Raw genomic sequence first — 141,285 nt, 5'->3', positions numbered from 1 at the left:
TGGCGGGCTCTGGATCCACCGAGCCGTCTGCCATGATGGAGGACCTGGTTCCATCGCCTGGCTCCTCGTCGCCGGTTGATTCCTCCTCATCATCATCGCCCAGCCCCTCGCCGGCTGCTTCCTCGACCTCGACGGCTCCTGTGTTACGTCCACATACACGCAGTCGCAGTGGTATTTTTCGACCAAAGGAACGTACGGATGGTACTGTTGCTTGGTTGGCAGCATGTCTGGCTGCTGCTATTGCGGATCCGTCTTCTGAGCCCCGCTCGTATCAGGCTGCCATGCGTGTTCCTCATTGGCGAGAGGCTATGGAGCAGGAGTATCATGCTCTTCTTCGTAACGAGACATGGACTCTTGTTCCTCCCCCACCACGGGTTAATGTTATTGACTACAAGTGGGTGTTCATGTTGGAAATATGCCCTAGAGGCAATAATAAATAGGCTATTATTATATTTCCTTGTTCACGATAATCATTTATTATCCATGCTAGAATTGTATTGATAGGAAACTCAGATACATGTGTGGATACATAGACAACACCATGTCCCTAGTAAGCCTCTAGTTGACTAGCTCGTTGATCAATAGATGGTTACGGTTTCCTGACCATGGACATTGGATGTCGTTGATAACGGGATCACATCATTAGGAGAATGATGTGATGGACAAGACCCAATCCTAAGCCTGGCACAAGATCGTGTAGTTCGTTTGCTCAGAGCTTTTCTAATGTCAAGTATCATTTCCTTAGACCATGAGATTGTGCAACTCCCGGATACCGTAGGAATGCTTTGGGTGTACCAAACGTCACAACGTAACTGGGTGGCTATAAAGGTGCACTACAGGTATCTTCGAAAGTGTCTGTTGGGTTGGCACGAATCGAGACTGGGATTTGTCACTCCGTGTAAACAGAGAGGTATCTCTGGGCCCACTCGGTAGGACATCATCATAATGTGCACAATGTGACCAAGGAGTTGATCACGGGATGATGTGAGTTACGGAACGAGTAAAGAGACTTGCCGGTAACGAGATTGAACAAGGTATCGGGATACCGACGATCGAATCTCGGGAAAGTAACATATCGGTAGACAAAGGGAATTGAATACGGGATTGATTGAATCCCCGACATCGTGGTTCATCCGATGAGATCATCGTGGAACATGTGGGAGCCAACATGGGTATCCAGATCCCGCTGTTGGTTATTGCCCGGAGAACGTCTCGGTCATGTCTTCATGGTTCCCGAACCCGTAGGGTCTACACACTTAAGGTTCGATGTCGCTAGGGTTATAGGGAAAGTATGTACGTGGTTACCGAATGTTGTTCGGAGTCCCGGATGAGATCCCGGACGTCACGAGGAGTTCCGGAATGGTCCGGAGGTAAAGATTTATATATGGGAAGTCCTGTTTTGGTCACCGGAAAAGTTTCGGGTGTTATCGGTAATGTACCGGGACCACCGGGAGGGTCCCGGGGGTCCACCAAGTGGGGCCACCAGCCCCAGAAGGCTGCGTGGGCCAAGTGTGGGAGGGGTCCAGCCCCAGGTGGGCTGGTGCGCCCCCCACCAAGGCCCAAGGCGCATGGGAGAGTGGGAGGGGGCAAACCCTAGGTCCAGATGGGCCTTAAGGCCCACCCTAGTGGCGCCCCCCCTCTCCTCCCCTTGGCCGCACCCTAGATGGGTTTGGGGGCTGCCGCCACCCCTGGGGAGGGAACCCTAGGTGGGGGCGCAGCCCTCCCTCTCCCCCTATATATAGTGGAGGCAAAGGGGCAGCCCAACACACGAGAACCTCTCTCTCTTGGCGCAGCCCTATCCCTCTTCCTCCTCCTCTCCCGCGGTGCTTGGCGAAGCCCTGCGGGATTGCCACGCTCCTCCATCACCACCACGCCATCGTGCTGCTGCTGGACGGAGTCTTCCCCAACCTCTCCCTCTCTCCTTGCTGGATCAAGGCGTGGGAGACGTCACCGGGCTGCATGTGTGTTGAACGCGGAGGCACCGTTCTTCGGTGCTTAGATCGGAATCAACCGCGATCTGAATCGCTACGAGTACGACTCCTTCATCCGCATTCTTGCAACGCTTCCGCATCGCGATCTACAAGGGTATGTAGATCCACTCACCTTCCCCTCGTTGCTAGATTACTCCATAGATTGATCTTGGTGATGCGTAGAAAATTTTGAATTTCTGCTACGTTCCCCAACAGTGGCATCATGAGCTAGGTCTATGCGTACTTTCTATGCACGAGTAGAACACAAAGTAGTTGTGGGCGTCGATGTTGCCAATTCTTCTTGCCGCTACTAGTCTTATCTTGTTTCGGCGGCATTGTGGGATGAAGCGGCCCGGACCGACCTTACACGTACGCTTACGTGAGACAGGTTCCACCGACTGACATGCACTAGTTGCATAAGGTGGCTAGCGGGTGTCTGTCTCTCCCACTTTAGTCGGAACGGATTCGATGAAAAGGGTCCTTATGAAGGGTAAATAGAAATTGGCATATCACGTTGTGGTTTTACGTAGGTAAGAAACGTTCTTGCTAGAAACCTATACAAGCCACGTAAAAACTTGCAACAACAATTAGAGGACGTCTAACTTGTTTTTGCAGCATGTGCTATGTGATGTGATGAATGATATATGTGATGTATGAGATTGATCATATTCTTGTAATAGGAATCACGACTTGCATGTCGATGAGTATGACAACCGGCAGGAGCCATAGGAGTTGTCTTTATTCTTTGTATGACCTGCGTGTCATTGAATAACGTCATGTAAATTACTTTACTTTATTGCTAAGCGCGTTAGCCATAGGAGTAGAAGTAATCGTTGGCGTGACAACTTCATAAAGACACAATGATGGAGATCATGGTGTCATGCCGGTGACGAAGATGATCATGGTGCCCCGAAGATGGAGATCAAAGGAGCAAAATGATATTGGCCATATCATGTCACTATTTGATTGCATGTGATGTTTATCATGCTTACATCTTATTTGCTTAGAACGACGGTAGCATAAATAAGATGATCCCTCACTAAAAATTTCAAGAGACGTGTTCCCCCTAACTGTGCACCGTTGCGAAGGTTCATTGTTTCGAAGCACCACGTGATGATCGGGTGTGATAGATTCTAACGTTCGAATACAACGGGTGTTGACGAGCCTAGCATGTACAGACATGGCCTCGGAACACATGCGAAACACTTAGGTTGACTTGACGAGCCTAGCATGTACAGACATGGCCTCGGAACACAAGAGACCGAAAGGTCGAACATGAGTCGTATAGCAGATACGATCAACATGGAGATGTTCACCGATGATGACTAGTCCGTCTCACGTGATGATCGGACACGGCCTAGTTTGACTCGGATCATGTATCACTTAGATGACTAGAGGGATGTCTATCTGAGTGGGAGTTCATAATCAGATGAACTTCATTATCATGAACATAGTCAAAAAGGTCTTTGCAAATTATGTCATAGCTTGCGCTTTAGTTCTACTGTTTAAGATATGTTCCTAGAGAAAATTTAGTTGAAAGTTGGTAGTAGCAATTATGCGGACTGGGTCCGTGAACTGAGGATTGTCCTCATTGCTGCACAGAAGGCTTATGTCCTTAATGCACCGCTCGGTGTGCTGGCCTCAGCGTCGTCTGTAGATGTTACGAAACATCTGACATACACGTTTTGATGACTACGTGATAGTTCAGTGCGTAATGCTAACGGTTTAGAATTGTGGCACCAGAGACTTTTTTGAAACGTCGCAGAACATGTGAGATGTTCCGAAGACTGAAATTGGGATTTCAGACTAGTGCCCACGTCAAGAGGTATGAGACCTCTAACAAGTTTCTTAAGCCTGCAAACTAAGGGAGAAAAGCTCAATCGTTGAGCATGTGCTCAGATTGTCTTAGTACTACAATCGCTTGAATCGAGTGGGAGTTAATCTTCCAGATGAGATAGTGATGGTTCTCCATAATCACTGCCACCAAGCTATTAGAGCTTCGTGATGAACTATAAATATCAAGGATAGATGATGATCCTTGAGCAACTCGCGATGTTTGACACCGCGAAAGTAGAAATCAAGAAGGAGCATCAATTGTTGATGGTTAGTAAAACCACTAGTTTCTAGAAGGGCAAGGGCAAAAGGGACACTTCATGAAACAGCAAATCATTTGCTGCTCTAGTGAAGAATCCCAAGGTTGAACCCAAACCCGAGACTAAGTGCTTCTGTAATGAGGGGAACGGTCACTGAAGCAGGACTACCCTAGATACTTGGTAGATGAGAAGGCAGGCAAGATCGACAGAAGTATATTGGATATACATTATATGAATGTGTACTTTACTAGTACTCCTAGCAGCACCAGGGTATTGGATACCGGTTCGGTTGCTAAGTGTTAGTAACTCGAAATAAAAGCTGCGGAATAAATGGAGACTGGATAAAGGTGAGATGACGATGTGCGTTGGAAGTGTTTCCAAGGTTGATGTGATCAAGCATCGCATGCTCCCTCTACTATCGAGATTTGGTGTTTGCGTTGAACATGATTGGATTATGTTTATCGCAATACGGTTATTCATTTAAAGAGAATAATGGTTACTCTGTTTATTTGAATAATACCTTCAATGGTCTTGCACCTAAAATGAATCTCGATCGCAGTGATACACATGTTCGTGCCAAAAGATATAAAATAGTACCACATACTTGTGGCACTGCCATTTGAGTCATATTGGTATAGAACGCATGAAGAAGCTTCATGTAGATGAATCTTTGGACTCACTCGTTTTTGAAAAGAATGAGACATGCAAACCATGTCTATTGGTATATATGCATGAAGAAACTCCATGCAGATGGATCGTTTGGACTCACTTGATTTTGAATCACTTGAGACATGCAAATCATACCACATGGGCAAGATGACTGAAAGGCCTCGATTTCAGTAAGATGGAACAAGAGAGCAACCTATTGGAAGTAATACATTTTGATGTATGCAGTCCAATGAGTGCTGAGGCATGCAGTGGATATCGTTATGTTCTTACTTCACAGATGATTTGAGTAGATGCTGAGTGTATTTACTTGATGAAACACAAGTCTGAATTATTGAAAGGTTCAAGTAATTTCAGAGTGAAGTTGAAGATCGTCGTGACAAGAGGATAAAATGTCTGTGATATGATCATAGAGATGAGTATCTGAGTTACGAGTTTGGCACACAATTAAGACATTGTGGAAAGTGTTTCACAATTAATATCGCCTGGAACACCATAGTGTGATGGTGTGTCCGAACATCATGACTGCACCCTATTGGATATGGTGCATGCCATGATGTCTCTTATCGAATTACCACTATCATTTATGGGTTAGGCATTAGAGACAACCGCATTCACTTTAAAAAGGGGCACCACGCAATTCCGTTGAGACGACACCGTTTAGAGAAACCTAAGTTGTCGTTTCTTAAAAGTTTGGGGCTGTGATGCTTATGTGGAAAAGTTTCAGGCTGATAAGCTCGAACCCAAAGCGGATATATGCATCTTCATAGAATACCCATATCAGTTGGGTGTACCTCCTATTTCAGATCTCGAAGCAAAAGTAATTGCTTCTAGAAACGAGTCCTTTCTCGAGGAAAAGTTTCTCTCGAAAGAATTGAGTGGAAGGATGGTGGAGACTTGACAAGGTTATTGAACCGTCACTTCAACTAGTGTGTAGCAGGGCACAGGAAGTTGTTCCTGTGGCACCTACACCAATTGAAGTGGAAGCTTATGATAGTGATCATGAAACTTCGGATCAAGTCACTACCAAACCTCGTAGGACGACGAGGATGCGTGCTACTTCAGAGTGGTACGTGATCCTGTCTGAGATATCATGTTGTTGGACAATACTGAACCTACGAGCTATGGAGAAGCGATGGTGGGCCCATATTCCGACAAATGGTTAGAAGCCATGAAATCCGAGATAAATGGATCTTTGAGAAGAAGACGGACGTGGACGGTAATGTTACCGTCTATGAAGCTCGACTTGTGGCAAAGAGTATTTCCACAAGTTCAAGGAGTTGACTACGATGAGATTTTCTCATCCGTAGCGATGCTTAAGTCCGTCGGAATCATGTTAGCATTAGCTGCATTTATGAAATCTGGCAGATGGATGTCAAAACAAATTTCCTTACCAGTTTTCGTAAGGAAAGGTTGTATGTGATACAATCAGAAAGGTTTTGTCGATCCTAAGGATGCTAAAAGGTATGCTAGCTCCAGTGATCCTTCCATGGACTAGAGCAAGCATCTCGGAGTCAGAATATAAGCTTTGATGGAGCGATCAAAGTTTTTGGGTTTATACAAAGTTTGTTAGAAACTTGTATTTACAATAAAGTGAGTGGGAGCGCTACAACATTGTGAATGACATATTGTTGATCCGAAATGATGTAAAATTTCTGGAAAGCATAAAGGGTTGTTTGAAAGGAGTTTTTCAAAGGAAGACCTGGATAAAAGCTGCTTACATATTGGGCATCAAGATCTATAGAGATAGATCAAGACGCCCGATGATACTTTCAAAGAACGCACACCTTGACATGATTTTGAAAGATTTCAAAATAGATCAGCAAAGAAGGAGTTCTTGGCTGTGTTACAAGGTGTGAGTATTGAGTAAGACTCAAGACCTGACCACAGCAGAAGAGAGAGAAAGGACGAAGGTCGTCCCCTATGCTTCAGACATAGGCTCTACAGTATGCTATGCTGTGTACCGCACATGAAGTGTGCCTTGCCATGAGTTGGTCAAGGGGTACAATAGTGATCCGGGAATGGATCACATGACAGCGGTCGAACTTATCCTTAATATCTAGTGGACTAAGGATTTTCTCGATTATGGAGGTGAAAAGGAGTTCGTCGTAAAGGGTTACGTCGATGCGAACTTTGACACTAACCCGGATGTGACTGAGTAGTAAACCGGATTCATATAGTAGAGCAGTTACGTGAAATGGCTCCAAGTAGCGCGTGGTAGCATCCACAAGATGACATAGATATTCGTAAAGTACACACGGATCTGAAAGGTTCAGACCCGTTGACTAATAACCTCTCTCACAAGCATAACATGATCAAACCAGAATTCATTGAGTGTTAATCACATAGTGATGTGAACTAGATTGTTGACTCTAGTAAACTCTTTGAATGTTGATCACATGGTGATGTGACCTGTGAGTGTTAATCACATGGTGATGTGGACTAGATTATTGACTCTAGTGCAAGTGGGAGACTGTTGGAAATATGCCCTAGAGGCAATAATAAATAGGTTATTATTATATTTCCTTGTTCACGATAATCGTTTATTATCCATGCTAGAATTGTATTGATAGGAAACTCAGATACATGTGTGGATACATAGACAACACCATGTCCCTAGTAAGCCTCTAGTTGACTAGCTCGTTGATCAATAGATGGTTACGGTTTCCTAACCATGGACATTGGATGTCGTTGATAACGGGATCATATCATTAGGAGAATGATGTGATGGACAAGACCCAATCCTAAGCCTAGCACAAGATCGTGTAGTTCGTTTGCTCAGAGCTTTTCTAATGTCAAGTATCATTTCCTTAGACCATGAGATTGTGCAACTCCCGGATACCGTAGGAATGCTTTGGGTGTACCAAACGTCACAACGTAACTGGGTGGCTATAAAGGTGCACTACAGGTATCTCCGAAAGTGTCTGTTGGGTTGGATCGAATCGAGACTGGGATTTGTCACTCCGTGTAAACGGAGAGGTATCTCTGGGCCCACTCGGTAGGACATCATCATAATGTGCACAATGTGACCAAGGAGTTGATCACGGGATGATGTGAGTTATGGAACGAGTAAAGAGACTTGCCGGTAACGAGATTGAACAAGGTATCGGGATACCGACGATCGAATCTCGGGCAAGTAACATACCGGTAGACAAAGGGAATTGAATACGGGATTGATTGAATCCCCGACATCGTGGTTCATCCGATGAGATCATCGTGGAACATGTGGGAGCCAACATGGGTATCCAGATCCCGCTGTTGGTTATTGACCGGAGAACGTCTCGGTCATGTCTGCATGGTTCCCGAACCCGTAGGGTCTACACACTTAAGGTTCGATGTCGCTAGGGTTATAGGGAAAGTATGTACGTGGTTACCAAATGTTGTTCGGAGTCCCGGATGAGATCCCGGACGTCACGAGGAGTTCCGGAATGGTCCGGAGGTAAAGATTTATATATGGGAAGTCCTGTTTTGGTCACCGGAAAAGTTTCGGGTGTTATCGGTAATGTACCGGGACCACCGGGAGGGTCCCGGGGGTCCACCAAGTGGGGCCACCAGCCCCAGAAGGCTGTGTGGGCCAAGTGTGGGAGGGGACCAGCCCCAGGTGGGCTGGTGCGCCCCCCTTCCCCCACCAAGGCCCAAGGCGCATGGGAGAGTGGGAGGGGGCAAACCCTAGGTCCAGATGGGCCTTAAGGCCCACCCTAGTGGCGCCCCCCCTCTCCTCCCCTTGGCCACACCTAGATGGGTTTGGGGGCTGCCGCCACCCCTGGGGAGGGAACCCTAGGTGGGGGCGCAGCCCTCCCTCTCCCCCTATATATAGTGGAGGCAAAGGGGCAGCCCAACACACGAGAACCTCTCTCTCTTGGCGCAGCCCTATCCCTCTTCCTCCTCCTCTCCCGCGGTGCTTGGCGAAGCCCTGCGAGATTGCCACGCTCCTCCATCACCACCACGCCGTCGTGCTGCTGCTGGACGGAGTCTTCCCCAACCTCTCCCTCTCTCCTTGCTGGATCAAGGCGTGGGAGACGTCACCGGGCTGCACGTGTGTTGAACGCGGAGGCACCGTTCTTCGGTGCTTAGATCGGAATCAACCGCGATCTGAATCGCTACGAGTACGACTCCTTCATCCGCGTTTTTGCAACGCTTCCGCATCGCGATCTACAAGGGTATGTAGATGCACTCACCTTCCCCTCGTTGCTAGATTACTCCATAGATTGATCTTGGTGATGCGTAGAAAATTTTGAATTTCTGCTACGTTCCCCAACAGTTCAAAGTGAAGAAGCACTCGGATGGATCTATTGAGCGTTATAAAGCGCACCTTGTTGCCAGAGGATTTCGGCAGCGCTATGGTCTTGATTACGAGGACACCTTCAGTCCCGTTGTCAAGCCTGCCACCATTCGGCTTCTTCTTTCTCTTGCTGTCACTCGCAGTTGGTCTCTTCGTCAACTTGATGTGCAGAATGCCTTTCTTCATGGTTTCTTGGAGGAAGAGGTTTATATGCGACAGCCGCCTGGTTTCTCTGATCCTGATTGTCCTGATCACATCTGCCGTCTCACCAAAGCGCTAACGCTATAAAATATATACCGTAGCGAGCGTAGTTCAATGGTAAAATATCTCCTTGCCAAGGAGAAGATACGGGTTCGATTCCCGCCGCTCGCCCGCTTAATTTATCAAAGTACTATGATAAAAAGTTTAGTCTAGTTAACTGTTTAACTACTTATATTAAATTAAGTGTGCCTGGCATGCTCGTCTTGCCTCAACTCTTTGTGCTCATGGGTTTGTGTCGTCCACTGCTGACTCCTCATTATTTCTTCTACAGAAGCCAGAAGTCACTATGTATCTTTTGGTCTATGTGGATAATATTATTCTTGTCTGTTCCTCTCGGTATGCTGCTGATGCTCTTGTTCGCTCTCTTGGTGCTGCTTTTGCTGTCAAAGATCTTGGGAAGCTTCACTACTTTCTTGGGGTTGAGGTTACCTCTCGTGCTGATGGTCTTGTTATGACACAAAAGAAGTACTCCTTGGATTTATTGCAGCGAGCTGGGATGCTTAAGTGCAAACCGACTACCACACCCATGTCATCTACCGAAAAGCTCACTGCCGTTGATGGTGCACTTCTGTCTTCTGCGGATGCCACAGAGTACAGGAGTATTGTTGGTGGGCTTCAGTACTTGACGATCACGAGGCCAGATATTTCTTATGCTGTCAACAGGGTTTGTCAGTATCTTCAGGCTCCCCACGACACTCATTGGGCTGCTGTTAAGCGCATCCTGCGTTATGTCCAATTCACAGTGTCTTTTGGGATGCATATTCGGCCGACTCCCTCTCGGGTTCTTTCGGCCTACTCTGATGCGGACTGGGCTGGCAGCCCGGATGACAGGCGATCCACGGGGGGCTATGCTGTGTTCTTTGGCTCCAACTTGATCGCCTGGAGTGCTCGGAAACAGGCTACTGTATCACATAGTAGTACTGAAGCTGAGTATAAGGTTGTGGCTAATGCTACTGCAGAGATTATTTGGGTGCAATCTTTGCTTCAGGAGTTGGGTATGTCTCAACCGCAGCCTCCTATCCTTTGGTGTGATAACATCGGTGCTACATACCTTTCTGCAAATCCGGTATTTCATGCCCGAACGAAACACATTGAAGTGGACTATCACTTTGTACGGAACGTGTGTCACAGAAGCAACTTCAGATCAAGTTCATCTCTTTCAAAGATCAACTTGCAGACATCTTCACTAAGCCTTTGCCTTTACCACAGTTCGAGGCTTGTAGACGCAATCTTACCCTTCTCGGTTCTTTAGAAAGTGGCTAAGATTGAGGGAGGGTGTTAGACTATGTATAGCTTCTGTATTTGTGTACGTATATTGTATCTATTGTAACACACCCATTATATATATGAGATAAGCCACCCCTAGAGGGTTGAGCTGGTTCCCCCAAATATTGTCTTACACTCCGTCTTCACCTTCAACTGGTACTCACAATCCCCCTTGGTGGTGTCGCTGCCGGCGAGGAAGGCGGCCACCAGAATGACAAGGGCGAGCTTGGCCATGGCCATGGTGGTGGTGGCTACCTGCGTTTACTAGCTACGATAGATATATGATGATGATGGTTGATGGATGGATGGATCAGCTTCCCACCTTGTGCTGCATTTATATAGGGTCTTTGGCGAGCTCCAGCTGATGCCCCCATATTAATAAGCTTATCCCAGATTTGCATGCAATCGTGGTTGATACCATCCATGCTGCCTGACTCCCAACGAGTTAGAGAAATCAGATGGGATCAGGACATCACGTGATGATCAGGTCTGGTCAGATCAGGTCAGGTCAGAGCATCTACAGCCGCAACTTGCAAATCCAACCCCTTAGATGTTCGCGGACACTGACTGGTCATCTCTCAATTTTTCACTTTTACAGTCATGTCTCTCATTTTTTTCTCTATACGTCCGGTCACATGCATGTAATCGATGGAGGCAAAGTGAGAGAAAGAAAAGAAAAAATAAACAAAGAGAAAAGATGGGCGAAATCCTATACGACGGATGCAGGACAACTGACCGGAAGCACCTCATACTCATCATATATATGAGAACAATAAGACTAGCCACAATGGAGAGTAACATACACTAGTATCATACACATATCCCTAGACTATGTTACTACCTTCATAGTGGGTAGTAACATAAGTATGGTAACATGCAAAACCTCATTTATTAGGTTATAGACTCATATTGCATTGGAACATGTGATGTTACAGTAACCAGCTAAGTTACTCAAACTACCCCTCTCTCTCCTCATTAACTCATTGCCACATAAGCAAATTTGCTGAGTTGGACTCGATGTTACTGCTGAAGTTACTCCCACTGTGGCTAGTCTAAGAGAAGTGTCAGACAGCATGAGCATTTAAGGAGGCTACGAGGGGTCCGGTTGGGTCAACTTTTTCCTTCTCTCTCCTCTCCAATCAGTGGTCCCTGCGCCCGCCCGGTTAAGATGAGGAGTCCGGGTGTAGATGCTCTCAGATCAGGACACACAAGTTGATCTCCCGACACCGACCGGCAAATCAAGCGCCCGATCGCATCACATGCAGCTCGATCTTCCCTTTCTCGGCTTACCAACAACAGCAACTAATACATTTCCATGCAGTGCAGAGCTTCATTTACCACTAATAATAGAATAGAATACAAGTGTTGGATGGGATCTGGTCTGGATTATATATTTTTGTTCTCTGAATAAAACTGATCGATCTGACAGAGGTCCGGTTGTCGATCCGCATGCAAGGCAACGTGGTGACGCATGCATGTGCGTGTACTAGCACCATCAACAACGTACAGGCCGGAGAGTAACACGCAGAACGGAAGGGGCGGAGCTGCACTATCAGCGTGGTGCTGCGCCGGGCGGCGGAGCTGCGGCGCAACATGCCGGTGGGGGCAGTGGAGCTGCAGTGCGACGGTCCGTAGTTTTGAACGATGGCAGTTGAATTGTTACTTGCACCGCTTTAATTTTCTTTGCCAATGATGGTGCTAGCCATGAGCTGGTTGCCAGATATTATGGGTTTCAGTTCTAGTCTATATATCAACTTGTTTGCGACTAAAGGCTTTGTTGTTGTTGTTGTTGTTGTCGTTGTTGTTGTTGTAATGATGGCGCCAAAGTCTCAAGTTAACGGCGCTATTTAATTTACACCGCACATCATCTCTATATAAAATAGATAGCCTGGGGCTTATTTTTTGTTGCCCTCTATATATTCTGCGTAGCCATTTCTTAGGGAGATCATAATTAATTGTAGCAAAATATTGTAAACTTCAAATGACCCAAGGTGTTCCTCATATTGTCGTGAAAGTTGTATGTATACCTTCATGCCTGTGACACGCACAATGGGTACGCCACTAGACTAGCCTCTCCACTGCTTCACAAGGTGTTCAACTGTCAAACCAGCAAGCACAACGAGCAAATAAACCAATCACTGCATGGAAGAAAGGGGTCAAAATCATGCAAACCATGCTATTAACTGGGCATACGCAGCAAGAACAACCAAACTTGAGAAACACATGCTCAAGAATTGAAGGTCTCTGCAATAATTAAAATGACAAGCCACAAAACTTGCTACTAAATAAGCAGTATGTGTACTAGAGGACACTTGCTAGAAGCACGCACGGATGCATATTTAGAATTCTATTTTACTCAAAATTTATTAGAGCCACTTCAAGGATTCTTTGACAGCTGTTCCACCAAGGCAGGAACTGCTTAATATAGATAACTGAAAATGCACATTATAACAAGTCACAACTAAGCCACCAGAAAATACAAGCACACCAAATCACAAAACTGAAGAGATTGTACAATGAAAGGAAATGGGACATAGGACAATTTGCTTTCTCACACAGAAGAGATTGTGCAGTAAAAACAGAGGAAAACAAACAACTTGCTATCGCCCATTAACTGGCAGATCTTGCTTGTAAAAAACGGTTCAGAAGCAGGAGAAGGAGAAGAAGATGCCTTCTGATCCCATGGTTGCCGTGGCGCTCCTAGCCGTGCTGACCCGAAGCACGGCTCAGCAGCCGGCGAGTCAAAACTGACTGACAGACAAACAGACTGACAGGAGCTGCATCGAACGACCAAAGCAGTCAGCAAAACATGCACTGAACCAAGGCATCTCGATGGGCCGGCCAACCTGTGATCCTGCCGCAAAGTTGATCCATAACCCCTGCCCTGTAAGCCCCTTTCCCTGCAGCGCTCATCTTTGCCAAGGATAGTAAAAGTTTTCCAAATTGAGGAGCTCCTCTCTCCGATTTCATAGATTGAAACCAAATTTGGCACATGTTTTGAGTCTCAAGAAAGCACAAACAAAAAAGCATCAGGCGCCCTACAACGGCATACCCCCAGCAAAGCAAAGCAAAGCAGCTATAAAGCGATTCTTGTTAGAAGTGCATGTTCGAAATTCAGTTTATTCAAAGGTCGGTCATTATAGATACTTCTCCAGGCACAAAAAGGTACATACAAACTAGGGAGTCCTGGTTTCTCTCAACAAAGGATGAACACAAACAGAATAATGAGCCCTAGCAGCCAATGTAACATAGCAGCAGTATTCCACAGAAAGTATGCATGCAGCAGATGAAAATCCAAACTTGCATAAAACTCGTTAGGTTCAGCATCGTGCCGTTTGGTCCTGCCAAACATGCATGCATCACCAACGTTAGAGATCTGAACAACGAACCCATGGAAGAAGATATTTGTTGAGCCAGCAACGCTTACCGTTAGGGCTCAATATCAGCCAGTGACGACCTCTAGCCCATGAAAGGGACAGAGCGGCTGCTATGATGTGCACCAGGACGCGGCTCTTTCTCCAAAATAACATTGGCCGGCGCCAATGTGACAGAGGATGATGGTGCCGCTGTTTGACCCGATGCTAAACTTCGCTTGACGGCCTCAATTAGATCGGGCCACATTTCCATGACTTGGGCTGTCGCCATGGCTTTGGCTTTCACCTCGACTTCCTCTCTCATTTCTTCTTTAAGTTCTTCTCTCATTCCAGCCAATCTGGATTCAAAACTAGCTCGGCCGGCTCTCCTTCTCTGCCTCGCAAGCTCGCGGTCTTCGGGATAGTGTGTGTCCCATTTTCCGTTGAGCCCAACGCCGTTCACGCGACCATAAGCCGGCCTCGTTTTCGGGTCCTTGCCGAGCACCACGTTGATCGACCTGTTTAGAGGGTCGTCCCACCTTGCCGAGGACTCTGACTCCTGGGAGCTTTGAGATTCCACATGATACTGCCTCTACAAAACGGAGGTGAGCGTTTAGAAACGTGACTACTTGGGAAGAAATCAACTTAATTAGCATAACAAAAAATAAGCAGGTTAATCAAATACCAGGAGTTCCTTGACTTTCGCCGTTTTCTCGTCCAAGACCCATGTCTTAGTCTCTTCATCGTATTTGCACCGGCCCCTGATGTAATCATTTTCACGCGGGTTTTCAAATTCCTTGAAGGGGTTTGGTATGCCTGCTGCAGCAAACTCAGCGTCCTGCTTGTCCCACTTCGGCTTCTTCCCTGGATAACCACGGCTCCCAAGGGTGTGGTGACCAATGTTCCTTGCCCGCATTTCCTTCCCCCATTTCTCCATCTCCTTGACTTCAGGGGTCTCGCAGTGCCGCTTGAACAGGTTCCAGTCCTCCTCAGAAACCGAAGGCCACTTCTTTTTTATCTCGGTTTCGTAATCTTTCTCAAGGTATTCGCTTTTGGCTTTGGATTTCCATGTACTCAAAAGCTTGGTCCACTTGCAGAGGGCTGTGTTATTTACCGGAGTGGTCTCGTCTAGGGACTCATCCGGGAACTTGTAATGAGTGTGCAACTTCGATATGAGGAGTGCTCGCAAATTCTCGTTGGCTTTCGACCTGAGATTGGTTTCATTAATGCTCACGGTTTCGCGAAGGATGCAGCCTAGGCCATTACTGTAACCTTGTTCGGCCTTCTTGGGACTAAGAGGTAGACCCGCCTCAGACACTCGGTTGATAACAATCCTATCGGTGCCAAGCATGTTTGGGCGCCTAGGTTTCCGTTGCTTTTTAGGTTGTCCAGCTGCCTGGTCCCCTTGGCCGGTCCCTTCGTCACGATCGGTCGCATCTTCAGGATTTGTGGCGGTGCCGGACTCATCATGAACAGTGGATGTGTAGTCGTCCTGCCCATCCATGTATGTGCCCAAGGCATCGGGATCACCATGACGTGATGACGGTTCTACAGCTTCATCGCCCGCGCTTATCGTCCGTGAAGAAGAGGCTGCGGCGGAGTCGTTTCCAGACATATCTGTAAATTGTTAAATAAAAGAATTAAGCTACACAAAATGTAACTACATATAAAAATGCTATATAATTACTAAAAAAATATCTATAAAATCTATAATTACTGAAAATTTCTATGAACGAAATATTTGCTAGGAACTAGAATTAAAAATCCCCCTGTTATGGGATTCAATTCTTCTTGGGTTATCAATGGCTTATAACCATATAATGTTCTGCAGGTGTCGCAGCTGGGACAGATAGCAATCAGTTGGGCTATAAGGATGTTATTCCATCTATTTCAGCAGGCTACTAAGACTTGTCATGTCCATATCTTTAGTTGAAGATTTATCTACAGCTTCAAGCAGTGGGATCTAATCACCAAATAGATAATCTCATTGTAAGATTTTTTTTTGGATAACTCCTGAGAAAATAACTAGCAGCAGTTATGATGGCCCTTTTCACCAAAAGTATGAATTAGGGGGGACTTACAATCCAGTGATGCATCCATGTGAGTTGGTTTTTTGTCACCCTGTAACCCTAGACATCGCCTACACCTCTACCACTGTACAGCTACAGGTCTCTAGGTAATCTATTTGGTGATTACTACTACCGATGTGATGTGGGACTAAAAAGATTTACGGTGGTAGTACAGTCTTCCACTTACCGGAGCGGCCACTGGTCAGCACCTCCCCCCTACTTCCGCCGCGTGTGAGTCGAGTGCGCTGCAATGGCGGCAACACGGTCTCTGATGCACACGCCTCCCTCGTCCTCCTCCTCGTCAACGGCGGAACGACGGCAACAAGGTCTTGGATGCGCGCATCTCCCCCGTCCCCTCCGGTCGCCACCTCTAACTGGGTAACATCAGTTTGTACCGAACTTGCCAAATGCTGGAATCTGCTCTCGACATCCTCATTAACCTGACCTGTAGAAACACCATCAATTGGGCATTTCAGTAGAACATACACTTCTGAATATAGATCATGAAAATTTGACAGCTTAAAGAAAATCTAGAGTCCACTTTTCAACCGACTCGGGAGCACTATCACTTACAAAAAGCACAGACCAGTCGATCTTACATGCCCAGCAAATTCTGTGTGACACAAGGGCTTGACTTAATGATATAAATACCACTACATATTCATACATAGGACCCCTCCTTGATGCTATAAGTACCACTAACCACACTGCCAGAAAATATGTAACTTCCTCAATACCTCTTCAATACTTTACTATACGCATCAGAAGTTCCAACCATGTATAAAAATGCCCCTTTTATGGGATTGGATTGCCCTTGGCTTATTCATACCTTTATTCGAAGAACTATCTACAGCTTCAAGCAGTGGGACCTAATCACAAACCAGACAATCTAACTGTAAGAGACTGGATTTTTTCTGGAAAAGATTGGTAAATCACCTGGGTCATATAAAGACCAGAAGGATATATCATACATGTGAACTGGGTTTCCAGCTTAAAAACGAATCAAAAAAGTGTTGCTGAAGTATGAGAAAAACAAATCTCCTTATTACCCCCCCCCCCCCCCCCCCCCCGGTTCCAGCACTCTGTAACTCTATTACTGCGGCAGCTACAAGTCTTAGTTAATCTACTCGGCGGTTAACTACCGATGTGGAACTAGAGTCTTGTACTTACCGGAGCGGCCACTGGTTGGCGCATCCACCCTGCTTCCAGCGCGCGTGAGTCGAGGGCGCTGCGCCGAGGACAACGCGGTCTCGGATGCGTGCACCCTCCTACTCCTCGTCTCTGGCACCATGACAGGATAGTTGCCTGCTGCAGCAAACTCAGTGTCCTGCTTGTCCCACTTTGGCTTCTTCCCTGGGTAACCACGGCTCTTAGCCCACATATCCTTTCCCCATTTTTCCATCTCCTTGACTTCAGGGGTCTCACAGTGCTGCTTGAACAGGTTCCAGTCCTCCTCGGAAACCAAAGGCCAGATCTTTTTTATCTCGGTTTCGTAATCTTTCTTAAGGTATTCGCTTTTGGCCTTGGATTTCCAACTACTCAAAAGCTTGGACCACTTGCAGAGGGCTCTGTTATTTACCGGAGTGGTCTCGTCTAGGGACTCATCCGGGAACTTGTAATGAGTGTGCAGCTTCGATATGAGGAGCGCTCGCAAATTCTCGTTCGCTTTCGACCTGAGATTGGTTTCATTGATGCTCACGGTTTCGCGAAGGATGCAACCTAGGGCATTCCTGTAACCTTGTTCGGCCTTCTTGGGACTAACAGGTAGACCCGCCTCAGACACTCGGTTGATAACAATCCTATTGGTGCCAAGCTTGTTTCGGCTCCTAGGCTTGCGTTGCCTTTTGGGTTGTCCAGCTGCCTGGTCCCCTTGGCCGGTCCCTTCGTCGCGATCGGTTGCGTCTTCAGGATTTGTGGCGGTACCGGACTCATCATGACCAGTGGGTGTGTAGTTGTCCTGCCCATCCTTGTATGTGCCCAAGGTGTTGGGACCGTCATGACGTGACAACGGTTGTACAGCTTCATCGCCCATGCTTATCATCCGCGAAGAAGAGGCTGCGGTGTAGTCGTTTCCAGACATATCTATACATTGTCAAATAAAAGAATTAAGTTACACAAATTGTAACTACATATAAAAATGGTATAGAATTACTAAAAAAATATCTATAAATTTATAATTACTAAAATTTCGAGGAACTAAATATTTGCTAGGAACTAATTACCTATGAACTAGAATTAAAACTCCCCTTTTATGGGATTGGATTGTTGTTAGGTTATCTATGGCTTGACCATATAATGCTCTGCAGGTGTCGCAGCTGGGAGAGATAGCAATCAGTTGGACTTTGCGCTATAAGGATGTTATTCCATCTAGTTTCAGTAGTAGGCTACTAAGACTTGTCATGTCCACAAGCAGTGGGACCTAATCAAGAACTAGATAATCTCATTGTAAGAGATTTTCTGGATAACTCATGAGGAAATAACCAGCAGCAGTTATGAATATGATAGCCCTTTTGACCAAAAGTACCAATTAGGGGGCGACTTACAATCCAGTGATGCCTCCATGGCTACATCATTTTGTACTGAACTTGCCAAATGCTGGAATCTGCTCTCGACATCCTCATTAACCTTACCTGTCGAAACACCATCAATTGGACATTTCAGCAGAACATATACTTCTGAATATATCATGACAATTTGACGGCAGCTTTATTCAAAGATTTATCTACAGCTTCAAGCAGTGGAACATAAGCACAAACTAGACAATCTAATAGTAAGATATTTTCCAGAAAAGAGTGTTAAATCACTTGGGAGTTGGTTTTTTGTCACCCTGTGACTCTAGACATCTATGCCTACACCTCTATCTCTGTACAGCTACAGGTCTAGGTAATCTATTTGGTGATTACTACTACCGACGCGATGCGGGACTAAAAAGATTTATTTACAGTGGTAGTACAGTCTTCCACTTACCGGTGCGGCCACTGGCAGGCGCCTCCCCCCTGTTTCCGCCGCCCGTGAGTCGAGTGCGCTGCAACGACGGCAACGCGGTCTCCGACGCGCATGCCTCCCTCGCCCTCCTCCTCGTCATCCGCGGAACGACGACAACAAGGTCTTGGATGGGCGTGCCTCCCTCGTCCTCTCCAGTCGCCGCCTTTAACTGCGTAACATCATTTTGTACCGAACTTGCTAAATGCGGGAATCTGCTCTGGACATCCTCATTAACCTGGCCTGTAGAAACACCATCAATTGGGCATTTCAGTAGAACATACACTGCCGAATATTTATCATGAAAATTTGACAGGTTAAAGAAAATCTAGAGTCCACGTTTTCAACCGACGCGGGAGCACTATCACTTACAAAAACAAAAAAGCACAGACCAGTCGACCTTACATGCCCAGCAAATTCTGTCTGACACAAGGGCCTGACTTGCTACAAATATCACTACATATTCATACATACATATGATCCCTCGACGCTATAAGCACCACTAATCACACTGCCAGAGAAAATGTAACTTCCTCAATACCTCTTCAATACTTACTGTACACATGAGAAGTTCCTAAAAAAATCTATCTAGGAACTAAAATAAAATATATATTATGGGATTGGATTGCTCTTATAGGTTATCTATGGCTTAACCATATAAAAAAAGCTCTGCAGGTGTTGCAGCTGGGAGAGCCAACAAGCAGTTGGACTTTGGGCTGTAAGGTTGTTCTCTTCCATCTAGTTTCAGTAGTAGGCTACCAAGTAACATTTTTGTTTTCTTGAGAATGCTGCCAAGTAAGACTTATCATATCCATATCTTTATTTGAAGATGTATCCGCAGATAATCTAACTGCAAGAGATTTTCTGGGAAAGAAAATAGTGGTAAATCACTTTGGCCATCTCTGTAATCGCAAATAAAAGAAGCATCACCGGAGTAGGAGAAGAGCACTAGTATCGATTAATTTTATCTCCTGATTACTCCCCACTTAACCCAGCTAACCTCTGTTACTGCGCAGCTACAGGTCTCTTGGTTAATCTACTCGGCGATGCGGAACTAGAGAGTCTTGTGTTGTGCTTACCGGAGCGGCTACGGGTCGGCGCATACCCCCGGCTTCCGGCGCGCGTGAGCCGAGGGCGCTGCGCCGGCGGCGGCGGCGGCGACGCGGTCTCCGATGCGCGCGGCTCCCTCGACCTCCCACTCCTCGTCTCCGGCGCCATCAGAGGATAGCCCCCCGGCCCGGCCGGCCGCTCCGCCGCTTAGCGACGGACGGCGGGAGGCCGGGGATGGGATGGGGATCGGCCGGCGGGGCAGAGCACCCACAGCCCAGCCCAGGGGATGAAGAGAAGGGAAAGACGACCAGAGCTCCGCACTGACTGAACTAGTTTTTTTTTCTTCTAGGACACCCGCACTGAACTACTATTATTAGTATTTCCCTTTTTATTGAGGAAAACAAATTACGCGGCGCGGTAGCTGCTACGGCCCGTTCAGTCTTGGCCCAAGCAGAACAAGCATGCGCCCCATCCGCTCGGCAGGACGAGGCCCAAACCTTTTCTTCTTTTCAAATGATAAGTGCCACACGTCAGATGCGTGGCACTCCACGGATTTAAAAATATCATGCATTTACAAAAATATTTGTTAAATAAAAAATGTCCATGAATTTCAAAAATTGTTCCACCAATTTCCCCAAAAAAATGTTCGCCGATTCTAGAAATGTTCGCCTATTCAAGAAAAATGTTTTAAAAACAGTTTAAATTTCTAAAAATGTTTGAAAACAGTATAAAATGTTCATGAATTCAATTTTTTTCATGATTTTAGAAAATGTTCGAAAATCTGTAAAAATATTCACGACTTTGAAAAATGTTAACGATTTCAGATATGTTGACGAGTTTAAAAAATGTTCATGACTTTGAAAAAATTGTTCACGATTTCACAAATTAAGAGTGATAGTGTATCTCGGTGATGCAGCAAAATGTGGTCATGACCATTGGAGATTATGATTTATTTTTTCTCCCGTTGCAACGCACATGCAGTTTTGCTAGTAAATATCTAAAAGTAGAAGATTTGCGTTCATTCTCATTTGGATTTTCAATATTAGAAACATTCCCAAATTTGTAGAATCATCAACGATAACATCAGATTGTTCCATAGCACCCTTTCGAGCTAAAATGAATATATCTACAAGTCACTTCCTTTTTCTTTTCGCACAATCTGATAAATGCTTTTGTGGCAACATGGTTAAAAAAAGGAGAGAGAACACCTGAATTCTTGAATCTTGGTATTGGTCTCTTGGAGTAAATTAGAAGAAATCCCATGCCGCTCCAGCTATCCACTAATCAAAATTCATGCAATACAGAAATGTCTATCTGACTGCAATCGTACAACAAGCAAGGAATAAAGCAATCAAACATTCTTACATCAATTAATCATTACAGAAAATAGACAAGGGAAAAGGTTGAGATTCAAAATGTTACAAGGACCTGCTTGCCTCGGACAGTTGGACCTTGACCACGGCCCTAACAATGGATGGCAAGGCTGCGGGCTGCTGCTCTCCGCGTTCCTGCCAGGGCACAGGGAGTGTCGTCGTTGGCTGGCTCGCCTATGTGTCTCCGTTTGTCGGGGCCCTTGTGGGTATTTGTAAGATGCAAAGAAATCCATTAGAGTATGATACTAACGAAAATTTCATTGATTAGCTTGGTATTTGGGGTCTTGGCCTCTTGGGAATTTGGGGCAATAATTGGATTCGGGAAGAGGAAGAAGATGAGAATGGGAGGAAGATGATGAGTTGGCGCCTTGGCGGCGTGTTCCTGGGGAGAGCGAAGGAAAGGATGCACGGATTGTTGACTTGCTCGCTTCTTAATGGGCTAGGTCGTTTCTCATGCGTACTATTTATTTATTTTTCTTGAAAAATACATACAATAGACATGCACAAGATATGGGCCCCTGCTCGGCTGGGCCCTAGGCCGTCGCACTCACTGCCATGGCCCAGGGACGGTTCTGGCAAAGAGACACAAAGTTGCTTAGCACACCGATGACACACAACAAAGGAGAAAAAAATATTTAACATGATAAAGAAAAATGGGTGTGATAAAGGTGCACGTTTGTTTTTATTCCCTCCGTCTCACAATATAAGATCGTTTTTCAAGTTAGCTTGAAAAACGATCTTATATTGTGGGACGGAGGGAGTAGTTTTTACTATTAAGTATTCCGGGCTAGTTGTGAGAAGACGACACGACAACATGAATAAGGCACCAATGCACATAGTGCTCCCAGCCTATCACACTCATTTCTCTTTTTTGTTCGTCGAGTCGACAGATTTGATCCTTTTTATTTATGCTTCTCTTCATCAGGTGATTGTTGTTCTGATGCATTGGTAATGTGGGAGCTTAGCATGGCGGGACAACCTGCTGTACCAAAGTTTGTCACACTCTAGGGAGGGAGGAGCGATGACGATGGCGCACCTTAGGCTCACTCTAGCGATTATGGTCGTTGCCGGCTAGTCCACGGATATGTATGTACTTTTTGTTACTTACTGTATACTACCATGACAGATGATGAATAGATTGAAAGTTTCTCTCGAAAAAAGAATCAACATACACATAGTCTTTCCATGGGAATTTTTTTTCACTCCTTACTTCGGACTTCGATGCATATATGCCACCGGATACTTTAATTTGTAAATTGCCTTTTCTTTTTGTCATTTCTTACAAGTAGGTCCCGTGTGAAATCCCGCAAATGCCTCTACCTACCCATTCCAATTGACAATGGCAGCATGTTTGGTTGGGGGTAATGAGATATAGGGAATGGGAATTGAAGGGGTATGGATCTTCAAATCTAATGTTTCGTTGGGGGGATTGGGAATTCAAAAGGGAATAGGCATGGGACTTTAGACTTCAACTCCCGCCGTTTTATTAATAGAGGAAGGGTGGGAATTGGAAGAGAATTGTTTTAGTGAGTCCTTACGTTAACTTCCCATGTCTAGTCTCACTCCAATTCCCATGAACCAAACAAGGGAATAGAGCAAATGCCCTGGCCGACCCAATTGACTGACACTGGAGTAGAGAGGAGGTCGATCGTTCCCCATCTCTCTCGCCTCAGCTTCTCCTCCTTCCTCTCGTCGGCGACGCACTCCACGGAGGCGCTTCTCCACGGGCGGGGAAGCTCATCCCAGCGAAGCACGGTGAGTCGTCTTCCACCTCTCCCGCTCATCCCCTTCTCCCCGCGGCGGCGACCTAGGGTTAGGTTTAGGAGCTCGCCGCCGCCCCGTGCCCCTGCTGGCCGCCCGTGTTGGAGTTGTGTCGAATATAGTGTACAAGGCCCCGTGCCCCGGTAGTTGTATTGTGTTTAGATAGGATATGGAGTCGTGTCCTAGTAGGACACTTGTATCCTAGGTCTCTCATATATAGTGGGGGTAGACACACGATGTAACCTATGCCAACATAATAGCACAGACGCGCAAGGGGGAGCCGGCGGCATGTGCCGGCGCCCGGGTGGCCGGTGTGCGGTATTGTAACGGTGTCACGGGGAGGAGCGCCCGTAGTCAAGCCCCGGGGATGTAGCCATATCGGTGAACCTCGTTAACAAATCTCGGTGTCGTGCTCTTGTGATTGCTTGGTCATCGGATGATCGACGGTATGCCTCGGATTTATTCTAACAAGTGGTATCAGAGCAAGGTTACGAAGAGACTGTTGCGTTGAGCCGAGTTGATTCGCTGATTTAGTTCGTCACGGGAGACGATCGTGTATCAGCAGACGAAAGCGGCGGTCGAAGAAATCGATGGAAGCAGCGGGGCGTAATGCGTGCAAGCTGGCGGCGATTTGTTCATAGTCTCGACGAGGTGTCATCGAAATCAACGGCGTCAGGAGAGTCGTGCGGCGGTCGGTCGATGGATTGATGGTGCGAGTGTACTCTAGGCGGGCGCTGAGATCGCTGGCGCTTGGTGGCTCATTGGGTAGGCAAGCCTAGGCGGGGCTGGCCGTAGCAACCCTGCAGGTGGGCAGGGCAAGGCGTGGCAACGCGAGCAGGTACAGATGGCCGGTGAAGCACGCAGGAAGCGCAACAAAGCAGCGAAACGAGTTTTGTTTTGAAAAAAAAAGACCGGGTCCTTGTGTGACACGGACGGAGGCAGATCAATCGGCAAGGAAAAAGTCTATCAAGGGATATGCGTACATCAGGAAGGCTAAGGATATGACAAAGCAAATAGCTAGCATTGAGAGTTGAGCCTAGGAGCTACACCACGTGAAGACCAACATTGTTTTGGTTGAATTTCTACTAGTACTGGGAGGTGACCACGTTAGGTTTGCTTATGTACTTTGGGCATCACGTGCAAAGCTGAGATAATTTTTCGCAGGGTCAGCCGTACAAAGAATTATGGCGCCAACGGGTATCGGGTTTGAGGTGGAGAAGTTCACGGAACTGAAAACCTTGGGTTATGGCAGACAAAGATGAAAGATTTGTTGGCGCAATAGAGATGCTTGAAGGCGTTGCAGGAAGTCATGTCAGCTAAGATGGAATTATCAGGTGATGGATGAAAATTCGCGGAAGACGATTTGGGAGCCTTGAGTGTGTCATGCAGCCGGAAAAGTTTGGCTGGGTCGGACTAGATAGTCTGACGGATCGACGTGAGTCGGTTGGAACAGAAGACGGTGGTGGGATCGGCGACGACGACACAGGGCGTGATGCTGATGGTGACCAACTTCTGGGCATGGAAACACGTGGCGCAGGCCCGAGGCTTGTGCGGCTTCGACAAGACTATGGCGCGAGATTGATTCAAGGTGGTGTATACACGTAGCTTCAAGTCGATGAGGCGCAGGAGTGGACTGATCATCTACCATGGAGTCTTGTTGAAGGTGGAGCTGGATTGAGGGGCTACGGTGTAAGATCCAGAGAATCGAAGCCTATTCAGCAAGGGGGAAAAGCGAGTGACATGCAGTTCGGACTGGAGCCCAGTGGTCCGATGGAAGCGTGAAACTCGTCATCGGTCGGTGTTGATCGATGGTACTCTGCAGTGGGGTTGAGTGGCGTGGGTTCGCAACCCTTGAGACTCGACCAGGACAGCGGAGGCTCGACGCGGTAATAGCGGCGAGGCGTGTGGTGCGCACGGGACATGGAGACGGGCCAGGGCTCTGGTGGTCATACATGTGGTGAGACAACTGCGAAAATGACTCGGGATGACAACAGGCAACGGTGAAATTCTTTCAAGTTTCAGACAGACGGTCAAGAAAGGAGCGGTGATGTTGAGTTCAGGTAACTCTTATGTGTGACACCCAATATGTGAGTTGTTCATTTTCACGCAGGTCAGTGATCAGTGTGCGATGGCGTTGGATTGATACTCTGGAAGTTAGGAGCGCAAACTAGAGTAATGTGGAACTTAATTTCGCTCGAGTATTGACTGTGGTCAAGAAAAGAAGGGACTGCAAGTTGCAGATGGAGTCACGTGGAGTCTTGGAGTAGCAGCGGTGCTCATGGGATAAGCTCAAGTCCAATGTACATGGAAGTTTGACGCATTAACGAATTCAAGGTGGTGGAGAATATTCGCCAAGGTGGAGTTTGTTGGAGTTGTGTCGAATATAGTGTACAAGGTAGGTTACAGTTGGACTTGTAGTTGTATTGTGTTTAGATAGGATATGGAGTCGTGTCCTAGTAGGACACTTTTATCCTAGGTCTCTCATATATAGTGGAGGTAGACACACGATGTAACCTATGCCAACATAATAGCACAGGCGCGCAAGAGGGAACCGGCGGCATGTGCCGGCGCCCGGGTGGCCGGTGTGCGGTATTGTAACGGTGTCACGGGGAGGAGCGCCCGTAGTCAAGCCCCGGGGATGTAGCCATATCGGTGAACCTCGTTAACAAATCTCGGTGTCGTGCTCTTGTGATTGTTTGGTTATCGGATGATCGACGGTATGCCTCGGATTTATTCTAACAGCCCGCCCCGGCCCCTAGGTCGTCTCCCGCTTCCTCGATCTGAACGAACGTGCTGCTGCCGCTCCCGCTCGTGGCAGGCCCGTGCTTCTCCTGCTGTTCGGCGCCGGCAGCACACTGCTGCTGCTGCTGATATCCTAACATGTATGCATCACAGAATCTGGTGCAGACATGGGGAATTTCGCGTCGAGTGATGCTTCTTCTTCGGTCAAAGAGGCGCAAAGGGTATCAGCAACCAGCTCCGCACCACCGCTGAACTGCTGCCAGGTGCCCAAGGGCTCAAGGAGGAAGCACTGGGACTCTGGGAGCATTCAAGGTAGTATGCTTCACCTCTTTTAATTAGAGGCTTCTTCAGTTGGTATACATTCTCACCACTACTGATTCTCACAGTCTAGCAGACTAGCTCTAGTGCACAAAACAAACATGTGACAAAACAAAAAAGGAGATAAGAGGGCACTCAATTTTTGTATGATCCCTTACCTTCAGTTTTGTATGATCAAGATGGAATCCATCAATTAAGATGCCCAAAGAAGATACCTGGCTTATATTGATATACGTTCTGCACTTAGCGGGTTCCTTCCTTGTTGAGTTCCTTCCTGAGAGATTGGACCTGGTTTCCCTACTTGGTTGTGCAGTTATTTGATTCCTAATTTGATTGGTGAATCAGATTGGTTGGAGATGGCGGAATTGGCCGGGCCGCGGGTATACAGCTGCTGCCATTGCCAGAACAACGTATGCCTCCACGACGATATCATCTCCAAGGCCTTCCAGGTGAACAACTTCACTAAGGGAAGGATAATTTATTTGCTTCTTTTCCTTACTGACGACTTTGGCCCCTGCGTTCGGGATCAAGAGTGGACAGACCTTAATAATCAATAAATAGGAACTTAGATGGACCAGTTATGCTATACTGGTTGGGGATGTCATGCTAAAATTACTAGTAGTAAGTACTTATCAACTAGCTAGGGACTTTAAATTGGCTCATCAACTGCAGTGGAGAGGTCCGACAATACAATATGAGAACGTTTCTGTAGCTGAGTTTAGCTAGCATTTGTTTTTCTATACTTACATAGTGAAGTTTCAGTTAACCAGAGATACTACTGTGATCTATCTATGTGTACAATTCAGATGTTGAGACCTCGATACGGTATGCTATGATATGTCTATCTCAATTTTGATTGTGTTTGGAGGATAAATACAATACTCATACTATCTCTCCTTTGCTTGCTCTTTTGGATGTTGTACTAGGGGAGGAATGGCCGCGCATTTCTCTCCTCTCACGCCATGAACATCACCACGGGGGCCAAGGAGGACAGGCAGTTCATGACGGGGCTTCACACGGTCGCCGACATCCACTGCCGTGACTGCCGCGAGGTGCTTGGATGGAAGTACGAGAGAGCCTACGAGGAATCCCAAAAGTACAAGGAAGGCAAGTTCATATTTGAAAAGGACAAGATCGTGCAGAAGAATAGGTAAGAAATGGAAAAGAGATTCAACCAACCATGTGCCAGCCAGAATGTTCTTATGGATCATCCATGCCTTTGTACATAGCAGTCTGTTGGTGTTATTTCCATGCCATTTGTAATTTGCAATGGTTATCAGTCATTGTTTGGTCATTCCGGTTTATGTATTCTACTACTCTGGAGCACCACATACTAGTACTTGTCCACTATCATTGTGTGGTTGTTAGGTTCCTAATTCAATTGGTGAATCGGATTGGTTGCAGCAGAGAGATGGCGGAACTGGTTGGGCCGCGGGTGTACAGCTGCCGCCATTGCCGGAACCACGTCTGCCTCCATGACGATATTATCTCCAAGGCCTTCCAGGTGAACAACTTCACCCAGGGAAGGATAATTTATTTGCTTTTCCTTGGTCATCACTGACTTTGGGCCTTTGGGCCTGTGTTAGGGATCAAGAGTGGACAGGCAGAGCTTAATCAATAAATTAATAGGAACTTAGATGGACCAGTAATATATGTTGGGCTGGTTGGGGATGCCGAGCTAAAATCAGTAATAGTTTCCACTAGCAATTTTAAATAGGTCCATTCATCAACTGCGGTGGAGAGGTCCAACAATCTGAGAACGAACATCTATGTAGCTGACTTTAGCTAACCCTCAAAAAAAAAACTGACTTTAGCTAGCATTTGTGTTTCTACATTTAAATAGCGGAGTTTCCTTCAGTTAACCAGAGAGAGAGATACTGTGATCCATCTGTACCAGCGGTTAGTCGTCGGAGGCTGTCACACGAGCTCCATTCAGATGCTGAGACCGCGATATGCTATGATCTGTCCATCTAAATTTTGATTGTGTTTGGAGGATAAATACATGCTACTGATACTGTCTTTCCTTTGCTCTTTGTTGGCTGCTGTTGTAGTATCAACTAGGCACTTTAAATAGGTTCATTCATCAACTGCATGCAGTGGAGAGGTCCAACAATACAATCTGAGAACGAAGTTTAGCATTCTGTACTTACATAGCGGAGTTTCACTCAACCAACCAGAGATGTGTGATCTATCCATAGCGGCGATTCAGATGTCAAGACCTTGACACGCTATGATGTGTCTATCTCAATTTTGCTTGTGTATGGAGGATAAATACTAGTACCTTTGTTCTTTCGGCTGCTGTTGTAGGGGAGGAATGGCCGCGCGTTTCTCTCCTACCACGCCATGAACGTCACCACAGGGGCCATGGAGGACAGGCAGCTCATGACGGGGCTCCACACGGTCGCCAACATCCATTGCCGTGATTGCCACGAGGTGCTCGGGTGGAAGTACGAGAGGGCCTACGAGGAGTCCCAGAAGTACAAGGAAGGCAGGTTCATATTCGAAAAGGCCAAGATCATGCAGGAGAATTGGTAGGCAAGTAAACAAAAGATTCAACAAGCTATGTGCCGGCCAGAATGCTCTCATGACTTTGTACATAGCTGTCTGTTGGCCTTATTTCCATGCCATTTGCAATTTGTTGTGTGCGGAGACAAAATTATGTTCATTTGTGTGGGAACCATTTTCTCATTGATGATAAATAAATGGATGGTTTCACAATATGTGGTTGTATTTCCCCAATTTTGTTGTGCTTCAGCATCAATCAAATCAAATTAAGTAATGTGTCAAGGGTTGGTCCGTACCTTGTTCAGACCAATTGCAATTTCTCATTGACCAACAAACACATTCACCCGAATACCTGAGCGATTTTAACATTTTTTCATGGCAATAGTCATTCTGTGTGAATGGAATGAAGTTGTTTCTACAGTAATTTTGTTTAGCTGCGAGCTTTCGTTGCAGGATCTTGACCTCTTCGGTAATTAAGTGTAGCTCCAGTAAGCTGAAGGAATTGGAATACAATCCTCAGTATGATGGTATGTCAAATAGCTGTTCATGTCCTCACGCCTGGCAACAGAAAGAGTTTGCACACGTACAAGGAAAACAAGCTTTAAAGACATGCCTGAAAATGCAGATGGTTTTAGCTTCTACTCCCTCCGTTCCAAAATATAAGTCTTTCTAGAGATTTCAATACGTGACTACATACGGAGCAAAATGAATGAATCTACACTCTAAAATATGTCGACATACATCCGTATGTTGTAGATCATTTGAAATGTCTAAAAAGACTTATATTTCGGAACGGAGGGAGTAGATAGAGAAGTTCTCTAGTAAAGGGTGTAGTTGCAGTATTCTGGACTTTGTGGAAAGTCTGAATTGCGTCTAGGTTTACCCGCGTGATTCCAGTCTTATTACTTTTCAGATCGCTCTCACTGATTGTCCTGTTGGTCTAGGTTACAGAGAGGAAAAGTTGCGTCGCTGATATCTAAAGTTGCCGTGGATTTCTTGAACACAAGCAGATGATGTCTTGTCCGCCAATGACTCGCAGACTGGGGGTGGACTGAAGCTCCTAGTTCGCTGGCTGGTGTTATCACATCAGGTTTCCTCTAACTCACATCCAGTACTCTAGTCTAGCAGATAACAGAAAAACATAGAAGCATACAGGCTACGCCAACCGTGAAACTCTAAACGATGAAGCTATGGAAAAACAATCGGCACAACATCTGAACAGTAAAAAATACAGGAATTCAAAAATATTATCGTATACACACATAGACAACTATGAATCATAAATATCCATTACAATAACTTCAAGCAAGGAAATACAAGAGTCCCATGATGATGCTATGCCAACCGTGGAACTCTAAATGATGAAGCTATGAAACAAATAATCATTACAACATCTGAGCAGTAGCAAATACAGGAGTTCAAAAGTATTATCAGACACGCATAGACATTACTAATCATCAATACTTTTATATTAACTTGAAGCAAATAAAAATATCAGCCTAATATGTTGCTTCATGCTTCTTCAGAGCTCTTCTTACTCAATTTGTAGTTCCCTTTCTGGCCCATCTTTTCCATGCAAGAACGGCAAACACATACATCTGATCATATGTCTTGTCAACCACGCGGAAATAAGCAACCCTCCATGCTTTCTTAAACAACAAGATGCAGAACACAACCCAGAGACCCAGAATAAATCCCAGAGCGAGTCCAAAATAAAAGGTCATTGGCTCAAAGGAATGTTCATTCCCTTTTTGATCATCTTGCCTTGTTACATTCTTTCCCGAGCAACTGTTTGGAAGAGGAGGCCCGCAAAGACCATTGTTGCCATTGTACATGAAAGGTTGCTGGTTGTAGAGGGTATCAAGCTGACGTCCTGATGGTATTCTTCCTGTTAGATTGTTATCAGACAAGTCCAAGTAGCTCAAATAGGTTATATCTGACAGGCTCGAAGGGATCCCACCAGAAAGCATGTTCCTTGAGAGGTCAAGTGATTCCAATGCCTGCAAGGCCCCAAGCTTATTTGGAATTTTCCCAGTCAATTGGTTCCACGATAGATTCAGGTTTATCAACCCATCAAGAGCAGCTATTTCTTCTGGGATTACCCCAGTTAATTGGTTGAAAGATAGGTCAATGCTCACCAAATCCCAAATGCCAATACTATAATTAAGTTCCCGTCCCTTGAGGACCACAGAGGCAAAATCATATGCATGAACCATATCCGAGTAATTGCCATAAGTATCCGAGTCAACCGTAGAATCCTTTACATACTTCCTTGTCATGGCCGTTAGATTTGACAGATGCCACGGTATGGCACATGATAAGGCATTGCCTGCTAGGTTCAGATGATGAAGACGACTAAGATTTGAGATGGTAGCTGGGATTTCTCCAGAAAACAAATTCTGGTTTAGTCGCAAAAATCGTAGTTCAACCAAATCTTCAATCCACAATGGCAACCTTCCGAAAAAACTATTACGTGGTAGGTCTAGAGACGTCAATTGTTTCCAATCTTTTAGAAACGATGGGAAGTTGCCAGAGAATCTATTGTTACTCAACATGAGAAAGGAAATATTCTTCGCCCCAAAGCACTGAGGAACTTGTCCCTCGAAAAGATTGCTGCTTAATTCCAGCGCCTCCAAGAATTCCGCTTTGCAGAAAGATTCGGGAATACTACCAGTTATTTGATTGGAGCTCACTGCTAATGAACTCAAATATTGAGTCCCAATGTTTGATGGCAAATTTCCAGATAAACAGTTTCCAGACATGTCCAGGAAGGTAATATTTCTTGGCAAGTTCGGAATTTCACCAGTTAGTTTATTTGAATTGATAAACAAACTTTGAAGTGACATGAATTCCATGTTTCTTGGCAACCTACCACCGATTTCTTTGGAGATGTCCAGATATGTGACCTTTGCAAATGTAGTGTTGAACCAGTCAGGAAGCCTATCAACTATACCCGTGCTTGATATATCCATCAGGAGAATGTCCACTTGGAACTGAAGCCATGCAGGAAACAAAGGGCCTAGTTGGCAATGATAGACCCTCTGGATCACTAGGCTAGATTAGATCCGGTATACAACCTACCTTGTGCAGCAGAGGATGAACTCGAGGAGGCCATCGTGGTGCTGGGGCGCACGGCGATGGCGGAGAGTGGGCAAGGTGGAGGTGGCGGCGATGTGTAGGCAGTGGCGGCGGCGGAGCTTCCCGTCACTGTCAGCGCTAGACCTAGATCGGGTCGGGGTTTTCGGTGGGGAGACTGGCAACGCGGTGAACCTCGTACTGCGTGCCGCCGGCCCCCACCTCTTTATGTAGCGCTGCGTGACAGGGGCCCGTCAACCATATTGTGGTTGGGCGCCCCCGATCAGGGCACGGATCAGGGGCCCGGTGGGCCGTTGGGCCCACACGGAAAGAGATCAACCTAACATTCTCCCCCTTGATCTCAACTTTACTTTTAACTTTACACTTTCTAGTTTATCTGTTTCATCACATATTGGTACATAGAGCATGTTTCATCGTCACGGCTTAATTGCCGTTAGAATCATACAGCTACAACATACTTTATGTTCAGAAACAAATTCTGTTCCTTTTGGGCCTATCCAGGAATCATAAGGCTTTCCCTTAAACCCATGCCGGCTAAGTGTTCCTTGAACACATTGGGTGGTAAGCCTTTCGTTAGCGGATCCGCAAGCATATCCTTTGTCCTTATATGCTTGAGACTTATAGTTTGATCCTGGATTTTATCTTTCACAACATAATACCTTATCTCTATTGTTTTGGCAGCATTACTCGACTTGTTGTTGTGAGCGTAAAATACCGCGGGCTGGTTGTCGCAGTACATCTTTAGTGGTTTGTGAATACAATCTACCACTTTCAAGTCGGGTACAAATTTCTTTAGCCATATCGCCTGCCCCGTGGCTTCGAAGCATGCTATGAATTCTGCATACATCATGGATGATGCAACTATCGACTGTTTGGAGCTTTTTCACGAAATAGCTCCCCCAGCGAGGGTGAAAATGTATCCTGACGTGGATTTTCTATCATATCTGTCCCCCGCAAAATCTGTGTCTGAATACCCTTTTACCTCTAGGGAATCACTTCTCCTGTATATTAGCATGTAGTCCTTCGTGCCTTGCGGATAACGCAATGCTTTCTTTACCATCTTCCAGTGCTCTAGGCCTGGATTCTCTTGATATCTACCAAGTACCCCGGTGATAAAAGCTAAGTCAGGGCGAGTGCACACTTGTGCATACTGTAAGCTGCCAACTGCCGAAGCATATGGTACTGCTTTCATTTGATCGATCTCATACTGGTTCTTGGGACATTGAAATTTCCCAAAACTATCGCCCTTAACTATTGGAGCAGGTGTGGCTTTACTCGCATGCATATTATACTTTTAAGAACCTTTTCTAAATATGCTTGCTGAGATAGTCCTAAGACTCCATTGTTCCTATCTCGGTGAATTTCTATGCCCAAAACATATGATGCTTCACCAAGATCTGTTATGTCAAAATTTGAGGATAAGTATTTCTTTGTTTCTTGTAGTAGACTAACATCACTACTAGCAAGCAGGATATCATCCACATACAAGATTAGGAAAATATATTTCCCATTTTTAAACATTGCATAAATGCAATTATCCTCAATATTTTCTTTGAATCCAAAACTTTTAATCGTTTGATTAAACTTTAGATACCACTGCCGAGAGGCTTGTCTTAATCCATAAATGGATTTCTTCAGGCGACATCCCATATTTTCCTTGCCTTCCATGATAAAACCCTTGGGTTGTTTCATGTAGACCTTTTCTTTTAAATCACCATTCAGAAATGTCGTCTTAACATCCATTTGATGTAACTCTAAATCAAAATGAGCAACTAATGCCATTATGATTCTGAAGGAATCCTTACATGAGACTGGAGAAAATGTCTCATTGTAATCTGTCCCTTCTCTTTGTGTAAATCCTTTTGCCACGAGACGTGCTTTATACTTTTCTATATTCCCTTTAGAGTCATACTTAATTTTGTAGACCCATTTACAGCCTACTGTTTTGGCTCCTTTGGGAATTTCCTCTAAGTCCCAAACATCTTTGGAACTCATCGATTTCATCTCGTCTTCCATTGCCTTCATCCACTTCGATGAATGAGGGCTTCTCATGGCTTCTTCATATGAGGTGGGAACTTTTTTCATATGAACCATTTCTGTGTTATAAACTTTAAAGTCAGTAGAAATAGCTGACTTTCTTGGTCTTGTAGACCTTCTAAGGGCCTCAGTTTTTGGCACATTTTGTGCCTCAACTTCTGGCACTTCTACTAAAATTTGCTGTTGCACCTCCCTTTCATGCTCAACAACGGGTTCAGTCGGCTCCTGACGGACAGGTTCCGGGTCTTCCCCCATAGCTGTCATGGGTGGAGTTGCAACTGGTAGTGAGAAAAATGGCTCCTGAATCATCGGATTAGGTGCATGCACCCTCTTCTCCTCAAGATCAATTTTCCGAGCTACCAAGCTCCCCCTCATCATTTCGTCCTCTAAGAAGACTGGATGTCTCGTTTCTACAAACTTTGTATATCTGTCAGGGCAGTAGAAACGAAAACCTTTTGATCTCTCTGGATAGCCAATGAAGTGGCAACTTACTGTTTTGGGATCTAACTTTGCAATGTTTGGATTAAACATTTTGGCCTCAGCAGGGCACCCCCACACCCTGAAGTGTTGTAGGGAGGGCATCCTTCCTGTCCATAGCTCGTACGGTGTTTTGGGCACCGACTTGCTTGGTACTCTATTGAGAATGTGAATGGCGGTTTTAAGCGCCTCCATCCATAATCCCAATGGCAAGTTAGAATAACTCATCATGCTGCGCACCATATCCATTTTGCTGAGGCTCGCCCGGCATTGAATACTGGGCTACTATGCCAGTCTCCTGCAAGAACATCGCAAAAGGTCCAGGGACTTGGCCATATGGAGTGTGTCGACCGTAGTACTCTCCCCCACGGTCGGACCTTACTATCTTTATTCTTTTATCGTGCTGATTTTCAACTTCAGCTTTGAATATTTTAAATTTATCCAACGCTTCCGATCTTTCTTTGATTGGATAAATATAACCATAGCGAGAGTAATCATCTGTGAATGTTATGAACGAGTCATATCCATCCACACTTTTCACCGGAAATGGTCCACAAATATCAATGTGAATGATTTCTAGTGTGCCTGTGCTATGGATTGCACCTTTTTTGATTTGTTTTACGTACTTTCCTTTAATGCAATCTATGCATTGTTCTAAGTCTGAAAATTCTAACGGAGGAAGAATTTCATTTTTGACTAATCTTTCTATTCTCCCCTTCGAAATATGGCCCAAGCGACAGTGCCATAGTTTCGATGAGTCAAATGTTCTTTTCCTTTTCTTTTGTACTTTATTCGACGCAGAAACATATTCTTTCACATTGCAAACGGAATAGACTTTTTCACGAAGTGATAACAAATAAAGCTCATTATGTAGTAAAGCATCACCCACATAAGCATTATTTAACCAAATGGCACACTTGCCATGTCCAAAATAACACTCATAATTATCTTTGTCCAAGCAAGAAACACTTATTAAGTTTCTATTACATGATGGAACGAATAAAACATCTCTAAGTAGAAGATTGAATCCATCAGCTAACTCCAAGGAGATATCACCGACAGCTTCAACTTCTGCTTCAACTCCGTTCGCCACTTCAATGCGTCTTTCGCTTCTTAGCGTAGTCCGCCTCGAATGGAATCCCTGTAAAGAATTTGCAACATGAACAGTTGCTCCAGAGTCAATCCACCAAGTGGATTTTGAAAACTGTGAATACAGGGATTCATTTACAAATGAAACTATACTGTTACCTCTTTTTGCCATGATCGACTTTAGCCAAACGGGACAGTCTTTCTTGTAATGCCCGGTCTTCTTACAGTGGAGACAAGTGTCTTTGTCCACTGAGAAAGGCTGTTGCTGACGCTGATGCTGATAGGAAACTTTTCCTTGTGGCTTTGAAGGAGAACTTTTGTTGTTTAGATTGTAATTCTTTCTTTTGTGACCATGCACATAGTTGAGTGTACCACCATGTGATGCTTTTAGTCTCTCCTCTTCTTGAACACACATTGCTATTGTCTTTTCTACGTCCCATGTTCCAGGTGACATATTATAGTTCACTACAAAAGCTTCAAACTCCTTTGGCAATGAAGCCATGACAAGGTGGACCAGGAGCGCTGGTTTGATCTCCAGATCCGCATCCATTGGTTTGAGCTTTGCAGCCATATTGCTCATCCTGAGGATGTGCTCTCTTATGCCATGACTGCCACCTCTGTATTTTTCTGTCACCAGTTGCTCTAACACCTGGGTGGCATATATCTTTGAAGAGCCAGTGAACTGGCTCTTTATCTTTGAGAGCAACTCCCCTGCGGAAGTGCACTCTGCAATGGATCCCACAATGGCGCTCTCAATGGTGTTCTTTATAAAGGCCATGCATTTTTTATTTGCATTGACCCACTTTTGATTATCTATGAGGTAGGACTGCTCCAAAGGAGCATAGTGCCCTCTCTTTTTAGCCCATGCAGCATCATCGTCAGTAGCCTCTCTTACTGGCTCTGTGGGTCTGACCGGCTGTGGTTTCTCCACAACCCAGTCAAGATCAGCACAAACAAACGCCAGTTCAACTTTCTTCCTTCACTCAGTGTGGTTGTCACCTCTGAGTGTTGGAACTTCTTTTAGGCAACTCATCAAATGGAAGCCTCCTGAAATTACAATTTAAATGACATCAATTTAACAATCATATGTATTAATCTAACGTTGGTCAAATTAAACATATAACTGTCTATGCAATCAAATCTATATTACCGTTGGGCAAAAATTAGAAATAAATGCACCTTTAAATAAAACATGATCATGTTATTAACAACGTTGGTCATAAAAATAACATAATCATATTCATTTTAATAATCACTTTAACATGCTCTTAAAAAACTTAATACTATGGAAACTTTTATTTGCTTTGTAAAAGAGCATTAATTATTTACGTAGCGGAAAATCATGAATAAAAATTCACGAACTTTTTACTTTTTACAGAAACTTTTCTTTGACCGAATAAGAAATCATGAACTTTTTTAATTTTCTTTATAAAATTCATGAACATATATTTTCTGAAAATTTTCCATTTGCATTTTCAGAAACTTTTTCTGTCACTTTTCTATTTTCTAGACAAAATTTTCGTTGGAAAAAATTGCATAGGAAAACTATTTAAAATCTGCCCAGAAAATGGACTAGAACTATTAAAAAACGAAAAAAGGAAAAACAGCTGCACAGCCGGCCTCGGCCCAGCTCGCGCGGCTGCTGACCTTGGCCCAGCACGCGCGGCGGCGCCCGCAGCTGGCGGCCTCGACCCAGCTCGCGCGACTGCTGGCCGTGGCCCAGCGCACGCGGTCGGCGCCCGCAGCTGGCGGCCTCGGCCCAGCTCGCGCCTCCCTTTCGGCCCAGTGGCCCGCAGCCGCTTTAGGGTTTAGATCTGGGGCGTCCATCGCGATCCGACGGTCATCCGCAGTTCTAGCTGGATCAAAACCTGCGCCCGGTCGCCCCGATCGAACCCTAGGGTTATTCTCTTCCCGCACGCACCGCTCTCGCTCTCTCCGCTCCCGCTCGGGACTTCGCCGGCAACGGCGCCGAGCGCCGCCGCGCGAGAGCGCCGGCCGCCGGCGACGGCGTTGAGCACCGCGCCGCGCGAGCCTCTCCTTTCCCTTCCCCCTTTCTGTTTCTTTCTTCTGGACTTGCTCCCGCGGCGTGAGCACGGGGCTGTGCCCCGACCGCCCTGTCCGGCCGCCGGCGGCGGCAGCAAAAAGCCACCGTGCCGCGCGCGCTCCCTTTGCTGCGGCGGAGAGAGAGAGAGAGAGTCGGGCTTGCGCGCTCCTTTTCTTCCCTTCGAGCCGGCCTCTGCGATGCAGCGGGGTCGGGGCTCCGCCGGCCGCCGGCGGCGACAGCGCGCCACCGCGCCGCGCGAGCACCCTTTTCCCCTTCCCCTTCTTTTCTTTTTATTTCCTTCTTCTCTCTATCCACCGAAACCACTGAGAGAGAGAGATCAGCGACGCCAACAAAGCCCTGCTCTGCTCCTTTGTGCGATACAGCGACGCCTCCCCCGTCCCCCTTGCCGGTGCGCGCGAGCTCCCAAAGGAGAGCGCGCCGCCGTCAAGCGGTTCGGTGGTGGTGCCCTTTGCCCCTTGCGGGGTAGTGTTCTTCGTCCCGCATCCTCGGCATGCCGATGCGATTTGGGATCGAGAGGAACGGCGCGGCCGAAGCGGCGGCACAACTTTGCTTTGAGATTTCTTTGCCCTCTTTTTGCTGTTAGGGTTCTTTGGGGAAGGGGAGGGAGTTCTTTTCTTTCTCTTTTTCATCTTTTTACCGAAAATCATCTAGCCAAGATGGCCTGATACCATTGATAGACCCTCTGGATCACTAGGCTAGATTAGATCCGGTATACAACCTACCTTGTGCAGCAGAGGATGAACTCGAGGAGGCCATCGTGGTGCTGGGGCGCACGGCGATGGCGGAGAGTGGGCAAGGTGGAGGTGGCGGCGATGTGTAGGCAGTGGCGGCGGCGGAGCTTCCCGTCACTGTCAGCGCTAGACCTAGATCGGGTCGGGGTTTTCGGTGGGGAGACTGGCAACGCGGTGAACCTCGTACTGCGTGCCGCCGGCCCCCACCTCTTTATGTAGCGCTGCGTGACAGGGGCCCGTCAACCATATTGTGGTTGGGCGCCCCCGATCAGGGCGCGGATCAGGGGCCCGGTGGGCCGTTGGGCCCACACGGAAAGAGATCAACCTAACAGGCAAGAGCCAAGATGTGTGTATTCTAAACTGAAGGGTGGTATCCAATCGGGACCAACTGCAATCCTCAAGGAATTCCCAGTTAAATCCAGCTCCTTTAACCTCATTAGACTTGTAAAATGTTCTTCGGTGAAGTCACCATTCAAGTTATTGCCTCCGAGATCCATCATGATTAAATTGCAAAGCATACCGATCTCAGATGGCACATGTCCGCTAAGATTGTTATCTTCAAGATCCAATATGGTCAGATTACGGAGCATACCGATCTCAGATGGCACAGGTCCACTGAGATTGTTGGAAGAGAGATCAAGTTCTCTTAAACTAGAGAGCAGCCCCACCCCGTGCGGTATGCCTCCATTTAGGTTGTTCACAGAGATATCAAGAACGACTAAGCTGGTTAAGTGTGCTATCAAATCCGGCATGATTCCAGTAATATTGTTGGAGCCCAAATGCAACTCCTGCAGTTTGTTCAAGGGACACTGGGGCATCCTTGCTATAATATCTTTTATGTTTCCATCACTTTGACATGAAGAAAGGTCCAGGCTTCTCAGATTGCATAGGTTTCTGAAGCATGTAGTCATTATCCCCATGTTACGATTATATGACAAATCAAGGACTTGGAGGGACGTCATATGTGCCAGTGCATCAGGAGCTTGACCGTACAGTTCAGTGTCAGCAAGGTAGAGATGTTGGAGGCTTGTCAGATTCCAAAACCAACCCCTTGCCATTGGGTGGGCAAAGATATTGTCGGAGAGATCAAGCCTCTCGAGTTTGGTAAGGTTAATATGTGGGAGTGAATGATTTGCGGTTTGAAGAGAGCAACCCCCAAGACCGAGGGTCTTCAAAGAAGGGATCATGTTGACGACATAAGGCCAATCAACTATTGTGCTGAGGTTTAACCAATTCATTCCAAGAGACTGCAAATTAGGGATGCGTGCTACCCATGAAATGTCTCTTGAGTACATACGTCCTGTGCAAAATTGGCATGAGAGGTCAAGATGCTGCAAGTTTGAGAGGTTGCCGAGCTGAGGGGGCACTCTGCCACAAAATGGTATGCCAGAGAGGTTGAGATATCTCAATCTCGTCAAAGAGCCCAAGAACTCCGGCATGTGACCACTTGGGCCCTCCAGGGAATTCATGCTGAGGTCAAGGTGCACAAGACGATCCATGGAGAGCAAAGAATTACTTATCTCGCCAACCAAACCTATGTTGTCTCCGTAGAACTCATCGAGGTAGTCTGCATGCACATTACGAAGATGAAGCCTAAGGACATGGCCGGTCCGGTTGCTGCACTTGACGCCAGCAGTCTTCGTTGTGCCAAGAGTGAAGGACGCCCAAGGGGTCGCTGGTGATGCCGCGCTTGAAGGACAGCAGGGCGTCCCGCTCCCACGGTATGCAGCTTGCGCCGACCGAGCCACCGGCTGGCCCGAGCTGAAGTGCATCGGAGGCCAGCAAGCTGGCCGCAGCTAGGATGCATATGATCAGGAGCTTGGTAGTGGTGGTACGCATGGTGAGGAAGACGATGGATCCGTCTCTGAGGTGTTACGAACTGGAGTTTATGGCAATTGTGAGCAATATTAGTTCATGTTTCTGACTGAGTCCATGCCCCTTGCAGACCGGCAATCTGAGGGCAACCCTGTGAGCAAGCATGTACACAGGTTTTTTGGGCAAGTTCACATCAGGAATGGAGAATTCCACACAAACTCCAAGGCCTGAATTCGTCTACTTGTGAGAGTCCACAAGCACCGACGTGCACGTTAGGCAAGTGAAGAGCACCACATGGTTTAGTAGAGGTGCATATAAGTGAAGATAATTTCAGGGCAGTTTGACTGTTTCTTTTAGTCCTTGTTGCTGCAGGGTTGCGCAATGATCCAGGATGAGCGGAACAAAACTGGCAAGGGAGCTCAGGGTATGGTGCTTTTCTCATGCTCCTTGGTGAGGATGAAAAAAACTGAAAGCAATGTTCATAATCCTAACAGTTTATCAGCATTGTCACGCGCAGTTGGACGCTTTGAGAGCGGACGGGCGAACAGAGGCATTGGTTTCTAGAAAAGATCTCGTGCCATTTCTGAGACGTCACCGCTAGTATTTTGTTTCTTATTTTCTCAACCAGTTTCACCGGTGGATTCAGTCCACATCTCCCATGTACAACCTTACTGACTTGCAAACAAGCAGGATGGCAACAAGTACTCCGGAAGGCAGCTACATGGAAGGGGTGTGGCTGCTCTGTTTCTGACTACTTCTGATCCAGTTTCATTGCTAGCTCTTCACTGGACAGAGACACACATTCAGTCCATGCACAACATTACTGACTTGCAATTGCAAACATGGAAGGTATCAATTTGAACAACATTACCCACTTCGGTCATTTCAAGTACGAGCTCCATGGAACAATGCACATGCCCCAACCATTCTCGACCGAGAAAAAACCATTGAAAGAGACTGAACCTTAGCCAGCAATAGTCGCAGCACATGTTCCCCTGGCTAACGACAACAATCGGTACATATGTTCTTCTCAACTCTTTGGTCACTCGGTGCAGCTCCAGTCAGAAAAAGTATCGAATTATAAGCGCGACTCACCCTCGCCCTGCAGAATGTAAACAGTACCTAGTACTCCCTCCGTCCCAAAATAAGTGTCTTGAGCTTAGTATAAATATGTACTAGAGCTAGTACAAAGTTGAGACACTTATTTTGAGACGGAGGGAGTATGATGTTATGCCAAATAGTTCCTCACGCACTAGCAACAAGAAGTCTGCACACACATCCAGAAGGGAAACAAACAAGTAACAAAATTCTGGACAAACGAAGCTACTAAGAATAATATATGACAACTAGCAAGTATCGATAGGACAGCAAAATGTTCTGAGAATAAGGCAGAACAGATATACTCCCTCGGTAAAGAAATATAAGAGCGTTTAGATCACTACTTTAGTCCTATCTAGGATTAGCTAACACATGAGTCCTATCCATTTGTATTGTTCCATGGATCTCGTACTTGAACAGAGGGAGTAGTTACTTGCACTTGAGTCCTATCTAGGATTTTACAAAATTGAGCTAGTAACCATACATTCATATGCACCATTTATCTTGCCATGACCCTTCCAAAAATATACAATGAGCGTCAGCCTAAAACCAATGTGCAAACTCCGGAGTCATTTATACAATGAGTCTTAACAAATGTATGCAGTTTTAATACCAACATGGAAATAAAAGAATAGCAAAATGACAGCCAAGTGTGCCGCTGTTTAGGGTCCTAAAGAATAGCAACATGGACAGAGCAACAAGGCTGGAATGATGGGACTGAAGTTTAATAGGTCGCCCATATTTAGGGTCCTTCTATTCTGTTTTTTTTTTCTCGAAAAGGGGGGACTCCCCGGCCGCCGCATCAGAACGATGCATACGGCCATGGGTCCTTCTATTCTGTTACATTCAACATATATAACAATGTTGAGAACTTCCTATTCCTAATCACTTTAAGCTGAGTTTAATACAAAGTTTATCTGAATTATCTCAATTACTTCATTTAATGGCAACATACCAGAATTATTCATTCCAATGCCACATTTCAATTAACGGAAGCATATCTGAGACCTGGGGAAGCCTTTTGCTATAATCTGAAAGGAAATTCATGGCTCTCCAAAAACTGGTTTAATGTTCACTTCTCATCATCCCCAATCAAGTCCACCTTGACCATCTACGACGACAAAAGCAAAATGGACGAAATCAACAAGACATTTACTTCCTTGAGCCACAAAATATTTCTAGCTTGTAAATCAACTCTTGATCATATTAAACGCTTCGTCAAATTTGCCTTCTAGTTGGGTTTCGCTGATCAACTGGGATGCAGAGATCAGCTGCTGCAGGATCTCCCCAAGTCTCCTGATGGGCCTGATCACTTGAGATATCTCCCTGATTTGCTGGAACTTGAGCCCTCTGACCCACAGATACACAACTTTCAACTCAGACGGTAGTATATTAGGTGCCTTGCATTCATGCTGGAGGCCTGCAACACTCTGTTGTGCCTCTTGCCACTGGTAGACTCTTCCCTTGGTTTTGGGGAATCCTGAAGCTTTCTTGTCAAACAAAACACAAAAGCAGAGCCACCATCTTGTCTACAGTAGAATCTTTCAAAGTACCACTGAACACAGCTCTGTCAATGTCAGTTCATCTGCTGAGCTGATCTCATATGCCACTTTGCCCTTCACATCAGAGGCCGGGGTACTCCCCTTTCCGAAAAACATACCGCCCTTCACTTGGACTACATCCTCACTGGTGATACATCTGAAACAAAAAGGATGCGCCCAATAAGAATTCACAAAAATAAATGGATATTGACACAGCAGATAAATTCTTTAAATTCAAGCAGACAAGAACAAAATCTTTCACAGAATCACCATACAAACTACACTCCAATTTACAATCACTCAGAGGAGGTTACATTTAATACTACAGTCTATCAGTTACTGATCATCCAATTTAGTAAAATAGTTGTGTTCTACATTTGTGTTCTACATGAGGTGCCCAAGAAATCACAAATTTGCTATTCTGGAAATGTTAACAGTGGGAATACTTCCTAAAATTCAAGAAGTTGTCAGAAATGTTAGAATTGTGTCGAATATTATTGTACAAGGTATGTTGCAGTTGGACTTGGTTTTGGACTGTGTGTAGACAGGGTAGGAGTTGTGTCATAATATGACACTTGTATCCTATGCCTCTCAAATATATCGTGGGTAGACAAGCGATGTAACTTATGCCAGCATAATAGCACAGGCACGCAGGTGGAGCCGGCGGCATGTGCCGGTGCCCGGTTGGCCGGTGTACGGTATTGTAGCGCACTAGTAGAAAAGGGCCTTTAGTCCCGGTTGGTAAGGGCCTTTAGTCCCGGTTTTTAAACCGGGACTAAAGGGTCGTTACTAATGCCTCCCCCTTTAGTCCCGGTTCTTACACGAACCGGGACTAAAGGCCGTCCACGTGGACGCAGCCTGGAGCTCCACCTTTAGTCCCGGTTGGTGTTACCAACCGGGACTAAAGGAATTTTATGATTTCTTTTTTGAAATTTTTTTTTGCGAATTTTTTTAATTTTTTTTTTGATTTTCAAATTTCTGAATTATTTTAACCTCTAATCTCTAATCACCACCCCTCATCACTGCTCAATTATCCTCTAATCTCTAATCACCCCTCATCATTTCAAATCATCTAACTTTCCGGACGGTCACCCATCCTCTCACTACTCCAGCCTGAGCACGCTTAACTTCCGGGTTCTATTCTCCCTCGTTTCCAAGTCTGCACTTGTTGTTTTCCTGACAATAGTAAGACGTCAATTCTATTTAGCTTGAGCATGAAGTGACACATTTCACTATTTGAGTTTGAAACTATTGTTTAAAAAACAATAATTATTTAGTAACACTAATATTTCTGGAATAATTAGTTTGACCATTGTTTGACCACTGTTTGACCACAGTTTGACCAGATTTGACCAAAATTCAAAAAAACTGAAATAATTATTTAGTAACACTAATATTCTAGAATAATTAGTTTGACCATTGTTTGACCACAGTTTGACCATAATTTAAATTTTTTTGAATTTTTTTGCCTCTCCAGATCTTAAAAGCCCCGTATCTTTTTTTCTGTTAGGTTTTTGAGGATTTTGAAAATGTTTAACGGGGTTCCCCCGGTTAAATTCGGATGTAACTTTTTGACTAGATGATTTTTCATATAAAAAACTTTTTCATCCGAGTTCGTATGCAAAAGTTATGCCCATTTTAAGAAATTCCAGAGAGATTTTGCAAATAAAGTCGAAATTCATATTTGTTAATTTTCCCAACAACTAGACCACATATCACATGGGAAACTTATTTTATTTTATTTTTTTAACATTTCCATCATTTTCTTTTGTTTTTTCTAAAACTGAAAAGGCGGTCAGGGGGTAGAGTTTGATGGGCCCTTTAATAGCAAAAAGAATTTTCATAAAGAATGTTTTTGTTAGACATTTTAATAGCAAAAAGCATTATCATAAAGATTTTTTTGTTAGAAACTAAAATAACAAAATCTGTTTTTGAATAGAATCATAAAACACAGTAATAACAAAATCAAAGAATTCAAATTTGAAAACTAATGGCACTAACAGAAAGTTTATAATTTTTGTGACCTAAAAGCAAAAGGAATTAAAAAATAAAATTTAATAAAATAAATAAAAATAGTAACAGTAAGTATTTTGTTGTAAGTAGAGACAAAATAAAATAAATAAAGCAACAAAGAAAAAAGAAGTGCCATCTACTGGGCCACCACAGCCTGAATACGACTAGAAACCCAACCATGGGCCAGGATTTAGGCCCGCAGGTGGCCCAGTATGCCCACAGGCACACAGTGTACGGTTAGGCCCGAAAGCCTGCTATTGAGAGGAGCTTGAGAGGGTGGGTGCAGCAGCGCTTATAAACCACTCTCGAGCTCTCTCAACTAGCGAGGTGGGACTAAACTTTGGCCGCGACGCGGGCAGCACATGTCCTTTGGTCCCGGTTGGTGGCACCAACCGGGACTAAATGACTAACCTTTAGTCCCGGTTGGTGCCACCAACCGGTACTAATGGGCATCGCACCCTTTAGTCCCGGTTCGTGGCACCAACCGGGACTAAAGGGCCCAGGTGAACCGGGACTAATGCCTTAGCCGCACGAACCGGGACCAATGCTCACATTAGTCCCGGTTCGTGACTGAACCGGGACTAATGTGAATATTGCCCTGTGACGAAAGCCCTGTTTTGTACTAGTGGCGGTGTCATGGGGAGGAGCGCCCGTAGTCAGGCCCCGGGGATGTAGCCATGACGGTGAACCTCGTTAACAATTTCTGGTGTCGTGCTTGTGTGATTGCTTGGTCCTCGATAGATCGACGAAGCACCTCGGATTTATTCTAACAAGAAACATACTGTGTTGCCTACTTAACTTAGTATTCTGTTACAAGAAAGTCCATTTCGCGAGTTCCAAATGAGCAAGCACTCGAATGACTAAAAATCATTGTAGCAGACAGGAACACAACAAACTCTGTTTCCATAGCATTATGAACAACGTACACGGATAAAAGCAAGTACGGGACATTAGTATGGGAGGAAGCAACATTTTGTTATAAAGGTGCTGCAATCAGGGATGTTCCCTTTTCTTTAATTTTTTCATGTGAACAATAGGGAAGGCCCTTGCTTATTCTTAATTTTAATTTTTTTACTGAAAAAGGCTTTCACACTGTTTTATATATAAAGCAACGATCATCAACAATCCGGTACAAACGCAGGCCACCACACCACACGCACACACCCAAGGCAGGATACATAGACGCTGAGTGCAGCAACATCACCCCTAGCACTAACGCCACCGTGAGGACATGAAGCCATATATGACGAACAATGAGCTTCAAGGCGGCGCCTTTAGGAATGCTCAGTGTGTCGCCCTCCGTGTCACCAAAGGAGGGCGACGCGGGGGTGGGATCGTGCTCGACCCTATTAAGCCAGTCAGATGGCGCGTCTTTTATATTTTCTTAAAGTAACTAAGGCACTTGGTTTTAGCCTGTGGCCTTACAGGTTGAGGAGGCCAAGGAATGGGCCGCGCCCACGGATGCGGCGGAGTCGTTTGAGAGCCATCTGCATGGACGGCCTTTGCTTTGGATCCCCAACGGTACAATCCACACCCAGCCTGAACACGGCCGTCATCTCCTCCATGAACCGCGCTTGATGAGGGATGCCCTTGTCCACGCCAGTGTTGAACATTTTCAGATGGTTTGCCATCAATTCATTGCAGTTATCCTGAGCCCAAATTGCCAACAGACCATCTGCTCCATTGGCCAACTTCCCTGTGACTAGCTCCAGCAGCAGCACGCCGAAGCTGTAAATGTCTACCTTCTCTGTCAGCTGGCTTGCCGCGACGCCATACTCTGTAAGTAATCAGCTACAATCAGTACTACTTAGAAGACCAAGCTAGTTAAGACAGAATTCCATTTCATGGATCGATCACCTGGCATAGCATACCTGGGGCTGCATACCCAAAGTTACCAGCTGGAATATCCGCGATCGGCAATGGTTGGTTGAGCCCGGCAATGCTCATCTGCGCAGCACCAAAACTGGAGATCTTCACATTCTGCTCTTGATCAAGCAAGATGTTGTTAGAGTTGATGTTGTGGTGGACAACCGGTCTGTTGCATCCGTGGTGCTAGTGGCAGAGCCCTTGGGCCACGCCGACGGCGATGGCAATCCTCTGCGGCCAGCTCAGTGGCTGCTCGCCCCCCTCCCGCCGGTGCAGCCAGTAGTCAAGGCTGCCATTCACCGGGTAGTCGTAGACGAGCATGATCGCGTCTTCCCTCTGGATGAAGTGCAGGACATTGATGATGTTGTCATGACAGATGCTGGCTAACAGGATCATTTCCGACTTGCAGCGGTTCTTGACATTGTCATCCACTAGGAGTGCTGGGTTTGCATTCTGGAACTTCTTGACCAGCAGCGTAGTCGGGAGACCAATGCCAGCGGCTCCCTGCACGTGGACTACGTACAGTTGTTCGCCCTCCCCAATCCTTCTGCTAGCCCACATGCTTCTCTGATTATTTTCAGTAAGGCTGTCGACTATGCCTTGATCGTTGCACTCGATAGGCGGCGGTGGCGCCGCAGGCCGGCTGTTGCGCTTGAACCACCGTGATCCGGGCATTTCCGGCAGCGACAAGGGTGGTCACCCTGCAGCTATGAGAGGCAGAGAGAGATACATGTTGGTGATTAGTTTGGCAGGCACAACAAATTAAAGATGGGTGGATCATCTGAAGAAATTTATACCAGGATTCATTCAATTACCAGTGAAAAACAGATGGTAAAATTCATAACCCAGCTGTAGTATCTGGCTGACCTGCTGCTGTAGTGTAGTGCAGTAGGAGTATAGGAGGTGTTCAATTCAGTTAATGTTGCTGCTTACCGGTAACTAGAAGAGAGGAGAGCAACACAAAAGGGAATGTGTGCGCGAAAGGAATTTGGAGGCGGTCGGAGCCGGAGAAGACGGTGATGAATTCGGCTTCGGAATTGACACGGGACACGTACTGTGGAACGGCCAGTCGTGGTGCCGTCCGACCATGGCTTCCGGGGCACACCAGCCGCAGCCGCAGCTCCCGTACCGGCACACCCGTCTCCTGCGTGCGGTACGGGCACAGCAGCCGCATCTGCCTCACACGACGGCCTAGTGTCCCCGTCCCAACTCGCCTGCGTAACAACCACAGCGACAACGAACGCCTCCATCGTCTCCTCCGGATCCACAACGCCGGGAGATCGTGGATGGGAGGGGATTAGGGTGGGGGAGAAGAAGGCCGTGGCTGGGAGTCGTGGTATGTATGTTGGCAAATGGCAAGAAGGGATGGCGTGGGGAAAGGAGGAGGAGGAGGAGGAAGAAGAAGATAGAAATGAGGTGGGAGGCGGGGGTCCATTTATATATCAGGCATATATATAAGCATACGTGTGCCGCCAATAAGCATATAGTAGAAAGGAGGACGTAGCAGTACCACCCAGCCTTTTGGGTTCAAAAGAAGAAATAAAAAGTAAGTAGTATATATGGTTTTGTGCAAGAGACTCCAAAACAAAACCATGGATACGTGGCAGGGTTCAAAAAATTCGACTAAATTTCGGCAAGGTTGTCCAACATGAATTTGTAAAAAAATGAGATTGCGTACAGTAGCACTGACACTCAATATATATACCTCGGTTCAGCCGCCGTCTTCGCTGTCGTCTATCGCAGTACAGTAGAGTAATGCTCTGTATCTCCACGCCATTCGGATTGCGTACAGTTTTGTGCCCTTGGGTCTGCTCCTGCGGAAGTTAGTATAGTCCTGCTCTTGGGTCTGCTCCTGCGGAAGTTGGTATTTTTCGTGTTCACTTCGTGTTCACGGGACAGATTATAGACGGTGAAACCGAGGCGATCCCTTTGGAAAGTGCACAACAGACGCAACAAGTCCATGTCGAGAGCTAGTTGGGGCCGGCGAAGAGTCCAATGCGTCAAACATTTGCCTTATTCTCATCAGGAGAGATCGTCCATCGCCAATGTTAGAACAATTTCGAGGGCATCGTCATCCATGGAAGACAAGCAATCACACGGACAAGAGAAACTACACGGATATTTGTTTAACGAAATTCACAAACATGACTACACCATATCCCGGGGCATGATTAAAGGCACCCTCCCCATATACCAATCATACGATACAAGTCGGTGATAGGGCGCACAGACCATCCCTCTCGTGATCTCTGTCTTAGCCTAACTTGATTCTGATGGCTTGGGAAGCTTAGACATGGTTGATGATGATTCTCGATCTTTCGTCCCTGGTGAGGGCTGATGCGCACAGCTCACGTCAAAGGCGACCCGCCGGGAAGCACGGCACACAAGCAATCCGGCGGGAGCTTTTGTACATCTGAAACCCCACGCGCCCGGGAGGCACCCCGTCTAGACGCGCGGCGGCTATGGGCTTCCCTAGGCCGACTAACTCAACCCTAGAGCATCGATGATCGCTGCCCTTCAACACGAAGAATGAAGGAAGAACGAAAGAGAAAAAACAAGGGACAGATGTAAAACTAGGGTAAAATGTATATGGGTTTTGCAATCGGCGTAAGCTATGGTGCATCACCCACGGCGTCGAGGATGCACGCTTCATGTTCGTGTGTGAACACACTTTTCCCGACTCCACTGGGGAAGAAGCTTCGAATGGTCTCTAACCCGTTCTTGCTATGAAGAGTTCGTCATCTAGGGTTTGCAATCTACAAAGTAAAATAATCTCTATACTTCAACTTACAATTTTTGTAACATGAACATATGCATCCTAACTTTCATGCATCCGCAACACCACAAATCCATATGCCGATGAGCAACATGATGGTTTCGGTTAATCAAGTTGAAACACGGCATGTAACACCTTCCAATAGCATGTAACAAAGTGTTTCATCTTTTTATTCATCGGCAACTAACTTGCAATATATTAATCCGAACATATTGGTGGATAGGAAAATTGGCCATACTACTACAAGTTATTGGGCCAATTACCCACAACCATCATGTGCTACTCCTCATACTACTAATTTTTGGCACCATATGCAACTGTAGGTATTCATAATTCGGCTCCCTACTACTGTGTTTGTCGATTCCCGCTGCAGCCTCAAAGTTGCCCGGGGGGGGGGGGGGGGGGGGGAGGGGGTTGTGTGTGGAAGCCTCAAAGGAGACCCGCCCGGAAGCGTGGTACGCAAGCAATCCGGTGGGAGCTTTTGTAAATCCGAAACCCCACGCGCCTAGGCGGCACCCCGTCTAGACGCGCGGCGGCTATGGGCTTCCCTAGGCCGTCTCGCTCGCCCCTAGAGCATCGATGATCGCTGCCCTGCAATGCGAAGAATGAACGAAGAGCGAAAGAGAAAAAAAAAGGGAGAGATGTAAAACTAGGGTAAAATATATATGGGTTTTGCAATCGGCGTGAGATATGGTCCATTACCCCGGCGTCGAGGGTACACGGTGGCGTGTTCGTGTGTGAACACACTTTTTCATGACTCCACTGGGAAGAAGCTTCGAACGGTCTCTAGCCCGTTCTTGCTATGAAGAGTTCGTCATCTAGGGTTTGCAATCTACAAAGCAAAATAATCTCTATGCTCCAACTTAAATATTTTGTAACATGAACATATGCATCCTAACTTTCATGCATCGGCAACCCCACAAATTCATATGCCGATGAGCAACACGATGGGTTTGGTTAATCAAGTTGAAGCACCACAAGTAAGAACTTCCAATAGCATGCAACAAAGTATGTCACCTTTTTATTCATCGGCAACTAACTTGCAATATATTAATCCAAACATATCAAAAAATTGGCCATGCTACTACATTTTATTGGGCCAATTACCCACAACCATCATATGCTACTCCTCATACTACTAATTTTTGGCACCATATGCAATTGCAGGTATTCATAATTCGGCTCCAACCTCATCAGCTGGTCATCGAAGCGCTAGAACACAGTCTCTTGCTCAAGTGCGGAGACTGAGTACAGAGGCATCGCCAACGCCATTGCCGAAGCTTGCTAGTTGCGGCAACTCCTCAACCGAGCTTCGCCACCCACCGTCACGAGCTACTGTTGTCTATTGTGACAACATCAGTGCCATGTACATGTCGAGCAATCCTGTTCAGCATCAGCGGACAAAGCAAGCACATTGAGATTGACCTGCACTTCGCCCGTGAGTGTGACTCTCGGCGAGGTGCGTGCCTTGCATGTCCCGATGACATCACAGTAAGCCGATATCTTCATGAAGGGGCTCCCTACTAGTGTGTTTGTCGATTCCCGCTACAGCCTCAAAGTTGCCGAGCACCACGCTCCAGCCCGAGTCCTACGGCGCCCACGCTCCTGCGCACGTCGCGTCCGCCCATGTAACCACGCACGGCGTGATCTTCTCTTCTGTTGTAACAGTACCTACCTATTCGTGTGTGTGTGTGTACCAGTATATATAAACACTTGTAATGTGCGATGATCAATATACAGTGAATCATCTGCCTTGCACGCGCTGGATTGGTTGCCCTCGGTGATGACTTCACTCAGGAACACTGCCCCAAGCCTCAGGAGAGCGAGCAGGTATGCTTCGTTCCTTTCTTACTTTGGGGCCTCGGCTTTTCAATCCGGCAAAAAAAAACTTCCGTTAGTACAATTTTTTTTGTTATATGACTCATATTTTATTTGTCAAATTCATGGTCAAAGGTAGGCTTATAAAATTAGTTGGCATGACAAGTTAGTTATATAAAATCATTTTTCCCCACAGGAAATTCATCCAAGCTTAACAAGTTTCCCTTACAAAACTTAATAAACAAAAGGAATTCAAATTTTTTTTTTGCGGGGGAAAAGGAATTCAAATTAAATAAGTTAATAAAAACTTTTGAAATGCGAGTATGCAACATGCTCCTTCCATGATTTTTGCAGGGCATGGTAGAAGTTGGGCCAAAATACAACATCTATATTCGTACAAGATATACTAGTGTAGCCTCTCTGACTAACGACAGAGATCTAGGAAAGCACATTGATTTAAACCACATCAGAAGCCATATCTTTCCTCTGTCTTTTCCTTGAATAATTACAGCACAAAGGAACAGGACACATTTGATTTACATTGTTGATTTCAGTTTTACGCTCTGCCTTCCTCAACGAATGTAGGCAAGAGACATGGAGAAAAATGTTCACTTTTGGTGTTTGCATAAATCGGATTAGTTCTGTGCCATTTGTGAGTGCAGTCCTGCTTGATGGATGAGAAAAAAAAAACTGAAGTAGCTGCATGACGCTCCTCTTTTCTTTTCTTCAGCATAGCGTCAGACGTCTGCAATCCATCAAACTGGAGCTGGTGATCTGATCTCCCTGGTGCATTACTGTAGCTGCAGACCATTTGTGCAATACGTCAATTAAAATGGAGAAGGTGTTCGTCATCTTCTGTTGACAGACGCCAATATAGTATGGTAGAAACTAACAAGTGCACCTACCTTAGCACAGCAGCAAGACAGCAGGTAATCAGCCCAAAAAGGGCTCATCAATCTTGACCTTTAGCTTGCTTGTTGCTAGCAATCTGCATTGTTTTGAGAGCTTGCTGCCGCAGTCTTTGACCACGAGCTGTTCCAGCGAGGGTGGGAGGCCCTCCTTGGGCAGCCGTGAGAGGCCCTTACAACACTCGATCTTCAGTTTCTTGAGGGAAGGAAGGCTGTGCAGATCTGCAGGAAGATCTTCCAGATCATCACCACATACTATAACAAGTTTCTCCAGTGAAGGTGGGAGGCCCTCCTTGGGTAGCTCTGAGATGCGTGGACACCATCCGATCTTTAACCTCTTGAGGGAAGGAAGGCTGTGCAGCCTCGCCGGAAGATGTACCAGGTCATCACAGTTGAGAAAATGGAGATCCTGCAGGGACCTATGGAGCAGAAGTGCCTTCTCTTGCTCATCTGTTAACCTTGCTTCTTTCAAATCATATAGCTCTAGTCGTTGGAGGCAGGTAAGGCCCTTGCAGAATGGCGTGGTAAGGCGAGACAACATATCGATAGTAAGATTTTCCAGTCTAGGGAAAATGGTCCCATCACAACTCTCTCCAAACCCTGTCAGGGATTCGACTACTTTGAAATGCCTGAGGTTCACGAGGGATCGCAAGCCCTCTAGTGGGGCGAGCAAAGTACAGTGCACAATGTGAAGATCTTCCAGCAGCGTCAAGGGTTTCAGCTCTAGAAACTTCAAACTTGAGTTCGATTGTAGTGCCAAACCCCTGAGAGTCCTGAGCGATTCCATGCCGTGTAATGCAGTGAGTGATTTGCATCCAATAATTGTCAAGTCTTCCAACGATGTACAGGAGTGCAGCATTAGAGAATTCAAAGCTGAGCTATAAAATAACTGTATCTTTTTGAGGCACGTACGGTTATTCAGAAAGCAAGGCTGAATGGTTTCCTGAGGATACTCATAAATTGCAATTTGTTCAAGTGACTGCGGTAGGAGCAGTCCTCTGTGCACCAAAGACGAGAGCATCTTGGGGCAGTCCCCGAGTATTTGTAGTTCCTCAAGGGAGGTTAATCTGGCAACGTCAAATATTAGATGAGGGCATCCAGAAATAGTTATCTTTTTGAGAGAAGTGGTGAGATTCGATGGAATGCACCACAAACCGTCTGGAGCTGAGCTTGCCGACAAACCATTTTGATATCCTGATGATGAAGCCTCCGAGGCTGGATTGAGATTCAACTGAGCGTTTTCTTCCTCTTCAATCCATAACTGTGTCAACTTCTTACAGTCCTTTAACATCAATTCCTTCACCACCGGCGCATGTTGAAGCATCAGAGATAGCCACTTCCCCGTTATTCCACATGAAAAAATACGGAGACTTTCAAGACATGGGAGGGCTATATAATCTGCAGCTATCATGTCTTCGTGAGTGTGTGCTGACACAACATCCGAAGAGAAGAGTTTTGTGCAGCCAGTTATTGTCAAACTCTCTAAAGATACGAGCTGATGAAAACTTATTAGTGGAATAGATGTCAGATTCCGGCAGAAACTTATTTCCAAACATTTTAGGTCCCTCAGATTATGGAATGCCAAGATTTTTTCATCCAATATCATCTCACCAGAAGACTCACCCAAAAGACTATTTGTCCTAATTTCGAATGTTTCCATGTAAAATCTGTCCATCGTCAGAGAGGTTGAAACTCCGCTGATCAAAAGTTCATAAAATGTGGCTGAAGGCCGAAGAGGGATCAGTACTTCCAAGTGAGGACAATCGCGAACAACGAACTTCCTAAGATTGGGCAACCATGAACTCTTCATTTTGAAGCTATGATGTTTCTCAATCAAATCAAACATCTTGAGTGCGTGGCAATTTCGGATATCCAATACCCTTAAACTAGAGTTCATATCTCCGAGAGAAGTGCAGATACAACTCTCCAACTCTGACATTTCAACTAAAACTAGCTCCTCCAATGACGGAAAAGACACTTCTCTTACTTTCCGCATGTTTCTCAAAAATAACCTTGTAAGAGACGGAAGCCTTTTCAGTGATGGAACTATCCAGCATTCTCCACAGTTCTCTAGATGAATTGTTTGTAAAGAGGTAAGCCAACCATCCAACACTCGATTGAAAAACTTGCTCGAAACTTGAGGCGAGGAACCCAACTCAACATGACTGTCCTGAAGTTTTAGATACTGGAGATGTCTATGATTTACCCTGCTACACAAGAAGGAATGAAAATCAGCAGATGTTGCAGATAAATGCAGCACTCGCAAGTGATGTTCCTTTTGGAATACTTCTTGGAAGGCTTTGAAGAAGAAAGAGTCATACTGCCCAATTAACACCAATGACCTCAATTTTGTCACTGATGTAAATGAACTTCTCAATTTTTCTTGAAACATCTTGCTACAGGGTATGTTGATCATCTGATCATCCATGGAATATACTGAATCAGTTAGTATTGACAAATGGTGTACGGTTGGCAATATTTCATTGCAATATATACCATCTATTGTTGCACACTCCGTTCTTGAAACAACCCTTGCAAACTCATGCATGAGACCACTAATGGAATAGAAAGTTTGTCTGACCGAAGAGATGACTTGCTCAAAGAAGCCCAGGTTCACCAAGTCAGTTAGATAGTACCATCCCGTATCCTTTAAACTCGCACTTGAATCGTCTAGCTTCACAAATCCGTGTGAAATCCACATACAGACTAACTCCTCGGCGGGAAACTGATAACCGTATGGGAATATAGAACAATATGAGAAGCACTGCTGTAATGGGAAGGGCAGCTCGTCATAGCAGAGCTTCAAAGATGACATAATTCCACTACTGAGGTGCAGGGATTTCCAATCTTCATTCTTCAGACCGTTAGTCCAATGTTCAACGGTGAGATGCTCTCTTAATAGTGCTCCTGCAGTTTGTGCCGCTAATGGGTTTCCTTTTAACTTTTGTGCTATTTTCTGTCCTATGCCACTTAGACTTTCTTGCTCTTCGTAGTTCTCATCACCAAATGCGTGTGCTTTAAACAATAACCAGAAATCATCTTTTTCCAACGGACCTAACTTAATTGGTTCAGCCGTTCCTCTCCTTTTGGCAACAGATGGTTTTCTAGTTGTCATTAGTATCAAATTGTTGTTTGCATTGTCAGACTTAAAGGAGCCAACAGCTGGTCCCACTGGCAGTCATTTTTGTCATCCCAGACATCATCTAAAATAAGTAGAATCCTCTTTGACTTGATACTACCCTTCAAGATCTCCTGAAGCTTGGCAAGGTTGCAAAGCCCTCCATGTGTTTCTTGTGACACAAAATCTAACATCTCCCTTGTGAGCCTCACTTCATCGAAGTTGTTAGAAACCCAAATCCATATCTTGTGGTCAAATTGATTTTCCACTGCTGGATCATTGTATACAAGTTGAGCGAGAGCTGTCTTCCCAATTCCTCCGATGCCTAGAATAGGCAGAACAGTGACACCACCAGCTGATTTGTGTTGGCTTATCAACTTGATAATAAATTTCTTCTCTGCAAATCTCCCGTACATTTTCCTTTGATGAAGACTCGATGTTCTTCGGCATGTATCATAGGTTGTACTCCAACGGTGATTTGAAGCTGCAACAGAATCTAGCACAGGTATATTCAGAACTCTTCTCACATCCCCTTGGATGCCTTGCAACTGATTAATTAATTCTCGTAACCTGCTCGAAAATCCGTCCTTGTTCCAGAGGTTTGTGTTATCTGTGGTGACTTGTGTTGACTCATGACCAATTCTCATCCTTTTTCTGCTGGATGAATTACAAACTGAAACAGGCATGGCTTCTCCAGTGACATTGCTTATGCTACAAGAAGAAAGAAAGGGTTGTTAAGTAGATAGTGTAAATAAATGAATTAACAGAACAAGAAGGGGTGTAGATGGATGCAGAAATGAGTAAATTTCTGGCTTTATTAAGTAATTAGATTGTTTCCTAAAAGACAAAATTTAGAGATTGATATAATTTGGATGAAAAGTTGGTGGTTTGGCCAAAATAAATAATTTTGGATGATCCATTGAATGATAGATAAGTACGCAAAATAGGGATTGTGATGCCACTTTGCATCTAAGAAAAGTACAAGTCCAAAATAAAGTGCACCAGTGCGAATATGTAAAAAGGCATGGATTGTTCATGTAAAGTAGTTCATAAGGAAATGCACGTTGTTCTTGGGTCCGTAAAACGTACCTTGAGGACGAGTCTTGTGGTTGGTGACTTGGTAGGGCTCGGGTTATTTCCATACAGCTAGCACTTTTGACATGCCTTGACAAAACTCCTGTCCCGTATTTAGTCTTACATTGTACTATGGTGTGACAGTATTTACATTCTGCGTGCACAGGGTTGTCATTACCATCTCTTGTCACGACGAAATGGTCCCACGCCTTGGACCGTAGCCTCTTGCCACGGCTGCTACTTGTTGGATCGATCGAAGCAGGCTTGCCTAAAACATAAGACAAGTATTACTATTAGCATGGTCCTGTATGACCATCGTCCAAACCTTAAATTTTTATATAGATGAACAGGGAGAACATCAACTAATTTTTTTACATTAATTTAGAGAACAAACCATGCCAAAAGTTGCAGGTTCATTTTTTCACATGGGAAAGAAACTAAACAGAAGATGAAAGATTTCAGCAAGGCGCGCGCTAAATCATATATACATAGAAGCTGACTGAAAACGTCAACGAATTAAACTAGATTCCGTAGCGGCATGTGCATCAGCTATTTATATCATACACTCACCACCTCAAGAAGGAAGCTCGGATATATATATATAGATCACAACTGCAGTAGTACAGTAGTATTTTGCAATGGAAAATCACAAAAACTAGCTAGCTAGTCTGCGGCACGTACCTTGTTGGAGCCTGTAGTAGTTGAGGTCGTCAACCAGGTTTCCCGCGTCGTAGAGCACCTCCTTGAGATGAACAAGAGATCCAGCCAGTGCCTCGTTCCCGAGCGCCCTTCCCTTCACAGCAGAGACCACCATGTGGACTCCCTTGATTTCAGACTTGAGGCCCTCCATCTCCTCTGCGAGCCCGGCTTCGCTGACCCAGGGATCATGCTTGTCGATCAGGGGGCTTGAGAGGATGGCCAGCGCTAGCCACCCGATCCCTTCCTCCATCCGGCGGGCGCTGGAGGCGGAGGTTCGTGAGGTGAGCGGCCGGCCGTGGAGTGGAGTGGACGTACGGACGGAGGAAGCAAAGCAGAAGAATGCGGCAGGGGTCGATTATTGGGGGATCCAGACAGACTATATAACGGGCTAGGCCGCGATGGGTTGTCGTCAGTTGAGAGGCCCACACGACGGAGGCCTCACCTGGGCTTCCACCGGAGGCCTCACGGAGTCGACGCTGCGCCACCCCCGAAACAGAGTTTGCGGCAAGCTCCGACGCCGCTCCTCCCCGTTAACAGAGCTTTGCGGCGAGCAACCTCCTATACAGCGCTGCGATCTGGCGCCTGCAGCATTGCTAGAATGGGCCGGCCCACTAGCGTGCTGCCCCAAGTTTATTTATTATTATTATTTTTACGAAAATAAAAACATGATATGAAGAAAGGTTTACAGATTTAAAGAAAAAAAGTTCATCCATTTGAAAAAATAAGTTCACATCTTTTTAGCAAAAATTCGATGGCATTTTGATATTTTTTTTTGAATTTATACTAACCTACTAAATTTCATATTAATGTGTATATAGTACATCGGTTCAGTCATCGAGTTGTGAGATTTATATAAACCCCGATCTTATTGCAGCCCAGCCAAAAGCCCGACATCTGGGCCGGGCTCAGGCTCGACTTTTCTACCCAGAAGCCCGAAACAACCATAAATACATATTGTATTTGAAAATATAGGTATAATATATTATTTTTATACCCTGAAAATAGGTATTGTAATTAGAAAAATGTTGTTGTTCATATTTTTCAGGCCAGGCTGGGTTTGCCCAGGGTATGATTACGTCTTCTCCATTCAGACGGGGACGTACGGGGTGTTTCGAGTTCATCTCGTCTAGACTTTTTTCAGGGGAGCTCATCTAATCTAGACAAAACTCATTGATGTCGAGAGGCAAAAAATCCAATGCACGGTGGCGGTGCATACAAATTGAGACCCATCAACAACCCTCTCTGCGTGTATCAGACCAAGAGGCCCTCTGCCTGTGCGAGACGGAGAGCTATACCTCGCCGACTACGACGAGTTCTGTCTCGCAATAGGCGAACGGTATGATGGGTCAGCCCAATTAACATGTGGATAAGTGGATCGCCTTTCACCATTATTGAATAGTTTTGTTCAAGGAAGAGCAAGTTTCCTCCAAGACTTTCAATACTGAACCAGGGGGAAGGTGTTGCCGCTAGCACAGTAGTATCCATCCCGAATACCCTGCAACGGATGCTGGAATAGGTCCGGAGAGTGCGACCATGCGAGACAACACATGCTTCCTTAGTAACATCAGTAGTGATCCATCGGAATAAGTTGCCCGGCGCCACTGAGTATATGGGTCCTGCTCGTCCTCATGCTCATGGTCATCACCATCGTCATCTCCCCCTTGGTTATAAAAAATTTCAAGTATAGGTGGTGGAATGTTCACAGGACCTTGGAAACATAAGAAGGTTAATTAGTAAAGGGAAACTAGCTAGCTAACCCGCATGCATGTGCATGAAACAATTATAATTATGTTGGAAGACAAACGTACCGAAACCATAAGGATTCAATGCAAAAACAGTGCCACGGTGGCAGCAAACACAAGACCCGCGTATTGAATTGCATCACAGTACTCATCCGTGTACAAAAATTGATTTTTGAGCAATATCCATCAAGTCGTGGAAGCAAGGACGGCAACAAGCTTGTCGAAGATAGCAACAACTTCATGGTTCGTGTAATTCCAAGAGCGGTTGGAACTTGACAAATTGCTATATTCCGTAGACGACAGTCACCATGATCGTATTTGAACGTACGTAGAATACCGGTGTGCTCAACCTCTGGGCAGTCTGAGATTTTTGGAAGTGGAACCCGGTGACGAGTGTACACATTCACAAGTTCTAACTCGCAGTTGTACCCAATATAAACAACCCAATCTCCATTTGCGCCTGCCCAAGCCTTACGCTCAAGCGATGGCATCTTAACATTACACGTATCATTATCAAGCGGCATCAAGCGAGGCTTCCTCGTCCCGCCACGCCAGTCAGCAGGGTCACGGCGAAGAAGATAGGAGAGATCAAACCGCTCCTGAACCCTTGGGTTCCTTGTAATGATGTTATTAGTTGAGTCGAGAATGGTCTTGAACGAACCTGCCATGCTAGCCGAGGTGATGATGTCGCACCGATCAATGAGTTCCTCCACCACGTCATCTTTCAGATCGGGGCAAGAATAACGGGGTCGTTTCCGGCCTGTTCCCTCCATGGAGAAGATGATCGAACAATGGTAGAAGGAAGGGTGAAGGCAAATGAAGGGAGGAAGAGCGTGCGACAGCAGTTCCAAATCAAGAGGGAAAGGCGAAGAGGCGGTGGACGGTTGCCACGGTACAAGAAGAGGCTAGTGGGGAGCGAACGGTTGCCACAGAGGTCACACACTGACGACAAGGCTGAGTGAACCGCATGCCGTATATCGCACACACTTTGATCTGGCTGACCGTTTCTTTTGTGTTGTCTAATCACAAACAGTTCATCCGATTGAACCGTATGTTGTACATCGCACACACCTTCATCTGGCTGCCCGTTTCTTTTGTGTTGCCTAATCACAAACAGTTTATCCGAGTGAATCGTATGTTGTATATCGCACACACCTTCATCTGGCTGCCCGTTTCTTTTGTTCCTCCTCATCGCAAACAGTTAATTGAGCTGAACCGTATGCGCCGCATCGCACACGCAACTAAATTCTGAACTGTGTTTGATGCATCCTCCATCGCAAACGTTTTGCTCCTTTTTTGACGGTTTTTTTACACCACCATTTGCGATTATGGCATCGCACACAGTTTCGTCGAAGGGTCTCTGATCGTAGTGTCGCGTTAGCAGCACCCTGCAGTAGTGCTTTCTCAATCCTTAGGTAGGTATGGTGGACTCTTGAAAATAAGATTTGGGTTTAAGGGTTTTTGGATGCACAAGTAGTATCTCTACTTGGTGCGGAATTTTTGGCTAGCAAAGATGGGGGCAAGCACCACATGTTGAAGGATCCATGACAATATAACTTCTATGTGAATATGAGCAAACATAAATCATTACGTTGTCTTCCTTGTCCAACGTCAACAATTTTGGCATATAATATTTTGATGGGGGCTCACAATCAAAAAAGATTTCCATGATAGCGTATTTGCATGTGAAAGTTCTCTTCCTTATACTAATTATTCGTGAATTGCTTGTATGACCAATATTGTGATTGTCAAGCCTCAAAAGATTTCACTTTCTAAACCCAATGTGACGCTACCACTAGGCATGATATGATCTCAACTTCATGATCTCAACAATTTACTAGGATATAAGTGAAGCACAAGAGTAAATGACAAACTACTCCAAAAAGCTATTCTTTAGAATAACACCTTAAGATGCAAATCAACCAAAGCCCTAATGTCACCTAGATAGCCCAATGTCATCGCGAATATCTATGGGTTTGATTATACGATAAGCATCACACAATTTCAGATTTACCCAAGGAGTGCCCCAAAGTATCTATCGGAAAGTCAAGATGAGAACGTGTGCCAACCCCTATGCATAGGCCCTAAAGTCACGGAGCCCGCAAGTTGATCACAATAATACACATCAAGTAACTCAATTGGATAACCCAGTGTCACTATAGATATCCTCATGCAAAACACATATTAAGTGCTCTCGAATCCTTAAAGACTCAATCCGATAAGACAACTTCAAAGGGAAAACTCAATACAAGATAGAGAGGGGAAATACACCATATGATTCATCTATGTCAATAAAGCTCGCGTTACATCAAGATCGTTCCATCTCAAGAATACGAGAGAGAGAGAGAGAGAGAGAGATACAACACATAGCTACTGGTACATACCCTCCGCCCCGAGGGTGGACTACTCCCTCCTCATCGTGGTGGCCGCTGGGATGATGAAGATGGCCAGCGGAGATGATTCCCCCCTCCGGCAGGGTGCCGGAATGGGGTCTAGATTGGTTTTCGGTGGCTACAGAGCCTTGCGGCGGCGGAACTTTTGATCTAGGGCTACCCCGAAGGGTTTCGGAATATTTAGGAATTTATAGTGCAAAGAGGGGTGCGGGAGGCCACCAAGGTGGGCACAACCCACCTGGGTGCGCCAGGGGGCCCTGGCGCACCCTTGTGGGTTGTGCCCCCTCGGGGCACCCCCAGGTGCAGCTCAGTCCCATTGGGTTCCTTCTGGTCCAAAAAAATCTCCGTAAAGTTTTGTTGCGTTTGGACTCCGTTTGATATTGATTTCCTGCGATGTAAAAAACAAGCAAAAAACAACAACTGGCACTGGGCACTGGGTCAATAGGTTAGTCCCAAAAAATGATATAAAGTTGCCATAAAATGATTGTAAAACACCCAAGAATGATAATAAAACAACATGAATACTTCATAAATTATAGATACGTTGGAAACGTATCAGGCTACTGCCCGGTACCACTCTTGGTGATTACGTGGGCGATGATGTATAGTTTGAAACGGTTGAGGTAGGAGAGATCTTTAGATACGAGCACGGGAAGCCTCTTGTCAAACCTGATCATCCTCATTCAACAACGATGAAGCGAAGATTGTATGACTGTACTTGGAAAGCTGCAGGAAGATTGCATGACTGGTACTTGGAAAGCTGCAGGAAGAAATACAAAAAAAAGTTAATGAATTTGAAAAAGAAGTTTGCGGAAAAATTCCATGAAATTGAAAAAAGTTCGCATAGTTTAACAAAGTTTGTGAATTTGAAAAAGTTCATGAACTTGATAAAGGTTCACCAATTTTTAAAAACTTGACAAAATTTAAAAAAATCATGGATTTGAAAAATTTCATGAATAAAAAAATATTTATGAATTTGGAAAAAATCAAGAATTTGAAGAAACGAATTGGAAAAAGTTTAGGAATTTGAAAAAACTGCACTAATTTCAGAAAATTTCACGAATTTTATGAAAATAAAAAAATGAAAAAACCAGCCTAAAAACGGACAGAAACAAAACAGAAAAATCGGCCAAAAGAAACCGCAAGAACCAAACTACCGGCACAGTACAAAATGGGTCGGCCCCTGGCATAGGGGCGCCCCTGTGTCTCCCCGAGGCAGAGGAGGGAGCAACCAGTTGGACCGGGCCAGAATCAAGGGAAGCAACAGCCTCGTTTTCTGTTTGTTTGTTTGTTTATTCTTTTCACGTTTATTTTTCTTTTTGACTTTCTTCTTTTACTTTTTTAATCTTCCAAATATTAAAAGTAAATATATTACCAGAATCACTCTTCATTAAAACATTTGAAAAATGTTGATGAAAATGTTAAATGTGTATAGAGAAATTGTTTATCGCGTATATGAAAAAAGTATACAAAAATGTGTATGAAATAATTTAATTATCTACTAAAAAACCAAGCTTTTGAAAAAAATGTTGAACAAGTGTTTGAAAAATATTAAGCAAGCATTTGGAAAATGTTAAGTGCCTATCGAAAAAATTCTGACCATGTATTATAAAAATAATGAAACTAATTTACTCCCGTATATAAAAAACATTAATCAAACATTTGAAAAAAATGTTCAACAAGCATTTTAAAATTGTTAAATGTGTAGAGAAAAATGTTAACCATGTAATAAAAAAATGATGATTTTATTTTATGATACATAAAAAATATTAATCAAGCATTTTAAAATTATTGAACAAGTATTTGAAAATTGTAAAATTTGTACAGAAAAAACGTTAACCATGAAATAAAAAAATGATAATTTTCTTATATCATACATCTAAAAAGTGTTAATTAAGCATTTGAAAATTATTAAACAAAAATTATAAAAATATAGACCATGTGTTTAAAAATGTTAATATTGCATTTAGAAACTATTAATCAAGCATCTGAAAAAATGTTAAAATGTGCATAAAAATGTAGACTATATATTAGAAAATGCTAATTAGGCATTTGAAAAAAAAATATAAGTGTGCATATGAAAAATGTTGACCATATATTAGAAAAATATTAATTTTATATTTAAAAGATGTTATAAAAATCTTGTACAGCTAAAATGTTGTCTATTTATTTAAAAAAGTGAAATTTGTATTGTAAAAATGTTAAATGTATATTAAAGAAATGTTGTTGACATATAAAAAAATATAAAATGAAAAGTGAAAGAAACACAGAGAGCCAAAAAATTGAAACCGAACAAGAAATAAAATAAACCAAAAGAATAAAGAAAATGAAAAATAAATCCGTAAAAAGAAATGAAAAAATAATGATAAAAATGGACAAGAAAACGAAATGAAATGAAAAAATTAAAAATAAAGCCTAAAGAAAACCTAATAAAATAGAAGAAAATGGAGAAAGAAAAGAAAAAATATATAGAAAAAACCAGGAAACCAATGTAAAACCAGCTATATTTCTTATAGTAGGTTGTGCCAAAGTTATCTAACATTAATTCAATTTTGGCTCAGGCCCTGTTCGATAGAAAAATATTTTCTAAGTATTTTGAGAATACTACAGTTTTAGAGGTTACCGCACTTTTATTTACAATGAGTTGTTTGGTTGCCTCTAAAAACTGTGATTTTAATACTGTAGTATTGGCCAAACTGTAGTTTTTTCCCTGGATAAAAAAGAAAGAACCTCATACTTCTTTTTAAAAAACAGAGCAACCCAAAAGAAAGTACTTGCGTCGTTGTCCTTTCCCGCTCTGCTCAACAACTCGCTCGGGCCTCAGATTGTGTAGTACGGTGCACAAAAACAGAGCAACCCAAAAGAAAGTAACCATAGGGAGCGAGCTTCTGTCGCATTTGAGATCAGTGAAGGCGCCGCTACGAAGGGTTTTAAGTAGCTCAGATTGCTCGGAGGTCATCCACCTAATTACTCCGCCGCCGTCGCTGCCGGTAATCATAATTAGGCTAATCGATCCATATATTCTATTCTAGTTCTAGTACTACAGCACGGGCACCACCCACGACCCATATATTATCTCTCTTCGATTGAGCTTCTAACACCTCCTCTGGATTCAGGTTTGCATCCATGCAGTTGCGCCTAACTTGACATGGTTGGGAGTTTTAGCTACAACTAGCTTGCCCCAAAGGACATAGTTATCCATTAGGATCTTCTCCGTGACCAGCCACGCCATCCTTTTTAAGTTGTTAGGATGCATAGTGAGCCCCATCATTATCTTTAAGTTTTAGGTGCTAATTGGTCTTGATGTCTTGACTCGGCTTCTATGCTGTGATTTCCATGTCATAATATGATTGGAAATGAGTATGACGTGCTAAATAAATCTCTTACATCTCCATGTCGTTTTGTTGTATTCTAATGTGCAGACACCTCTCCATACATGTGGATATCCAATCTCAACACACTCAATGCAAGAACAAGCTACAGCCCTTACGTACCACGTACGCTACACTCCCCTCAGTGCCAAACTCAGACTTTTCCTTCTTTTTTTTTACAGTTGACGTCTAGCCTTTCTAGATGCTGAGAGGAAGACGATCAAAGTGATGCAATATTGGAAGTAGCATCCGTATTTTTCATTTATAGCACCCATAGGCATGATCCCCTTTTTCATGGTTTATTTGACTATATGTTCAAAGGTGATTCAGATTTACACGATGTTTTTTCATCAGAACTCGATTACAGGTTAGGGAAGCATATATTGATGCTTCTTCTTGCTATTTGTGATGTAGTCTATACATGACAAAGGAAGTAATGTTTTCATTCGTAACAATATACTCTTTACTATTTTTGATGAAAATGGCGGGAGCATTCCCAACACATAAGAAGAAAAACTTGCAAGGTTGAATTTACATATGGGAAACAACAAACTTCTCTTTTTAACACAAATCATTATCTCATAATTTTACCGATGGGATTGAATCTCATGTCTCATTGCCTTTGATTCTTCATGTTTTTCAGTGGATGTCCATTCTTCTGCTGCCACACTTTTGCCTACCTCCTTTCTTTGCTGTAATTTGATTCCTGGGGCTAAAGGTAATTGTCAATTCTTTTTGGTGAAATACAATGCCATGGTCAACTGTGGAACCTTTCATTTCCCTTTACGATGATAACATCTGTTGGATGAAATATCAGATTATTGAAGAATTGATCAGCTCCACTCCGTTCAAGATCTTAACATGTTGAAAGAAATTGGCAAAAAAGATTATTGTATAATGATCACCTCCACTGTATATGCATAAGAAGTTCCTTTAGGTATGTAAGTATCACTGTTGTGTACTTCAGAAATTTTGCATAACTTTGTGATTCACCTTACTGTATGTAACCATGTGGTTCAAATTAAACATATTTTTACAGCATAACTTTGTGGTTCACTAATTCTTCGTATTCCTATGGAAAGCAATTCCTTTTAATGTTCAAAAACCCTATCTATGTTTCAAATAGTCGTTTTGGTGGACGAGCACCTAATAGCTCGGTATCGCGTCCTCAGAAGATGCTTTGGGATGGCCTTAGTGCGAGGTACAGATGGGTGAGTTCGTTGTATTTATGATGTATTTCATCCACGGAAAGCGACATCTGGGCCACCATAGTGAATGCACACGACGCGTTTTGCTGCTTGACTCATGTCTCGTGTGGGCTATGCATTTCCGCCGGAGTACCAACACAAGTTTTGGTACAGCAGATACTCAATTAAGTATAGTTTGTTAAGATTGTAATTACTCTAGAAACACAAATATTTTATGTTTACGAAAATATACCTCCATTGCCCACAAATATTTTCATAGTTATGCTCTCTCTCCACATTCAAATATGTTCATCAACCAAGTATTAGGATACACAGGTTGATTTGCGCGCGCGCGCTCTCTCTCTCTCTCTCTCCACATTGAAATATGTTCATTAACCATTATGTAGTACTGAGATTAGCATCATTGCTGTTTGGGCTCAGGTCCTCTGCCACCCATGTATGGCACATTTACTCCAACCACCAGCTCATCGTATTTGATTTGTATTACTGCGGGTTCTGCCGAGACAATTTCCCAGCGGCACATCACGAGGCAGATATGAATGGTCCAGATACCGACACCCAAGGTGCTCGTCTGCTGAAAATCCGCTCTGATCTATGTTTATATCAATCATCTTAAAATTTAGCATGTGTTTCCGCAGCAACGCGCGCGGAGTATCATCTAGTATATATAGTTTATGATTCGCTAATTTTTGTTATTCATGAGCGCTATGTGTGTTGGACCCTTGAAGGAAAAAAAAATATAGTTTATGATTCACGTATTTGTCAAAAAGTGGTGTCAGATTATGTGTACTCCAAAAGGTTTCTCTTTTTATGCATCATGTTGTCCCATTATGTTTTATTGTTTTTATAAAACATAAACTAAGAACGCTCTTATATTAATGTTCTTATTAGTTTTATTTATTTTTAAGCACTTGTTGATGCATTTGTTTTAACACGGGGGTTCCCGTGACAACACGCGGGGCATCATCGTCGTTAGAAGAACGAGTACAAGCTAGCAATTTGCGTACACGGACGTGCGCCGATGGCCTAGGCCACGGCGGCCGGCGGCTGGTCCTGAGCACCTCCGCTGCTTTTTTTTTCTCTTCGAGGAACGACTGCGTGTGTGCGCGAGGCTGAATGTTTATTTACGCTGTGTACGAGGCTGATGCGTGCTGCTGTATCGGCTGTGTCGTGGGCTGCACCACTGGTGGGCTGGCCGGCTGGGCATCATGCCTATCTATAAATATTTTTTTGCTTCAGCCCTCGGGCCACGGCCCACGGCCCATTCAGCCTTGTCCACGTGAGGAAGGTTCCGCGAAGCTCACTCGCGCTCCCGCCACCCCCTTTTCCCCCGCTCCCCGCGCCATATATACACGGACATGACAGTGAATGCAGGAGTATCCAGCCAGTCGCACTCAATCCACCCACTGACCAGTCATAACACTGCGCTTCACTCCGGACCAAGGTACGTGCACAGCACATTGTTGATTAGCACGCAGCGTTTGGTTGTTTTGATTCGATGAGTAGTACATATTGTACCGGTAATATCTATATTAGCAGGTTATTACTCCTAGATGAGTGGGACCAGTAGTTTTTTGTTTTTATTTTTGTTTGTTTTCATGAATAAAAACTATGTTTTGTTCAAAATAAAAAAGGACGATTTTAGGTTTGGAGGCCATGCACAAGAGTGGATCACTTTTAAGCATCTAACATGAATTTTGTAAAAAAAGAAAGAATAAGCTCCCAACATGAATTTCATAAAAAAAAGTAAATAAAAATCAAGCTGCTAACATGAAAACTGAACGATAGGGTGCACTGGTCCACACGTCCCACTTAGTCCCGCCCCCCCTACCGATAGGTTTTTTTATTTTGTACATGTACAAGTTGTATCTTTACTAATAAGATATGCGTAAAAAAAATTTTGAGATCAAAAGTAGTTTATTCCAAAAGGATAGGGCTACAATCCAACGGCAAGTGTTCCTCAATACATTTGCGGCCTTAATAATTAGGATTAGGATAAGCGAAACTTTTCTCATGTTCTTTTTTTTTCCGTCTCATCATTTTGCATTTATTTTTGTTTTAAAACTGTTTTTGCATTTATTCCAAGTGGCACTATTGTACACATCTTCATAACTTTAGTATTACTAGTGTTATTTTATTGGGAAAGCTTAAGTAAAGCAACGAGTGCTTTGGGTTGGGTGGGGAACTGGGAAACCGGGTCCATCGACAGATAGGAATAGAGGAAAATGACCTCACCTCTAACCACCACTCCCCACACACACGGTTTGGATTTGGATCCGGCGGAGACGATGGAGCCGCCGGAGCCGGAGAGGTTGGAGACGCCCGCCCTCCCCGTGGCTGTCCGTGACGTCGTTGGAGGAGACAGCGGCGGCCGCGAAGCCGAATTCCTCACCGCTAGCTTGGACCTCCTCTCCAACTCCGACCGCCTCGACCTCCAACGCCGGTGATCCCACTGTCAAATTCCTTTTGCTTACACGCTCCTCTCCTTTCCCCTCAACTAATTCGCTCTGTCGTCGCTGTCCACATTAGGCTCAAACTGTGACAAGTAGGTAGGGACCTCATGCCGCCTTGTATGGTGGACTGGGGAGATCTGGCGGAGAGGTGGGAGACGGCCTGGGTTCTGAATGTTATCATCTTATTTGCATCCGTGATTGAATCCTACTAGTTGAGCATGTCTTGTTCCTATCACATCCCATAAATATACTACTAATTGCAAGGATGCAGCAGGACTAACATGTGTTGAATATTTCAATCCAAGTTTTAGCAGGTGCAGGCTAACCATCCCTGTGTATATCATGTATGAAGAAACATGCAAAAGAAACTGAAACAAGATCCTCAACTATTTCAAAAGGCACACAAATTCATCAGACACACCATTCTTTGTCGTGGCCGTCAACATTTAGGTGGCAAACTAATTCTTTTTTTTTTGGGTTCAAACTAATTAGAGTTGAACACACATCTCTCTTTTTTTTAGAACGAAGGCTCGCGGAGAGCCCAGCTTTGAATTAACAAAGCCATCAACCGGCCAGGAATTACAACACAACACCACACCAAGCACATCGGCCGAACGATACAAGGGAGCTCCCTAGGAAGCTTACAACTCGACGCAGAAAACTAGCTCAGAACAAGGAAGCCCAAGCTAGTACACGCCGCCGACCGCAACAAACAAGAGCCAAGAATTGCGAGCAGCGTGAGCACAACGAGGACCTGCCGAAACAGAGTGGAGTTGTGGACATGACCGAGTCCAAGGTTGGAGGAAACCAAGCATCTTCCATCGCTCTCGCCGTAGAGGGACCCTTCCCTCTCGCCTTGGATCGAAAGGCGCCACCGACGGACATGAGAGACGCTCACCCTAGAGCAAGGGAGATGCCGACCTCGAGTCCTGGGATAGTCACAGAGCACAACCTCCTAGGACATGAGCACACCTCATCTGACACACCGAAGCAACCTAGGACACCTGAAAGACAGCGGGAAAGCCACCGGGAGGAGCCACTGAAGAACGAGCAGCACGGACATCAGGAGAGGCCGCAGAACGACGAGGAGCAGGAGTCGTCGGCCGCTGAAGAGAAACACCGGGCGTCCATGGCCAGGGACGTGCTGCTACTGCCGGGAAGAGGAACCCTATCCCCTACCGCCGGATCGCAGACGCCGTACCGCTGGAGCTGAGCCAAACACGCCACCGCCGAGGAGCACCGCACTTGAGGGGAGCGGGGACAGACTTCCCTACGAGCCAGGCCAACCACAGCCACCTGATAACCATAGCCGCCCAAAACTCCACCTTTGCCGCCCCTCAACCGAACGCACACTCCCCAGGCGGCGCCTCCAAGGAGGGCACGACGCGCAGCGCGCCGTCACCGCCCATCCAAGAAGGATTTTGGGCTTTCACCCGGGAGGGGAACGGGGGTGGATAGGGTTGGGATCTCAGCTGCACCTCCAAGGAGGAAGGGCGGCGCCCAGGGGCGTCGCTGCCGCCGGGCCGGACCAGCCGACCAATGGTTTCCCACGGTCCCAAAACCGCACCACCGGGCACCCATCCACACCTTTCCGGCGACCAAAGCTGCTGGATCCGGCGGGGATGAGAGAGCTGAAGGGGAGGGGAGTCGAACCTCAGATCTGACGAGGAGGGGGATCTCCACGCCGCAGCCACCACCCGCCGCCGTCCCACCACCCGCGTGGTCGGGAACGCCGGCTAGGACCACCCACGGACGCCGCCAGCCGGGAGGGCGCCGCCGCCGCGCCAAGGGCCGCCGCCCCAGATCCGGAGTCCTCCGCCAGAAACGGAGCGAGCAGGGCCTCGCCGCCACCGTCACCGGCGACCGCGCAGGCTTGCCTGCGGCCACCTCGGGTGGCGACGAGGGGGAAGGGGGTGAGGGGTGGCGGCGCTGGGCGGAAACCCTAGTCGCCGCCCGAGTCGCCCGAGCGGACGACGCGGGGGCAGCTCCCGCTGGCCCACGCTGGTACTGTTTCTTTCTCGCCAACACACATCTCTCTTTATCTCTTAGTTTTTTTATGTACTCCTATATATGTAATAATCGAAGGGGTACCACTCAACACTTGTAAATAATGCATCTGCAGCCTGACAAGAGAATGCAGCTCTGGAGCCGTCCTGCAGCAAGGCCTATTATGCTCAATGAACAAGCCATAATCAACAATCTCACTGATTATAACGTGACAAGGATGTGGCCTAACAGAAGGGCAGGGGAGGACGAACGGCTCTACTTAGTCCATAATCAGGGCACTGCTGGAATCAATACCCGGTATCCGCTGATCGTCAAGAAGTTCCAGAATGTAAACCCAACACTACGAGTGGACGGCAATGTAAGGTACCGCTACAAGTCGGAGATGATCCTGTTAGCCAGCAATTCTCACGACAACATCATCAAAGTCGTAGATCTCATCCAGAGGGAAGACGCCATCATGCTCGTTTATGAGTATCCGGTGAATGGCAGCCTTCAATCCTGGCTGCACCAACCCATGGATGTCGGTCAGCAGCTAAGCTGGCCGGAGAGGAGGGTCATCGCCATTGGTGTGGGCCAAGGGCTCTGCCACTTGCACCACGGATGCAATAAGCCGATTGTCCACCACAACATCAGCTCAGACAACATTTTTCTTGATCAGAATTTCAACGCCGTGATAGCAAGTTTTGGCGATGCACAGATGAACATGGCTGGCCTCGGCCAACCGTTGCCAATCACGGACCTGCCTCCTGGTAACTTCGGGTACGCAGCTCCAGGTATGTTGGGTGATCGATGTGCACAATAGAATTCTGTCTAAACTTCTTTTTACAGGGAATTCTGTCTTAACTAGCTTGGTCTTTTAACTAGTACTAATAAACGATTAACTGCAGAATATGGGAACACGGCAAGCCCTATGACAGAGAAGGTCGACACTTACAGCTTTGGTGTGCTTCTGCTGGTGCTCGTCACGGGGCGCGAGCCCAATGGAGCTGGAGCAGATGGTCATTTGGCGGTTTGGGCGCGCAACTTCGCTCAACTGACGGCAAACCAACTGGAAATTTTCGAGGGTGCCGTGGACATGGTCATCCCAGATCAAGCGCGGTACATGGAGGAGATGGCGACTGTGTTCAGGTTGGGCGTGGATTGCACCGCTGTGGATCCACAGCAAAGGCCATCCATGCGGATGGCTCTCAAACGACTCCGCGGCAGCCGTTGGCGTGGCCCATTCCGTGGCCTCCTTGCCTGCTATCTATTGTGAGTCTTTTCTAGAAAGATCACGTCGCGAATGAATGAATGGTCCATATGATTACTCGGTTAGATAAATTTGTACATACATCTCATGTACAAGTAATGACGTGGACTGTCCTGTCTTTTTCTGAGAACATTTTTGCTGTCCTGTTGTGTTTACCTCTGCAAAATTCTGTTGCTTGTTTTCCTTGTCTGTGTACAAACTCTTCTTGCTGGACCTGAGCAACTAGCATCTGACATGACATTAATCCTGGGGATTGTTATTTGTTACATTCTGCAGGGTCACGTTCTACATTTACATTCCTTCTGTTGACTGAAGAAACACTGAACTACCGAACTGGTCTTGAACATGCTAAAATGCACTGACAGTCATCACTATTGCTAACTAGGTTCAATCTTTTTTATTGTCCCTTCTTTGTTGTTTTTATACCCCTATTATCTGTATTTTTCCTCGACTATTTGTTCCTGACACCCATATTGCTTTTTAATCAGGATGCCCCTGCAGTATCCACTGCTACAATGCATTCTTCCACACGAGACAGCGATCTTAGGTACTTAATACCAGTTAAACCATCATTCACAAGAACTTATTATACTGCTGCCTTATAGCTTCATATGTTGTGTTTCCCTGGGTATTCCCCAAGAACTGATGTACAGAAAGCTTTCTTTCAGGAGACCAGATTGAACCAGATCGGTAATCAACCATCTCACGTGCTCTGCCATTTTGCGGTTTTCCTTAACAAAGTAATATTCTTATTTTCTGTTCATCTTGCATGTAATTACACACCACTCCATCTGCCTCCTCTGATACGAAAGAAGCACCAGCGCCTGCCAAGGTATGAACTGACAAAAGATTGTTTCTGTTCTTGCTAAATAAGGCACGCTGTGTGCAGAAGATAACATGCAGAAGTTGACCTTACTGACTGCTATCTTATTCTAATCTGTACACTACAGTCGTATCTTATATCTCTCCAACATTTTTTCTCGTAGGATCCCTCTCTGTGCTAGCCTGCTTTTTTAATCTCTTCTGTTCTTTTTGGATTGGAGAGAAAATCTTGGAGAAATGTACATAATTGACCACATTACCAGCTGGTCATCTTTAACAATATCCCAGTGAAAATATAATGCAACAAGGGATTAACTGATCACATAGATACCAATTTATCATTAAAAAAATCTCAGCACTTTTATGTTGCTTTCCAGGTTGTTGCACATTACAGGATTACAAGAAATGTTTGAAGGATACGGGTAAGAAAGAAATATTCATTCGCTAGCTTATGTGTGATTATGAGCAAGAGTGGTTGTGAGTTCCATTCTGGAGACAAATAAACCTGAATATAACCTTTTTCTACCCTGAAAGAGTCTTACAGAAATCTAATAGGCTATAAAAGCAATATTTAAGGGGCAGTCTTATTCTACAAGTAAAAAGGTTAAAAGATACCGTAACTACACATGAAAGGAACAACCATGGTCTCAAAAAATGAAAAACAAATGTTATATTTTAAGAGTTATTGCTGATGTTATCCTCTTAGCCATTATATATTCAGTAAGTGCATTCACCTCTGTACAAGTGCACAAGCTTTGCTTCATATGTGTGCATGTTGAAGCCATCCAGAATTCTGAATTATTTCCCATGTGTTTCTAATTCTGAGAACGATCTGGAGTGTATATGCAACTGAAATAGATGCATTTTGCTACCACCAAAATGCAAGTCGTTATAGTTATATCTTTCTATTGAATGCACATCTTAAAAGTAAGTGTTCATGATAGGCTTGATCCACCTGTATGTTGACGCCCGACATTGATTATGAGGTGCGATTCCTTTGAAGTTTATTTTGGAGTACATCAGATATTTATTTGGGGCATGAACACGCATTACCTACAGGTATTACTTTGTGCAATAGGCACCCTCTCAGCAGCCAAAAAGTATATACAGTAACCCTTTTCCCCAGAGCTCATTGTATGAGATCTTAGTGATCTGCAAACAAATCGTCAGCTTAGCTTTAAGAATGATGTGGGTTACTCACCCCTAATTCCTGAAGTAATACACTATTTTTTTTGATAAGCACATACGAACAAACGTTTTTTGTTTCTGTCACAACTTTCTGTTGTTGTAGCTACAAAATGAGTAGTTTTCTTATAAGACAATGAGTAGTTGAATTCCTGATCAAGAGGGTAAACAAGTTGTCCACTAACATTGATAAATAAATGGGTAATCCCGTTAGTTATTAGCATTTTCAAAACTAAGATCTTAATTGAGATACTCAGATAGTAAGAGTCTTACCTCAGGCCCTCTACTCAAACAAGCGTTTTCAAAACGAGACTTCCTTTGTTTCTCCTTCTTTCAGGCTCCTAAGTTGTGCACATTTTTTAGTTGCTCCTTTAAAAAGAGTGGTTGAGTACAGCACAATTAATATCTGTCACTGTTTTCATGGCAATAGAACCTGAAGAATTCTTCGGGACCACATCATAAGTTCTTTTGCCATATTTTTTCAGGATTTTTTCTGCCTGTGTAAATTCACTACACTTTTTTATATGGATGGACGGCTTCATTAGTCTGCTCTGATGGGAAAGACACTGATGAGGTACAGTACACTTATGGTTGTAAAGTGCCTTTATCTAGGTGACTAGGAGTGAGTTTCCAAGTAGCTCATACAGGTTTTGTTTATATAAACATTCTCCAACACGGCTATTAGTGGGTTTATTTTCTTTACACATTATTTTTTTTTCCTTTATAGATTTCTCAGGTAGTTTGTGTGTTATGCTTTCATTTTGATGTTTTTTTTTCCTAAGTAAATTCTCTGTTTGTCTGTGTTTAGCTTCTGCCCTTCAGTTACTGACTTGGTGTTTTTTCCAGCCAATGGGCTACCTGTATCAAACTATATATCGGTTTTAATAGCGTTACACGCCAGAGGGTTGCGAGCGTCCAACTTGAATGCAAGGTACCTACTATACCAGTTAAGTACCATCCCAGTTATCAATGCTACGGTGATGTGCTTGCTTCAGAACTGGTTACTAGTGCTGAAATGTGCTGTTCTGGCGTTGTCAATGACAGATCCAGATCGACTTGAGAGTCATCTGTGAACTCTTTCTGACCTGATGTAATGGAGTGTATAGCAAAAAACTACCACATTACAGGCTATCGCTACAAGAAAACTACCGCTTTTTTTAATTTTTCAAAATGCTACCACAATTTTAGTTGGCTGTTCCAAAAAACACTAGTGACCCAATGGTTAAGTTTTGATCAGGTTTATGACAGGGAGGGTCCACGTGTCAGGAGAAAAATCATTTGACCGTTTGTTGACTGTTAAGTTTACTGTTGAGCCCACAAGTCAGGGTCAACCTCTCCTCCCACCTCCAGCCACCAGAGGGAAGAGAGTACCCCGATAGAGCGGGTTGACCCCTGCCTCACTGTGCGTGCTCGCCGGTGAACGCCGCCGCCATCCCGAGAGGCGCCCCACACCTCCAGCCCTCCTCTCTCCTCGTCCTCCCTGCTCCATGGACGAGCCGCCGCTGCCATCCACGTTGGCATGCAGCAACGCCGCCGCCTCCGCCATCCCCGCCGGCATGCAACAACGGCCATGCGCGCTGCAGGAGCGGGCGTGCTGCAGGTGCGCGCGGGGCCGCTCGAAGTGGCCGGCTCCGTGCAGACTCGCCGGCGCGTTGTCATGCAGCTTGTGGTGGCCGCCTATGGTCCTCTTCAACGGGTGGGCACGCGGCGGCGGCGTGGAGCAGCAGCAGCACACAGCAACTTCCGGCCATGGCGAGGGCGGACGGGAGCACAGGGACCCGATTGCTTTTTTCTAAAACTAACAGGGACCTGATTGTTTTTTTACAAAACTTACAGGGGCCGGTTTGCTTTTTATTTTTTGGAGAGACCGACATGTGGGTTCCACGTGTCATAACGGTCCAATATAACGGTGACCTGACGAGTGGACCCCCTCTGTCATAAACGCGGTTAGAACTTAACGCTTCAGTAATTTGGGTTTTTTGAAACAGCCAACCAAATTTGTTTTTAAAAAAAAATAAAAAAAACGGTAGTTTTTGTAGCGATAGCCTGTAATGTGATAATTTTTTTGCTATATACTCGATGTAATGGAAGCCTACGCGGGCAGACTGTCCAACTTCTACCAGATCATGGAGATGACCCAGGCAGGTGTTTGAAGGCAGCCTGTTCAGGGCCATCAGGCGGCTGGAGCGAGATGCCTTGCTTGGTGAACCATGACACTGTCATGGCAGATAAAATTGTCAGCTTGTAGGTTGTATGACTAGTAAGTTCTGAAATTTAAAGATTGATTAGAGTTGATCCAAGGATGCAACCTGTATCCATTGCATTTTCCGCGTACACAGTAACAAGTAAGCACAATTTTTCCTGAATTTCACTTGGATATTCGATTCAAATTGGATGAATCATGTTTGTGTTGTTGCTTGCCACTAGGATGGATTTGCCATGTCTTGTATGAAGTTTTACCTGAAACCAGCTCTGAACTTTCTCTCTCCATCACGAACAATAACTAGTACAAAGATTATCACATGCCGGCGCCGGACAGGGAACTTTCTCTCTCCACTAGGGTGGACGTCGCGGTGAGCTACAGAGAGATACTCTGGAAAGGGCTCGACGGCGGGCTGATCGCCGAGCTTTCCAGCTGTTTTGCTTCTTATTTTCATCGCTAACTGTACAATGGACAGGCACACATTCAGTCCACAACCTTGCTGGCTTACAATAACCTTACTGTATGTACCAGCACCATTTAATCTCGTGCAGCGGGCTAAGTATCTCTTGTATTTTGTTAACTTGTAAGGACACATAATGAATGCCTAATTACTCATATGCCAGAATGTCAATTCTTTAGAAAACGGAATAAACAATTTAAGCATTTGCAAAAGCAGAGAAAACGAAAGGTATCAGGTTTGGGTTAAGTCCATAGATCATCTTAATCATAATGTAAGTATTGCAGCAACTAAATATCACACGCAGTAGAGACTAAAGAGCAACCAGAAAGAATGACTAATTAGACTTCACCAGACAATTCACTAAATTTTGGGGTGAAGGTGAATGAAGAAAGTAAGCATCTGCAAATGCAGTGTCCAAAGAGAAACATAAGGTAAATCTTGTTGAGGCAGAGAGCAAGGAACCATGAGCAAGCATGAATAGATCTAGCTGCAATTCATTACAGCTCAGCTTGCGGCTCAGCAGCTCCATCCCCAAAAACTAATAGGACAACCGAGCATGAATGATTGTTCAAGCATTCATACATACTTGCTCCAAAACAGTCAATGAGATAAAAAAAAATTAAGTCACACACGCACAGAGACAGACAACCGAGCTACAAACGTTGTCCAAATCGCAGCGAGATAACAGTCATGGCACGACAACTAGGGAAATAATCCATCCTGCTCTCAGCAACAGCTTTCTTCACGGCGCTCGGTTGGTGTAGGATCACATACATGGTATTCTCCAAGCCCTTGGAGGCAGTAGCTTAGGTCCGATGAATACCAACATACATCAAACTGTTTGCTTACTGAAGAGAAGACACAGGGGAACTGGGTTCAGACTAGCTACACACACTGTCAACAAACAAATGGCTCATGACACGCTGTCATGAGCCTCTTCTGACAATAGATCGAGATCGATCTCGATGCGAACCTTACGACTTAGCCCATGGAAATGCCTTGGTTCAGTGCATGCTCTCCTGACCTCTTTGGCCGTTCTGTGCAGCTCCACTCAGCAGGAGAAGGGAATCGCAAATATAAAAAGTAGACCATGCAGAATGTAACAGAATGTCTCCAGGATTATGATATTCCAAGGACTAGTTTCTCACAACTGGCAACAAGAAATCTGCACACAGAGAAGGAAAACAAGCAGCAGAATTCTGCAGAGGTGATATATCAAGACTAGCAACCATCAATAGGGAAACAAAAATGTCAAGAGAAATAAAGGATCTAAAAATTTATTCAATTAACGATGTCATCATATGGAGTTATGGACAATTTATGTGTGACGTGGTCTTCCAAAAAATAATGAGCATCAGCCAAAAACCTATTGCGCAAACTCATAGAACAGTTTATATGGGTTTTAATAAAGGCTACAGATCTAGGACATATTCCTAGCATGAATGTAATGAAGAATAACAAAATGACAGTTAAGAGCTCACCAGAAAAGGAGGAGCCTATGTATACAGCAGAAGCCTGCAACTGAGACTGAGGGACATGCAAATCACCAGCTAATTTTCATAGGATATGACATTACCTTGTTCGAGAAAAGGCAATATTTCCACCCCAGATAAAGGAGCAACACAAAATAACTCAATGGCAACACCAGAGTAAATGAATTAAACGACTAGCTGAACTTTAGTACATAAAGGCCCCCCAATAATGTCAGGTAAATAAATTAAACGATTAGCTGATCTGCAGTCAACTAGGCTGCAATCCTCCCGTCAGTTCCAGGCAAGTCTTCACTAGTTCACTTCCAGGCAAAGTCTTCACTAGTTCACAATCTCAAATAACATTGCAAAGACAAAGAAATGGAAAAGGGTATAAAAACATTACATGTCGTTACTGCAACAGAAAAGTCTGGAACAACTGAAGCAGATAACTAATGTTGTTCATCTGCTACCGATTGTTGTGTCTAACTGAATGAGCAAGCAAACTAAAAAGATAAAGTTTCTAATTGAAGCCACACATCAAGTACGAAGCACGAGACGGCACTATAATTTTTTTTCCTCAAGAATGATGTATCACACCAACAAAATGTATACATCTAACAAAACACATATATGCATCATGCATGTAGAATGGTGAATGCACCTGATAAAATGAAGACTCTGGCTAACTTAGCTATGGAATCGATAGGCATGAACTTTATATCAACATGAGCATAGAGATGCTCAAAAACGAACAACCAGCTTCATAGTATTAGATATCTAGCCCATCAAGGCACCAACTGCCTAATACCATGAACTGGATACAACAAGTCACCAATAAGTCACCACAACAGCTAGGTGCGAAAATATCGAATTTTAGTTACGCACTCAGTACAAATCCATATTCCCAGTGAAATGTGAGGTAACATTACAAGATTAATCTGACACTCTATTGCACCCTTTCTCCAGAAATAAACTGATATTGGCATCTCATAACTAAATTCACACTTAGTGATATGATACCAGAATAATATGTTGTGATATGGACAGTGATGCATAGCTCACAGGGACTCAAACTCATACGAATTACCTCATCATGAGATTTTTCCACGCAATCAGAAGACTAATAACAGAGTTGAGAACTAGCAAAAAGAAGTACATGAAAAAGGAATTACTTCACAAACACATTGATTACTGCAGTAACTTCTTCCCTTGCAAATCACCCAATCAATCGAATGTGGCTAGATATGTGTTCAGGAAATTGAAGTACTACAAGCTCATCCTGTCAATCATAACAAGACTGAATTTGCATCAATGTAAAATCTAGCCAGGTTATACACTGTTAAGTGAGTACACTATAGCACAAACAAAATACCATGCTACATACATGCTAAATCAGATACAATCTTCCTAATGAACTATTCATAACATGAATGAAAGAATAGCAAAATGACAAGTCAAAAACTCAAGATGATCATCAACATGTACGGAGCAACTAGGTTGGAAAGAAGAGACTGAACGCACTGCGAAAAAATTAGGGTCCCTTATTTCTTTTCCCAATGTTTTCAACGCGATGTAAGGCTAAGTGTAGGTTCAACATAATATAAAATTGTTCAGAATTTTCTAATAATTGTTAAGCTGAATTTCATACAGTGTTATGTTAAATTCTTATAAAATATGGGAGAAGGGAACAGAACATGTAGTAAATCTGTTAGGCGGAATATTACCAAGACGGGATGAATGAAATCAGAGGGAACCAGATGATCTGTTTGCACATCTGAAACCTGCATGACTCAAGCAGAAAATGATACTTAGGCATCGTAGTAAGTGTTGGAAACGTGACATGCACCCGCACCCATGTGTGCAACGAGGTGGCCCGGTGCCCACGCTCCCACGCACGTCGCCTCCGCCCACGTAGCCACGTACGGCATTATCCTCGGATCAGTTGTAACAGTAGACCAGGATTCCTCGTGAGCTCCCATGTATATAAACACTTGTAAACCTGCGATGATGAATATAGAGAGTCCTTCATCCATCTTACTGTAAGATGTTGCTTTCATAATACTACAAGCATAAGACATTATCACAAGCTCTCTTAGTCCATGCACACTGAATCCTAATCCCCAATGTGCTCACAGGTTGCTGGCATAAATTCTTGTATTGGTAACAAGGGCTTTGCTGCATGTATTCTTCACAAGAACGGGGGGAGTAAACTCACATTAACAAACAAAAAAGCAGGTGATGGTTTTGCCCACAAACAATTCCTCCGGCTTTGTGTTCAATTTCAAAAAAGTTGAATCGAAATGCAAACAATTCCAAGCTACTCCCTCCGTCCCAAAATTCTTGTCTTACATTTGTCTAGATACGGATGTATCAAGTCACGTTTTCGTATTAGATACATCCGTATCTAGACAAATTTAAGACAAGAATTTTAGGACCAATGGAGTATTATAGAAGTTTTGTGACCCTGATAACTAGGCTTGGTTGCTGATAGCACAGGCTGTGACTTGTGAATCACAAGAAATTAGACCCAGTTAACCTAAACTACGCTCATACAGTTGCAGCCAAACAAGACAGATAAACAGATTAACATAAACAAATGAGACCCATTCATGCATGACATGATCTTTCCAAAAAAGACAACGAGCATCATGGCAGATAGCAGGTGAGGAGGCCACGGAATGGGCTATGCCCACAGTTGCGACGGAGTCGTTTGAGAGCCATCCGCATGGAAGGCCTTTGCTTGGCAGGCGCTAGTGCTTCTTTCATATCAGAGGAGGCAGATGGAGTTGAGTGTAATTACACGCAAAGTGTACAGAAAAGAAGAATATTGCTTTGTTAAGGAAAACCGCCAAACGGCAGAGCACGCGAGATGGTTGATTACCGACCAGGTTCAGTCTGGTCTCCTCAAAGAAAGCTTTCTGTACATCTGTTCTTGGGGAATACCCACGGAAACACAACATATGAAGCTATAATACAGCAGTATAATAAGTTCTTGTGAATGATGGTTTAACTGGTATTAAGTACCTAAGATCGCTGTCTCGTGATGGAAGAAGGCATTGTAGCAATGGATATGGCAGGGGCGCCCTGATTAAAAAGCAATATGAGTGTCAGGAACAAATAGTCGAGGAAAACTACGAATAATAGGGGTGTAAAAACAACAAAGAAGGGACAATAAAAAAGACTGAACCTAGTTAACAATAGTGAAGACTGTCAATGCATGTTCTCCAAGCTAAACACAGACATGGTGCATGTTCAATACCTGTCCAGTAGTTCAGTTCTGCTTCAGTCAGTAGAAGGAACATAGACATAAAACGTGTCCCTGCAGAATGTAACAAATAACAATCCCCAGGATTAATGTTATGTCAGATACTAGTTGCTCAGGTCCAGCAAGAAGAGTTTGTACACAGACAAGGAAAACAAGCAACAGAATTTTGCAGAGGTAAACACAACAGGACGGCAAAAATGTTCTCAGAAAAAAGACAGGACAGTCCACGTCATTACTTGTACATGAGATGTATGTACAAATTTATCTAACCGAGTCATCATATGGACCATTCATTCATTCGTGACGTGATCTTTCTAGAAAAGACTCACAATAGATAGCAGGTGAGGAGGCCACCGAATGGGCTACGCCCACGGCTGCCACGGAGTCTTTTGAGGGCCATCCGCATGGATGGCCTTTGCTGTGGATCCACAGCGGTGCAATCCACGCCCAACCTGAACACAGTCGCCATCTCCTCCATGTACCTGCGCTTGATCTGGGATGACCATGTCCACGGCACCCTCGAAAATTTCCAGTTGGTTTGCCGTCAGTTGAGCGAAGTTGCGCGCCCAAACCGCCAAATGACCATCTGCTCCAGCTCCATTGGGCTCCCGCCCCGTGACGAGCACCAGCAGCAGCACACCAAAGCTGTAAGTGTCGACCTTCTCTGTCATAGGGCTTGCCGTGTTCCCATATTCTGCAGTTAATCGTTTATTAGTACTAGTTAAAAGACCAAGCTTGTTAAGACAGAATTCCCTGTAAAAAGAAGTTTAGACAGAATTCTATTGTGCACATCGATCGCCCAACGTGCCTGGAGCTGCGTACCCGAAGTTACCAGGAGGCAGGTCCGTGATTGGCAACGGTTGGCCGAGGCCAGCCATGTTCATCTGCGCATCGCCAAAACTGGCTATCACAGCTTTGAAATTCCGATCAAGCAAGATGTTGTCTGAGCTGATGTTGTGGTGGACAATCGGCTTATTGCATCCATGATGCAAGTGGCAGAGCCCTTGGCCCACACCAATGGCGATGACCCTCCTCTCCGGCCAGCTTAGCGGCTGAGCGGCATCCATGGGTTGGTGCAGCCAGGATTGAAGGCTGCCGTTCACCGGATACTCAAACACGAGCATGATGGCGTCTTCCCTCTGGATGATGTCTACGACTTTGATGATGTTGTCGTGAGAATTGCTGGCTAACAGGATCATCTCCGACTTGTAGCGGTACCTGACATTGCCGTCCACTTGTAGTGCTGGGTTCACATTCTGGAACTTCTTGACGAGCAGCGGATACCGGGTATTGATTCCAGCAGTGCCCTGATTATGGACTAAGTAGAGCCGTTCGTCCTCCCCCGCCCTTCTGTTAGGCCACATCCTTGTCACATTATTATCAGTGAGGTTGTTGATTATGGCTTGTTCATTGAGCATAATAGGCAGCGTTGCTGCAGGTCCAGAGCTGCATTCTCTTGGCGGCCGGGTAGGGCGTGAGGAGGATCGAGTACACGATGTGTTAACCTAAAGATGTACAGTTTTTTTGTTAGTATTCGGTAGTACCCCTTTTTCTCCAAAGATGATAATAACTAATAAAAAATATTGAGAGAGGGAGCTAAAGAGAAATGCATGTTTGTAATTAGGTTGAGCCAAATGTTGACATGAAACGACAAAGGATGGTAAATCTGAAGAATCTGCGAGCTTCTGAGGATGTTATTTTAGCAACAGAATCACACCTGCATATGATCAAATTGCTGAAATGACGATAAATTGGCAGGTTGTTTGTGTGATGCAATGGGAACAAGACGTTATAAAACTAGATAGGATAAGATTACTAGTGCAAGTCAGATGAAAGTAACATTCAGAACCGAGATGTATCTCAGTCTCACCTGCTGCTGTAGTGTACTACAGTACAATAGAGGGAACTGAGGGGATACCTAAAATTAGGGATAAGTATATTTTTCGTCCTCGAACTCTGCGATAGTATAGAAATCGTCCCTCAACTCCGAAACCACTAAAACTCAGTCCCTCAACTATTTAAACCGGATACTTTTCGTCCCTCGTGACACTTAAAGTGGTATTGGTATGACGTGGACCCGGTTTTGACTAAAACCGCCCAAGTGGCCTAGTTTGTCCAGTTTGGTAACAACAAATTTTATGGCCGGCAGTGAGAATTCCTGTTTGTGATTATGTCAGACTATTTCTCATTTACTTTGTCAGACTTTGTGAATTCCTGTTTGTGGTTTGCTTGTAAGACTAATCAATACTTTGCAGTTACTTAAGCTGAGCGCGCTTGATCGGTCCTGATGAGGGCTGCTGGCTGGATGTGGCGGATCGGCTGCTGCTGCGACGGCGCGATTGGGATGAATCGACAGCTTGCTGCTCAAATCAGAAAAGGCTCGCGGAGTCCAGGGGTATATATACGTTCGCCACAGGAAAAAAGGTTTTAACCATGCTGGGTTCCTCACCACTAGCGCCTCGCCATGTCAGCACCCGGGTCCTCTGCTCTAAAGCGGGGGGACACTACACATTTGCTCGCAAAAATCTCCTTTAGCAATGCCCTTTTGCCCAAAGAACGGCTCCAGAACCACCTGTCCTTTGAGGCCTAGTACTCCTATACTCATATTATATTTTGGCAAGATTACCCTTTTCTCATCAGAGTTAAAGGCGGGCTGCCCTTAAGAGTAGAAGATGATATAGATCCGCCATGTGGCAAGGAGAGCCTTGGCTCAGTGGTTGGGCATACGGTCCTGCATCCTATCGACCACAGTTCAGTTTCTATAATTGATAGGTGATGCACAGAGATTAATGTTTATTTATTAACGATCAAGATCGGCCTATTGCATTTAGGCGTTTTGGCCTGGCCACGTCAGTGCCAGATAGGTGAGTGTGGGTCGGAGGGAAACGCTATGGACCCTGCCGTTTCCTGTGCAACAAAACATCAGGATGTTGGAGTGACTCAAAGAAATCGGATACGAAATTACCTTTCAAGCCAGGTCAAATCGTGCTAATCTGCGACAAAAGAATGTCAAGACGGTGGTTTCGTCCCACAATGCATGCCACATTCACTTTTTTGGCTTTGGCACCAGTGCCGCACGTTGTGGAGCAAAATAAGGTCTTATTTGGTTCATAGGATAGGAAAATCAAAGGAATAGAAAAGTCATAGGAAATGAGATGACATGTATCTCAAATCCTATGAGTAGGAATAAGAAAGGAGATGTCTTTTGATTTACATCATATGATTTTCTTTTCATTGAGTCTAGACTAATGTTTATTTTTCTATGAAATGTGAAGGATAGAAAGAATTCCTTCATAAAAATAGGATTTCATTTCTAGAAACCAAAGGGCTCTAAATTTTTTTCCCTATGAAATTCGTATAAAATTCCTCTAAAGCGAAGGGGCCTAGAAATCCATTAGCGAACCGGAGCGGTTAGGATCGCCGACGCCAAATCCAAACTGACAATAAACAAGTACTATTTGCTTTTGCATGCTGCTAGGCTGTGCATGCCGAAGTGACAGAACCGGATGCATGCATTTCAAAGGGAGAGCCGGAGAGAGAAGTGGCTTTTTTTACTCGATAGTAGGTGACGCCCCGAAAGTAAATTTGGAATCCACGTCACATGCGGCTGTATGTTATTGCCAGCGCCTCAAACCGCGCTCAAATCGTTCAAGCGACCATTAAAAAAAGTCGATCCAGAACCACCTTTTCCATCAGAACCGCCTTTTGAGTCTGTACTCCTGCACTAGTATTATATTTTGGCAAGAGTTCTCTTTTAACACCTGAATACAATCTATCCGGTCCACCCAAGATAGTATCAGAGTTAAAGGTGGACTGTCGTTAAGAGTAGAAGATGGTATAGACCCCCCATGTGGCAAAGAGAGCCTTGGCTCACCGGGCGTCAAGCCTGGTAAGCTATCTCAAAAAACAACAAAAAGAGAGCCTGGGCTCTATGGTTGGGCATGTGATTGTGCAGCCTAAGGACTCGAATTCAGTCTCTACAGTTGACAGGTGATGCACGAAGGTTTTTCTTTATTTTATTGAGGATTAAACTTGGTGTGTGGTGGAATCACTCATAAGAAATATCTTGATACTCATTTAGAAAATTCTGAGGAACCAGCAAGGACAAACGGATGGTTATGCTTTTCCACAAAATTCTTGACGAACCAGAGGCCACTGCTATCTTGTAGCTCAACCTGAAAAGGAGCGGGACACCCACACCGAGAAAGACCCCTCGGTGTTCTTTTTCTTTCAGCTCTGTTAAAGTGCTTAAGGGCCCGCCATCCTTATGTGCAGCACTTGTATGTCCTTCTGTATGCATTTTGTTTCGAACCCTTGTACTTCAGATCATCCTTTCTAACACCAAAACCTTTTTTTGCTCGCATAGCCTACGTAGAACATATAGGCTTCTTCCTCGGTCCTGAAAGTGTTCTTCACAATCTCTAAGTATTCCATATACTCATTCAGGTCTGTACGATCCATGCCTTTATCATAAATTCATTTACCTTGCATGCGTACATCATCCATGTCTATGACATCCTTGCCTGCATCCTCAATTATCATCCATGCACATACCATCCATTCCTTTGGGGGTCCATGCCTACGAAATCATTGTCCTTATCATCCATGTCTTTTCCTTCCTTGCGTGTATCACCCATGTCCTTGTCATCCTTGCCTGTATCACCCAAGTTTTCGCCATCGTTGCTTTTATCATCCATGTCATTATGCTGCCAACGAAAACAGATAGTCAATGTTAGGGATGGATAGCATACATAATAATTATGCACTACTTTGCTTAAACAATTGATTTAATTTGTCATATCGGATTCATGTACCTAACTTAGTCCTTCAAAAGCTCTAAATAAGTATAAAATATGCCCTAACCAAATCCAAAAATATTTGATTGATTGTACGTGTTGTAACTAAACATTTGATTGCTTCTGAATATGATGTAAGGATATCACATAATGCTTCATGTATGCAGGTTTGGCTAACTTCATTACTGTAATCGTCCGCGAATCCTCCAAATAACCCGATAAATCCACCCTCATAGATCAAGTATCTCCTAAATAAATCCAAAATAACTCCAGACTCCATTCAAAATTGTTTCCTAACTAAATCCAAAATAACTCCTAACTAAATCCAAAATAACTTTCTTTGAATCCAAATGTGGTGACAACTTTCTCATGCCACATAGCCCTAACTAAGTCCTTCAATATGTCCTAGCTAAATCCGAATTACACTTCCTTTCAATCGAAATCTAATCACAACTTTCTCAAACCGTAATCCCTAAACCTCATATCAGATATCCTAAACCCTAATCAAATCCGACCCTATTGGTACTATGCAGAAGGGACCAGATGATATGAGAGATGGCTAGGCACTTAAATCTAAGAGGTCGATGCGAAGATCCGGCGTGATAAAGTTGACGCACGGTGATGAGGATGATCTGGCCTGGCGACGGGGAAGGGGGCGTCGGATCGGGGAAGGAGAGGATTACGCGGCTCCTCGGAAGATCTGGCGCCGCATAACCCGAGGGGGGTCACGTGCGACGGAGGGGGGAGTAGGAGGAGGAGGAGGAGGAGGAGGAGGAGGAGGAGGAGGAGGAGGAGGAGGGAGTGCCACTGCGAGTGCGTGCGGCGGCGGTCGAGGACGCCGATGTGTTCGCCGGAGACTAGGGCTCGAGAGGAGGAGGAGGAACCCCTCGCTCCAACCCAAATTCAAATGACCAGGCACGATGACTATCTGATCTAATTAAGTATCATGTTAATGCAATTAAGTTAATTTGAAAGTTTTAGGACAAGAATACCCCTGGATTTAAGTTACATTTTGGATATCGTTACCATGGCAGAAATCATTGGTTGTAGATGGAGAGCGACCCGGGAAGCGCACTGGTGGTGGATGGAGAGCGACCCGGGAAGCGCACTGGTGGTGGATGGAGAGCGACCTGGGAAGCGAAAGTAAAAATGCTCCGGTGGTGGATGGAGAGCGACGCGGGAAGCTAAAGTAAAAAGGCTCCAGTGGTCGACCGGGAGCGTCGTGAGAAGCGAAAGTAAAATCCCTCCGGTACGGTGGTGGACCGGGAGCGACCCCGGAAGCGGAAGGAAAGTAAAATCCCTCCGGGCTCCGGTGGTGGATGGAGAGGAGAGCGACCCAGGAAGAGAAAGTAGAATTCCTCGGAGATGGTGGAGGAGCCGGTCATTCTCCGGAGATGGATGGAGAGCGACCTGGCACGTAGACTAACGACATGCATTTTCAACAAGGCAGAGCTTCAATGGTGGCCGTATCGAATGTATGTGGAGCAGCGCCACAAAGGACGACAGTAGAAAGTGAGACCGCGTGTGGCATCGGAAAATCGTGTGCCTCGTCATCACCTCATCTCGTCAGTGCCTTCCCATGGAACATGGTGTGTCATCGGAAAAGGCTCAGGCAAAATAGGTTTCTCACGTCAGTGGCTTGGGCTCTCATGAAAAAGCGCAGGAAAGGGACTACCGGTGGTGTGCATGTCGAAAGCTAGGAATGAAAGGCAGTACTGGTGGTATGTATGCATGGCACTCCACTATATATAGGTTTTATCCAAGAGAGAGAAGCTACCATCAACCTCGTCCCGCGTGCTCGCAAACAACACTCAAGGACTCACGGAACGGCGGCCGGCCGGCTTCTCATCCAACTCATCAAGGGTACAACTTGCCTCCAGTATTATCTATATCTATATCTATATCTATCTATAGTATAGCTACTATTAAAGGGAATAGGTATTCTTGATTTGGTTTAGTCCATTTCATTTGGTTTGAGTGCACGCTAAAATTTCGTATTGTTGGCTCGTACACAGGCTAAGTGATCTGGGCCAAGTACTTGTATGTTGATAATATCAATTTTTCCCGTTGCAATGCACGGGCATATGTGCTAGTTGTTCCTATATATGCAGGATTCCTTCCATCCTTTGCCTCTTCTCCACGGATTCATTTCACTTCCACTATCTTACCCTTACATAACTTATTTTAGAATGTTTGGTTCGAAACGTACATCTCTGAGCGAACTACGAGCTGACGGCAACAATGGTTCGGTCAAGATGGCAATATGAGCAAACACATTAATTTTTGTTTTTTTATCATGCCGATTTTTAGCTTTTTCGTTTGTGTAGCATGGCAATTCCCTTCAGCTAGGATGACAATTTTCATCATGAAAGTTTTTACTTTAGAACACGACAAATCCTTTACAGCAGTATGGCTATTTTATATGTTTTCACATGGCAATTCTGGGGCGTTCGCTTCGAGTGTTTTTTTACCGGGGGACGATCATTTGCTCGGGCTACCCCTGAGTTGACGTCAGATGTATATTTACGTCCATAATAATTACTAGTATGTTAGTCCATGAATTGCTTGCTCGTATTAATGTGATTTTGCAAAAAAAAATAGCAGTACAACTTTATTTTATACGCAATATGAACTTATCAAAGGAAACATAATATTATTTCGTAAGTTAATAAGGGATGGATAGTTGTCTAGTTGAGCTGGGCTTCAAGGAAGACTAGTGGTAGAAAATTAGATGAGAGGAAACAAAATCAAAACAGGAACAACAAGGGAGAAATGGACTTACACCGTGTTTGGTAACTTTTTTTTGGTGGGGTGAGAATTTAGACGATGGAGTTGTGTGACAAGATTAGACATGAAAAGTGACATTTTATTTCCTATCCCTTACTTGGTATCGTGTGAGTATTAGATGTGGGAATTTGAAAGAGGTGACTATTCCATTTTTTGTTCAGTGGGAATTCATGCATTAGCCGAGAGATGACAAGTTTAGTTATGATGAAGGGTCGAGAAGTGCTCCATAGGCGTTCTCCGTGTTTCCCCTCCTCTCTCGCGAAAAGGAGGCGATTAGGGCTTCTCCGTTTTCCCCCCTTAGCCGCCGGCGTGCCCGTGGGTTCCCTCCCCCTCTGCCGGCCGCTCCGGCGGCGGGAGGGTGGGGGAACCCCGGATCTGCACTCTGGCGTGTATAGAGGGAGTGGTTAGCTAGGTTTCCAGCCGGCGCTGGCAGGGTGGAGGTGTCGGCATCGCAGAGGAATAAGTTTGCTGGAGCTCATCCTCCACCCCGGCGAGGTCTCTTGAGGCGTCGTCGTCGAGCTCCTGGCGGTTGGTGCTTGCGGATCCACGGATTCTGCAAGATTTTGTGCTCTGGACGGAGTCGTCGTGCCGGAGGCGACGGCTGCGCTGCGGGGCTTCGGTTCCCCCGTTCCGTCTTCGTCGCAGCGAGCCTGGCTCCGGCCTTGCTGTGGAGCTCGTGGGGAAGGTGCAACGGCGGCCCGGCGTGCAGCGTTGGGCTTCTCGGCTGCTTGTACAGGAGCTCGTGGTGTCTGCTGGATCGATGTGAAGCTTCGCCAGCGGTGGTTCCCGTGCTGGTGCGTTGGTCTGTTCAGACCTTAGATCGGAGTCTTCCCGTCCGTATGATATCCCGCTCACCTCAAGGTCAAGGCAGCTTCGGGTGCGAAGCGGCGGCGGCGGCGGCGGTGCGACTGCGTCTCATATCGGTGGTGGATTCCATCGTTTGCTGGTCAAAGGACCTCTCTGTAATTTGTTTTACTGCTGAGGTGTTTTGTACTGCATGTGTATCTTCTATATAAATCCAGGGACCTTTTCACAAAAAAAAGAAGAGAAGTGATTCATAAATATTTACTCACACAATCTAATATGGACATGTAGTCCCAAATATTTACTCACGGGACATGTAGTCCCATATATTTACTCACATATCTAATCGAGATAGAGATAGGTAGGGCTAAAGCAGACTTTTGGAACATGGGGGCATTGGAGCACTTTTTTTTACCACCCCAAAACATGTGCTTAAAAGTTCTGAATTTTCTTGATTTTTGTGACATGAATATGCATGCATGTGGTTGAAGTACCCATGAAATTTCATTCAATAATACGTATTGTACGATGCACAGAACAAGACAAAAGATTGGCCCAAAATCGACAAAAAAGTAAACCCCAAATTTGCATGTATTTTGTCTTCTTTATTTATTTCACATGGAAGCACATATATTGATGAAATTTGCACAGCTACACGTGCATGTACACAAAAATTACTCCGGTTTTGAAGCCGTAAAATCCGTTTTCTGAACTTTAAAGAAACGTGCTTCAATGGCCCTGTGCTCACATGCATGTCACTTTGTAGGTAGGTAGGGGGAAAAGAATTCTATAAGACCTGATCTCATAGAATTCTTTTCCTAATAGGATCACCTAGTCAGCGCCTACTACTTGAGTTGACCGTCCGGCGGGTCTCCCTCTCGTCTCTCCATTCCCCATTGTCTGCAATTTCCACCGTAGCTAGTTTGTCCGTGTGTTGCGTACCTGGTCCGGGTCTGGCCGGAGATGATGGAGCCGCCCGCCGTCGCTCTCGTTGCGCAAGCGAGTTGGGACGGCTGGCCGTGCCGTCGCGGGAGGCAGCCGCCCGCACGCATGGAGACGGCGCGCAGATGCGGCGGCGGCTGCTGCGTTGACCGGTTCGATCTCCACCATCAAATTTCCTTTGCTGCACATGTTCCTCTTCTCTCACCCTCTCTTCTCTTCTCTTCTGTTCTGTTCTGTTCTAGTAAGTGGTAAGCAACGGGCCCCTGAATAGAACTACATCAGCAGGTGAGAGAGATAATTATGGTGTTCAGTTCCAGTAGTAATCGAATCCTGTTAGATATATCAATGTATCATCATCTCAGTAATTCGATCCTTGTATCGTGTCGTGTATCAAGAATTCAAGAATCATGCAAAATAAACTGCGCACAAATATAGCAACCCTCGTTTTCTTAACTGAAATGAGATCCTGTGCTATTTCAAAAGGCACACAAATTCTTCAGATTCACCAATCTCTGTCGTTTGCTGTCAAAACTCTATATCTCTCGATAGTTTTATCAGTAATTCATATGTACTAATAAATAATGTGTCTGCAGGCTGACACAAACTTCTCCATGCCCTACTCGGCAACTGAGAGAATGAGTTTGCGATTCAGATTCAGCAGCCGTCCTGCTGCGACGCAGCCTATTGTACTCAATGAACAAGCTATTGTGGAGAACCTTACCCAAGATAAGGTAAAAAGGATGTGGGCGACCAGCAGGACATGGGAGGACGAACAGCTCTACTTAGTCCATGATCAAGGCATTGCTGGCATCACTCTCCCATGCACACTGGTAGTCAAGAAGTTCCAAAACATGAACCCAGCACTGCAAGTAGACGACAATGTCCAGTACCGCTACAAGTCGGAAATGATCCTGTTAGCCAGCAACTCTCACGACAACATCATCAAAGTCGTAGACCTCATCCAGAGGGAAGACGCCATCATGCTCGTTTACGAGTATCCGGTGAACGGCAGCCTTCAATCCTGGTTGCACCAACCCATGGACGCCGGTCAGCCGCTGAGCTGGCCGCAGAGGAGGGCCATCGCCATTGGTGTGGCCAAAGGGCTCTGCCACTTGCACCATGAGTGCAAGAAGCCGATTGTCCACCACAACATCAACTCTAGCAGCATCTTGCTTGATCAAAATTTCAAGGCCGTGATAGCCAGTTTTGACGTTGCGCAGATGAACATGGCTGGGCTCGGCCAACCGTTGCCAGTCACGGACCTGCCTCCTGGTAACTTTGGGTATGCAGCTCCAGGTACTTGCGTTGGGCGATCGATGCACGCATTGAAATTCTATTTTAACTATACCCTGCTCTTCCTCTGTAAACTTTTATAAGATCTTTTAGATCACTACTACTAACTAATAACTGATTAATTAATTGCAGAGTATGGGAGAGCGACGAACCAGGTGACTGAGAAGGCAGACATATACAGCTTCGGTGTACTGCTGCTAGTACTAGTCACGGGGCGGGTGGCCAATGGACCTGGAGGGAATGGTCTACTGGCAACTTGGGCACAGAAGAAGTGCAATGAACTGATGGCAAACAATCTTAAAATGTTCAAGATTACTGTGGGCAAGGGCATGCCTAATCAAGCGCGATACATGAAGGAGATGGCTACCATGTTCAGGCTGGGCGTGGATTGCACCGTCAGGGATCCACAGGAAAGGCCTTCAATGCTCAAGGTTCTGGAACGACTCCGCCGCGGGCGCTCTCCATTCCGTGGCCTCCTCACCTTCTAATTACCGTGAGGTCACCTGCAATCTTACTAAGTTCCAGTCGTTTTTTTTTCGTTGGACTGATCGTCCTGATTTTTGGTGTGTTTAAGCCTGCTGTTGCGGGTATTTGATGGGGGCCTCTGCTACTTCTTGAGCAGCATGGGAAACCCTTCAGTGCTTGTTGTTGTGGCTGTACTCCGCTGTTCCCTGTTGGTTTGAGCTTGAAAGAGTAATGGAGACTCTTTTGATCTCATCTTCAGATGATGTCGGTATTTATATTGTGGTTGTATCGGTCTCATATTACACGCGCGCTGTTGTTTATGCAATCCCCAGGAAGTGCAATTTCAGAAAACTGCAGCAGGGGAACTCCTCTCACGCTGTATCTGCAATTAGTAAGATCGACGTACTCTTCTTTCTCTATGTTCAGTGCTGATGCATGATGGGGAAATTGTTTGCATTTGAATTCAGTTTCTCCAAACTACACATGCAGTATTTGCTAGTATATCTTATTGTTAGTGTAGAATGAGTGCCAGATAGATCTTGTAGTGCTACTTGGGATGTCAGAAGAGGCTCACGCGTACATGCCACCCTGCAGCTATTCTGAATCTGATTTTCACACTGCAATGCAACCAGTTTGATCGCTCCGGTCTTCAGTAAGCAGATCACTGAAAGCACACACGCAAAGGGTGATATAACTAGGGAACTGAAGAGCCACATGAAAAAGAAACACAAGACAAGCCAAATAATTAATTCCACAGCTAATCTTCACGCATTCATCCTGCCCTTCCATCAAAAAGAACATACCATCAAACGGTAGAAAAAGGAAATGCTGAAGCTAGCAAGCAACATGTTCAGTGCAGGAACAGTCAGCACAAAGGAACACAAATGTAACAAGTCCTCGCAACTAGCAAGCCGCCAAGGAATCCATTCTGAGTCGCAGGTTAACACTTTTTTACTTCACTGACACTTACGAACGAGCAATACTTTACCTCTGAATCCATGATTGGTTCTGTCAATTCAACAACGAGCAATTCTCGATGTGAACTCGGTCACAGGAGACAACCTTATGACTTGCAAAAAAGAACTCGGCCAGCTCAAGGCGAAGCGAGTTATGAGTTTGACTGATCCTGCGGTCCCTGGCATGATTGTTATGTCAAATAGCTGCTCACACCTGAAGCAGCGAAATATGTTCTCACAAAAAGGCACGACGACCCAAAATGTTACATGCACTTGCGGCCTATCTGAAAAGTTATTCAATTGAGTTGCCATATATTCATTGGGCCATTTGTGTGTGGCGTGATCCTTCCAAAAAAAATATACAACTAGCATCAGCCTAAAACATGGGTAGACCAACAAGGCTGGAAAGATGGGACTGAAGTCGAATGTGTCACCATATATTCAAACTCTGTTTTGCTAAAGCTGATGATATCCCCCTTGATCATACTGGTAGCTTCCTCGAGTTTGCCTGCTAGTTGGATTTCGCCGATTCTTGGATGCCAAGATCAACTGCTGTGGGCCTCCCTGAGCCTCCTGATGGCCCTGATCAAACTGTAGTCAAACACTTGGGACATCTACATTATTTGGTGGAACTTGGATCCTCTGACCCACAGATACCCGGCTTCCATTAGGTCAGGTCGGAGATGACTCCATGGTCAATCTGGATCTGGTATCGGCAAGGCCTGAAGAGCAGGTTTCTATAGCATTGACAATTTGGTGGTTGTTTACTAGTATATAGGTGCCTTGCTTTCAAGCTGAAGGTTTGCAATACTCCGCGCTATCTCTCGGCATTTGTAGAAGAAAAGGGCAAGCTCCTCCCTTGGTTTTGGGGCATCCTGAAGGTTTCTTTTCAAACAAAACACAAAAGCAGAGCCACCATCTTGGTCTACAGTATCATCCTTCAAAGTACCACTGAACATAGTTCATCCGCTGAGCCGATCTCACATGCCACTTTGCCCTTCACTTGTACTGAATCCTCACTGGTTATGTATCTGAAACAAAAATGACCCGGTCGATAAGAATTCATGAAAAGAAATGGTTATTGACACAATAGATGAATTCTTTAAATTCAAGCAGACAAGAACAACAAAATATTTCACAGTATAACGATGCAAACTAAACTGCAATTACAATCACTCACAGGGAGAGGTTACATTTAGTAGAACAGCCTAACAGATAGTGATCATCCAAAATAGTAAAATAGTTGTGTTCTGCTAAGAGCATTTGTTTTTTTTTTTCCATCAAGTGCCGAAGAAGATCATAGATCGGCTCTCCTGAAAATGTTTTAATGGGAATACTTCCTACAAGTTTGATATGTTGTCAGAGACATGAGCATGTTTTGCTGCCTACATAACTCAATATCCTGTAAGAAGAAAGTTCACTTCACAACTTCCGAATGAGCAAGAACTCAAGAAACTAACATCACTAAGAATTCTCGAAAGTTCGTATATGCATGTGTGGAGCAGTCAGGAACACAACAAAACACTGTCAAGTGTGGGAGGAAGAAACATTTTGATATATAGGTTTCCATTGCAATCAGGAATGTCTCATTTTGTTTCATTTTCACGTGAAACAGTAGGGAAGGCATTTACTCCTTTTGTTCCTTTTTTTTAAGTAACTAAGGCACTTGGCTTAGCCGGTGGCATTACATGTTATAGCAGGTGAGAAGGCCACCGAATCGGGCACACCCACAGCCGCGGCGGAGTCGTTTGAGAGCCATCTGCATGGACAGTCTTCGCTGCGGATCCTCGACAGTACAATCCACACCCAGCCTGAACATGGTAGCCATCTCCTCCATGTACCATTCTTGATTTGGGATGCCATTGTCCACGGCAATCTTGAACCATTCCAGCTTCTTTGCCATCAGCTTACTGCAGTTGTCACGTGCCCATATGGCCAACTGACCATCCTCCCCATTGGCCATCCGCCCTGTGACGAGCTTCAGCAGGACCACACCAAATAAAGCTGTATGTGTCTACCTTCTCCATCAGCTGCCTTGCCACCCTCCCATATTCTGCAATTAATCATTTATATGACTAGTTAGTAAATGACCACACTAGTTATAAGATGGATTAAAAAAAAAAACTCATTGCATGAACCGAACCCCCACCGTACCTGGAGCTGCATACCCAAAGTTACCAAACACAGTCCCCGCGATAGGCAATGGTTGGTTGAGCCCGGCCATGTTCATCTGGGCAGCACCAAAACTGGCGATCACGGCCTTGAAATTCTGATCGAGCAGGATGTTGATAGAGGTGATGTTGTGGTGGACAATCGGTCTATTGCATCCGTGGTGTAAGTGGCAGAGCCCTTGGGCCACTCCAGTGGCGATGGCCTTCCTCTGCGGCCAGCTCAGCGGCGGGTCGCCCTCCTCCCGCCGGCGCTGCCACTGGTCAAGGCTTCCTTTCACCTGGTACGTGTAAACGAGCATGATCGCATTTTCCCTCTGGATGAAGTGTAGGACTATCTCTATGGTCAACCACTAGTTTTGATACAACTCCGATAGGTTCATTTCTGTTTGGAAATTGTTCTGATGGGGCATGTGCATATTAGGTATTCTCTCCGTCCCATAATATAAGAGCGATTCTGATTTAGTATGAGATGGAGGGAGTAGTAATAGTTTATCTTGCTGATTTAGTATGTGAGTTCTTTTCGTATAAACGCGCGCATATTTAGTATGATGAGGTTCTTTGTAGCGACAAGTAAGGCTCCAGTTAAATTGATTTGAGTTGGTCCAAGTGTGCGCAACTCCTGCTCCCGCTGATGCTGTTGTGGCGCGCACGAATCCCGCGAAAACGCAACAACGAGGACAAATATACAAATGTGCCAGCAGCTCAGCTCAGCTTGTGGTTGTGTCCGGCTCCTTGCTTCCTTGTGGACGGAGGCACAACTATTTCGTCGTACGGGTGCATTCCCGCTGCCCGCCGCCTCTTGACCGACCTCTTGAACTAGCACATGGGCCATATATACTCATTCTCCCGACACATTCTAATGACAGTATTCGTATCAACCCCACCTACTAATACCGTATTTCCGCGGCAGATATCAGCAGCAGGAGTTCGTCATACTCGCGGCTGCCATCTACTCTCTCAACAGAGGTACACTCTTGTCTTTTTAACTGTATGTATGTACTTGTCTCATTCCATTCCGATGCAGTACGTAATTTGTTCTTCAACACGGACTATTAAGCTACACAAATAAATCAATCCTATTAGTTGTTACCACATACATACATACATACACACATTTATTTGTCTTGGTCACTGATGATGAGATTACCCCCTTAATTTGTAAGCGAAAAACAATACTAATAATTAACCCAAATACTGTCAGCATACATTTGTCAATCATGTACTCCCTTCGTTCCTAAATATAAGTATTTTTAGACATTTTAAATGGACAACAACATACGAATGTATGTAGACATATTTTAGAATGTAGATTCACTTATTTTGCTTCATATGTAGCCACTTGTTACAATCTCTAGAAAGACTTGTATTTGGGAACGGAGGGAGTATTCTGTAAAATGTAGAAATCATACACACACCTCACAAAATATCTGCAATTTTTGCCCAAAAACCGCTTCAGAATTAGTATTTCAGTTTGGACTCTCCAGATTTTAGCTAGCAAACATCGGCTGAGTCTAGGCTTGAACAAATTTGGGTTGAATTTAGTTCAAAACTAGTAGTCAACGGTATATACATACTACTAAGTCCTCCCTCCATCCCAAAATTGACAAGAATTTTGGGACGGAGGGAGTACTAGTTTAGTTCAAATCAGAATCTGTCCACACAAAGCCTTGATTGCTGACGTAGGAAAAGCTGACAGATAGGTAGGGCCCACTGGTCAGCGACATTGAGAAGGAATTTGCTCACATTTTGTTGTGCCTACCTGCATGGCACGTCAACCCCACACCGCCTCAAATCTCCTCTCCTGACTTTCCTTCCCCTTCGCTTCTCCTCTCCATCCGCGTTGGGTTGGGTTCCCCGGAGAGCTATCGGTCGGCGCTGGGGTCCCCGCGAAGGCCGCCGGGTCTGGATCCAGACGAGATGAAGCTCTTGTTGCGCAGGCGACTTGGACGGCTGGCTGTCCGTGCCCGAGTGGGAAGCCCACTAAGACATGCTCGGGTTCCTCCACTAGTAGAAAAAGGGCCTTTAGTCCCAGTTCTTACACGAACCGGGACTAAAGGCCCTCCACGTAATTTTTTTAACCTCTAATCTATAATCACCCCTCATCACTGCTCAAGTTAACCTCTAATCTCTAATCACCCCTCATCATTTCAAATCATCTAACTTCCCGGACGGTCACCCATCCTCTCACTACTCCAGCCTGAGCACGCTTAACTTCCGGGTTCTATTCTCCCTCGTTTCCAAGTCTGCACTTGTTGTTTTCCTGACAATAGTAAGATGTCAATCCTATTAACCCTCAGGAATTTAGCTTGAGCATGAAGTCACACATTTCACTGTTTGAGTTTGAAACTATTGTTCTAAAAAAAAATAATTATTTAGTAACACTAATATTTCTTGAATAAGTAGTTTGACCACAGTTTGACCAGATTTGACCAAAATTCAAAAAAACTGAAATAATTATTTAGTAACACTAATATTTCTTGAATAATTAGTTTGACCATTGTTTGACCACAGTTTGACCAGATTTGACCAAAATTCAAAAAAACTGAAATCATTATTTAGTAACACTAATATTCTTGAATAATTATTTAGTAACACTAATACTTCTTGAATAAGTAGTTTGACCATAGTTTGACCAGATTTAACAAAAATTCAAAAAAAACAGAAATTTGAGCATAACTTTTTTTCCTTTTAGAATTTGAGGATTCTAAAAGTTATAGCCGTTTTACATTCTGACCATAGTAACACTAATATTCTAATATACGTTTTTTCTGACATCGTATGCAAAAGTTATAGCCGTTTTACATTTTCCCTACACTTTTTGCAAAACATGCCCAAATTTAAGTTTTTAAATTTTCCTAACTAGTACATGTAGTAACATAACTACATCTGGAAGGATTTTAATTTTTGAAGTTTTTATCATTTTCTTTTGCTTTTTACAAAACTGAAAAGGCGATCCACGCGGAGGGGGGGGGTAGAGTTTGAAAATGGGACCTTTAGTACCGGTTCGTGCCATGAACCGGTACTAATGCCTCTAACCCCATTAGTACCGGTTGGTGGCTCGAACCGGGACTAAAGGTCTAATCTTTAGTACCGGTTGGTGCCACGAACCGGTACTAATGGGCATCGCACCATTTAGTCCCGGTTCGTGGCACCAACCGGGACTAAAGGTCCCATTTGAACCGGGACTAATGCCTGTACGGTGCCCTAGCCGCTCGAACCGGGACTAATGCTCACATTAGTCCCGATGCGTAATGCAACCGGGATTAATGCTCTTTTCTGGCCGAACCAAAGCCCTGTTTTCTACTAGTGCTCACCGCCTCGAGCTCCCATGAACTGCACGCCCGTGCTTCAGCCTTTCTTCTCCAACTCTGGCCGCCGTCGCCTCTCGATCTCCACCGTCGGTGATTAACCGTCAAATCCATACGCTCCTGTCCTCTCCCTCTACGTTTCCCCTCAACTAATTTGATGCCTCCTCTCTGCTCTTTTTTTCGCGAATACGCAAGAGTGCGTATCATTTCATTGATAGGAAGGGAGAGTACAAGAGAGCCTTTTTGAGGGTGGGATGCTCAGCCCACAATATTACATATACACGCCTAGGCCAGCAAAAGATTGAGTCCGCGAGCACCAGCTCGAGCCCAGGCCCGAGCCTCGTCCTGAATAGACGCAAACAGCGTCGAGATGGAGGGGATATCGCCGTCGAACACGCAGCGGTTGCGGTGTTTCTAGATGCACCATGCGGTTAGCGTGGCTAGCGTGGCAAGGCCCTTGCGAAGGCCGGAGGGGGATCCAGCGATGGCCGTCGTGCACCAGGGGAGGAAGTCTTCCTCCAGACGGAGGGTGGGTAGTGGCGCACACCCAAGCAAGCACATCATGCCATATTTGCCGAGAGAAAGGGCAGCCAATGATGATGTGCTACATGGTCTCCTCGGCCTGATCGCAAAGGACGCAGCGGTCGTTGTGCGGCAGGCCATGCCGGGCAAGTCTAGCGGCAGTCCAGCAACGGTCGAGGTCGGCGAGCCATGTGAAGATCTTGACTCGCAGGGGAGCCCAACATTTCCATGTCAGGCGCCAGAAGGGGTCCGAAGTAGAACCAGCGTACAAGGCCAGGTAGCAAGACTTGGCCGAGTACTTGGCATTCGCAGTCCATCTCCATTTCAAGCGGTCGGGGGAACTGGATAGCGCAATAGGCTGGAGCATTCTCCACAGGTTCACGTAGTCGGCGAGTGCACCAGGGGTCAAGGCGCCACGAAGATCGGCGATCCAGCTGCGGTCGCGGAGAGCCTCCGCGACCGTGCGCTTCCGCCGGCGCCGTGGGACTAGGGGTAGGAGGGAAGGGGCCATGTCAGAAACTGTCTGGCCATTGATCCAGTGGTCTGTCTAGAATCGGCAGGTCCGCCCGTCGCCGACGTCCCAGAAAGTCGAGGCCCGAAAGATAGCGGAGGCGTCGGGGTCGCTCGGGAGGTAAAGATGCGCCCAAGGTCTGGTGGGGTCAGTGCGTTGGAGCCACAACCAGCGCACACGCAGCGCAATGCCTTGGCGGTGTAGGTTCTGGATGCCGAGGCCGCCGAGCTCGAGGGGGCGGCAGACGCGCTGCCAGTTGACGGGGTCGTGCCCACTTTGGGTGTCCTTTCTACCGTGCCAGAGGAACTCCCTGATGATGCGGTTGACCTGCTTGAGCACCGGAGAGCAGATGGCAATGGCGACCATGATGTGGGAGGGGATCACATATAACACATGGCGGACTAGGGCAAGGCGTTCACCACGGGAGAGGAGAGTTGCGCGCCATGTGGAGAGCTTCTTGGACAGCTTTTCAACGATGGGCAGCAAGGAAGACGCCGATGGCTTCCGCACTGATAGGGGGATGCCGAGGTAGATGATGTGGAAGCCAACCACGGCGCAGGCTAGCTCGCTCTGGATGCATGCGATCTCGTCTTCCCCACACTGAATGGGCGTGGCCGAGCACTTTGAGAAGTTAGTGCAAAGCCCGGATGCCGCCCCAAAGACGCGCAGCAGCTCACGGATGACCCGTGGGTCGCGGGAGGAGGGGTGGCAGAACACGACGACATCGTCGGCGTAGATGGAAATGCTCGATGCAGCATGGCGGGCGGTGAGACACTGCAGAAGTCCACGCCGATGGGCATGCGCAAGTAAGGAGTCCAGGACATCGATGGCCATCGTGAATAGCATCGGGGAGATAGGGTCTCCTCTCCTCTCTGCTCTCTCTCTCTCTCTCTCTCTCTCTCTCTCTCTCTCTCTCTCTCCTTCTCTCTCTCTCTCTGAGCAAGTGGTAAGCAGCAGTCCATGAATTGTTCTGCAGCTCGGTTCTGACTTCTGAATCCTAGTAGAGCATGTCCACCTTGTAGAATATATCAATAAAACTTATAGTAATTATAATGTGTGCAGGCTACAGCCAATTTCAGATCATCATTTCACTAGTTTGTTCCATGTATGGGAACCCTGGTGTTTCCTGTCAACATCTTGCTGTCAAACTAATTACAAACATGCATCTCTCTTTATATCTCTTTAGTAATTACTATATCTGTATACATCTTTGGAGAAGGAGACGATAATACTAAGTACGAATATGTAATATGTTTGCAGGCTGATACACCCTTGACACGAACCTCTTCACGCACTACCCGGCCGCTAAGACAATGCAGCTCTGGAGCCGTCCTGCGAAGACACTGCCTATTGCGCTCAATGGACAAGCCATAGTCGACAGCCTCACTGAAAATAATAAGAGAAGGGTGTGGGCTAGCAGAATGGTAAGGGATGACCAACTCTACATAATACAGGTTCAGGGCATTGCTGGCATCACTCCCCCAACTACGCTGGTAGTCAAGAAGTTCCAAAACATGAACCCAGCACTGCAAGTAGACGACAATGTCCAGTACCGCTACATTTCGGAGATGTTCCTGTTAGCCAGCAACTCTCACGACAACATCATCAAAGTCGTAGACCTCATCCAGAGGGAAGACGCCATCATGCTCGTTTATGAGTATCCGGTGAATGGCAGCCTTCAATCCTGGCTGCACCAACCCATGGATGCTGTTCGGCCGCTGAGCTGGCCACAGAGGAGGGTCATTGCCATCGGCACGGCCAAAGGGCTCTGCCACATGCACTACAGATGCAAAAGGCCGATCATCCACCACAACATCAACTCCAACAACATCTTGCTTGATCAGAATTTCAAGCCTGTAATAGCCAGTTTTGACGCTGCACAGATGAATATGGCCGGGCTCGACCAACCGTTGTCAATGGTTGGCCTGCCTCTTGGTAACTTTGGGTACGCAGCTCCAGGTATGTTGGGGATCGATGCACGCAATGGAATTCTGTCTTAATTTTTCTTCATTACAGGGAATTCTGTCTACACTACCTTGGTCTTTTAACTAGTACTAATTAATGATTAACTGCAGAATATGGGGTTGCAGCAAGCGAGCTGACGGAGACGGTTGACACTTACAGCTTTGGGGTGCTCATGCTGGAGCTCGTCACGGGGCGGATGGCCAATGAAGCTGGAGCGGATGGTCATTTGGCAACTTGGGCGCGGAACAACTTCACTAAGCTGATGGCAAACCAACAGGAAATGTTCCAGAGTGCCGTGGACAGGGACATCCCAGATCAAGCGTGGTACATGGAGGAGATGGCAACTGTGTTCATGCTGGGCGTGGATTGCACTGTTGGGAATCCACAGAAAAGGCCGTCCATGCGGATGGCTCTCAAACGACTCCGCGGCGGCTTTGTGCGTGGCCCACTCCGTGGCCTCCTCAGCTGCTATCTGTTGTGATGCTTGTTGTCTTTTCTAGATGTCACGATTGAATGGTTCATATGATGACTCGGTTGAATAAATTTGTAGATACATCTCTAGTACAAGTAGTGATGTGGACTGTCCTGCCTTTTTCCGAGAACATTTTGCTGTCCTGCTGTGTTCACCTCTGCAAAATTTTGCTGCTTGTTTTCCTTGTCTGTGTGCAAACTATTTTTGCTGCTAGTTGTGAGGACTTGAGCAACTAGTATCTGACATAACATCATCCTGGGTATTGTCATTTGTTACATTCTGCAGGGACACGTTTTATGTCTATGTTCCTTCTACTGACTGAAGCAGAACTGAACTACCGGACAGGTATTGAACATGTACCATGTCTGTGTTTAGCTTGGAGAGCATTTACTAACAGTTGTCACTATTGTTAGCTAGGTTCAGTCTCGTTATGGTCCTCTGTTGTTTTTATACCATATTATTTGTATTTTTCCCTTGACTATTTGTCCCTGACACCCATATTGCTTTTTAATCTGAATGCCCCTGCAGTATCCATTGCTACAATGCTTTCTTCCATCACAACACAGCGATCGTAGGTAGTACTTACTACTTAATACCAGTCAAACCATCATTTACAAGCACTTATTATACTGCTGTCTTATAGCTTCATATGTTGTGTTTCCGTGGGTATTTCCCATGAACAGATGTACAGAAAACTTTCTTTCAGGAGACCAGACTGAACCTGATCGGTAATCAACCATCCCGCGTGCTCTGCCATTTTGCGGTTTTCCTTAACAAAGTAATATTCTTCTTTTCTGTTCATCTTGCATGTAATTACACACCACTCCATCTGCCTCCTCTGATACGAAAGAAGCACTAGCGGCCTGCCAAGGTATGAACTGACAAAAGATTGTTTCTGTTCTTGCTATATAAGGCACGATATGTGCAAATTGGACGAAACTGTTCCAATGTGTTTGTGGAACTGTTTGACAGTGATAGTCATACATGCCTGGGGAATCAACTCTGGTCTGAGTGTTAAATCATTAAAAAAATCTACCCATGAATTTGTTTTCAAAGGATCTTGATCTCTTGGGTAGTTCAGTGTATCTCCAGTCAGTTTAAGGAACTGAAATATAATATGTGGCCATCCCTAATCTGGATGGTGGTATGTCAAATAGCTGCTCATATCAACGCGGTCGGTCACGAAGGAAAACAAGCAGTAGAATTCTGCAGAGGGGAATCACTATTAAGAATATACCAAGACTGACAACCACCAATTCAAGAAGACACAAAAAAAGTTCTGACTCTATGGGGAGAGACAGCTGCAATTCTGGCGCAGCAGCCATCCTGTGGCAACACCGCCTATTGAGTACAATGATCAAGCCATAGTGGACAACCTTACTGAAAATAATGTGAGAAGGTTGTAGGCTAGCAGAAGGATGCGGGAGGATGAACAAATGTACTTAGTCCACGTTCAGGGCACTGCTGGCATTGGTCACCCAACCACGTTGGTCGTCAAAAAGTTCCAGAACAGTGGACGAAAATCTGGAGAACCGATGCAAGTCGGAGATGATCCTGTTAGCCAGCGTTCGTCAAGACAACATCATCAACGTCCTAGATGTCATCCAGAGGGAAGATGCCATCATGCTCGTCTACAAATATGCGGTGAACGGCAGCCTTGACTACTGGTTGCACCGGCGGGAGGAGGGCGACCCGCCGCTGAGCTGGCCAGGGAGAATGGCAATCGCCATCGCCGTGGGGAAAGGGCTCTGCCACTTGCACCATGGATGCAGCAAACCTGTTGTCCACCACAACATCAACTCTAGCAACATCTTGCTTGATCAGGATTCCAGTTGGTAACTTTGGGTATGCAGCCCCAGGTACGCGTGTGATCGATGCACAAAATGTCTTAACTAGCTAGCTTGGTCTTTTTTTTCTAGTACTGATAACTCATTAGTAATTGCAGAATATGGGATGGCGACGAACCAGGTGACGGAGAAGGTAGACATCTACAGCTTCGGTGTCGTGCTGCTGGAGCTCGTCACGGGGCTGGCGGCCAATGGAGCTGGAGCGGATGGTCATTTGGCTAGTTGGGCGCATAAAAACTTAGAAGAACTGATGGCAAACCATCTGAAAATGTTCAAGAATGTCGTGGACAAGGGCATATCAGATCAAGCAAAGTACTTGCAGGAGATGGCCTCCGTGTTCAGGCTTGGCGTGGATTGCACTGCCAGGGATACGCAGCAAAGGCCATCCATTCTGACGGCGCATAAACGACTCTGCCGCAGCCGTCGCCGATTCTGTGCCCTGCTATCAACTCCGAGGTCACTAAGCTGAACCAAGAGCCTTAGTTCAGGTCTGTTTGAAATGGTGCTATTTTCTGTGGCCTCCGCACCTTATTGCTTATGAAATAAAGGTGAAAGAGAAGGAAAAAAAAAGAAAGGAAAAAGGAGTCACCAATCAGCGGAATTTCAGTCACCAGTCACAGATAGTAAGTGCTACTGCATCTCTAGTTTGAAGTAACTGAATTCAAATGCAAACAGTTTCAGTTTCACCATCACGCATGCATTGCGAGCTTCATCGACCCTCTTCTCATACATACATCGATAACAACACAACACATTAACCTCACTGATTTCTGAAAAATTACACTCTTTGGGAAATTTCATGACCAACGTGTAATTTGAAACTGATACAAGCACAATAAATATACACATGAAGTGGACAAACAGTCTCAGAATTCACCTTCCAGCACAAACCGACACGCGACGACATGATCCAGTCAGAGAAACAAGCACATTCCCATGCTGGACAAAAGAGTAGCAGTGTCAGCCACCCCTGTACGCCTTACCAAGAGGGCGTGTTCCACGCAAAGTATGCACGCGGCAGTTGAAAACCCAAACTTGCATAAAACCATCAGCTTCAGCGCAGACTCTTGCCATATACATGAGGAGAACACTGGCCACTAATACTTGAGACCATAAATCAGAAGGCAATAATACATTGGGGAAAAAATAAGTATCCTTTCTACAAATCAATCACATCAGAAGAATGCATTTGATTCCCAACTTTGTATTGTACTTTGAAGAAACTGAACATAGTTGACACTTCACGTTTTGAAAACTTAACATGGACTGCTGTCAATATAGAGCAAAACACTAACAGTCCGGACGAGATACAGCAGATGCAGAAGGAATGCATCAAACACTAACTACTTTCAAAACTCTTCAATATCTAGTCAAGTAAGCCACCATACAAGTTAGGTGGGGAACATAGTTTTATAAGAATAGTTAAGCACTTAAAAGCCTATTTTTATCTGCGCACGCAACAAAGAACGGCAAAGGTCGAAAAACAGATCCTCGGAAATTAAGTAATTGTGCACTGAAATAATAGCAGTATTCCATAGAAAGTTTGCAGCAGATGAAAACCCAATCGTCAATGAAATCCATTAGCTCCAGAACCGTACCAATAGTTGCAAGAGAAGCATCTAAAGGTTTCTATGGCAATAACAATTACTTAAGATACAAGGTTTCTAGATAATATTTTGCATCAACCAAACAGTAACTGATAACTGTTAGCTCGTACCCACAAATTTCCATCCAATTTCCTCGTATGACAAACAACTGCATACTTCAGTGAGAAGCTTCAACTTCATGCCCTGCGCTCCCATCATCACCAACCAAAGAAGGAGGCCAGGCCATATTATACGGATGCGCACAGCCATTAAATTTCCCCTCCACGAGCAACTCAAGCACCAGGGTGTCCAATGACAGGGAGAAGAACCAGCAGTGGAGCGTGCCGGCAGGGGTCGTGCATGTCGTGGACAAGTAGACGTATCCAGACCTGACCTGCACAACTTTGAGGGAGTCAATTGCAAAAAACCACCACATTTGTGGCTAGGTTTGCAGGAAACTACCAAGTCGTTAATCTGTTGCAAAAAACACCGTAAAATCTCTTAACCCGTTGCAAAAAGCACTGAACAGCCGTTTAGCCTCGTTTGATCTCTTTTCCGACAGGTGGGCCGCGAAAACGCTGACGTGGCGTGCGGACAGGCAAACGGCGCCGTTAGGAAGAAAACGTCAACACGCCGCGCCGGTCGGTCCGGTTCAGACAGTCCCCCCCGCGCCCCTGTCCTGTCTCTCGCCCCGCTCCCCTCTCCTCTCTCGCCCCTGCTTGCCGACGGTGATGGCCACCTGGTGTGGCAGCGATGATGGCGGTGGCGGTGGTGCTGGCGATGCATCTGGTGGCAGTGGTGCTCCTGCAGATCCAACAGAGGTTTGTGGCAGTTCAAACCCATCTCAGGCTCCGCCTCTTCCACAGCCGCCGTCGCCGTCTTACTGTGCTGAGTACGCGGCGGCGAGGGCATTCGCCAAGGCCGTGAAGGAAGATCCAGAGGGGAGCCATCACTACGCATCCTCCTTCGGCGGTGTCTCGTAAGTTTTCTCTTTCCATACCCCGATTTGGTTTCTAGGGTTCTAAGTGTATGTAGTAGGCACCGTCGCCATTATTGTTGTTGTAGGTTGTTTATGTGGTCAGACATGTAAGTGAAGTGTTTATGTAGTTCTAGGGTTCTAAGTGTATGTAGTAGGCACCTAAACATTAAAATTTTTAACTGAATTTTTAACTGAACTTTTAACTGAATTTTGAACTGAAACTGTATTTTTAACTGAACTTTTAACTGAACTTTTAACTGAATTGCTTTACTTGAACTGTAGATTGAATGATGAAGTGTGGGAAGTCAGATTCCATTTCCATGACAGAGATAATCTTGAAAGAAGCCTAAATGTGGATGATATCACATTTTACAATCTGATTGCACTAATAGAGCTTGAAGGATATGGGATGACAGACTTTATGTATTATGTCAGAGATCCAGGTGTTGGGGTTTCAGGTATGGAAGAACTGACAGATGATGATAAGGTGGAGGAAATGTTGGATGACCTAGTTATCAAAGGTCAGAAGTTGGTGAACATAACAGTCATCAGAAGTGATGCTCCAAGACCTAGTGATTTGAACATTGGACCAGTTTGTGAGGAGCAGGTTCCATTATCTGAAATAGGTGTGCCAGTGGTGTATGAGATAGATACAGCAGGAGTACTGTTTCCTAGCCCAACAAAGCCACAACAAGTGCCAGTGCAGGTCATTAACACACAGGAGAGTACATTTTTGAAGCAGAAGTGTGCACCAGTAGCAGAATTTGCAATGGAGCAAGACCAAGATCAAGAGCAAATTGAGCAACTGATGGAGCAGAAGAGGAATGAAGAGATTGAGAAGTTCAGGAAAAAGGGGAAAGAAAAAGAGAAATACAAGGCAGCTAAAAGAAAACTTCCAGAGCTATTAGCTGAAGATTTCACTGATAGTGACAGTGACACAGATTTACTAGCAGATGAGGATATAATTGCTAGGCTTGAGGCAATGAAGAAGCATAGAGGTGATCCACTTCATCATATTGAAGGGGACACTGATGTGGATGAGCCATATGAAGCAGATGAGGAGGAGGAGGAGGAGAAGGCACCAGAGGAGGAGGAGGAGGAAGGGAGCAGCATAGGAGGGAGTAAAAGAAAGGGGCCAACTACAAGATCTCATTCTAGTTTGGATGAGATTATTGAGGAAGATTGGTTTCCTTCATCTGATGAGGAGAGCAACCCTGGTGACCTAAGTGAGGAGGACAATGATGGGGCTCAAATACCATGTGTGAAGCTTCCAGCTGATAGGAAGAGCAGGGCTAAAAAGAGGAAGCCTAGAGTTTGGTATGATGAGCAAAGGGAGAACCCAGAAGAGCAATTTATGAAGAAGCTTTGTTTCCTAGATGTGACCCAGTTCAGGAGGGCACTTCTTAATTTTCACATCTCACAAAATAGGAACCATGCCTTCCACAGGAACTGTCCAGACAGGATTATAGCTGTCTGCAAATTTGAGAATTGTCCATTTTTCATTGCAGCTTCTCAGATAGCACATGAGAAGACATTCTGTATAAAGAAACTGAACTTGCACCACAGCTGCCCAGTAGTAGGAGAGAGCACAAAAGTTACTGCTAAGTGGTTGGCACATGAATGTGAGCAACAGTTGAGGACAGACCCCAACACACCTGTCCAGACTATAATTTCAAACTTGAAGCAAAAGCATGGAATAGAGGTATCTATACATATGGCCTATAGGGCAAGAAAGCTAGCTAAAAATGTAGTCCTAGGAGATCAGAAGGCACAATATCATAGGATAAGGGATTACCTAGAAGCTGTGCTAGAAACCAATCCAGGAAGTAGATGCATTGTCACAACAAAGCACCTGAAACTACATCCAAGCAAAAACCCAAGATTCCATGGCTTGTTCATCTGCCTCAATGCTTGCAAAGAGGGTTTCCTTAATGGTTGCAGACCATTCATAGGTATGTGCACACCTACTAATTAACTAGTGACTCTACATTTATATGTGCACACCCACTAATTTGTTGGTAATCTACTTGTGATCTTGTATGATAGGTGTTGATGGTTGCTTCATAAAGTTGACAACAGGGCAGCAAATCTTGGCTGCCACTGGAAGAGATGGAAACAATAACATATTTCCCATTGCTTTTGCAATAGTGGACAAGGAAAACACAGCAAGCTGGTCTTGGTTTCTTACTCAATTAAAATATGCCATTGGTGGTGAGTCAGGCAAGTTTGGCTACTACACTATTATATCTGACAGGCAAAAGGTACTACTATCTCTACTCTAATCATTGCTTGCATTGCTTATTAATTGTCTTTGTTTATTAATTTCATACATGGCATTGTTGTAGTATTCTCAAACTGTAGTTCATTCAAACAGGGCCTTCTTACAACCATAAATAATGTATTCCCCAATTGCAAACAAAGATTCTACCTTAGACATATTTATCAGAACTTTCAAACTGCTGGTTTTAGAGGGGAAGAGTTGAAGAAATACATGTATCCGGCAAGTTATTCCTATACTGAGCATGGTTATGTAACTGCAATGGAAGGCATGAAAAAGGAGTGTGAGCCAGCTTGGAAATGGCTATCTAGGATACCAAAACATACATGGGCTAGGCATGCCATGGACAACAATTGCAAAACTGACTTGGTAGTGAACAATATAAGTGAAGTTTTTAACAAGATGATACTTGATGTCAGAGCGTCGACGGCATCCACGATAACCTAATATGATCATCTAGGGTGCCTCAGCGTCGACGGCATCCACGATAACCTAATATGATCATCTAGGGTGCCTCGGCGTCGACGGCATCCACGATAACCTAATATGATCATCTAGGGTGCCTCGGCGTCGACGGCATCCATGATAACCTAATTTGATCATCTAGGGTGCCTCGGCGTCGACGGCATCCACGATAACCTAATATGATCATCTAGGGTGCCTCGGCGTCGACGGCATCCACGATAACCTAATATGATCTTCTAGGGTGCCTCGGCGTCGACGGCATCCACGATAACCTAATATGATCATCTAGGGTGCCTCGGCGTTGACGGCATCCACGATAACCTAATATGATCATCTAGGGTGCCTCGGCGTCGACGGCATCCACGATAACCTAATATGATCATCTAGGGTGCCTCGGCGTCGACGGCATCCACGATAACCTAATTTGATCATCTAGGGTGCCTCGGCGTCGACGGCATCCACGATAACCTAATATGATCATCTAGGGTGCCTCGGCGTCGACGGCATCCACGATAACCTAATTTGATCATCTAGGGTGCCTCGGCGTCGACGGCATCCACGATAACCTAATTTGATCATCTAGGGTGCCTCGGCATCGACGGCATCCACGATAACCTAATTTGATCATCTAGGGTGCCTCGGCGTCGACGGCATCCACGATAACCTAATTTGATCATCTAGGGTGCCTCGGCATCGACGGCATCCACGATAACCTAATTTGATCGTCTAGGGTGCCTCGGCGTCGACGGCATCCACGATAACCTAATTTGAACATCTAGGGTGCCTCGGCGTCGACAGTATCCAACATATCCTCATTCCATCATTTAGGGTGCCATAGTTAACATCAATGACATAGTTAACATCATGACAGTATCCAACAACTCTAGTTAACATCATGACAGTATCCAACAACTCTAGTTAACAACATAGTTAACATCATGACACCATAGTTCAAAGCTTACAAGACATAGTTCAAGGCTACACCATATTTCAAATACTGCAAACTGCCACTAGTTCACACATTACAAGCCATAGTTCAATGCTTGAAACTTAAGATAATGACCCACATGGTCAGATTACAAATCACTCTTCATCGCAAATATCCTTGATGTCCTTCAGCTTTCTCTTGTTCTTGTCACTAGCTTTGACAAGATCAGCAATGTGAAACTCCAAATTCCTCCTCTCAGTGCTCAACTTTTCCTTCTCCTTCAAATGAGCAAACTTCAGATTCCTAATCACATTACCTTGGGCAACCTGAATGCTCTTCAACTGGTCAACCTTTTGCTTCAGTTCTTTGTTCTCAGCATCCATTGCACCCAGCTGTTCCTTCAAAGCTGAAATATTGTTGTCCAAAGGAGGAGTGATCTCCTCATGTTCACCTTGTTGGACTTCATTTTCCTTGGGAATATTGTCCTGGGTATCAAGTAGGTTGTTCACATCCTCAACAAGCTTCTCATAAGTCTCCTGTAGCTTGTTCTTCTGTGATGTGAGATTGTGGACAAGTGATGAATGTTCCAGACATGCCATCCTATTAGCACGCTGGCAATCCTCATACAAAAGCCATAGTTTGTGAAGAGCATTCTGCAGATGCTCTAGCCACTCCTCATCTACCCAATGAACAACACCACAACTGCTTGCTTCCTGCAAAACAACAAGTACAAATGCATTTACTTCCTTTTTCACTTCACTTCTATTCTGGCCACTCCTCATCTACCCAATGAACAACACCACAACTGTTGGCAATTCTATTCAGTCTATTAGCAAATAACAAGTACAAGTACAAAACAACTATAGTATACTGCACATGCACAATTCAGCTCAACTTTGAATTTATATCTGAATTTTTAACAGCATACTACACTGAATTTACTTCATTTATACCTTAATTTTTAACAGCACAATACAATTCAGTTCAATTCATTTACTTCATTTATATCTATGAACAATGCACTATGATACTTTTTAACAGCACAATTTACTTCACTCAGTCACTATGGATACCTTAATTTTATATCTTTGTACTTAATTTTTAATAGCACAATTTAATTCATTTACTTCATTTATATCACTGTGGTGTTGTTCATTTATATGTATGAACAATTCATTTACTTCACTCAGTCACTATGGTATGGTACATGACAGTACCTTTAACTAAACTACTAGGTGAACAGTGAACATGAACAATGAACAGTGAACATGAACAATGAACAGTGCATATGAACAATTTATAGTTTCTTCACAAAATGAGCAAACTACAGACTTTTGCTAGCACTCACATCAAGTCCACAGGCAATGAACCTCCTCCCAGTGCTAATCCCTTCGAAGCAAACATGCCTCTTCGCCGGCTGGCCATGCTCACACATCACCATCACCTCATCATCAACACCAGAGTAGTTCGGGTCCTCGATTGTAGCCGGGATCTACATCAACAAAAGAAACGCACAAAATCCATCTCACGGGTTCAAATCGAGCAGGAAAAACAAAATCCCCAAACCGAAACCCTTGCTCAAAGAACCCTAGCTACGAGTTCAAATCACTGACCTTGATAGGGGAGCCGCCTGAAGAGTACTCGTAGCCCGATTCCTCGCTGTCGTCGCTCCACGAAACCATGGCGGACGGCGGCCAGCTGGCTTCTCACCGACGGCGACCAGAGCCAGAGAGAGGAGGCAGAGGAGAGGGGCGAGAGAGAGAGAGGCGTGGGGCATCTGTCTGGCGAGCACCGACAGGACCGACCGGCGCGGCGTGTTGACCGTTTTCTTCCTAACAGCGCCGTTTGCCTGTCCGCACGCCACGTCAGCGTTTTCGCGGCCCACCTGTCGGAAAAGAGATCAAACGAGGCTAAACGGCTGTTCAGTGCTTTTTGCAACGGGTTAAGAGATTTTACGGTGTTTTTTGCAACAGATTAACGACTTGGTAGTTTCCTGCAAACCTAGCCACAAATGTGGTGGTTTCTTGCAATTGAATCACTTTGAGGTCACCCTGCAGCTCCAGAGCAAACCCCTGAGTGATCTCATCGATTTCTTCGCTCAAAGGTATCATGTTATGCAGCACCCAATTATCAAGTCCATAACCGTCCACACCACGGATCCAAACATGTAGGAAGAAACCAGATTCATAGACAATGCATAACCGTCCATCCTTAGTCTCCTCGGCCATGAAATTGTACCCCTCCACCTTCACCTGCCAGGGTAGCTCCACAGTGGTGATAACCATGGTCGCTGCGTTGATCTTTATCATTCGTCCTTGGCCATGGTAAGGCCAGTAAACAGAACCATCCACCACCATTCCAGCATCGAACTTTAGGCTGCAGTCACCACCAGTGTGCATCCACGGGTGGACGACCCAATCCCATGTCTCCGACGAGAAGATAGCGACACGGATCCTTCGCTGATCCGAGCAGACGCAGACCACACGGAACGACCAGGGGTTCTCATCAGAACACAGCAGGTGGAAGCCAAGGTAGGCAAAATTGCGGCGCCTCCCGGCCTTGACACCGTCAGGCAACGGGATGACGTCCACAGCCCAGGTCATGGGGTTCACGGCGGCGACGGACGGCTTATCGAGCATGTTCCATAGATTCAAGTTGTCTTCGGTTTGGGTGAGGATTTTTGGTATCCCTGATACTTTGCTACACAAAGACGGTTTTGAGGAAATTGCCTCATTCCTGGGAACTGTTCAGGATGTGGATATGCAAGCTTACAGAGATACTGATATTGTCAGGGCGAAAGTAGGGGTGAAAGACCCCAAGCAAAATACCTGAGGTGGTGGAACTAACTGTAGACCCATACATATATTACATCTTTTTTGAGGTGGAGGAGATTGTAGAACGTGGAGGGGCTCTAAGAGATGGTGTGCTTATTGCAGAAGAAGACGATGAGAACCAGATCGATAGACAGTACAGTAGGGGAGCAAAAAAGTATAGGAACGATACACATGAAGTCGGGCAGGGGTCTGGTGGGAATGAAGATGAGACAATGCATGATAGATTGGAGATGCGGAAGACTGAACTAGCAAGGGAAGAGAAAATCAGACAGGAAATGTTGGAGAGGAAAAAAAAAGCACAAGAGGAAGAGGAAATTGTAGCACAGTCAAAAGGCCTGGAGGAGATTAACCGAGAATTCTCCACAGATGCTGAGAGAATGGATTTCAGGAACGATGATTATGTTCAAGAGCAGATAGACTATGGAGAAGACATGGTGGAGAGTACACAAGTCATACAGGATAGAGTGTTGAAGGAATATGGCAACTATTCAGAGGAAGTTCTGGATTCTCAACCTGAAAAAGTCGCCAGTAAAGTGGGCATTGTGACTGATGCAAGACAGGTAAATAGGCAAGTCCTAGGGGAAAAACTTAAAGATGTGAACAAAGGCAGAGATGGGGTGGTAGATGAGGAAAGAAGGAGGACTCAGAGAGATATTGGCGATATGCATACATTGGATAAAGCTGTAGGAAGGGTGAAAGTCAGAAACCTGGAGACTGCCCCAGGTATGAAAACTCAATCTTCTTCTGTAGAAACTGAATTTTCTAGTTCTAGTCTACCTACTGTTTTGGATACTGCCCATGGAAAGTTAGTGCAGATAGCTGCTGGTCTGGGGTTTAAATTAGGAGGAGATGATGTAGAGATAGTAAATAATGTCCAACATTTGAAAGACTTAGAGGCTTCTAGACTTTCTGTTTATAATGCTAGTGTTAACAAACATAAGGAAAGTATTGTTATTAATAATAATATTGCAGAAGGTTTTAGTATCGAAGAAATAGAGGATTTGCTCACTGACGATGAAGGTAAAGAGCAAGACAATGAGGAATTGGATAGTATGATTAGAAACATTGCTGGATTAGGTACTGTTTTACAGAGGAGGAAAGATAGTAGAGAATTTCATAAGGGGGTAGTAGTTGGAAAGTTTAGAAGCAGAAGTAAAGATAGTAATATAAAAGGCACGAAACTTTTCTGATGGCTGGTTTGTTCTGGAATGCCAGGGGACTGGGTGACCCTGAGAAATTTACATTTATTAAAAATGCTTTGGTAGAGTTCCAACTTAGATTCATTTGTATCCAGGAAACTAAAAAAACTACTTATAACTTGGCTTGGCTTGAAAGTGTTAGTGGTAATTGCCCTTTCTCCTGGTGCTTTGTTCCCGCTGTTGGACAGTCAGGAGGTCTTTTGAGTGGCATTAATACTGATTTTTATGATATCTTAGATTCTGAAAAAGGATGTCATCATATTAGATTCCTTGTCCGAGATAGGAAAAATGGAGAGAAGCTAAATATAGTAAATGTTTATGGAGCTTCGCATAATAAGGATAAAGAATACTTCCTAGTTGAATTAGTTCATATTTGTAACTCTAACGCTTTTCCTATTATTGTTGGGGGAGATTTTAATATCATAAGGAAAAGGGGGGAGTCTAATAGGAATAAACCTTTAAATAAGTGGTCTACTCTGTTTAATGCAATTATTGAGAATTGGGAGATGAAAGAAGTAGAACTAAATGGGAGAGCTTTTACTTGGTCAAATAATCAAGAAAATCCTGTTTTTGAGAAATTAGACAGAATTTTAATGTCTCTATCTTATGAGAGTTTGTTTCCTCTGATGTTTCTTCGAGCTCTTCCTAGAGTCCTCTCTGACCATGCCCCTCTTTTGCTTGATTTGGGGATGAACTTACCTAAGATAGTGAGACCTTTTAAATTTGAACTCTGCTGGTTCCTAAGAGAAGATTTAGATACTTTAGTATATAATGTCTTGTGTGATGCTTATTATGGTAAAAATTTGCAAGATCTGTGGCAAAATAGAGCTAGGATACTTAGAAAAACGCTCAAAGGGTGGAATCTCAACTATGTTTGGTTTTACAAAAAGCAAAAGGTTTTCCTGATTAGAGCTATAGATGAGATAGACAGAGAGAGTGAATTAATTGGTTTGACTAAAGAAAAGTATATGTTAAGGAAAAAGTTAGAGGAGGAGCTTTCAAAGATTAATAAAGAGGAGGAGTTAATGTGGTTGCAGAGATCGAAAGAGAAGGAACTATTAGAGGGTGACGCTTTAACTTCCTATTTTATATCTAAAGCTAGTAGTAGAAAAAGGAAAAACAAAATTACCTCTATTAAGACTGCTACTAATGATGTGATCCAGGGGGACAAAGATTTATTGCTTTTTGCCACTTCCTTTTACAAAAATTTATTTGGCCCTGTTATAGGTATGAATAATCTTTCCCTTGATATTAATATACCTGTGGTCTTGAGTGATGCCGATAGGAAAAATTTGGATAGGAAGTTTACTTTAGAAGAGATTAAGATTGCTGTTTTTGATATGAAACCTAACAAAGCACCTGGACCTGACGGATTTCCTATAGAATTTTATCAGAAGTACTGGCATATAATTGGAGTGGACATTTTGGAGCTTTTCGGTGATTTTTATGAAGGAAAATTAGATTTAGGTAGATTTAATTATGATGTCCTTATGTTAATTCCAAAACGTGCTGACGCTCAAACTTTACAACAATATAGACCAATCTGTTTGTTGAATGTAATTTTCAAGATTTTTACAAAAGTTTTAAATAATAGAGCTATTACTATAGCTGATAAGATTATAGCTCCTGTGCAAACAGCTTTTATTAGAGGAAGGTATATACTAGATGGGGTTATTGTGCTGCATGAAGTTATGCATGAAGTCCATAGGAAAAAAGAGAGTGCTGTTTTGTTTAAAGTAGATTTCGAGAAAGCTTATGACAAGATTAACTGGGAGTTCTTGTATTTTGTCATGAAGAAAAAAGGCTTTTCACCTAGATTTATTGGTTGGGTCAAGCAGACAGTAGAGAGGGGTAAAGTAGCAGTCATGGTCAATGATCAAATTGGTCCTTTTTTCGAGACGAAAAAAGGACTGAGACAGGGAGATCCTTTCTCCCCCATTCTTTTTAATATTGCCATCGACATACTTAATTTGCTTTTAGCTAAGGCACAAAAATTGGACCTTATCCAAGGATTAGCACAAGATTTAATCCCAGATGGCATTAATATGTTACAATATGCGGATGACACCATTTTCATGTTTAGACACAATCTGGAAAGTGCTAGAAACTTGAAATTAATTCTTTGTTTATTTGAACAATTGTCTGGCCTTAAAGTTAATTTTCACAAGAGTGAGGTTTTTTGTTTTGGTGAAGCTAAGGACAATCAGGACAATTACTCTACAATATTTACTTGTGCTGTAGGAAAACTTCCTTTTAGATATTTAGGTATGCCTATTAATGCAATTAGATTATATAATAGTGACTGGAATTGGGCTGAGGAGAAAATGGAGAAGAAGCTAAGTGTATGGAAAGGGAGGTACAGATCGTATGGGGGGAGATTGATTTTAATTACCTCTAGTTTAAGCAATATTCCTTTGTATATGATTTCTCTGTTTGAGCTACCCAAAGGTCCTAGCAAGAAGATGAACTTTTTTACGAAAAGAATGTTATGGCAAGAGGAGGAGGGAGCTAAAAAGTACCATCTAGTGAAATGGGAAGATGTTTGTAGACCTAAAGAGATGGGGGGTTTAGGCGTCTTAGATCTTGACATTATGAACATCTGCTTACTGTGCAAATGGATCTGGAAACTTGAAAATGGCAGTGGTGTGTGGCAAGATCTAGTGAGAAAGAAATATTTAAGTAGATGTACCCTTAGAGATAGCAAGAAAAAACCTGGTCATTCTCATTTCTGGCAGGGTCTAATGAAGGTTAAACCAATTTTCCTGCAATATTGTAGGAAGATGGTGGGTAATGGGGAGAGGACTATGTTTTGGAGTGATGGCTAGGAGACAAACCTCTTAGCGTGCAGTTCCCTAGACTTTATCTGCAACCTTTAGTTCAAATTTCACTGTCGCCAAAGCTCTATCTGATAATATGAGTTTGATTAGATTTAGAAGAGTTTTATGGGGAGACACAGCTGATATGTGGTATGAGCTCAAAAATCTATGCAGTAAAGTAGTTTTAAACGATCAAGAGGATAGATGTAGCTGGCTGCTAACTAAATCTGGTAGATTCACGGTTAGATCTTTGTATCTTGCTTTAAAAACAGATCAGGCTGCCTGGCCTCATAGGAAACTGCGGCTGGCGAGGATACCACTGAAAGTTAAAGTTTTCCTGTGGTTGATGTTTAAGAATAGTGTCCTAACTAGAGACAATTTGGCGAAAAGAAACTGGAAAGGAAAGGATAAAAACTGTAGTTTCTGTGATTACCCAGAAACGGTTGATCACCTTTTCTGTACATGTGTGGTGGCTAAGTTTGTGTGGGGTGTGGTTAGGAATGTAACTGGAATTCTTGACATTCCATGCAAGATAAAAGAGTTTACTGCCTGGGTAGAAAAAATTCCTAAGAATATTAGGCAAACAATAGCAGTGGGTGTTTCTACGGTGTTTTGGACTTTGTGGAAAGCTAGAAATGCTGCTACATTTCATCATGTTTACCCTCATGACCCTAGTGTGTTGTTCTTTCAAATATCTTATTGGATGTCTTACTGGGCTGGTCTACAGAGAAAAGAAGGGCAACAGATGTTGCGGGCCGTCGCAGCACTGCTGGTTGATGTTGCGAATGGTTTCTTCAACAAGAGCAGAGGATGGGCGCCCATGGTGAAACGTCTTGATATCGGAAAGTAATTATGTCTGTACTGTTAGCTGAACTTCTGTCCTCCCTGAAGAGTATGTGGCGATGGGTGGGGAAGAGGAGCCATGTGTGGTTACCTCTCACCTGGGTGTGCATTTCTTATAAGTGTGGAGTTTTTTTTAGTTGCAAGCTTTATTCTCTTGGTTGTCTAGTTGCTGATGCTTGGATGTCATGGTAGGACATCTGGGGGCTGGATGAGATCTGAAGAATACTTGATATGTTTTATTGGTTTCCTTTCATGCAATGAAATGAAATCGGGGGCATGCCCCTCAATTCAAAAAAAATGTTCCATAGGAGGATGTATCCATCACGGCAGTCGGTGATACTCCAACCCGAGAATGCGCCAGCCTTGAGTGGAAGGGAAGTGAGGTAGAAGTCCCCGCGGCGGAGGGCAGCGGTGACGTCGGGATCTGACCGGCGCAGAGGGACGAATGAGGGGGTGGTAGCATCGTCAATTTCAAGGAAGAGCCCGATGAGGGGCGCCGGGTGGAAGGCGCGGAACAGGCGGCGGAAGGATGAGGAAGAGCGGATGGCTCCGAGCCAGGAGCGGCAGGTGAGCGCCGCACGGATGAGAGCCGGGAGGTTCGGGAGGCGGAGGAAGATCTCGCGAAGATCATCATCACAGAGGGATGATATGGTTGTGGCATTGGAGGTGGTTGTGATGGTTGTTGCTGTGGTGGTGGTGGTGGTCGTGGTGGTAGTGGTAGTGGTGCCATCGGCGGCAGAGGAGGAGCATGTGGTGGTGGTGATTGTTGTGATGGTTCTGGTGGTTGTTCCGTTGCCGGTGGTAGTGGTGGTAGTGATCGTGGATGGGATCAACGGAGGCTCCGCCGGTGGGGCAACCATTGCTGCGAGCAGTTCACTGCCCATTGCTTGAGACTCGAGGTGATGCAGATTCTAGATCCCTGGTTGGCCAGCTTTTCTGAAGATAGTTCTTTAGGAGCACAGCGTTATTTGCTTGCGGCCAGCTAAATAAAACGAATGCATGCTCCCAGTTAGTTGATAAACTAGTTGTTGAAAGTAACAAAACTGGAATGCAAACTCATGAGGAAATAAATAGCAGCAGTTACAATAGCCCTTATATGACAAAAGTAGCAATTAGGGGGACTTACAATCCAGTGATGCCTCCATGGCTCTGTTTAGCTGCATATATAGCATCATTTTGTACTGAACTTGCAAACGCCTGCTCCCAACATCAACATTAACATTAAGCTGACCTGTCGAAACACCATGAACTGGGCACCCAAGAGTGGAACATATACTATGCTTGTGAATATATCATGAAAGTTTGACAGCTTAAAGAAAAATGTAGAGTGCATGTTTTGAACAGATTCAGGTGCACTGGTAGGACTAGGGTTCCTACCGGGCCTCCGGCGTAGATTGTATGGACAAGGGGGAGGAGGACGAGGGCTGGAGCGGGCGCGCCGGCGATGAGGCGCCGTCGCGGCTAGGGTTAGGTGCGGCGGCTAGGGTTCCGGCTCCTTGAGGAGCCGGGCAACAGAAGATTATAATATCTTTATTGCTTGCCTCAAACGGTGTCTTACAACTAGTATTTATAACTTTAGCCTAAGATAACTTGCCTAATATAACTTGCCTAAGATAACTTGTGGGTCAAGCCCCTAATACTAATGCCCGGTGGGCCTCTTTCTGGTATAGACCAAACCGGTCATAACATCTCTCCCCGCCTGCGCAAACAGCTCGTCCTCGAGCTGAAAGTCTGGATAGTGTTGGCGGAATTCGTCACGCTGCTCCCAAGTAGCCTCCTCCTCCGGAAGGCCCGCCCACTGAACGAGGACGAACCAGACGCCACGACGAAGCTGCGCCTGCAACACCTTTGCCGGCTCGGGAAGAATGCGACCATCAGCGAGTGGAGGAAGCGCCGGAGGAGCCGCCGGTGGCTCGCCACGGAAAGGCTTGAGCAGCCCAACATGGAAGACGTCGTGGATGCGAGCGCGGGCTGGAAGCTGAAGACGATAGGCCACCTTCCCAATGCGCTCCAAGATAGGGAAGGGCCCGGCGTAGCGAGGGCCGAGCTTGCGCTTCGCGCGCAGGTCGAGTGACTGCGTAGAGCGGTGGAGGAGACGCAGGCACACCCAATCACCCACCGCGAACTCCGCCTCGCGATGATGATCGTCGTAGTAGTGCTTGGCCAGCTGGTGTGCCTGAAGGAGAAACTGACGAACCTCAGCAAGCATCTCGTCACGAGTGCGGATCAGGTCACCCGCAACCTCCGTCCGAGCCGTCTCCGGGTCCACCGGAAGTATAGGCAGGGGTGGTCGACCATAGACCACCTCAAAGGGCGTCGCGCGCAGGGCGGAGTGATAAGAGGTATTGTAGCAGTACTCCGCCCAAGAGAGCCAATCCACCCAAGCGCGAGGCCGATCACCTGTCACACAACGCAAATACATAGCAATGACCATGTTAACCACCTCGGACTGACCATCTATTTGAGGATGGAACGCCGTACTCAGGCGGAGTTGGACACCCGCCATCCTAAAGAGATCGCGCCAGACATGGCCCGTGAACACTGGGTCCCGATCACTGACGATCGAAGCAGGGAACCCGTGAAGACGGACGATGCCGTCGAAGAAGGCCCGGGCCACTGACGCCGCCGTGTACGGATGGCCGAGCACGATGAAGTGGGCGTACTTGGAGAAGCGGTCGACCACCGTGAGAATGACCGACTTGCCGCCCACCTTGGGAAGGCCCTCGATGAAGTCCATGGAGATATCCGCCCAAACCTGAGACGGCACCTCCAAAGGCTGAAGTAAGCCAGCCGGCCTCAGGGTCTCCGTCTTGTTGCGCTGGCATGTCTGACAAGATCGAACCCAGTCGCGGACCAGGGCGCGATCGCCAGGGATGTAGAAGTCGGCGCGAAGACGATGGAGGGTTTTCTGCACACCCTCATGACCCGCCGAGTGGGCGAGCTGTAACACCTGGTGACGGAGATCATCATGCGCCGGAACAAAGATCCGGCGCCCATGGAGAAGCAGTCTGTCAGAGAAGCGCCAAGGCTCCTCCAGGTCGCCGGCCGTGAGCTGCTGCTGAAGAAGGACGGCGTCGTCGGCCGTCGCAGTGGCGCGGTGAATGTCGGCGAAGAGACAGAACGTCGGCCCGGAGCGGATGCACAGGGCCGCCCCGGCGGACTCGTCGGTGGAGGAAGCAAGGTCGGAGTCACGACGGGACAGCGCGTCGGCCACGATGTTAAGACGGCCCGGCCGATACTCGACGGAGAAGTCAAAGCCGAAGAGCTTGCTGATCCACTGGTGCTGCGGCACGGTCGACAACCATTGGTCCAGCAAGAACTTCAGGCTATAGTGGTCCGTGCGAACGTGGAAGGACCGTCCCCACAAGTACGGCCGCCAATGACGAACGACCTGTACAAGGCCAATGAGCTCCCGCTCGTATGCCGCCAGCTTAAGATGGCGAGGAGCGAAAGCCGGCTGAAGAAAGCGAGGGGCCCATCGCCCTGATGAAGCACGGCGCCGAACCCGGCGCCCGAGGCGTCACAGTCCACCACGAACGGGCGGTCGAAGTCGGGCATCTGGAGGACGGGGCCCCTCGTGAGGGCCCCCTTGAGGGCCTCGAACGCCGTCGTCGCCTCGTCGTCCCAGGCGAAAGCGTCGCGGCGAAGCAACCGCGTGAGGGGCGCCGCGATGAGCCCGAACTCCCGGATAAATTTCCGGTGGTAGCCGGCGAGGCCGAGGAACCCGCGGAGAGCCCGCGGCGAGTGAGGCGTCGGCCATGCAGAGACGGCCGCCACCTTGTCGGCGTCCATAGCCACCCCGTCGGCCGAGATGACATGGCCGAGGTAGGCGACGGTAGGTGTCCCGAACGAGCACTTCGAGCGCTTAAGGTGGAGGTGGTGCGCTCGAAGCTCGTTGAAGACGATGGCGACGTGCTGGAGGTGCTCGGCCCAGGTGGCCATGTAGATAAGAATGTCATCAAAGAAAACAAGCACAAACCGCCGTAAGTAGGGTCGAAGGACGTCGTTCATCAAGGCCTGGAAAGTCGCCGGGGCGTTGGCGAGGCCGAAGGGCATCACCAAGAACTCGAAGTGGCCATGGTGGGTGCGAAATGCCGTCTTGGCGATGTCGTCTGGATGCATGCGCACCTGATGATAGCCCGACCGGAGATCGAGCTTGGTGAAGAAGCGCGCCCCATGGAGCTCATCCAAGAGCTCATCGACCACCGGTATAGGGAACTTGTCCTTGAGCGTGAGCGCGTTGAGGGCGCGATAGTCGATGCAGAAACGCCACGTGCCGTTCGACTTACGGACGAGAAGCACCGGCGCGGAGAAGGGCGACGTGGAGATCCGGATGATGCCTGCCGCGAGCATAAGGGCACACTGTCGCTCCAACTCATCCTTCTGCAGCTGAGGGTAGCGGTAGGGCCGAACCGCCACGGGGGTGGAGCCCGGTACGAGGTGAATATGATGGTCGTACACCCGGGCGGGTGGAAGACCCCGTGGCTCGTCGAAGAGGTCGCTGTGCTGCTGTAGAAGGGGATCCAGCAGGGGTGCTCGGCCTCCTGGGACGCGGCAGCCAGCTGGAGGTGTGGCACGGCTGGCGTGGCGCCCCCAAGGCCGTCCCACCGGATGCGGCGGCCCAGCCGCCAGAACGTCATCGAGAGTGCGTCGAAGTCCCACAGGATGGGCCCGAGGGTCCGGAGGAAATCCACCCCGAGGATGAAGTCGAAGCAGCCGAGGTCGATGCCTGCACATGTAATGGAGAAGTGCTCGCCACCGATGGAGATGGGAACGTCGCGGTCGAGCCCATGGCACCGGAGGCGATCGCCGTTTGCCACCGTGATCCGCAGGCGCTCCCCGCCCGTGGTCAGCAGTGCTAGCCGACGCATGGTCGCCGCGGGCAGGAAGTTATGGGTGGAGCCAGTATCCAGCAGGGCCACCAGCCGCTCGCCATGGACTGTCACCGGTAACAACATGGTCCGTTCGCCACGGATGCCGGCGAGGGCGTGGAGGGAGACGACGCACGCCATCGTCGTGGAATCCGCGGACGTGTCCGCGGCCGCCGCGGTTGGGGGCTCGTCGGTCGAGTCGTCCGCCTCCGTGTAGTCGACCGTCTCCAAGTAAAATAGGCGGGGGCAGACATGGGTCGGCGTGTAGGGCTCATCACAGTTGAGGCAGAGGCCCTGACGGCGACGCTCCTGCTGCTCGGCCGGTGACAACCGACGGAAGGTCCGGGTGGTGGCCGGAGGTGCGGTCGTCGTGGCTGGAGGAAGCCGGCCCGGTGATGGTGGAGTCGGCGCTGGTCGACTGGGATGGCGGCCGCCCCGGCCGGCCGGTTGCTGCAGCGCCTGAGCCTGCTGTTCGAAGGCCCGGGCGTAGTACATGGCCGTCTGGAGGTCGCGGGGATCCCGGAGCTCGACGTCCACGCGAATATGGTCTGGTAATCCGCCCACAAATAACTCGGCGCGCTGAGTCGCGGAGACGCTCGGCGCATGGCATGCCAGAGCCTGGAAGCGGTCGGCGTAGTCCTGCACCGTGGATGTGAAAGGCAAGCGGCCGAAGGCCGCCAGTCGGCTCCCGCGGATAGGAGGCCCGAACCGGAGGAGACAAAGCTCCCGGAAGCGCTCCCATGGTGGCATGCCGCCCTCGTCCTGCTCGAGGGCGTAGTACCAAGTCTGCGCCGCGCCTCGGAGATGATAGGACGCGAGCCAGGTACGATCCGAAGCGAGCGTCCGCTGCCCTCGAAAGAACTGCTCACACTGGTTGAGCCAGTTAAGGGGGTCCTCCGTGCCGTCGTAAGTGGCGAAGTCCAGTTTGGCGAAGCGAGGGGGTGTCGGGCCACCGTGCCCGGGAGCTGCAGTCAACGGTAGTGCGTGTGCCGGGTCGGGGATCTCTGGGGCGTACTACAAGAAAATCTGCTTGTAGAGACGCCACATTTCATAGCTAGAGACATGTTGTTTCATCTCTAGGCAACTTTAGAGTCGACTTAGTAAAGCGTCTTTGGAGCGTCTCCCCACGGACCGTCTCAAAACATGTAGACACGCTGGCTAAGCGTGTGTACATGACATGAGACGCTATATTGGGACGTTCAAAAGCGTCTCTACATATGTAGAGTCGTTCTGTTAGATGCGCTTATCGTGTCTCTACTCACAAAGCCGTTTCATTCGCCATGGGCCCTGACCCAATTATTATACACGCTATGTAGAGACATTATATTCGTCTCTAAATATACACATGATCCTTTGTAGGTACGTAATATTTTACTTTAAAATTATTTAATTTATTTCCACCTTCTATTTCATCATTTCAAATCCATTTACTTTATCATACCACATGCCTGTGCAGAATGATCAACTAATATTATCAGATAAAGGCATCTACCGATATCACCAGTCACATTTACAAGAAACAAATATCATTATATAAAGGGATCCGCACATATCACCAATTGTATTCACAAGCATCCCATTCACACAATTTTGATTATTCAAACAAACACCTTGTGTTTAGAACTGAATGAAATCAGACATTCATATGAAAGATTTGAATAATTAAGAATCATACAAACTAGAACTGAGTTTCCTATGAAGCTTCTTTACATAATACATAATACGTGTCCATTTAAAAGGTAATTCTTCTATAGTTGCTCCTGGCTCTTGCAATACACTCCTTTTCTAAATCTTGAGCTACCCTGAAAAAGAAAGATAACAGAGAAAAATTTAGAACGTAAGCTTCAAGACTAGTTTGAGAAGAAATGTACTTTGATGAAATTGTAATGTTTGGTGGCTTGTTTTTGGCTGTGTAGGAGTGGTTGGGATTATTTGACCTAAAAATCACAAAGATTCTTCATAAATAATAAACCTTAAGTATGTACATTGGAGCTAAGATGATTATATGGATGTGTACTTACATGTGATAGAGCCCATGCAAAACATGACCAATAGCATTCCTTACTTTTGGAATTTTTCATATGGTCTAACCAAACTCTCATCTCCACGTCTTGAAACAACACTAACAAAAACTTCTACATATTGTTATCCAAGCATGTTTCCTCCAGCCTCATATGTTTTATCTCTACTCGCTAAAGTCCTTCGGCCACACATTTGTTTTTGCGTATCGGGTTGAACGAAAACAACATGACTAACATTTTATCCTATTTTTTTTCAAGAAATGAAACATTCATTATAACAAACCACGGAAGATTTCACTTTACAGAAAAGGGACGATTTCAAATGGAATTAGACCAACTAACTATTCTAACCATTGTCATTCAGATATATATATATATGTATACCTGCTTAGTGAAACAATGAAGCTGTACACTTGTTTCAGGACCACCTTGCTTGGTCGAATTGCTATTTTCAGCATGACCATTAATTCTTTGATCCAGGACCATAATACGCTTTCTACAGTTGAAGTTCAGTTCAGTTGTAAGTAAACTTTATACAAAACATAGACATTTTTTTATAACAAAGCAGGAATTTATGTGCGCGCGCACACACACATTAACAACGGTATGCTTATGTGGTGAAGATATACTGGTGCAACCCTCTTTGATTCTCGTGCAATTGCTAGGATGAAATTCCTCACTAGTGAACTGTTTGTCCAATAGAGTTGATTCTGCATAGCCTTGTTGGCCCTATCAAATTTCACCTCCACACAGCCAGGAATTGCATCTTAGCCTCTAAGGTGTAACCCTAAGGTGTGTGTGTGCGCGCGCACACACATAAATTAAATATGAGAATAAACTAGAATATTTATTGGTGACCTGAATAGCACCCGTTGGATCATGCATCTTGCCAGGTGATTCTTCAACTTCGCTATCTGATTCATTTAGGGAGGTGGGGGGTTCACTGCCGACAACTCGTTTGTTGAGATCAACCTGAAACAAGAACATGATAATAGTATATTAATACTCATACTTTTATCTTTTCAGAAAGAAATGTGGTTTAGATACCAACTTCATCACTTCCCGTAGTTACAAATTATTTCTCCAATCCTCTCCAGGAATTTTTGCTTCAGGAATGAACGCATCATAGCCAACTCAACCGTCATTTTCTGCACTATATGTCTCCTAGTGCCTGCTGTGCAATAGGATATTTCCTTCTTTCCCAGAATGCTGAACAAAAGTTAGTCCATTAGAAATTTCTATTTCGCTCCAATACTTATCACCATAATACCCTCGAAGTTTTTTCGCCTCTTCCCCACGCACTCTTTTAAATACTTATCTATAATCACTGAATAAAAGGCTCCCACTGTTATCTTTCTTTTTTTCTTCCAGTTTTTCCTATTGAAATAAATACAAACATCTCATTAGACTAACTATTAAACAAAAGAATTTACTTTAATCGCAGGAAGTATACCATCACTATCTTCGTTTTCGCATTTTTGTATTTACCATCCTTCTGCTTATGAGCTTCATCCCATGGTTCAATCTTGCTAACCTTTCAATTGCTCTTGATTTCCTGTTCAACGAAATAAATTAGAATGTTTGTTAATGTTTCTGTTAGAACATATTCAGTTCTCTTCACTAACAAAACTTTTGTAAGCCATCTTTAGGAAGAATTTTTTTACCATCTCTCTTTTAAGCCTAGCATGGCTTTTTTCCTGGTTGTGTGTGGATTCTTCTGCTTCTTTGCACACTCAGTGTTCTTTTCGCATAATTTCTGGGAAAACAACACATCTAGTCAATACTAATGTCACCAAACTAGTTATGAACGCCAGATTAAGTATGAGAATAGAAAGCATAATCATGTGTGAATCCTGGCACCAAAACTCAACAAGAGTATCCCATTCGGGAACACCTGCTATAATTTCAGCCAAAGACCTCTTGTTGCGATTGAAATATTTATTCTTCAAACGAGACTTATACGCTCTCCATTTTTTGTTAATAGTCAATAGGATCCGGCCTCGTGTAAGTTGTTTCGTCTCATTGGGGTAGATAAATTTTCTCCTTCAAAAATTAAAATTGGCAGTCAACAAAGTCAAATTAACAGTCTTGAATAGTGCTATGAAAATTTTACCTCAGAATTCCCGTATATACTGTCGCACATCTTCATTTGGCCCTGCATGCAAGACTATCACAATGGCATATAACTGGACCATATACATCACACTACATATGTGCTTACAAAATGTTTTTAGCTTACAAATTATTTTAAATTGGCTAGTAGATTCAGGAGGCTTGTTTGGTAATAGATCATCAATCTCTGGAGGGCCTAGTAAATTTTCTTCATTTGGTTGTACACTTTCAGCAGCCTGCACTAGGATGTTTAGGCTTCGAAGCCGTCGAGGTATCCTCAACATAATATCTTCATCAAAAAATGTTAAAATCATATGTTACAGTCATGCATAGAAACATATGTCAAGGTCATGCATTGCACTGCATTATCTAATACACAAGTGAACCACGCAAGATCCAATAGGAACCTAGTAGACACTATAAGAAAACCGCATAAATATCAAATGGATCTAGCACAAATAGATCGCCTTCTGTGCAGAGAGCTAAGTCTACATATATGTCATCTTGTCCACATTAGTTTACACGTCTGATGTCAATATACATGTAGAAGTTACTGCAACACACACAACAACATACAAACCTGTGAACACCAATCTTTTAGTGCAAAATTTGAGAGCTGCTGATTGAAAGCTCCCTTCAGATAAGATGCAAGAATCAAAACTAACGAAATAGTGGGACTGCACTAAGATGAGGTAGGAAATAGGACAGAATAAAATTACTATAAAATAGCAGAGTACGTTGTAGCCTGTACAACTAAACATGTTTTATGCTCCAGCGTAAATGCAATGTGAGGTTATTTGGCCAGCCTATCTAACACCACTTGTACTACTATTGAGTTTTGCCATATAAAAAATTGATTTGACCAAATAGTGCTTACTTCTTTCAAGAATATCTGTCAGGATTGATTTCTAGGCAAGCAAACAATTCAACAAACACTTATAGTGCATTACCTACATGAAGGAAGTAAGGAGACGAATGAGAACAGGATCGAGACATGAGATGAACAAATGAAGGAGACCACTTTGGTTTATATAATGACAAAACTGTCAGGGCTATGGGATTCAGGGCATCACCTCCTTTGACGTGGTGGACGGCTGGACGCTGAAGATGCTGGATGGAGCAACTGCTTGCAGGGCGGTGTGCCGGCGGAATACGCGGTGGAACTTCGGGGTGAAGGATGAGACAGGCGTGGATGCGGCTTCCTGACAGCGAGGATGACGTCGGGAGGAGCACGACTTCATGACGGAGAGGACGACGGACATCGACGGGGCTCCAACTACCGAGCTTCTCGATGGAGGAAAACGGGAGTCGGCTGCGGGCGGAGCTAGCGGGGGAGGGCAGCGCTTGAGGCTTAGGCTGCCACCGCTCGGGGTGCGGGAATGGGCGGCGCGCCGGGTGGTGTCGCCGGCGTAGATTGGAATCAGGAGGGTTTTTTTTCTTTTTTGAGGGAAATTGGAATTAAGAGGTTGGATAAATGGGGAGGTGGGGATATGGCGTGCGGCGTGGAAAAATAGGCGGTTACATATATGGAGATAAAAGTTTGAGAGACGCGGGAAGCGTTGCGCGGTAAAGAAAATAAATTTGTAAGACCAACTTGAAAATAGTCTGGGACATCAAATTGTTTTTTAGGTCCGTGAACGTCAATTTTGATTAAGCAAGATAGTCCGGGGGCGCTAATTAACCACATATATGGATTGTGTTAAAAAACAAAGGACAGTATTTTTTGAGGTGTTCCGTTTATTGGCTCAATATCTATTCTTCATTATTTTTGCAAAAATATCAAACCTTTTTTGCAAAAAACTTCCGATTTATTCATCATCTACCAAGGCAGTACAAATAACACTACAAGTAAAAAAAAAATCAGATCCAGATCTGTAGACTACCTAGCGACAACTACAAGCAATGGAGTGAGCTGATGGCGCGCCGTGTTTTCGCCTCTCGCTCAATGGAGCCGGGCAAAACTTGTTGTAGTAGACAGTTAGGAAGTCGTCGGGTTAAGACTCAATAGGACCAGCGCACCAGAACAACAACAACCACCCATAGAGAGAAACGTAGAACGGAAAGATGTAATATGAAGACACACGAATATAGACGAACGAAGACCGATCCAAGTGAATTCATAAAAGACAAACGCTGACTGAATCCCATGAGATCCGCCGGAGACATACCTCCACACGCTCTCTGATGATGCTAGACGCACCGCCAGAGCGGGGTAGGCGGGTAGACCCTTATTCTAACTTCAGGGAGTTGTCGCCGTCCCGTCTTCCTTAGGAGGGCACAAACCCTAAACATACGCAAAAAATATCTAGAAAATAGAGCAAGTCCTCTTGTCGGCAAGCGCCGAGATCCACCACGCCTCCATAGCTCTAAGGTCACATAGGACGAAGCCAATCTACGGCGGCATAGACGGGGAGCGTGAAATCTCATATGGGCCTCGGCGCAAGACGCACGAGCCGAAGGGTAACTTTATTGGGTAATATACGTATCCAAGTAATATCCACAAAGTTTAATAAGTATAAAGGCAGTGGAAGATTGAAGGGGCGGAGTGCGATTCGCAACAATAAGGGTGGCATCCTCGAGCTATGGGTGTGACGTAGGCTGGACAAAGCGATCGGGCTTTTTGGCCCGCATGCGGCTCCCTCTGGACCGGGCCGCTTGGTCCTACCCGCGGTTCGAATTTAATGTGACGATCGACGGTTGTCGACCAAACATACAGGCCCCCCTTGGTCACTACGTGTATTTGGCCCGACCAAAATAGCGCACGTTCCCTATTTTTTCTTTTGCTTTTTTGTTTTGTTTCATTTTTATTTTATTTTATTTTTCATTTCTTTTTCTTTTCCTTTTTCCATGTTTGTTTTTCTTTCCTTTTTTTCATTATTCATTTGTTTCCCTCTTCATTAGGCGAACATCTTTTTCAACTTGAGAACAATTTTCGAATTTTGTGAATCTTTTTTGATTTTGCAAAAAATTTCAATTACATGAACATTTTCTAATTCTTGAACATTTTTCGAATTCAGGAGCATTTTATGAAATCCCGAACATTTTTTAAATTTGTGAACATTTTATGAATTGATTGACATTTTCCAAATTCATGAACTATTTTTGTAATCAACAACTTTTTTGAAACCCTGGTCATTTTTTTGAATTTGAGATTCATGAACAATTCTCAAACTAAAAAAATAAAAGAAACATGAAAGAAAAAATGAAAGAATGATAAACAAATACACGAGCGCCCAGCCCTTACATGGGATGTCCTGAAGTGCACGAGGGCACCAGGGTGCGCAATTGGTGGCTATTGGTTGACGGGTGCCCGTATTTGGCGAGCTGGGTGCCCGAACTCACGGAAGCGCGCACACCAAGCCCCACCCCCTCGCACCCTGTTTGGTCGGGCCATGCGCAGGGAGGGATGCTCCCTTTTTTGTTTTCATGTTTACCTTTCCTTTTTTATATTTTCTGTTTTTTATTCTATGTTAAAATAATTCAGGATTACAAAAGTGTTCTAAAATATCAAAAAGTTGTGAATGGTGAATTGTCAAAAACATTTCTTGATTTCAAAAATATTTGCGATTTTACAAGAATGAACATTTTTATATTATAATGATCTTTTTATGTGCATTTTTATAATTATTAATTTTTTGTATTTAATAAAGAAATTTTAAAATAGATGAACATTTTTTGAACTGGATGAACAAAATTTGCATTCAAGAAAAAATTAAAATAATGGAAGAACACATTTGAATTTTATGAAACAAAATTAAAACAATGAACAAAAAACAAATTTGATGAACATTTGTTTAGTTCGATGAACAAATTTTGAGACTTAATGAACATTATTTAAATTGGAATAATATAAAAGTGAATTTGGTGAACATTTGATGAATTGACGAACATTTTTTTTTACATTGATGAACTTTTTGTTGAATCAATGAACAAAAACTGTTTGCAAATTTGGAAAGAGAATCATGAAAAAATGATAAATTAACGAAGAAAAAAGAGAAAAGAAAAGGTAAAAGGAAAGAAAAGAAAAAACGAAACAGAAAGAAAAACAAAGGAAAGAAAGGAAATGGGACGGCCCATACGAACGCCCAGTGCGCGAGGGGGGTTTGCGCCAGCTCGTTCGCAAAAACCTTCGCGGAATATCCTATTTGACGCGCACTGCGTCAAACTGCCGGCACTTCGCACAGGCGAGCGACCGAGCAGCAACGCGATGGGCTGGCCCAGTTTTGCGTAGACTGTGCTCATAAAGAAGAAGAAAATTCGTTTATGAAAGTTGTTAATAAATTAAAAAAATGTTTGGAATTTTCATAAAATGTTCTTGTTTTTCAGAAAATGTTGCGAATGCTTTTGTTCAAAAAGTTCACAACTTTTCAAAAAAAATCGTGCTTTAAAAAATGTTCCCATTTTCAAAAATTGCTCGCAAGTTGTAAAAAATATTTACCTTTTCATTTTTTCCCTGAGTTTCAAAAAATGTATTAGTTTCATAAATTGTTCACAAGTTGGAAAACATGTTTGTGTTTTCAAATTTTATTCAGGAGTTTCAAAGTATGTTCGCGTCTCCAAATTTCGTTCTAGAATGCGGAAAAATGAGCTAATTTTTTTTAAATAATACATTTTTTTTTGTAAATTACAGAAATATTACGCTGAAAAAAGAATTTTCAAAAATAATACACCGTCGGCCCGCTGCAGGCCGACTGAGCCCAGTCAGCTGGCCGACTGGTGGCCCATCAGCTTGCTGCTGGCCGATTGGGCTGTCGGCGACCAGATCAGGCCCAGTCGGCCTGCAGTTGGCCGATAGGCCTGCAGTGGGCCGACTAGGCTTACTGTGGGCCGACTGGTGCATGGCTAGCATTTTTTTTTGAACGATCGGTTGTTTATTTCGTAAAACTTTGACGTATTCCGCAGAACCCTTTCCCGCCACCCATTTGCTGCCACCCCTTTCCCGCCACCCATTTTCCGCCAACCCTTTCCCGCCACTCGTCCACCCGTTTCCCGGCACCCGTTTCCCGCCACCCATTTCCCGCCATACTGGAGCTCGCTTTCCCGCCACCCATTTCCCGCCACCCCTTTCCCGCCACTCATTTCCCGCCAACCCTTTCCCGCCTCTCGTTTCCCGCCACCCGTTTCCCGCCACCCATTTCCCGCCAACTCTTTCCCGCCACCCTTTTCCCGCCACTCATTTCCCGCCATACTGGAGCTCGCTTTCCCGCCATTTTCTCCTGTCTAACTATAAAACCCCCTTCAGACGGATGTGGATAAGCATTGCAGTGTAGTGTAGTTGAGATGTCCCATTATCCTTTCGATCGTAGTTTTCACCCTGGGATGAGCAGGACTCTTCTGAGGCTAGCTACCGATTTCAGGATGGATAATAGGATAGTTCCATGGGACGAACTCACCGGTAGTGACACCATAATGAATGAGTTGGCTCACCAATTACGTAGGTCTGGGTGGCCTGAAAGGACCTATGAGGAGGTACGTAAAGAACTTCTTAGGTTGCATGACAGGAGGAAGAAGGTAGTGGTGCCGAAGAGTGAAACTTTCAGAAGGATTGCAGCAAATAATCCATGTTTATGGACTGAGGAGAGCGAGGACGAAGATGATATCTTCATGCCGCCGCTTCCGGGTTCTGCATCGTCGAAGGGCACGAGTTCTTCATCATCGAAGGGCAAGGTTTCTGCATCGTCGAAGGGCAAGAGTTCTTCATCGTCGAAGGGCAAGAGTTCTGCATCGATCGAGGATGACGATGATGACTTCATGTAGTTTTTATGCTGTATGTTGTGAGTTCAGTTACGTGCCATTTAATTTAGATGTAGTTCTATCTAGTTGTTTGTAATGTCTCGTTGTATGAATATTATGTTCTATCTAAATATGATCTTGTAGTTCCGATAACAGAGTACTAAAATAGAGTAGGCATATGTCTCGTACATAAGTACATAGTCATTTGTCTCATACATAGAATAGACATAATTCTGACACAGAAATAGATGGTAATGTCTCTACTGATAGATACGAGCGTCAGTGACGACGTCTGGCCTGGCGGGGAGGCGGATCTCGAATGACAAATTCATCACATATAACTCGGTTTCCTGTAGCAATGCAACTCAACAACCCTTTTCCATTCCCATTCGCTCAACATTTCTTGAATCTTGCCATCATCAGTTATGTCAATCAATTTTCTTTCCCCAGGGCCATCTGACTGCTTTCTGCTGACGTAGTACACAAAATCGTCTTCCTTCAACCCTTGCTTCAACATAAATGTAGTCTTCAACCAATCAAAAGTGATGTCCACTTCACTAACTTGCACAACAGTTGGAGAAAAGCCTTGGACATGAACAATAGGGCTAAGCACCCACTGAGTACCCTTAGCCATCTGCAACACACAAATCGCATTGAGTACCTAACCTACCCCTTAATATCCCCAGTAACAAATATTAGACATGTCTATATATTACCAAGCTATATATTACAGAATATTAACGGAGCAACTAATACAACTAATTAGTTGACATCTAAATATATTAACAAATACTACCAGAGCACCTATGAAAAATAAAATGTGGGCTGAAATATACCCTTGAAGCGTGCGTGCGAACGAAGAATGACGAACGGCGGCCACCAAACTGCCGGTGCTCCGGCTCGAACGAAGAACGACGAACAACAGCTTCACCTCGACCACACTGCCCCAACTTCACCACCACACTGCAATGCTTATCCAACTCCGTCTGAAGGGGGTTTTATAGGTAGAGAGGAGAAAATGGCGGGAAAGAACGACTGCGGTAAGGCGGGAAAGGGGTGGCGGGAAACGGGTGACGGGAAACGGGTGGCGGGAAAAAGTTGGCGCGAACATATGGCGGGAAAGGGTTATTCATCATCGAAGGGCAAGGTTTCTGCATCGATCGAGCATGACGATGATGACTTCATGTAGTTTTTATGCTGTATGTTGTGAGTTCAGTTACGTACCATTTAATTTATTTGTAGTTCTATCTAATTGTTTGTAATGTCTCGTTGTATGAAACTGGACGAGGGACCGTGCTGCTGTGGCTGTGGAGAAAACACGAAGCTCGACGAGGGACCATGTTGCTGTGGCTGTGGAGAAAACACGAAGCTCGACGTGGGACCATAGTGCTGCGGGTGCCACGTAGAACTGCCAGGTTGGTCAGGACGGGGTGGCCTGGCTGTCGGCTGAGGTGCTAGACGTGGACGTGGTTGATGGCGGTGCATGGAGTGACGTGGCTGCTCCTGCTGGTGCTGAACAAAATCGGTTCTCCGGGTGCACGTGATAGCCTCGTACACAGTCCGTATCTTATTCTGAATTCTTTCCAAGAAGGGCTGTACCACTGGACGATGCTGAAGAAGAGGTCCAGACGATAGTGATCGTCCAAAGGTGGTCACGTCGTCGTAGAGTTCGCGTGTCAAGGTAGCCTGCAAATTTCCATGACGATTAATTAATGTCTGTCTCATAGCTCGGGTACATATCCGACGGAGTAGGATCCGGTATCGCCTCTGGGTGGGAGTACTCAACAATGCGTAACCGTGTTCCGGTCATGTAGCGCCGCAAATAGAGATTGAATTCATCGAAATCGAAATTGTGATTCTCGTGCCATAGATTTGTGTTTGCTGTCTCCCATTCTATAACATACGGCTCTAGTCTAACTAGCCAGTCAGCAGTTGTCCTGTTCATGCCCTTCCTTGTCGACCTAAAATTGTGGTGTGTGTTCAACAATTACCTAAAGCTTCGAATGGAGTACTATGAAAGATAATGCAACATTGAAAAACTGGTTAATACGGCTACTGTTCCTGTTGCCAACTATGCAGCTACTGCTTCAACATGTGCCCTCACCGCTGCATCTCTTGCAGCTTTCCTGTCCCTCACGTGTCTTTGCGTGCACACATTAAGTCTGTCGCGTATCAAATTGTACTTCCATAACTGGTTCTGCTTGCAGAGTTTTTTGAACAGATTCATCAGGTTCTTATTTCTAAACTGCGAGAAGAAATTAGCCCCGAGATGGCGCATGCACCAACGGCTCTGCAAGTCCTGCCATGGAACTTGTTCCTCAGGGCCTGGGTTTGTTAGTGTCCTTATCGCACTGAGTATACCTGCATGCCTGTCATGAAGGATGCACACATTGGGCTTCTCCTTCACAACTGATATTTTCAACTGCCTGAAGAACCATGTCCAACTTTCAATGTTCTCACTCTCCACAAAAGCAAATGCCAGTGGGACGACTTGATTTTGGCCGTCTTGACCTATGGCTGTCAGGATCTGACCCTTGTACTTGCCTGTGAGAAAAGTACCGTCAACACATATCACCGGTCGGCAATGCCTGAAAGCTTCGATGCATACACCGAAAGAGAAGAAGAGACGATGCAACACCCTCACAGTTGGGAACTCTGGCATGAACATGTCTTGGATATCGATATAGGTGCCTGGATTCCGCTGCTGCAAGGTGTGGAGGAGGTGGACAACAGAGTCATATGCATCAAAATAAGAACCAAATCTCCTCTCAAGCGCTGTATGCTTAGCCCTCCAAATAAAAGTAAATTTTTGAACTTGACCGTGTCCACAATGCATGAACACCGACGGTGTGTGTTTCAGTATCAAGACCTAAACTTGCCGCAATCCATTCTTTCAACTGACTAACAGACCATGTTTGTGGTGCGCTGATTGCCACCTCTATGTGAGTAAATTCACTCAGATCTGCTCCCAACTCATTTGTTTGGACAGTACCAGGACCATAGTAAAATCTCAACTTCACTACATCGGACATCTCGACTCACCTATTTTTTCTCAACAACGAAATACAAGTATTAGACATGTCTATATATTACCAGGACCATAGTAAATTTCACGATCAATATAATTTAATCTATGTGGACGATTATGATGAGTTGCTTGACTCTTGTTTTAATAATAATATAATAAATAGGCCCATGTTTACTAATAATAAATAGGCCTCAAATAATAATAATAATATAACCGACAAATATGATAATTCATTTTATTTCAATTATATGGCCCATGTTGATGTATTTTTAATTTTAATCAATTTTAAAAATATTTGTCTCTTCTTTCGAACTTTTTATTCATGTTTCAAACTTCTTATCACGCACCTATGTACGTGTCAACTATTAACCAACAACTTATTATCCCCACTAACAACTAATACAATTCACACACCTAAAACTATATTACGAAAATTTGCCGTAGCAACTACAAATATTTACATATACTACCGGGGCAAATAACAATAATCGCACACAAATTTTATTTCACATCGAACGAAGCGTGCGTGCGAACGAATAGTATGTACGTATACTACCGGGGCAAATAACAATATTTACGTATACTACCGGGCCAAATAAAAATATTGCGGTATACTACCGGGCCAAATAACAATAATCGCACACAAATATTTACTTATACTACCGGGAAAAATAACAATATTTACGTATACTACCGGAGCACCTACAAAAAATAAAATGTGGGCTGAAATATACCCTTGAAGCGTGCGTGCGAACGACGAACGACGAACGACGAACGACGAACGACGAACGAAAAACTGCCGGTGCTCCGGCTCCAACGAAGCACGACGAACAACAGCCACGACCACCACGAGCTACCCCGTCACCACCACGACCACCCAACTTCACCACCACCATACTGCCACAACTACACCACCACCACCTCCACCAAAATGCTCACCACGACCACCACGAGCTACCCCGTCAGTAGATCGACACCTCTTTTGGCTGCCCTAAATGAGTTGAACCCATTCACGGTGCCAAAATCGCGAAAATGTAGCTCATTTAGGTGCACAAATGGGTGCCATTTTTCTGTAGAGAGAGGAGAAGGAAGAACACAGAAGAAATGAGCAACGGGAGAAGGAGAATGGAGGAAGGAGAGGAAGGAAGGAGAGGATAAGGCCAGGCCGGCCAACGTGTCAGGCTACAGCCCCCTGTCGGCCAGCAGCTGGCCGATCGGCGGGCGGTAGGCCGACAGGGGCGCACAAGCCGACAGCCCACTGCCTCCCCCTCGCGCGACGTTGCCCGACCAACCACAGGCCGCCGCGTGCCAGCCGGGCCTGCAGTCGGCCTGCTGCTAACCGATCGGCCTGCTGTGGGCCGATTGGGCCTGCTGCTAGCCGATCGGCCTGCAGCCGGCCGACGGTGTATTATTTTTAAAATTTCTTTCTTTCGCGTAATATTTCTGTAATTTAAAAAAATGTATTATTTAAAAAAAATTAGCGAAAAATGATCCCGTTTCAAGAAATCTTCATGATTTTCAAAAAAGTTTCCTGTTTTTCAAAAATGTTATAGTTTATTAAAAAAATTACAAATTTGGAAAGTTTTTGAGTTTTGTACAACATTCCATTTTTAAAAAAAAATACTTTTAAATTTCCTAAAATAATTCGGGCCCGCGCAGCCTGTTGGTTCTTTATTGTTGATGCTACCATATGCTCTTATATGACTGCTAGTTCAACTGGTAGTAGCAGGTCATGTATAACACTTGATCCCTTCTTTGAATCCCTGTGATAGCGTTTTTTTTTTGCACCATAGTGCGCGTTCGATGTCGGTCTCGATCTTCAGGGGCCGGCCTAGTCATTGAGTCGTCTATGCAAAACGACAGCTCTTTGCCGCAGAGAGCAGCCTATAGGAGGTCTCGACCTGTGCGCCGTACAGGATCCCCGTCGGCTGACCTACACACATAATAGGGTTTCCCGTCTCAGCCCACTAGCACAATTAGCTGATCTAGGTCGTCTTATTAGGCCCAACAGAACACCGTCCAGTTTGATGTTTAACCGAGTCTTCTCGGTCAGACCAAGAAAAGGTCCAAGCCCACGCCACAACCACTCTAGGCTAGGGTTTGGTGTCTAGAAGTTTTATTCAAAGTTTAGTACAACTCATTTTAATAGCTATTCGGCTTAAAAATATGATTATTCAAAGATTTCTAAAGTCTTTTTCTGTTTTTTTGCGGGGAAAAGATTTGTTAAGTCTAAGATAAGAATAGAGTCGCACACTAAAACGTCTCACAAATCGTCTCTAAGTTAATTAAAATTAAATGCTTATTTTCTTAAAGGCTAATTATAAGAAAAAGCTTGTGGCGCTCCATAAACGTCTTAAGAAGCGTCTTTAGGTCGCTAGTGTCCATGGGCGTAGAGACGAATAAAATAGCATCCCAGAAAAAGCGACCATACGTGGTCTTTTTGTTGTAGTGGTAGTTCGCCGAGCTGGAGGGACGGTCAGATCGGAAGGAGGGCATTGGGTGTTCCGGCGCCGTAGTATACACCGGGTTCGGAGACGAGCCGGCCGCCCACGCGGGAATCGGCGATGGCGAGGGCGGAAATTGCACCTGGTGAAGGGGCCGGCCAGTAGGGCGGGACGCGGGTGGTGGTGCTGTCGATGGCGGCGGCGCCTGGTGGTGCTGCTGCACCGTCGCCTGCGTCGCGGGGGTCGACGGTGGCGCTGGGAGGAACTGCTGAGGCGGGGCCCCCAGCGATGCGGTGGCGGTCGGCCACGCTGGCCAAGGCGTTCCCGCGGCCGGGTAGGGCAGCAGGAGCGGCGGCGGAGGCGCCCCTCCGTAGGGCGCCTGGAAGGCCGGGGCGGGCCACTGTAGCGGCGGCGGCCCAAAGGCGGTGGTGGCGGCGCTCGGCGGCGGGGGCTGGTTCCCGGCGAGGTAGAGGGTGATGCCCCGGACGGCCTGGACGAGCTCTCGCAGGGTGCCCGACACCTCCTCGGGCGTAAGGAGCGGGGGCGGATCCACCGTGGTGGTGGTCGTCGCTGGCGCGGTGGTGGTGAAGGTCCCGGACGTCATCGCCGTCATCGGCGAGGAGGTGGCCGGCGGCAGCGGTGGTGGGGCGGAGGTGGATGGCAGCGGCGGCGGTGATGGAGGAAGCGACATGATCGGCCTGGTGTCTCTGGATACCAAATTGGTAGGACTAGGGTTCCTACCGGGCCTCCGGCGTAGATTGTATGGACAAGGGGGAGGAGGACGAGGGCTGGAGCGGGCGCGCCGGCGATGAGGCGCCGTCGCGGCTAGGGTTAGGTGCGGCGGCTAGGGTTCCGGCTCCTTGGGAAGCCGGGCAACAGAAGATTATAATATCTTTATTGCTTGCCTCAAACGGTGTCTTACAACTAGTATTTATAACTTTAGCCTAAGATAACTTGCCTAATATAACTTGCCTAAGATAACTTGTGGGTCAAGCCCCTAATACTAATGCCCGGTGGGTCTCTTTCTGGTATAGACCAAACCGGTCATAACATGCACTATCATCACTTAGAGAAAGCATGCACCAGCAAATTCTGTCAGGCACAAGGAATTGACTTAATGCTGTACATCCACTACACATTGACACCCCTTTCTTAATGCTGCAAACACCACTAACTAACCACACTGCCAAAGAAAATGTAACTTCCTCAACACCTCCTCCATGCTTACCATACACATCAGACATTCCAGCCATCCCTCTTTCATGGGACTGGATTATCTATCGCTTAACCATACAAAGCTCCGCATGTGTCGCAGCAGAGGGAGAAGTAGCAATAAGGAGGCCGCTAAGACCTGTCATATCCATATCTTCATTTTGAAGAATTATCTACACCTCTACGGCATACACATGTGATGTACTCCCTTCCTCTGTAAAGTAAAGTAGTGATCTAAACGCTCTTATAAATCGAGCTCCTATGAATCCGTGGAGTTGCATCTAAGCTAAGCTACCGATGGGAGACTGAGATAGCTTCAATGGAGTAGTACGGCCGCGCACTTACCACTGCTCCGCCGCGCGTGCGTCGACCGTGCCGGAACGACGGCAACTCAGATGCGCACGCCTCACTCACCCCCCTCCTCCTCTCCGGCGCCAAGACCGAGCGGGCACTCCGCGGTGGCGCGACGGAGGGACAAGAAACTGGGAGGGAGGGAGGGGGAGGAGGATCCCCGCCGGCCGGCGAGCGTGGCTCCGATCTGGGGGGGAAGGAGACGACGAGACTGCTCTGCTCTGCACTATCGCTTGTGTTTTTTTTAAGACATTCTTTTTTAGTTCGTTTCGCGTGGTGGCACCCTAGCTACCTGCTGCGGCCCAATTCAGTCGAGGCCCAGTGTATCCGGGCGCTGAGAGTCTACAATTTTTTCTATTTTTATTTTTTTGCGGGATGAGAGTCTACAATATGATGAGAGAAAAAAAATTACAATCAAAATCATACTGACCATTCATCTTCCTTGGATTCTACTTCGTCGGTCCAAGTCTAAAAAACATCTGCCAATACCCTAACCAGATCAGATCAGGTTCGAACTAACTAATTGAGGAGCACTCCTTCTAAAGATCACTTTCACATTTCCTAGGTTGCGACAAGTGGCACGCTGCATGTACGCCACTTGTAAACCGTACGTCCAAATCTTCAAGTTTTCCCTTTTGTAGTAGATCTGTTTATTCCAAACTCTTTATCTTTTAAACCGTGCGTCCAAATCTCGAACCTTTTTTTGGATTCCTCGCGTTGAGATTTTTAAAACTAGATCACGGGTTGATAGGTTTTGACGAACATTTTTTCAAAAAGAAAACGGACGAAAAAACTGAACCAGGAGCACTTTTTTCCCATTCCGAAAGCCGTTTTTCGAGGGGCATGGCCGTACCTCTCACGGACGCAAAAAAAATAGAAACATTTTTTTTGTTTTCAAGAGGTACAGCCGTGCCTCTCACGGAAGAAAAAAAAAGAAAAACGCACTTTTTTGTTTCCAAAAGGCACGGCCGTGCCTCTCGTGGAAGCAAATAAAAGACGTTTTTTCGCGCAAAAAGATCAATTTTTTCTTTGAAAAGCAGAGAAAGACGGTGAAAAACAAAAAAGAAACATTTGAAAAGCCGAAAATGCGTGCGAAAAAAATCCGAAGGGGACGCCCAAGAGCGACATGTGGCGGCGGCTGAGAGCGCGCCAAAAGCGTCAAATGGCGCGCTCTCAGCCCACCACAAATGACCCTTGGGGAGGCTCCCGAAGAAGCGCCCCTCAATTAGTTGATAGGTCTTAAAGACCATGGCGCTAGCACATGGACTGGCCCATAAACACGACTAGCGTGGCTCATTTTACAACTTTCATTTATTTTATTTTTTTGCTTCGGTCCCAAGTGTCCCTCATGTCCCAATTTTTCTCTTTCATTTTTCTTTATGTTTAGATTTGCCCTAAAAACATATTTTCGGAAAAAAAAATCTTGACCTCATCCCCTCTTATAAGGCAAGGCTAGGGGGTAGTCGGAATCATCTAATATTGAGTCACTGTCTCGGTTGCAACAAATCGACTCGTATTGTAACCCCCTCACACAAGGCATTTTTCAATAATCAATCAAAGCGAAAACAGGAGTAGGGTATTACCTCAACCATGAGGGCCTCTACTTGGGTAAATTCCTCGTATGTGATCCCATCTAAAATATTCGGTCACATTCTCCACCCTACGAAGACTACTGACATTTTTCAGTACCCTTAAGGAGAAAAATCAAGATGTAACCAGATTTCTATGGGGATACGTCCTCTAACGACAAACTATGGTTCGCTCGTTCATGACATGTTTATTGGCACAGTTTTCTCTCCTAAGGCTACAATGAAAAGAGGGGGTCGGGTTTTTTTCTTTGGTGGGTGGGATTTTGTAAAACTTAATGCGGATGCTTCTTTTCATCATGACGTTTTTATGGGCACGGTTGGTGTTGTCCTAAGAGACAATAAAGGCAAATTCATTGTAGGAGGTAATCGAAAATTCTAAAGGTGTACGGATGTTTTGAACAATGTTTTAGAGAAG

At 45.3% G+C, this 141,285-nt stretch overlaps 14 protein-coding genes, 1 non-coding gene and 1 pseudogene across 27 annotated transcripts; 8 read left to right on the top strand and 8 right to left on the bottom strand.

The window, feature by feature from the left end:
• The first annotated feature begins 9,312 nt into the window (after window positions 1–9,312).
• Window positions 9,313–9,383, top strand: TRNAG-GCC (transfer RNA glycine (anticodon GCC)). The gene has a single exon. It is a non-coding gene; the product is annotated as a tRNA-Gly (tRNA).
• Window positions 9,384–12,384: 3,001 nt separating this feature from the next.
• Window positions 12,385–20,353, bottom strand: LOC109738005 (uncharacterized). 2 transcript variants are annotated; one of them, XM_020297121.4, is made up of 8 exons: window positions 20,022–20,353; window positions 18,928–19,185; window positions 18,504–18,590; window positions 17,131–18,042; window positions 16,148–16,405; window positions 14,577–15,508; window positions 13,966–14,483; window positions 12,385–12,676 (listed from the first exon to the last, which is right to left on the bottom strand). In XM_020297121.4, the coding sequence occupies exons 1-7, from the start codon at window positions 20,158–20,160 to the stop codon at window positions 13,998–14,000; spliced, it is 3,072 nt and encodes a 1,023-aa protein (XP_020152710.1). In that variant the 5' UTR covers window positions 20,161–20,353; the 3' UTR covers window positions 12,385–12,676; window positions 13,966–13,997. The 2 variants fall into 2 exon arrangements, with proteins under 2 accessions (XP_020152710.1, XP_020152708.1); XM_020297119.4 differs by lacking the exon at window positions 12,385–12,676 and adding an exon at window positions 13,645–13,879.
• A 6,189-nt stretch (window positions 20,354–26,542) lies between these two features.
• Window positions 26,543–27,340, top strand: LOC109738015 (protein yippee-like At4g27745). Its single transcript, XM_020297125.1, has 2 exons — window positions 26,543–26,635; window positions 27,113–27,340. Exons 1-2 carry the CDS (start codon window positions 26,543–26,545, stop codon window positions 27,338–27,340), a joined length of 321 nt encoding a protein of 106 aa, XP_020152714.1.
• A 257-nt stretch (window positions 27,341–27,597) lies between these two features.
• LOC109738019 (protein yippee-like At4g27745) lies at window positions 27,598–28,721 on the top strand. The gene is made up of 2 exons (XM_020297129.1): window positions 27,598–27,690; window positions 28,494–28,721. The coding sequence occupies exons 1-2, from the start codon at window positions 27,598–27,600 to the stop codon at window positions 28,719–28,721; spliced, it is 321 nt and encodes a 106-aa protein (XP_020152718.1).
• A 1,207-nt stretch (window positions 28,722–29,928) lies between these two features.
• Window positions 29,929–31,558, bottom strand: LOC141020585 (uncharacterized). Its single transcript, XM_073505174.1, has one exon. It carries the CDS (start codon window positions 31,544–31,546, stop codon window positions 30,230–30,232), a length of 1,317 nt encoding a protein of 438 aa, XP_073361275.1. The 5' UTR covers window positions 31,547–31,558; the 3' UTR covers window positions 29,929–30,229.
• A 6,948-nt stretch (window positions 31,559–38,506) lies between these two features.
• On the bottom strand, window positions 38,507–39,958 carry LOC109738017 (receptor-like protein EIX2). The gene has a single exon (XM_073503460.1). The coding sequence runs from the start codon at window positions 39,956–39,958 to the stop codon at window positions 38,507–38,509; it is 1,452 nt and encodes a 483-aa protein (XP_073359561.1).
• A 2,331-nt stretch (window positions 39,959–42,289) lies between these two features.
• Window positions 42,290–47,260, bottom strand: LOC109738014 (receptor-like protein kinase 7; annotated as a pseudogene).
• A 4,786-nt stretch (window positions 47,261–52,046) lies between these two features.
• On the bottom strand, window positions 52,047–57,162 carry LOC109738013 (uncharacterized). The gene is made up of 6 exons (XM_073505875.1): window positions 56,895–57,162; window positions 56,229–56,481; window positions 55,261–55,850; window positions 54,603–55,192; window positions 54,364–54,437; window positions 52,047–54,228 (listed from the first exon to the last, which is right to left on the bottom strand). The coding sequence occupies exons 1-6, from the start codon at window positions 57,160–57,162 to the stop codon at window positions 52,047–52,049; spliced, it is 3,957 nt and encodes a 1,318-aa protein (XP_073361976.1).
• A 10,322-nt stretch (window positions 57,163–67,484) lies between these two features.
• LOC109738001 (receptor-like protein kinase 7) lies at window positions 67,485–75,766 on the top strand. Of its 12 annotated transcripts, XM_073505878.1 has the most exons (11): window positions 67,489–68,069; window positions 68,156–68,529; window positions 70,202–70,859; window positions 70,974–71,337; window positions 71,612–71,720; window positions 71,824–72,167; window positions 72,535–72,579; window positions 73,102–73,216; window positions 73,828–73,916; window positions 74,189–74,288; window positions 74,387–75,766. In XM_073505878.1, exons 3-5 carry the CDS (start codon window positions 70,214–70,216, stop codon window positions 71,646–71,648), a joined length of 1,047 nt encoding a protein of 348 aa, XP_073361979.1. In that variant the 5' UTR covers window positions 67,489–68,069; window positions 68,156–68,529; window positions 70,202–70,213; the 3' UTR covers window positions 71,649–71,720; window positions 71,824–72,167; window positions 72,535–72,579; window positions 73,102–73,216; window positions 73,828–73,916; window positions 74,189–74,288; window positions 74,387–75,766. The 12 variants fall into 12 exon arrangements, with proteins under 12 accessions (XP_073361977.1, XP_073361979.1, XP_045087433.1 ...); XM_045231498.2 differs by having other exon boundaries at window positions 74,189–75,766; XM_045231507.2 differs by having other exon boundaries at window positions 67,489–68,529; window positions 75,447–75,766.
• A 14,243-nt stretch (window positions 75,767–90,009) lies between these two features.
• LOC109738010 (MDIS1-interacting receptor like kinase 1-like) lies at window positions 90,010–92,180 on the top strand. The gene is made up of 3 exons (XM_020297124.4): window positions 90,010–90,223; window positions 90,665–91,367; window positions 91,497–92,180. Exons 2-3 carry the CDS (start codon window positions 90,683–90,685, stop codon window positions 91,850–91,852), a joined length of 1,041 nt encoding a protein of 346 aa, XP_020152713.1. The 5' UTR covers window positions 90,010–90,223; window positions 90,665–90,682; the 3' UTR covers window positions 91,853–92,180.
• A 2,289-nt stretch (window positions 92,181–94,469) lies between these two features.
• On the bottom strand, window positions 94,470–95,255 carry LOC109738009 (somatic embryogenesis receptor kinase 4-like). Its single transcript, XM_073503459.1, has 2 exons — window positions 94,940–95,255; window positions 94,470–94,753 (listed from the first exon to the last, which is right to left on the bottom strand). The coding sequence occupies exons 1-2, from the start codon at window positions 95,253–95,255 to the stop codon at window positions 94,470–94,472; spliced, it is 600 nt and encodes a 199-aa protein (XP_073359560.1).
• A 4,078-nt stretch (window positions 95,256–99,333) lies between these two features.
• LOC141026623 (uncharacterized) lies at window positions 99,334–100,131 on the bottom strand. Its single transcript, XM_073503458.1, has one exon. It carries the CDS (start codon window positions 100,129–100,131, stop codon window positions 99,334–99,336), a length of 798 nt encoding a protein of 265 aa, XP_073359559.1.
• A 479-nt stretch (window positions 100,132–100,610) lies between these two features.
• On the top strand, window positions 100,611–101,743 carry LOC109738020 (uncharacterized). Its single transcript, XM_073503457.1, has 4 exons — window positions 100,611–100,873; window positions 101,031–101,145; window positions 101,226–101,256; window positions 101,373–101,743. Exons 1-4 carry the CDS (start codon window positions 100,611–100,613, stop codon window positions 101,741–101,743), a joined length of 780 nt encoding a protein of 259 aa, XP_073359558.1.
• A 1,745-nt stretch (window positions 101,744–103,488) lies between these two features.
• LOC109738008 (probable serine/threonine-protein kinase PBL10) lies at window positions 103,489–104,475 on the top strand. The gene is made up of 2 exons (XM_073505210.1): window positions 103,489–103,593; window positions 103,680–104,475. Exons 1-2 carry the CDS (start codon window positions 103,497–103,499, stop codon window positions 104,048–104,050), a joined length of 468 nt encoding a protein of 155 aa, XP_073361311.1. The 5' UTR covers window positions 103,489–103,496; the 3' UTR covers window positions 104,051–104,475.
• An 870-nt stretch (window positions 104,476–105,345) lies between these two features.
• LOC109738018 (uncharacterized) lies at window positions 105,346–118,393 on the bottom strand. Its single transcript, XM_020297128.1, has 4 exons — window positions 117,809–118,393; window positions 111,857–112,456; window position 111,405; window positions 105,346–105,569 (listed from the first exon to the last, which is right to left on the bottom strand). Exons 1-4 carry the CDS (start codon window positions 118,391–118,393, stop codon window positions 105,346–105,348), a joined length of 1,410 nt encoding a protein of 469 aa, XP_020152717.1.
• LOC141027797 (uncharacterized) lies at window positions 105,899–107,205 on the top strand. Its single transcript, XM_073505222.1, has 3 exons — window positions 105,899–106,146; window positions 106,429–107,118; window positions 107,202–107,205. The coding sequence occupies exons 1-3, from the start codon at window positions 105,899–105,901 to the stop codon at window positions 107,203–107,205; spliced, it is 942 nt and encodes a 313-aa protein (XP_073361323.1).
• Window positions 118,394–141,285: the final 22,892 nt, after the last annotated feature.

The sequence above is a fragment of the Aegilops tauschii genome, chromosome 7, assembly GCF_002575655.3.
Source record: "Aegilops tauschii subsp. strangulata cultivar AL8/78 chromosome 7, Aet v6.0, whole genome shotgun sequence".
Taxonomy (NCBI): Eukaryota; Viridiplantae; Streptophyta; class Magnoliopsida; order Poales; family Poaceae; genus Aegilops; species Aegilops tauschii.
This window is presented reverse-complemented; position numbering and strand designations above follow the sequence as displayed.

Coding starts and splice junctions, on each gene's coding strand:
- LOC109738005 (XM_020297121.4), bottom strand. CDS start 20,160: ATGGCGCCGGAGACGAGGAGTGGGAGGTCGAGGGAGCCGCGCGCATCG. Junction 18,043..18,503: donor CATGGAGGCATCACTGGATT/GTAAGTCGCCCC, acceptor GACAATGTATAG/ATATGTCTGGAAACGACTAC. Junction 14,484..14,576: donor CGAAAGTCAAGGAACTCCTG/GTATTTGATTAA, acceptor TCCGTTTTGTAG/AGGCAGTATCATGTGGAATC.
- LOC109738015 (XM_020297125.1), top strand. CDS start 26,543: ATGGCGGAATTGGCCGGGCCGCGGGTATACAGCTGCTGCCATTGCCAG. Junction 26,636..27,112: donor TCATCTCCAAGGCCTTCCAG/GTGAACAACTTC, acceptor ATGTTGTACTAG/GGGAGGAATGGCCGCGCATT.
- LOC109738019 (XM_020297129.1), top strand. CDS start 27,598: ATGGCGGAACTGGTTGGGCCGCGGGTGTACAGCTGCCGCCATTGCCGG. Junction 27,691..28,493: donor TTATCTCCAAGGCCTTCCAG/GTGAACAACTTC, acceptor CTGCTGTTGTAG/GGGAGGAATGGCCGCGCGTT.
- LOC141020585 (XM_073505174.1), bottom strand. CDS start 31,546: ATGGAATTCATGTCACTTCAAAGTTTGTTTATCAATTCAAATAAACTA.
- LOC109738017 (XM_073503460.1), bottom strand. CDS start 39,958: ATGCACTTCAGCTCGGGCCAGCCGGTGGCTCGGTCGGCGCAAGCTGCA.
- LOC109738013 (XM_073505875.1), bottom strand. CDS start 57,162: ATGGAGGAAGGGATCGGGTGGCTAGCGCTGGCCATCCTCTCAAGCCCC. Junction 54,438..54,602: donor TTGAGCAAGTCATCTCTTCG/GTCAGACAAACT, acceptor ATGGATGATCAG/ATGATCAACATACCCTGTAG. Junction 54,229..54,363: donor ACATCAGTGACAAAATTGAG/GTCATTGGTGTT, acceptor CTTGTGTAGCAG/GGTAAATCATAGACATCTCC.
- LOC109738001 (XM_073505876.1), top strand. CDS start 70,190: ATGCATCTGCAGCCTGACAAGAGAATGCAGCTCTGGAGCCGTCCTGCA. Junction 70,860..70,973: donor CTTCGGGTACGCAGCTCCAG/GTATGTTGGGTG, acceptor GATTAACTGCAG/AATATGGGAACACGGCAAGC. Junction 71,338..71,611: donor CTCCTTGCCTGCTATCTATT/GTGAGTCTTTTC, acceptor TACATTCTGCAG/GGTCACGTTCTACATTTACA.
- LOC109738010 (XM_020297124.4), top strand. CDS start 90,683: ATGCCCTACTCGGCAACTGAGAGAATGAGTTTGCGATTCAGATTCAGC. Junction 91,368..91,496: donor CTTTGGGTATGCAGCTCCAG/GTACTTGCGTTG, acceptor AATTAATTGCAG/AGTATGGGAGAGCGACGAAC.
- LOC109738009 (XM_073503459.1), bottom strand. CDS start 95,255: ATGCTCGTTTACACGTACCAGGTGAAAGGAAGCCTTGACCAGTGGCAG. Junction 94,754..94,939: donor CTTTGGGTATGCAGCTCCAG/GTACGGTGGGGG, acceptor AGCTCGTCACAG/GGCGGATGGCCAATGGGGAG.
- LOC141026623 (XM_073503458.1), bottom strand. CDS start 100,131: ATGGCCATCGATGTCCTGGACTCCTTACTTGCGCATGCCCATCGGCGT.
- LOC109738020 (XM_073503457.1), top strand. CDS start 100,611: ATGCAGCTCTGGAGCCGTCCTGCGAAGACACTGCCTATTGCGCTCAAT. Junction 100,874..101,030: donor TACATTTCGGAGATGTTCCT/GTTAGCCAGCAA, acceptor AGCTGGCCACAG/AGGAGGGTCATTGCCATCGG. Junction 101,146..101,225: donor CATCTTGCTTGATCAGAATT/TCAAGCCTGTAA, acceptor ATGGTTGGCCTG/CCTCTTGGTAACTTTGGGTA.
- LOC109738008 (XM_073505210.1), top strand. CDS start 103,497: ATGGATGCAGCAAACCTGTTGTCCACCACAACATCAACTCTAGCAACA. Junction 103,594..103,679: donor CTTTGGGTATGCAGCCCCAG/GTACGCGTGTGA, acceptor TAGTAATTGCAG/AATATGGGATGGCGACGAAC.
- LOC141027797 (XM_073505222.1), top strand. CDS start 105,899: ATGGCCACCTGGTGTGGCAGCGATGATGGCGGTGGCGGTGGTGCTGGC. Junction 106,147..106,428: donor TCCTCCTTCGGCGGTGTCTC/GTAAGTTTTCTC, acceptor CTTGAACTGTAG/ATTGAATGATGAAGTGTGGG.
- LOC109738018 (XM_020297128.1), bottom strand. CDS start 118,393: ATGGGCAGTGAACTGCTCGCAGCAATGGTTGCCCCACCGGCGGAGCCT. Junction 112,457..117,808: donor GATACATCCTCCTATGGAAC/ATTTTTTTTGAA, acceptor AATCTATGGAAC/ATGCTCGATAAGCCGTCCGT.